Source organism: Microcebus murinus, chromosome 9 (genome assembly GCF_040939455.1).
Source record: "Microcebus murinus isolate Inina chromosome 9, M.murinus_Inina_mat1.0, whole genome shotgun sequence".
NCBI lineage: Eukaryota > Metazoa > Chordata > Mammalia > Primates > Cheirogaleidae > Microcebus > Microcebus murinus.
Window position 1 is genome coordinate 30,569,402 of NC_134112.1, and position 144,179 is coordinate 30,713,580.

Genomic DNA, 144,179 nt, shown 5'->3' on the forward strand with positions numbered 1-144,179 from the left:
GCCACCACACCTGACTTCGAACTACTTTTGATGACTCCACCTTAGCCAACATTTCACCCAATGCATGTGTTTCTACTTTTTTTTTTTTTTTCAGTTACAACATTTGTAAACCTGTCTTGGTTTTTACATGATACTGCTATCGAGATCTTTTTTATCTTAACAAAGAAACAAAGAGAAGAATGATGCATCAGCAAGAGGGTTGCAAATGGAACAAAAGAGTTATGATAAACATCCTGAAAATAAAGATAGCAGGGATGATTCAACAGTGAGAGACAATCTATGTAGATACCAGGCTCTAATCTACCCCTACACTTGTGAGTGTGTTTGTTGGAAAGTAGGGAAGACCGAAGAGTTTTGGGGAATATGTGTTATTGCTGAAGCAGCTGTATTTCTGACCCCTCCAAGCTGTAATTTGGTGATGTACGAGAAGTTTTTCAGAGTGTGAGTGGGCAGAAAAACATCCAGCTTCACGCCAAATGTTAACCAAAGAGGAACCATGTACCTTTGTATTTTTGCAGTGTAAGGAGGAGGCAAATAGCAAGTTGTTATTTCTGTATGAACAACTCTAAAGTACCTTACCATTTCCTGAGTGTGAGCTATGAACACAGATTTTCTGGGTTGAATCCTCATTCTGTCACTTCCTTGGTGTTTGACTTTGGGAAAGTTCCTTAATTACTCCATGCCTCATTTTCCCCATTTGGTAAAATTTGAATAATAATAGAATGTATTCTATTGGCAGTGAGTTAATGCTTACAAGGCTCAACTACTTATTAAGCTGATAGATGAGTGCTCAATGACTGTGAACTTATTTCTAATAATAGGTCTAGCTTATTTTATATTATTGATATTATTACTACCACTGAGTGCCAGGAACATTCCATTTTATAATTCTCTCTGCATTTCTCAGCATTCACATGCATTTCCCAGAGTTTTTAATCAAAAGGCACTTACTTTCTCTTTGCTACTTTGGAGGTTTTCTCCTTCCCCGTGGTTGGGGTTCTGTCCACCTTGCTCTGATTCTCTACGACAACCCATCCCTCCTGTTTTCCTTTGGCCTCCTGTACATACCATCCTGTGACAGCCAGGCCTTTCCTTTTTGGCTAATTTGTCACTCATTAACCCCTCTTCTCAGGGGAGATAGCTCTAGGAAATTGGGGATTAAAGGAATTTATGAAACTAATGTAGACGAAGTGCCTGAACTGGGGCTGTAGGAGTAGGAATTTAAATTTAATTTTTTTTTTTTTATTATTTTGAGACAGAGTCTCACTCTGTTGCCTGGGCTAGAGTGCCGTGGCGTCAGCCTAGCTCACAGCAACCTCAAACTCCTGGGCTCAAGCAATCCTTCTGCTTCAGCCTCCTAAGTAGCTGGGGCTACAGGCATGCGCCACCATGCCTGGCTAATTTTTTCTATATATTTTTAGTTGACCAATTGATTTCTTTCCATTTTTAGTAGAGAAGGGGTCTTGCTCTTGCTCAGGCCAGTAAATTTAAATTTGTACCTCTCTTTTTAGGTTTTCTGAGGATTTGATAGTGGGATGTTTTTTCCTTCTAGTTCTAAGCTAAATGTTAGAGTGTGGTACATTTTTTATTGTTTCAGTGTTTTCAAATAGTCTCCCTCCCTCCTTCTCTCCTCTTCCTTCCTTCCTATCCTTTTTATTGCTTCACAATTGTCCAGACTATTCTCGTAATTTAACATCTCCAACCCTTTCCCTAGAATCTCTGCTTGATTTTCAACTGGGCAAAAATATTTTAACCCAGTATTATATTACTGTGATGTAGGAAAGTTGAGGATCAACAAAATGCTTCCATGCAAGAGCAACTTTTACTTGTCTTATAAATCATGGCATTCTATCATTTACATCTAAACAAAAAAGTAGATTAGTTTACTGGATCATTCTTTCCCTCAGTCTAATAATGCAGCACTGAATGCATTCATTTACAAACACCTAATTATCTAACTTTTGCTTTTCTGCAATGTCAATAAACTAACATCTTTAAGCAGATCCTCACTCAGTTTAGAAAGAAAAAAATTTTAGTAAGATTAAACTGAACTTTGATAATTCAGTATAAATCACAATGAAAGCATGCCTAATAAACTCAAATGCATGGGTGATGTTTTTCAGAATATTACCATAGACATTATAGTCAGAGATACTACACTTTTGTATAAGAAGTGTGTCTCTTTCTACATTTTTCTTAGCTTATAATTCTCATGTTTCTGCAATTTTGCCCATGCAAAAACTCTCTGAATTCCCAACACTTATACATGTAAGTAAACACTAAAGAAAAAACAGATCTTATACCTTGAGCTAAATTCAATTTTGTTTCAGTGATGTGGATGTAAAGAGTATTTTAGAGTGTGGCTGGTTAATTTAATAAGACCATGTAGCTGCTGCCAAAATTTTTGTTAAATCCTCATACTAACTGGATACACTCTTTTTTTTTTGAGACAGAATCTCACTTTATTGCCCAGGCTAGAGTGAGTGCCGTGGCGTCAGCCTAGCTCACAGCAACCTCAAACTCTTGGGTTCAAGCAATCCTTCTGCCTCAGCCTCCCGAGTAGCTGGGACTATAGGCATGTGCCACCATGCCTGGTTGATTTTTTCTATATATATTAGTTGGCCAATTAATTTCTTTCTATTTATAGTAGAGACAGGGTCTTGCTCTTGCTCAGGCTGGTTTCGAACTCCTAACCTCTAGCAATCTGCCCACCTTGGCCTCCAAGAGTGCTAGGATTACAGGCGTGAGCCACTGCGCCCAGCCAACTGGATACACTCTTGTAAGCATGGCTGCAACCAGCCATTTTGCTTGGATAAATTGTGGGCAGCAGACCTTGGTGCTACAATGAAGACTTTAGTCTCTGGTGTTAGAAAAATGAGGGTCTGAATCTCAGTGTCCAACTCTTAACAAGATTCTTAATTTTCGTAAGCTTTCGTTTTCTTTAAATAAAGATAATATTAAGGCCGGGCGCTGTGGCTCACGCCTGTAATCCTAGCTCTTGGGAGGCCGAGGCGGGCGGATTGCTCAAGGTCAGGAGTTCAAAACCAGCCTGAGCAAGAGCGAGACCCCGTCTCTACTATAAACAGAAAGAAATTAATTGGCCAACTGATATATATATATAAAAAAAATTAGCCGGGCATAGTGGCGCATGCCTGTAGTCCCAGCTACTCAGGAGGCTGAGGCAGAAGGATCACTCGAGCCCAGGAGTTTGAGGTTGCTGTGAGCTGGGCTGACGCCACGGCACTCACTCTAGCCTGGACAACAAAGTGAGACTCTGTCTCAAAAAAAAAAAAAAAAAAAAAAAGATAATATTAATAACATCTGCCATCATGGAGTCAATGTGAGGACTAAATGAGATAATGTACATAAAGTGTTTATCCCGTGCTATATGAAACATTTCACAAAAAAATATTGTCCATCATTAGCTGCAGTAGCCTGAAATGGTTTTTAGGAAAAGTCAGAAGTGTACTGGATCAGTAGTATGTGAAAGCTCATATGTTTACTGTATTAAGAATGCCATTTTTACTTGCTAGCACATAAAATTATATAATAGAAAAAGGATAATGATGTTAAGAAAGTAGAATTTAGGCTGGGCGTGGTGGCTCACGCCTATAATCCTAGCACTCTGGGAGGCCAAGGCGGGCGGATTGCTTGAGGTCAGGAGTTCAAAACCAGCCTGAGCAAGACCCCATCTCTACTAAAAATAGAAAGAAATTAATTGACCAACTAAAAATATATATGCAAAAAAAAAAAAAAATTAGCCGGGCATGGTGGCTCATGCCTGTAGTCCCAGCTACTCGAGAGGCTGAGGCAGAAGGATTGCTTGAGCCCAGGAGATTGAGGTTGCTGTGAGCTAGGCTGATGCCACGGCACTCACTCTAGCCTGAGCAACAAAGTGAGACTCTGCCTCAAAAAAGAAAAAAAGAAAGTAGAATTTAGCTGAAACTTCTACCTAATAAGTCTAGTCTCAGGATAAAAGGAAATAGCAGCAATAGTGGAATCCTGTAGCAAAAGTGAAGAGAGAAAGATAAATATGTTCTAAGTTCTGGCTCAGCAATAAGTGTACATAACATGTTGCAATGGAAAAAGTACAGGGACTGGAGGCAAGATATATGAGTTTTTGCTCTTTGTGTATATACTAATGTTGTTGGATTGGATATTTTTCAGGGTTCTCCTTGAGCTTTACTCAATACAAATGTGTGCAAAATCTGGCTTGCTTTTTCCAAGGAATAAAAGTTTAAATAAATAAGCTTTGTGGTAGGCTGAGTAATGGCTTTCCCAAAATGTCCACAATCTCTTCCTGGAATCAGTGAATATATTAACTTCCCTGACAAAAGGGACTTTGCAGATGTGATTAAGTTTAGGAATCTTGAGATGGGGAGATTATATGGGATTATCCCTGTGGGCCCAGTGTAATCACTAAAGTCCTTATAAGAGTAAGAGAAGGGGCAGAGTCAGAGAGAGATGGAGGTGTAACAAAGGAAGCAGAGGTCAAAGGGATGCAGGCCATTTAGAAGCTTCTAGAAGTTGTAAATGAATAAGGAACAGATCCTTCTTCTTCTTCTTTTTTTTTGAGACAGAGTCTCACTTTGTTGCCTAGGCTAGAGGGAGTGCCATGGCATCAGCCTAGCTCACAGCAACCTCAAGCTCCTGGGCTCAAGCAATCCTCCTGCTTCAGCCTCCTGAGTAGCTGGGACTACAGGCATGAGCCACCATGCCCGGTTACTTTTTTGTGTATATATTTTTGGTTGGTCAATTAATTTCTTTCTATTTTTACTAGAGACAGGGTCTTGCTCAGGCTGGCTTCGAACTCTTGACCTCGAGCAATCCGCCCACCTCAGCCTCCCAGAGTGCTAGGATTACAGGCGTGAGCCACCACACCCGGCCAGGAACAGATTCTTCTTTCGAGCCTCTAGAAGGAATGAAGCCTTTGATTTTAATCCGCAGAAACTGATTTTTAGACTTGAGTTCCAGAGTTGGAAGATAATAATTTGTGTTGTCTCAAGCCACTAAGTTTGTGGCAATTTGTTATAGCAGGAATAGAAAAGATTCCTTTAGGATCCACAGGCTTTATCAGTGTGGTTTTGCTAAAAGGAGGCAGGTTGAGTTCCTTGAGGTACTATGTAAAGACATTTGGTATATGTGTAATTATGGTTTTTAAATTTCTGGCAGGGAAATAAATAAAAAACTTGGCAGGGAAATAAATAAAAGGCTTGAAAACTACTGTATACTTCAAACTATTCTCATTCCTCCATTTCGAATTTTTCCAGTTTCCTCCCTGACTATTTCTTATGAGTGAACTTTCCAATCCATGTATGATTCCACTTCACAAACATTCTTGGAAGAAGAGCTCAGAACCAAAACAGTGAATACATTAGCTGACATTAACATAGGAAGTATTTTCACAGAATAGGTTGTATGCAATGGATAAGACATACTGTGTATACCATGAAACTGACACATTAAGTAGATATTCACTATGACTTAAGTTAACACCAGAACACACCACAACTTGTTTTAAGGACTGGTAGGGTATAAGGTAGGTTGGCTGGCTGAGTTATCAAACAAGTATGTCTTATTTTTATTTTTTATTTTTTTTGAGACAGAGTCTTGCTTTGTTGCCCAGGCTAGAGTGAGTGTGTGGCGTCAGCCTAGCTCACAGCAACCTCAAACTCCTGGGCTCAAGCAATCCTTCTGCCTCAGCCTCCTGAGTAGCTGGGACTACAGGCATGCGCCACCATGCCTGGCTAATTTTTTCTATATAAGTTGGCCAATTAATTTCTTTCTATTTATAGTAGAGACTGGGTCTGGCTCTTGCTCAGGCTGGTTTCAAACTCCTGACCTCGAGCCATCCGCCCGCCTCGGCCTCCTAGAGTGCTAGGATTACAGGCATGAGCCACTGTGCCTGGCCACAAGTATGTTTTATAACTCCATGTTGTTTTGTTCTTTTCCCCAGCATGTGTGCTATATCTTATTCTTGTTAAATTATTTCTCTTCCATTGGTATCCTTATTGGTGTTTCAATTATTTTAAGACTCACTGAACAGCCTTTCTTTCTAGGAAGGAAGGATGCTTCGAAAGATAACATGTGGCAATGGAGGAGAACTACTGGAACACAATAACATTTACAGCTGATTCTGTTGGATCTTGACTTCTCTGCACCGCTGCCTTGATTGTATTTAGGATTTTCTAGGCCAGGTATTTTTTTTTTCTTTTAAAACTGTTGTTTCATTCTTCTTATCTCTTGTTTTGTAACTATATCAAGGCTCAGAAGTAGAGGAGAAGCAATGGGCAAGGACATTGAGACAAGTTGGGATTGAGGTCAATCTGAATGAAGTAATAGGCTGTAAATCACAACTGGCAGAAATCAGTGTTTTCCTTAGACCAGAAGTCCTTCAGATTAGGGAATATGTCTTAATCTAGACAAAAAGTTTTATGGGAAACCCAGAAGGTTCTAAAAGAAATTAGGCAATGTATGCTCAAGTACCAGATTATTTCAAAATTAAGTAGATTGAACCAACTCATATACTATGATAAAAGGCTAAAATTAATTAAATTAAAATTAAAAATGAACTAAAATTAAAATTGCCATACAAATGAAAAGAAAGTGTTTTTTGAACTTAAACTAGGCTAGAATAAAAGTCACATGCAGTGTGCCACCAGTGACTGATAATAACCATGACAAGGAGCTGGTAATACATGATTGTTGAAGAAAAACACCCACAGCCACCAGGGCATCTTTTGAGCAAATGTGTGCTCCTCATCTTATTATCAATAATGCACCTGGTATGATTTCTGCTTTTTTATCCTGAATCACCTAGTATTTATTGAATAGCCAAGGCACTATAAGAAGACAATACATCTGTGGGTTATAGAATTGGACCCTGAGGTCCAATGCTCTGAGGTTCTGAGCATATCCATACCATATTTCCCTTTTCTTGCCTACTCTACTCTGGAAAAGGAAGCTACCAGGAACTCTATGTCCATGTGTAGTGAAACGGCCACAAGGCAGTCAATACCAATGCTTTTAAACAACGCATCTGGTTCTCAACTGCCCAATCTTATTTTTATTTTGCATTTTTTAAAAAGTGGCATGATACACAAATGATTTTATTTATTTTATGCTTTAATTTTTTTTTTAATAAGATTCCAGTTTATTGACAGAGTGTACTCCATAGAGGCTGGCTGTAGGTGTCACTGTAAATGGAAGAAAATACAGGGAAGAATAAAGATAAAATCACTAGATGACATTACATGTTTAAGTAAATGGAAGTCATGACTCAGTTTACCAATATTGTTATTTACACAGAACTTTTGAATCATACATATATTACATATGATAAGGTACATATAAATTTAAACAAATTACTTGATTAAGTAATAAAAAAGGCATTTAAAAATTTTCACCCACAATAAAAGTAGATCTTATTTTAAATAAGTAAGTGTTCATACACAGGTTGGCTGTGATTTATTCTGCCAAACCCAAAGCCTGGAATAATGAAATCTTCAGGCTGGATCATGTGAGACACTTCACTTACTGATGCAGTAGGGGATGGCTACCTAATTCTGCCAGAAATTTTACATTGTAATCCTCCCTCTCCTTCCCCTATCAACAAAGGGATACCATGTAATTTTGGGAAACAGCATATGTCTATTGAGAGAAATATTGAGAGAGATATTATGAAAGAAATTCTTGTGGCTTGGAGAAAAAGGACTAGCACAAAGTCCTCTAATACATGCTGTAAAACTCTTTAAATTCCAAATTAAAGACACTCTTCCTACAGTGCCACAGGCCCAACTACATCTTATGCCGCCTTTGCTAAAACTTTCAACTTAGCTAAACGGATAATTTTTGCTCTGGGAACATATTTCCAATTTTTAAGTAGACGTTGATGGGAAAGTAAATTCATTTTTCAGAAAACTGCTTTATAAGCAAATGTGCTAGAACATTTTTCTAAAGTGAGGGATATAGGCAATTCACTCACATGAATTTAGTGAATTTTTGTTTCCTTTTAAAAATCTGAAGGGAAGATGATGCATGAACAGAACATGTCTGCACTCGAGCAGCACGATTCTAGGTATTGATACATGTAATAAAAGAGATCAAAGCATGCCAAGTAATTACTAAGTACTCTTTCTTTGCATTACACAGAGATCAAAATATGTGCTAACTCAATAGCATCACTGCACTGACTGTGCATTCACTAATTTAAAGTATATATCTCGATTTCTCAGGAGCTCTTGATGAGTTCCCTGTTCCTTTATTTTTCCATTGTGCAGAACCACTATCAAATCTGCATTCTGTATGGTGGAAAGTCTGTGAGTGACCACAAGGCATGTCCTCCCCATCCTGGCTTTATCAAGGGCAAGCTGAACCACCTGGAAGAGAGAAGGATCTGTGATCATAGTTTGGGTTAGATGCTAGTTAAGTCTGCCTAAGTCCAATCAATTAAGACAATCTAATAGTTTTCTTCGTTTTATTTTGCACACCCCCAAAGGAATTGCCCTACTTTGTGAAATAGTCACCCTATTCAATAGAAATGTAGAAAAAGTAATTATAGATACATTAAATAAGACTTTCAGTTGGAAAAGCATTTGTGACAATGAATAAAACTAAAATGGTTGTTTATATGTAAGTAAGTGGTTCTAAACTCAAAGTCAGGAAGTAGTATTTCCACACCTAAGTAGAATTTTCTAATTTATTTACCTCATTTTCTCTGTAGATTATTATTATTATTATTATTTGTGGTAGGATTTAGCTATAGAACTGTCCTGGCTAAAATAGCATCTCAGCTAACAATGAGGTTTATATTGTTGTATAGAGGAAATGGAAGTGAAAATCAGTATTTGTTAAATGTATAAAATGGTTCAGTGATGGCTATCTGGTTTAAAATCTTGCAAGAAACCCTTAAGGTGGAGATATTTTCATTTTTCTGATACATGAACCAAGGTCTGACCAAGGCCATACTGCTAGGAATCCAGGATTATCACCCAGATATGTCTAATTCTAAAAGTTACATATATTTTTTCATAATAACACTGGTGCTTTGGGAATCAAAAATGACAGTCATCTACAAATGGCAATCATACATGGCAATCATACAACTTAACTTCCTGGGCTCTTAGGTTAGACACCCTCTATTAGAATTTAGGGAAGTGGCCGGGCGCGGTGGCTCACGCCTGTAATCCTAGCACTCTGGGAGGCTGAGGTGGGCGGATTGCTCGAGGTCAGGAGTTCGAAACCAGCCTGAGCAAGAGCGAGATCCTGTCTCTACTATAAATAGAAAGAAATTAATTGGCCAACTAATATATATAGAAAAAATTAGCCGGGCATGTTGGCGCATGCCTGTAATCCCAGCTCCTGGGGAGGCTGAGGCAGCAGGATCGCTTGAGCCCAGGAGTTTGAGGTTGCTGTGAGCTAGGCTGACGCCATGGCACTCACTCTAGCCAGGGCAACAAAGCGAGACTCTGTCTCAAAAAAAATAAAAAAAAAGAATTTAGGGAAGTTATTTAACCTTTCTAAGCCTTAGTGTGCTAATCTGTAAAATGGCTATCCTAATAAAAGAAGCTAATCCATCAAGTTGTTGTGAGCATTTAGATAATAGCATATAGTGAACACTTGACAAATATTAATGATTATCATTCATTTAACAATATTCATTTACTAAATAAGTGCCTATTATGTGCAAGAAACTACCAGGAGAGGAGGACATAGGAAAATTGGGCATCTGAAGGTGATACCTTCAGGTATATTGTCATATGTCGCTGTGCTTATTTGTTTCCTGCTCAGACCAGGCTGATTAAGAGTGCATAGAAGGTAGAATAACTAGCAGACTTTGACACTGCAGTATAGATTTCTTGCTCACCCATCTATATTACCTTTTTAATTTGTTTGGCATCATTGGAATAATAATAAAATGGAAAAGTAATTTTTCTTGGGCTCTTTCCTTCAATGGGAAAACATTTCAAGAATTGGGCCCCTTTTGATAAGACCAAGTCAAGTGAGAAAACCTTTCCAGAACATGAGATGCTCTCTGTCCCAACTCTTTCCAGCCTCCCCACTGCCTACTGACCTTTTTTAAAAAAAGGTCAAAGCCTTAATTCAAACTGGTGACCCTATAACTGTAACTCTTTTCAGACCTTTCTTTTCCCAGACTGAGCTGGTTTCTTCCATGATACTGCATGTTCATATTTGATATTATATTCTGAGATGAAAGAAGAGAATGTTACCTTTTCACTCTCATTATCAAGGGCTGAAGTGGCCTCATCCAACAATAAAATTTTTGGTTTCTGGAGAAGAGCTCTTGCAATAGCTAGTCTTTGTTTCTGGCCGCCAGAAAGCTGTGCTCCTTTTAGTCCTACTTGCGTGTTGTATTTCTATTACAGGAACATGCAATTAAGAAAGCAAGGCTGGATTATTTAAATTAGCATGGCACCTGTGGGCACAAACCATCTAAATACTTCAAATTTTCCTACTCTTGAAAATTGTATTGCAACAAGTGCTGAAATATGCTCTTGGGTTTTGTTGCAAATAAATGCTAAACCAGAAGTAAACACTACCGTCTCATTTACATATCTAATCAGATCACAAACAGCAGCAGACCTTTGCCATTATGTTTCTAGAAAAAAAATTTTTAAATTAAAGCACAAGAAAAAAATTATTAGCAAGAAAATTTGCTGTAAATATGAATCATTTTCCATTAAGTTATATTACCTTCCATTTTCAGGTCATAATGATTCAAAGTATTTAGAAACAACAAGGAAATCATTGGGTTCTTTCACTTTGGCTCTTGCTAAACCTCTATGGGCACATCTCTCCAGACACCAGGATGCAATTCTCAGTGGTGCTTGCATCTTCCTGAAAATGAGTTAGGTTGGCATCTTGAAACAGTCTGTTCCACTTTTCAGGCCACCAAATGCTAATGGTGACATTTAGTACTTCACAGTGTTCCACAGCTCCTCTACTTACTAATAACCCCATTTCTCCAGTGTTTCCCTCCATGGAAGGATAAAGGAAATTTCACACATATTCTGAAGCCACCATGGTCCCACGTCACAGTTGGTCAGTTCAGTTAGTGTAAGAAGGTTCTTGCATGCTTTCCAGATTGTCCCATCGACTTTCCTTCCTTCCAAGGCTTCACACTGCTTTCCAGTAGTCCTTGACAGCTGACAGTCTAAGACACCTATGTTACTGGTCCCCAACAAGAACGTGTGGTTGGTTTCAGCTCCACTGAGAAAAAAATGCAGGTCGCAGTGTACCACCTTACAAAGGTGACTCTTGTAGCAGTATTTCAGGTGAGATGCAATATGTGAGTCACATACTGTTTATTTTATCTCAATATCCTAGAGATTCTTAGATGAGTTGCCTTTCCCTCCACATCTGACTGCTTCCAGGAGATGCCTTCCGGGTGGAGTGGGTGTCAAGAACCTGTAGTGCAACCTCATAACAAAATGTGTCTATTTCAACTCGAAGTTTACTTTTCAATTTAAGATGCACAGGTGCTTGGTTTATATCAAACAATGGGCGTTTGAATTACTAACGCCCAGTAAAAGTGTCTGTTCTAAAGTAAATGCTCTACAAAGAACACAGGCTTTAACTATCTCCTCTGTGATTTATCTGGGACTGTCAGCAGCTGGGCCCCTTCCTTCTAAAATGCATTTTATTAAATTCGGAACCATAGGGCAGGATAATCAGATAAAACTATGTCTGTCATTCATTTCCAAACACTGCAAAGTCTTCGCTTAAATTAGAGGATTCAATCTTAAACCAAAAATTGGGAGGTGAGGTGGGAATGTTAATGAGCTTGCAGCCCTTTCTGCCAGCCAAGCTTAAATTGTACTTGAATTCTTCTAGGGTAGCTGAAGAAGCCCCCAAACCAATTTTGGAATCACTTTGCATTTCTTGGCCTTCTCTGGCTTGTAGGAGGATATAAGTTTAAAGAATGAGTTGGATGAAAAGTACATTCAGAAGTTTTGCTCATCATTAAGCAGAACAGATTAAAAATGTGGATATACACATTGTCTTCATAGCCACCTAGAAAGAGTTGCATATGTTTAAATTGAAGGGTTTTGTTTTTTTAAATGAAGAATCATAGAGTTCATTCTTTCCTGTTTTACTGAAAATCTGATCCTATTTTCTGGCAAACACTGGGATGGCGAGTGCCCTGAAATCACCTCTTTTATGAGAAGAAGCTCAAGGGGGTAGTTCCAGTGGTCCAAATCCTACTTAAAGAGCCATGATGTGGGGATTAGGGGACTTCCACACCTGGTGTGTTTCTCAGAGGATCCTTGAGGTCAAGGCAGTGTTGTGTCAACTTCTCTCCCACGCCCCAGCCCCATATTTCCAAATGCCTGCAGGATGTTTCCATGAGATATGCCATGGATGTGTTACACTCGGCATGCTCCAAATTGACTCCTTACTCTGCACCCTCCTGCTTCGAGTTGTCAGACAGACCCATAATCCCTTACCTGAAACCCTTACAGCTACACGTGCTTAAAAATTTTGATATTTTTAATCTTAGAAGGAAAAATACTATATATTATACACATACTATGTATTATCTATATTTAATATATAATATATTCTGCAGCACCCCCAGAAGGGTCTGGGACAGCAACTGTAATTAAATATATGAATATGTGTACAGACACATTTCAACATTCATTCTGAGCGAGATAAAGTCTGTTATTATAGCCTCATGTTATTTTGCCACCAAATGAGTTTGTACCAAACACAGAATCTGTGCGTTGTGTGTGTGTGTGTGTGTGTGTAGGGGGAATGTATAGAGTTTAAGAGATTTTGGAATCTGGGATGGGAGATAAGAAGATGTGGACCTGCATATCTCTCATCCAGACTGTTGTAAAGCTCTAGGACTTGTGCCTTTAGTGGCAGTCTCTGCTGTCACCGCAGAGCCTCTTGGATGAGCAAACAAAAGGCTGAGTTTCAACAGCTAGTTTGCTTTTTTTTTTTTTCCAAAATTCGATCATTTCCCTGCTTAAAATGTCTACTAGCTTCCTATTTCTAATAAGACTAAGTCCAAACTTTTTACCCTGGCATATCAGAACCTTCACACCGAGTCCTTGCTCATATTTTCATCTCTTCTTAATTCCTTACTCTTAGCCTTATGTTCCAAGATTTTTAATTCTCCCCCCCAAAACACCTAAAATCATTTTACATGTATATGTTTCCTAATGAGTTTATTCTGTTTGCTAAGAATGGATCTGCCCCTCTCTGCTGGGTGAGCTCCTACTCAACCTTCAAGACCCAGTTCAAAGCAGCATCCCTGGTGCGGTGTTCTCTGAGTTTCCGCCTTCCGTACTGTCATCGCTGCTCTGTGCTTTATCCCATCGGGCTGCTCCATGTGCTGCACATTTCCTGATTCACTTTCCACAGACAATCTTGAGCTAATTCCTGGCAATGCCACTTTTACTATATCTTTTAAATCCATTTCCTTGTTTTATGTCACTTTATATTTATTAATTTCAGCCTTCAAAACCTATCCCTGGAAATAACTCCTAACTGATTTCCCAAACTACCTAAGTCTTTGTCACTCTCTACCGCTAGATTCTGTTGTCCAATTCCAAACATGTTTCCTATTCAAAAATCTGCAATGACTCCTTAGTAATTGTCAAAGTTAAAATTTATTTCCCTGCCTGCTATTTAAGTGCCAAGTTTTACCTGTATATGTTTATCAAATACCATACCTTTATGGTCACCTCTAAACTCTCTTAAGGCCTCCTCTGAACCCCCAGCCAGCATGACTCCACTCCCCTCTAAACTCAGACAGTAGTTTGTTTACACTCTTTGTGCATTACAATTATTGCTGTCTTTGTGGATCCACATTCATCTCAGCTATTGGGCTTTATATTCCTAAAAGTAGGACTAATATTTTATTTGTCTCATTTATCTTCTCTAAATAGCAGCCTACTGGTTTGCAAAGAATCAGTGCTCAGTAGCTCTGTGTGGAGTGACCAAATGCATGGATGCAGGAATGGAGCAGTGAAGTTAGGGGATGCAAATTTAGAGGGAGCAGGACGTGACAGATGGAGCAATCCACAAAGTTCGAGGTGAAGGTAAAAGAAATCCTCAGAAAGCAAAGTGTGGCAACCCCTTCAATTTGCTAAATAATTCTTGGAGATGATTAAAATTAATCATCTATTAATTAATTAGTATTAATTAATTAATTAATCATCTATTAATTAATAGTATCCTAATGCGTTATAGGTGAAGACTTTCTTCCTATGCCTGCTTTACATATGGATATATATTTTTTGCTTATTGAGTGGAAGAGCTGAACTTCTCTTCTAGACTTTTGCTCTACCATTTTTACATTGAAACTATTGTCTTTTATTTTGGAGGGGATGATGGGCTCCATGTATTTGCTCTAGAAAATTCATTCTACCCAAAGGAAGTGCAGCAAATTACAAGGTTTGCTTCTACCTTTCTTCCCCAAATACCTAGGTCAGAGCTACAACATGCTCTCAAGTATGGCTGTGAATGCAGGGGTACCCTGCTTGCCAGCTGTGCTAGTTGCTCTGGACTGCCCTTCTGAAAGGAGGGGTGGGCACCTTTGCTTCCATCTCTAAAGCCTTAGAAACACCATGGTCATGATCTCTCTTCCACCTCTCCACAGTATAGCACAAAGAATCCAGGTTCAAATTCTGAGTTTCGGTACAGCTTAAGAAAAGCTATTGAACCTCTTTATCTTCAAAAGGGGGTGGCTACCTCCATCTATGCTGTAATATGGTGGAAATTTAGCTCTTGGTTTCCAGAAAAGCTAGGTAATGCATGGCTGGTGTCCTCTCTTTCCTTTCCCCAACCAAGAGGGCAGCCTTGTCCTACCCAGAGTACTAACCCAAGGCATTTAATAACATGTAGTTTTTTAAAGAATTCTCTGATTTTCATTTTTTAATGATTTTATTTTGTCACCAGATTTCCTTATGGTTCTACCATGTTCTGGGGAAAACAATGATATAAAGGTAAATTAAAGTTAAATTTAAAAATACCAGAAATAAGCTAATCTTTTAAAATAATTTGTTTTTTAACATCTTGGTTGTCAAAGTCTATTGTAAAATGTTAGCACAATGAATCTTTACAGAATATAGTTTTGGGTAAATTTGAGAAATAGTGTAATGAAAAGAATAAAAGATAATAAACAATTTAAGGAGAAAAGTCAAATGGTACAAATATAATTGGAGGACAGTCCCTTACAATAGAAAAATTAAAACAAACTATTGGGATTATGTGGATAACAATCTGATCACAAATTAACAATGTAGTGAGGCCGGCACGGTGGCTCACGCCTGTAATCCTAGCACTCTGGGAGGCCGAGGCAGGAGGATCACTGGAGGTCAGGAGTTCAAAACCAGCTTGTGCAAAAGCGAGACCCTGACTCTACTAAAGATAGAAGAAATTAATTGACCAACTAAAAATATATACAAAAAATTAGCTGGGGATAGTGGCACATGCCTGTAGTCCCAGCTACTTGAGAGGCTGAGGCAGTAAGGATGGCTTGAGCCCAGGAGTTTGAGGTTGCCATGGCTCTCACTCTAGCCTGGGCAACAAAGTTAGATTCTGTCTCAAAACAAAAAACAAACAAACAAACAAAAAACAATTCAGTGAGTGCCTTGCTTAAAAAGAGAATTGCCAGTGAAAGATACTCACAGGGTCACCCTATTTATAAAATGTATGTTAATCCTTCCAATATACTAAGTACTGTAGAATCTTTCCACAGTAGGAGACATTGTATTAATGGCCTGTTTCTCGTTGTAGGCTCCATTCTGTGTGGACAAGAGATGGTGAGGGAAGATCTAGTAGCATAAAAGTTAGCTTCCACCAAAGAAGAGGGCTCTAGATTAGTTGTCTGATATATTGGTTGTTAAATTTAGCTATTTCCTTTTAAAGTGAGATAAAAAGATCACTTTATAAATATTTGTCTCTAAAAGTATCTCTATTTTTATTTTGTTTCATTCTAGAGTGTGTGTACATATAAACACGGACATTATAAGCACTTAAAATTACAGTCACTTGTCTCTATGCACGGCTTCTGGATTTGTATCGATGCTTGTTGTCCTAAAGCTTTCTCCGCAGTTAGCCAAGATTTTTGACTTTCTGAGACTTTGCATCAGCTGTCACAGCCAATACGGGGATCAAGGGGCAAAAATGACAGGCGAGGATCTTACACTTCAGTGGGGAGGGGAGACGCTAAACAAGTAATTAAGCACTCAGGGTAATTCAGCCCATGATAAGTGCCCTGAAGATAGTGTGGCAGGGATTGGAGTGGTGGTGGGGACTCTTTCAAATTGGGTGGCCAGGGGAGGCCTCTGCAAAGGTGACCTTTGAAAGGGCTTGAACGTTAAGGAGCTAGCTATGCAAAACACCAGGGGAAGGGAGGTCTGGGCTGCAGGAACAGCAAATGTAAATATCCTCAGGTGGGGAGCAAGTTGTCGTTGTTTTCATGAGACAGGAAAGACACCAGTGCGGCTGTAGCCAAGTGAGCACGTGGCAAGGCTGGCACTGGGGAGGCGGCGGGGCGGATCACAGGGGGCCTCAGCAGCCCCATGGGGAGCCTGGGCTTTATTCTAACTGCAAAGCGGCATCATGAGGCAGTTTTAGGCAGGGGAGGGATAGCACCTAATTTGTGTTTTTAAAGGATTCCTCTGATTGCTGTGAGAAAGAAGAATTATACAGGAGCAAGACTGGAAGGCAGATTAAGAGGCTACTACAGAGGTCCAGAGAGAGTGACGCATGGCAGTGTGGACAAGGTGGAGTGTAGATGGATAGAAGAATCAAGATAGGAAAGTTAATCTAGTGTCTATGAATGCATTTTTGTCTTGGAAAAAGTAGTCGCATGCAAATCCCAAATTTGGCTTTTTACATCTGACTTTGTGCTTTACATCTAACTTTAGATACTGGCAATAAATAAATTGTATAATCCACGGAATACACAAAAACAACTAGTTAGGGCCAGTAACTACTTAGGCTTACTTGACATCTTAGCAATTCGGGATTTCAGATATTTTCTTACCTCAGGGAGACCTTCAATGAAAGAATGGATATTTGCAGCATTCGCTACTTCTTTGATCTCCTCTAATGGCACCAGGCGGCTGTTATCACCATAGGCGATGTTCTCTGCAATGCTACAGTTGAAGAGCACCGGCTCTTGAGAAACGATCGCTATTTGGGAACGCAGCCACTGCACATTCAATTCTTTCGCATCGACCCCATCAAATAGCTGCCGAAAGCGGAATGGAGAGTGATGTGTTAAGATCCAACTGTATCATGTTACGGTTCACTGTATTCGAACATATACAAATCATAACAAGAAGGTTAGGAATTCAAGCTATTTCAAAGTATAATGTTACCCAAGGAAGGCCCATAAATCATAATGTTGTATAGAAGCAAAGAGCGTGTGTGACTCACTAAAATGCCGGATTCTAAACTTGCCTGGCATTTCTAAAAGTAGTCCAGAGACCCGCCCGGAATCTGGAGTAGACCCTGGTGCTCTATCCCGAAGTCAAATGAAAAATGACAAACTGACCCCCCACCACTGTAAAAGGACCCCAGTTTATTAAAGTCCAATGTAGGACTAGATAGGTGCAGGTGTAGATTGATACAGTAGTCTACAGGTAGAGGTATGCTATTTTGCACACAGCCATGTTTATGCACATGGACACATAACAACCTGCGACTGGTACTTGACGAGCATGCCTGCCTTGTGACAGGGACTCTTCAGGTGCTGGGGAAACAGTGGTAAATAAGAGAAAGCTCTTGCCCTCTGTGGCTTATATTCTAGTGGAGAGAGGCAGGCAATGGACACACTAACAAGTAACTCAACAAACTCAGAGAAAGTTTGAGACAGAGTAATGGGATGATAGTGACTGAGCCAGTGGGGAAGGTGTGGAGAGGGGTGAGCAGGGGCTTGCTGAGGAGGTCCTAAGGAAGGGACATTAAGACCATGACATGAATGATGAGTGGCAGCCCACAAGAAAGTTAGAGTAGAAGGTTCTGGGCAGGGCAATAGCAAGAACGAAGGTTCAGGCCAGGTGCGGTGGCTCATGCCTGTAATCCTAGCACTCTGGGAGGCCGAGGTGGGCGGATTGCTCGAGGTCAGGAGTTCGAAACCAGCCTGAGCAAGAGCGAGACCCCATCTCTACTATAAATAGAAAGAAATTAATTGGCCAACTAATATATATAGAAAAAATTAGCCGGGCATGGTGGCACATGCCTGTAGTCCCAGCTACTTGGGAGGCTGAGGCAGGAGGATCTCTTGAGCCCAGGAGTTTGAGGTTGCTGTGAGCTAGGCTGACATCACGGCACTCATCCTAGCCTGGGCAACAAAGTGAGACTCTGTCTCAAAAAAAAAAGAACGAAGGTTCATAGGTGTGTTTCAAGAACTTAAGGAAGCCAGAGAGATTGACACACAGTGTGTGATGAGATGGGGAGCGATATGAGAAGAGTTTGGGGAGGGAGGCAGGGGCCAGGTCATGAAGGACCTTGACTGATGGCATGGACTCTGGTTTATTCTAACTGAGGTAGGAGACCATTGGAGGGTTTGAGGGAGAGAATACGCTAAGGCGTGTACTAACAGATGAGTGTTACCTAGTTCAAGGGAGCCCTTTGGGACAACTCAGTTTCACAGATATTCGTTGAGAATCTATAACAGGGAAGAGACTGCATATTGCAGGAGAATGAGGATTAACATGACAGTCTTTGACTTTTAGGGGCTTATGGGGTTTTGTAAGAGAGAGGAGGAAGAACAGGAAGCTTTTTGTGGGTATATGGGATGTGGTGATGACTGGGAGGAGAGAATAATGGAAAACCAGAATATAAGGTATAAGATGACACATGCCAGGTAGCAAAAAAAAATTCCTTGGGTTCCAAGACTGGAGAGATTACATCTTTTAAACGATTGGACACACAGCTTAATGGAGCTGACTCAAGGAGGCCTTGGTCATGTGTAAGGTTTTGACAATTGGGAGGTGGGGCTGGCCAGTGGGAACAGCAGAAACGTGAACTAATGAGTGGAGAAAACTATTATCTCTATCTAAAACCAGAGCAGAATAAAGAGCCGAGATGTGGACATTGGACCTGACCTCCAACACCCATATTCCCGCAAGGATTCCATGGCTTATAAGATCAAAATTTCTGCTGTCAGAATGGCTGAAGAATCTTTGGGTCTTAGTATTTAACTTCAAAGTCCTAATCATCATTTTTGTTACTGGTTTACTTGGCCTCTTAGTTAAGGGTTGAGATAGGGATTTTTTTTCTTCTTAACTTCTGCATTGTTTGCCCTACCCAAACCAGTGGGAATGATGAAACCCGAGTGACTGTTTAGGAATAGGACCACTTGCCCCCAGGACAAGTGCATTTCAATTAGGTCTTACCACTTGTCCTTTCACAGGGTCATAAAATCTCTGCAGAAGTTGAACAGCAGTGCTCTTCCCGCAGCCACTGCTCCCAACAAATGCTACTGTTGTCCCTTTCTCAATACTGAGGGATAAGCCACGAAGGATGAGAACATCTGGGCGACATGGATAGAAGAAAGAGACTTCTCGAAACTCTAAATGCCCTTCACATGTGTCCTGTGAAAGGAAGTTGACAGTATTTAGAAAGGCGACCTAAGAAGGCTGTAACACCTTGGAGCACATTGGCTAAGTGCTTTCTGAAAATTGTTCATGTTTCCATGGCCATTTTCATTTTAAACACCCATTCACCTTTGTAGAGCTGCTGACTCCCCATTGGTTTCTATCAGATTTGTTTATATTTTTGTTATTTTGTGCTCTTGTTATCTGCACTACTGGACTTCATCAAGTTCTTAGAAACCACTGGCTTCCTTAGGCTTCCCTACACAGATGCAGTCTGTTCTGCAGATTAGCTGTTTGATCAGCTGCTCTGAATAGATACATCTTTTTCTTTTTAAATATTGGCTTGCACTTTACAGGACTTTATTGCTTAACTCAGAAGAGCTGGGTTTCTCATAAACTATGTGTATGCACGTCATTTTCGTAAATTGGGCCATGTTTTACAGTTAAGGTACATTGTGCTTTGAATTCTGATTTATCTTCATTTTCGATTGATCATTATTTGACAGTGACACTTGCCTAAAAGTTTCTAGATCTCAGTCTCTTTTGTGGTTGATGATTTGTAAACCAATACTCATCTACCCTGGGGAGGCTTAAAAAAGACTTTCCAGAACTATCACTAAATCATTAACTTTCCCTTTATGTATTTGGTTTATAAGATTTTAGGTTCTTTTGAACTTCACGTTTGCCCCAGTTGCATTTTACGTATTCTTAACTTTTGTTGTTAGGATTAACATAAACTTAGAGTATGTGAGTGGATGTGTGTGTGTGTGTGTGTGTTTGTGTGTGTGTGTGTGTGTGTGTGTGTGTGTGTGAGGGGGTAGTGGTGGTGGTCATGGCTGAACTTTTGAATAGGTTCCTTATAGTTGGGATTAATAGTCATACTCGGCACATTCTGAGCCCAGCATATAGGGACCAGGCAGGGGCAGGTAGAGGGGAAGAACACCAAAAAATATCTGATGATATTATTCTGTAGTCAAAGGAATGAAATGTTAAGATGTGGTTAGTTCTAGAAATAGAAAAATATATCTGGATATATTTGGCAAATACGTACACCAAAATGTCAGTGTAGTGCAATAGTAGCTTCTTTGAACTTATTCAGTGTTTTCTATTTTGCCCTCTACAACATATGAACATTATTTGTACAAAAAAGCTTTTAATTAATTAATTAATTAATTTATTTTATTGACACAGAGTCTCACTCTGTTGCCCGGGCTAGAGTGCCGTGGCATTAGCCTAGCTCACAGCAACCTCAAACTCCTGGGCTCAAGCAATCCTTCTGCCTCAGCCTCCCAAGTAGCTGGGACTACAGGCATGTGCCACCATGCCCGGCTAATTTTTTCTATATAGTTTTAGTTGGCCAGTTAATTTGTTTCTATTTTTAGTAGAGACAGGGTCTTGCTCTTGCTCAGGCTGGTTTTGAACTCCTGACCTTGAGCAATCCGCCCGCCTTGGCCTCCCAGAGTGCTAGGACTACAGGCGTGAGCCACCGCACCCGGCAAAAAAAAGCTTTTAAAAAACAGAATACTGCATAATAATTGAGAGTTCAATTATTTTTTTGTATGCTCTAGTGTATATTTTATATAATAGCTCACAGGGATATTCTAGAAAACTTCTAGAATTAAATACATTTTAAAATTTACTCTTATTATTTTTAATCATATTAATATTTATTATGGAAAACTTCAAACATGTATAAAAAGAGAAAAATGTAATGGACTGACCATATGCCTATCACCTAGCATCAATACTTATCAATATTTGCCAATTTTGTTTGATCAGATTTTAATTTTTAAAGGCATAGCGAGTTATTGCATATTAAATAAAATAAAGATTAAATAAGTTTATAGTCTTTATAAGAAGTATTTCTATATTTTATACCATGCATATAGTTCTATGAAAACATATGCCAGTGAGGTACTCAATTCCTTTACTGTAATGTTTAGAAAAAAATGAGTAAAATATTATCATACATATTAACCCTATGATTATTTTAAAAGCTAGCTTCTTACATCCTTTACTTTCCAAAAGACAAGTATGTAATCTTATTTTCACTATGGTGTATCTTTGAGCATTCTTTTTTTGAGAATTTTAAGATCTTATTTCTGTCACTAACAAGAGGCATTCCTTTTAATAATTATGTAGCTCTAGTGATGCTGTATTACTTTTAACCTGTCATACATATAAATCTATTAAAATTCTAGAGGGAAATAATTTTAAATAAAAAATTATTTTAAGTATATATCTAATGGCTATTCCTCTTTTAAAATTTAAAATATCTAGAAAGGTCTTAAATTGAAAGATATTTAATGTATAAGACTATTATTAAGAGGTTTATTTTGAAATTATACGATCTCCCTATTATTTCCCTTTTAGAATTCACCATTTTTAAGAGTTTATAGTAAACTTCTGTTTGTGTATGTGAAATTAACAAATATAGTTCTCCCTTTTTCCTTTTTATGTTTGTATTTACATTTCCCGTGAAAAATGGTGTCTGAAACGGGCAGGATGTTATTTACTTTGCATAGGTTACCACACAAAAAACCCAAATAAACCCTAATGCAAATCTTCATACAAGACTAAAACTTTGGCTGTCTAAATAAAATTCAATATAGGAATCAATACTTATTCAAAAGCATTCTCATATCAATACTAAAATAAACTGAAGGCATATATTTTTTAACATACAAATATATATTTTAGTAAAGGGAGTGAAAATTCAATTCAGACAAGACGTCCTTTACCCCTTTATAGCCATAAAATTATCTTTATACACGCTTTTAACTCTTTATGTTATACTATAGCACTATCTTTTGCAAAGTTTATCCAAATAATGCCTTTACTTAATAAGTGGACATTTGAAGTCACAGTTGTGCTTACTGGTTTTTTCCCTTCTTGACTGCTGCTGTCTATGGTTGGTCTCTTTTCCAACAAAGCAAAAAGATGTGCAGCCCCAGATTTGGCTCTTGAATATTCAGGTGCCAGAACAAGTGTTTCTCCAATGGCCATAGCTCCATATGCAATCGCAGTGAAAACTCTATGAAAAGATAAAGCATTTGAATCTTAGTTCCATGGGTCCAATTTAAAATTTAAATTTAGGTTACTTTAATCTAAAAGTAAACAGGAAAAATGGCCACAATAGTATATATAATCTTTTGACCCAGACATCAACCACTAATGCTAAAAGCCCAAGGACAGTTATCTTTTTAAATTTTCTACCATGTGTTAATCATCCCTTGCTCTGTACACCAAAGTAATCTTTGGAGCTTGGGTAATCTTAAGAATTTCTCTTCCAATTAGAGACGTAGATCAAAGGCCCCAGTGAGTGAATGTAAAACTTCTCAGCCACCTCGATAGGAGTCTTGCTTACTTAGAGATTTGACAGAGAATTCAACTGACAATAGGAAGAATGAGACTCCAGTAGTGAGGTTTGAATGTAGACAGTAGATATGATGTGGGTTTTCCCCCTTTCTTTCTTTCTTTTTTTTTTTTTTTTTTGCATATAATGTAGTTAGGACACTGGTTATCTGCCTGACGTGCTGCTATGCGATTTAGAAAGCAAAGCATGAGTATTATATTTTCTGAAGGTTCCCAAAACAAAATTTGACTAACATGTACCTTAGCTAAGACTAGGAAGATCTTTGACCTTTTAGGTTTGCAATAGACCAGGATCTCAGTTTCAAAACATGTTAATTATAAAATGGTTAGGGTGTAAATGACTTTTGGAAGCATTCAGAATATTCACAGAATTGTGGCATATCACAAGACCATGGTTAGTTTCCTCTCATGTTTTATTTCATTTTAGATATGAAAATACTGTACTGGAATGAAAAACAATGCATCTCAGCAACAGAACTAAAGGCATAATTCAGTTAAATTCCACAGGCAATATTTAAACATTAGGCAGTAAAAGGACGTCACAGAACCCAGTTGCTTGTTTGTTGTGCTGGATCATAGCAAGATAAACATGTCTGGGCTCTTTGTGAATTTCTTCTTTGATGGGACCTATGAAAGGGTGGATTTCAATACAATCACTTCAGGGACCCAGGCCTCAGATCCTAAATTGTGTTGGCTTTACAAAGATCACAGTATAATATATAGATATTAAAAAAATCCAGTTTTCGGTTTGGGATGCCTGATGTTATAATTACTGTAGTCATCAGTTCTATGATGTCAAGGCATTTTTAGTACTAATATTTACAGAGATTGTGTAAAGCTCAAAATACCATTCAAAATACTTGATACCCAACTATAAACATCAAAAGTGGTTACTGAGTTTAGGTACCACAATTAGAGTTTTTTTGTTTTTTTTTTAATTTGTTTTTAATGCAAGGAAATAGACTAGACTAGACTTAAGCCTCACTCTGGTCCCAGAATCAGCAGGGGAGGTGGGATAATTGGATTATGAGCTAGGAGACCTGGATTCTAGTTCCACGGGGGTAGAGGCTTCTCAGAAGCCAACAGCTGAGAAAATAGCTTCTTCCCATGATTTGGGATGTGCCAAAATATCTACCTCTCCTGAAATTTTCTCTGTAAAAGTAATGTTAAGCATTAGGTATTAATGTCCAGAGGCTAATGTCCCTGTTAGGTCCCTTTTAAAGCGGAAATATTACCAAGAAGAGGAGAAGGGCCTTCCATGTACAACTTGTGTTTGTGGGAGGTACGTGACCCCAAGGATGGAGCAGAGAGCAAGAACAGAGGGTTCAGTGGAGAAGGGAGAGTACCAGAAAAATCCCTGATACTGTCTTTATTGTGTGAATATTGAGGGGAGGGTGAGTGGGATTGGGGTTGATGTTGATGGGGTTTATACTGAGGACCCTAGAGGGAAAGTATGGACTTTGTAGCAATGGACTATCTGGAGTTGAGTAAGGGACACTGATCTTCTTGATGCATTTTCCCCAGATGGGCTTTGTATAAAGGTAGGCCAAGGCCCACACACCTAGAAAACTAGTGGGCTATAGAATCTGCCCTTACCTAATCAGACCCAATTAGCTACAGTGAGATAAACTGAAATTCACTTCCACCCAACGACTATTTATTGTAGAATAAGCAATGCTGTTAGCTCCATAACAGAGTTAAACCAGATCCTTCAAATCTAGTTCAAACTCCTAGAGGCATTTGAACTAAGAGCCTACCCCAAAGAAACGTATGGGCAACCTCTCATGCCATTGTCAGTCTTGGGTAATTTCACTCATTTGGGATATATAAAAAGTAATAATTTGCTATAATGACAAATATTTTAAAGTCACTACTAATACATTTATCAAGGTATTAGTCTATAATAATTGCTTATATATCTATCTCCTTCCTGCCTATAAATAAGATTGCAAAAAACATTCCATGGTTCAAAAATGATTCAGTTCACATTGAACTGAATCTTGAAGCACAAATGTGTAAAATAAAAAAATCAAAAAATCTGAAATTTTAACTCCATAACTTTCATAAGCTTAAATTGTCCAGGGAAGAAGATATCTATAGTTTACATGGCACTGGATTTATAGGAAAACTCTTTGGGTTGGTCAGGATTGGGGAGAGAAGGCTACTGAGCAGGCAGGGGTCTGAAGAGCTTCCCAGCATCTTCAGGTGTTGGGCCTCTTCCTCCCTGGTTTTGTGGGTTCTCCATGGGCTCATGGGCCATGGTCCCTGCATCCTCACTGTCTTCATCCTTTCAAGCATGTCTGAGCAATGAGGACATTCTCTTACCCATCCTTACTGTTGAGATAAAATCGAAAATTTAAATAGATTTTTTTTTTGGCTAGGAACAACACAAAAAAGGATAGAAATGAATAATCCTAGTTTTAACACAATTAATGCAACAGGAAAACCCTACATAGTTAACTAGTTCAGATTAACTTGTCTCCTCCAAACACTGCTCCCATATGCAGTTTGTAGACCTTTGGTGACTTACCCTAAGAGGAAGTATAGTGACTCTGAAGCCAGACCAGTGAGAGTACATCCAAACTCTACCGATTATTTACTAGCTGTGTGACCTTAGAAATGTTACTTAACTTCTCTGTGCTTCTGTTTCCTTATTGGCAAACAGAAGATAACAAGAATATCTATATCTTATAGGATTGCTGTGCTAATTAAATGCATAAATAATGTACAGTGCCTGAAACATAATAAATGCTCAGCAAATGCAAGTAGCTATTGTTCCTCTCCTAGAACTGAAAGTTAATGGAATACTTTCAGTTAGAAAATAAGCTCTCACATCTCTGTAGAAATAGATTAGTACAACAGGTCAAATCACAACTTTCCAAGTCCCCACTCTGTAAGTATGTTTATTTGATTGCAAGGCAGAGTTTCTTTCCTCGCAGAGATCATCATTCAATTAATTGTTCCCATACTAATACTCTTTTCCCCTGTCATCCATATACAACCCAGAAAGCCTCTTCTTCCCACCCTAAATCCTTTCCTCAACACATGGGAGAGAGAAAATAAACAACTTATATTTCTTTGGTACTTTGGATCTTATAGCATATTTCCATATACATGATATAATTTGATCACTTAGGAGATGAGTAGAACAGGAACTCTTATCACCTAACAAATGAGGAGACTCCAGCTCAGAAAAATTATGCAATTTGCCCAGGATCACATAGCTATGAAACTGCAAGGTTGGAATGTGAGCCTCCTCCCCATGTTCTCCCCTACAGGGTGCTCCTTGCAGTGGAAAGCTGGCTAGAGTGTTGGCGTGTTACCACGTGTTTCCCATTTTATAATCTTCTCAGGGCCCTAGATATCAACTCTCTCTTGATTTCTCTCCTTCAGATCCCTTCAGTGGTTGATCTAGCCTCCTTATCTTGTCTTTCTCTCTTCCATATAATCTCTGAGGAGGAGCCAGGGAGGAGTTGGGTGGCTGCCGTGGCAGTGAACACGGAAAGACTGTCCCATCTTCTTTGTTTTGGCTAGCTAAGGTTGCTTCCTGAATTACGATGACACAGTTCTTCCGTGGCTGCAGACTCCTAGAGGAAACATGGTGGTGGAGCTTGTTTCTTCCAATTCCTTAATATTTTAAGGCAGGGGTCCTCAAACTTTTTAAACAGGGGGCCAGTTCACCGACCCTCAGACCGTTGGAGGGCCATTTGAGAGTGCGGCGCACATTCCACATTTGTATGTGCACTGTGGGCCTGGGATGAGTCGGCTGCTAAGCAGGACAGGCAGCGGTGGCAAAAACACCCGCATGTGGCCTGCGGGCCATAGTTTGAGGACGCCTGTTTTTAAGGTATACACCAACTATCAATATCCATTGAAAATACCCACCTCTGTTGCTCTTTTGGCCAGTAATCACATTTAACATAGAAAGTGCAATATGATTTCCTGTCAAGAACCACATCTGATTTTTAAGAGGACTGGGCCACAGACACATGGGCTGCCTGGCTCTGCTTCTTAGGCAGTTTCAAAGCTGTGGCTTTTATTGTTACTGTATGAAAGGTTGTCATGTCTTGATTCTTTCTTACCTATCTGCTCTACTTACCTTCCTGCTAACATGCACAGCAAAGATGGAAGAAACTCACGGAGACTGAGGAAGTTCTAAAGTAGGGTATAGAACGTGACAGAAAGCTCTCCTGGGCACAGATGGTTTCTGAACTATATTGCAAAAGGCCAGCCAGCTAGAAACTAACCTAAAGGCACTAATGCAAAACGAGACAGGAGACAATACATTTATTTTGTATTTCTAAAAGTCTGCACAGTTATAGTGAAATCAAAAGTATTACCAAGGCTAGCAAAGGGAGAGCGGGAGTGTTTACCTACACATGAGAATGTGAGAACCTAAACAAGAGATTATCTAAATGCTCCTGTACCCTGGCTGCAAGGTGGCAGAATGAAAATATGATCACCTTATTTTATTATTTATTTGTTTGTTTTTGAGACAGAGTGTCACTCTGTTGCCCAGGCTAGAGTGAGTGCCATGGCATCAGCCTAGCTCACAGCAACCTCAAACTCCTGTGCTCAGGCGATCCTCCTGCCTCACCCTCCTGCATAGCTGGGACTACAGGTGCTTGCCACCACACCCAGCTAAGTTTTTGTTTCTATTTTTAGTTGCCTGGCTAATTTTTTCTATTTTTAGTAGAGACGGGATCTCGCTCTTGCTCAGGCTGGTCTCAAACTCCTGAGCTCAAGCGACTCTCCTGCCTTAGCCCCAGAGAATGCTAGGATTACAGGCGTGAGCCACCACTCCTGGCCATCACCTTATTTTATTTTTTTTTATTTTTTTTTTTTTTTGAGACAGAATCTCGCTTTGTTGTCCAGGCTAGAGTGAGTGCCGTGGCGTCAGCCTAGCTCACAGCAACCTCAAACTCCTGGGCTCGAGTGATCCTTCTGCCTCAGCCTCCCGAGTAGCTGGGACTACAGGCATGCGCCACCATGCCCGGCTAATTTTTTTTATATATATATCAGTTGGCCAATTAATTTCTTTCTATTTATAGTAGAGACGGGGTCTTGCTCTTGCTCAGGCTGGTTTTGAACTCCTGACCTTGAGCAATCCGCCCGCCTCGGCCTCCCAAGAGCTAGGATTACAGGCGTGAGCCACAGCGCCCGGCCAATCACCTTATTTTAAATGCTCATTTCAGAGAAACTTCCACAATAATAGAGATGGAAGGAGACAGCTTCTACCACAAGACAGGCAGGTTGGCATTTTTTTTTTTCTTTTAGAGGCTTTTCCCTCTAAAAATCCTTGCTGACAAACTAATATTATGAGCACATTAAAGGATTCTGCTGTTAAAACTCCCTTTATGTGTCTCCTTTTCTATGGCGCACTGTCATTTCTTAAAGAAAGACAGCTTACCCATCCTTATAGTTATAAATCGTGAAAATACACTCACATTTTACAGGGCAAATAATGCATCTATTTTTAACAATAAGCTGAAATATGACTTCCACAATTTTTATATAATTGTAAAAAAGTTTTTGGTAATTACCAAAAGAAAACACTGAGGTTTTAAACACATACAGAGAGCAGCCTGGGATTTAGTCCCTATGCTCATATTTCTTAATATGTGATCTTCAGATCCTGTGCCTTGGAACAATCTGAGATGCTTGATAAAATGCAGATTCCTGGCCCTATACCAGATCCACAAATCACATTTTGTGGTTTAAGCTCCAGGTATCTACACTTTTAACTAGATCTTACATTGGTAAGCTGGGAAACCATTGATTTAGAGAATGGCACAACATGCTTTTTAACCTAAGAACAATTCCAGTAGGAGGGAGTTTCCTTTGTAAACTTCTTCCAATCAGTTGATTAGATAAAAAGCTGTCTGTCACCTTAGATTTTGGAAGGCACAGAGTCTTCTAGGCCAACTATAATATGGTGTGTCTAAAGGGATCTTGTGATACATTCGTGGCAGTTGCAGTAACATCTGATATCTAAGAAGACTGGAGACTTTGACGTTGGGGACAAATCTCATCTATTCACATTATGGCAGTGCTGTAGCCATATTCCTAGAGAATCTCTCTCTTTTTTTTTTAATATTATAAAAGTATGGGTATCTTTACGCTCTGTCTGTAGTCTGGTTGAATAAAACTCAAATAAAAGTGATACCAGTGGCCCTATCCCAGACAGCTCCTGTTTCTTCCTTCCCTCAGGGCTCTGGGAAATACCAAGATCATCCTATTCATTAATTATACTCTTATGTTAATGTTCCTACAAATGTTCTGACAGCTAAAATGTTTATGCCTCTAAAAGAGAATGCTTTTTAATAAGTTTAATTAAAATAAATTCAGGAAGTTGGCAGGCCAGAAGGAGGAGGAGTTTTTGTGATAACTTTAAATTCTCTTATATTTTACAGCTATAAAATAACACTAAGCAAGTCACCTGTTCCTTATAGGTTAAGAGTTGGGCCAGCTTAGAATATTCAAATGTCTGGAAAACTAAGCAAAACTTATTATTATTTCAAAAATTAATTTTATAGAAATATTCTTTGACAGTTTGGCTACAGAATTAGTAATAATAATAATAAATGTCTACTAAGCATCTGGAGTTATGAACTTGAATCTGTGCTCTGCTCCTTGATGATTACATAACTTTAAGCAAGTTCAGTAAGCTCTTTGAGTCTTAGTTTTCCTCATCTGTAAAATGGGAATCATAATATTTCACAGGGTCGTTGAGAGGATTAAGCAGATAATACATGACAAATCTTTAATCCTGAGTAAGGAGTCCATCAAGGTTTGCTGTTTTAGTGATTATTGTAAGTCACAGAATGGATGGCAGTCTTGGGAAGCCCCTTTCAGGAAACACCCTGCCTGGTGTCACTTGCAGGTATGAAAGTGATTGGCATGATTTTGAAGTTGACTTATTCTTCAATTAAAAAAAATTATTTGCTTAGTTTTAACCCAAACAAATCTCAGTGTGTAGAAGTGGATTACCAATTCCACACATTATACTTTTATATAAATGGTTGTCCTTGACTTAGGCCTAGTCCTCCATAGATATATGAATGTAGAAAAGAAGAAAATTAGAATGAGAAGAAATGAAAATTCTTTTTTGAGTTTATAAAATCACCAGACATCCTACACGAGTATGAATGTGGTAAGAAGCTTGCTTTCTACTAATACCCAGGACCAGTTATACTGAAGGCATGGGGCCCTGGAGATATGAAACGGCTGCAGAAACTTTAGAGCAACATGAGGTAAACATGTTTTGAGTTTCAAGCAATTGGCTTGCAAACAAACTTTTGGCATGCAACCAACTTGTAAGCTTGAGAGTGCCTGGATTACATTAGAACCAGGGGAAAACTGGCTAATTTAATGGGTGCCAGTGGGCTGAATAAACTAATTTATGTGATTCCAGATTTTGTGTCTTGTTAATTTATCTGAGTAATTAGTCTATGTAATCAGAATGAAGCACAAGCCTAAATAGAATTGTGGTTTACAAGTTCACACAGGCAATGCTGCACACTGGGTTAGAGGGTAGGCAAGCCTGCAATTTCTGTTGAAATTTTAAATACGGATGTTCCGTTTTACAATGAAATCTGCTTCTAGGAAACTGCTAAGTGGCCTCATAACCAGGTAGGATTTAGGAAGACTGGGATGGTGTGAACTGTGGACTGTTTTCTTATAAGTGCCTAGAGAAGAAACTTCCTGGGACCTCAGTTAATGCTTAATAAGTAAATAAATACACTTTCATGTGAATAGAAACTAAAGATTATTCCAATTTGTTCTGACATTATTTGGTTTCAAATGACCTTTGGACATTTCTTCAAAATGGATATATCCTCAAAAAACAAATAAGTGCCAGCAGTGAGGCTACTCAAAGGAATGCCCTGAGACTTGGGAGGCAAAACCCCAAGATCTGTTCCCAACGTGTCTGCCAAATGGCAGCATCTTCGGAACGGGTCTGATCCCTCCCACATCATTATTGTGAAGAGGATGATACTTGCTTGGATGGACATGTTTTGGTGGGCTTGTTAAAAAAGAATGTTATTTTGTTGAGTCAAGTAGTATATGGATTTCTCCAGCTCTAAATGTTTAGCAATGACATTTATGATATAGATTAGCAACATTTCTGACATTTTAGGCTTAGGAAGCTCAGAATTAGTCATCAAAATTAACTTTTCTAATTTCAGCAGTTGAATTAAGTGTTCTTATAAAACAAAGAAATTCATAACCATGTGAACAGAACTCTAAAATGAAAGCTCCAACTAATGGTTTGGGAAGATGCAGCGTCATTGGATACCATGATCAATTTCAAATGTGACTTTTTTTTTTTAAGGAAAACACTCATTTATATGTGTTTCTTCTGGAGTATTTGCTTATCAAATAACTCAACTTCTATGATTTGTAGTTGTGCTTAATACAGCCATCTCCACACTGAGAATTCCATAAAGTACCACAAATTCCCTAAGGAATGGATGATAAAAAGGCATATTTTGTCCCTAATATTCTGATGTTTTAGTAAACTGAAACAGGGAGCAATTTATTAGGGAGTTTAACTCAGATTACATGTATTATATCAGAATCAGTAATTTACCAGTTATGCTATACTTCTTATAAATACTAAGTAACAAAAAAACTAGCTTAATTTAATCACTTTACAATGTAAACATATATGAAATATCCTACTGTACTCTGTATATAACATATACAATTATTTGTTAGTTAAAAATGAACTTAATCCCAATTACCCTGATTTGATCATTGCATATTACATACATATATCAAAATATCGCATATGCCCCATGGATATAAAAATATTATGTACCAATAAAAAATTCAACAAAAACCAAAACCAAAACAGTTTTTAATTTTCTAAGCATGCCTTTCCTGCATATGTGATTTAAATGATAATCCACTATAAAGCAGACATCTTTCTCATAAATAAGTACAAAAATAAGTACCCACTTACAGAGTTTATATGTTTGCACAACTTACATGAACATGCCTTCTGGGGTCATTCGTCCAGCTTGAATTAAATAAGTTCCAAATCGAAACCCTGCTGCATAGGCAAAATACACAAAAGCATGACTGAATGCATAACAGCTTCCAATGATCTGTGCTTTCTTCAAGGTATTTCTGAAATGCACAAAATTTACCAAGTAATGAGACATAAATTATAGCAAGGTCAATTTAATAAATGTAAAGTAATGAATATAGAGAACTTTGAAATGTTATAATTTAGTGGATGTACGTTTTTCTAAGGATTAAAGAGAAAGTGATTATTTTTACTACTGAGAGTTATTTTAGAGAAGACAGTTAATATAATGATTTTCTCTATAGCTATATACTCTGTAGGGAGTGTAACAAGCTACCTTTATATACTTTCAAATGAATGGACAGTCTATGAAAGGATAGCTAGGGTAAGAGTTAAAGAGATTTGGTTTAGAGGTATTTAGAATATTCTCTAACTTTCTATTATAATCTCGCATTAATAGAATAAGCAGTGGAAATTAAAGAGTGGTAGCAACAACAAGCATGAGGCCAAAAGAGTGCAAAGCTAATCTTTCTGATAAATTAATACAAAGAGCATCAGTAAGCCAATGTGATAAGGAGGACTAGTTTAAAATGAAAAGGAGTAATATGTGTATTCACATTTATTGTGTATATATTCATTTTAAAATGTAAACCATTGACGGGGCATGGTGGGTCACGCCTGTAATCCTAGCACTCAGGGAAGCCGAAGCAGGAGGATCTCTTGAGGTCAGAAGTTTGAGACCAACTTCAGCAAGAGCGAGACTCTGTCTCTACTAAAAGTAGAAAGAAATTAGCTGGGCAACTAAAATAGAAAAATAAAAAAAGAGCTGAGCATGGTGGCGCTTGCCTGTAGTCCCAGCTACTTGGGAGGCTGAGGCAGAAGGATTGCTTAAGCCCAGGAGTTTAAGGTTGCTGTGAGCTAGGCTGATTCCACAGCACTCTAGCCCGGCAACAGAGTGAGTCTCAAGAAGAAACAAACAAATAAATAAATAAAATGTAAACTATTTTAGGGATTTAATGTAAAGGACCAGGCAATCTTATTTTCTTTCTTAAATATGTTACTTCATCAATCTTCTTCCAGGAAAAAAAGAAAAATGTGTATGTACACTTAATAACAATGAATGGCAATTGGGAGGACTTAAAATATTTATTCTTTTTTGTTTGTTTGTTTTTTGAGAGAGGGTCTCACTCTGTCATCCAGACTAGAGTGCAGTGGCATTTATCATAGGTCACAGCAACCTCAAACTCTTGGGCTCTAGCAATTCTCCTGCCTCAGCCTCCCAAGCAGCTGGGACTACAGGCATGTGCCACCATGCCTGGCTAATTTTTCTATTTTAAAATATTTATTCTAATTGTGCTTGCCCTCAACTCCTCTTCTAATTTCCTCGTGGTTGAAGTCATATGAGAAATTATGATATGCCATTATTAGGGAAGATTCCAGAGCAAATGAATTGGCAGACAAACCACTGCAGTCATTCAGGAGTACTGTCTTCACAGAACAAAATACAGTTAAGGGAATCAGCATGAATCTACAATCACCTGTGTTGAGTCTGAAGCGTCTCTTCATACATTTGCTCAAAGACTTTTTCTCTTGTTAACGACACTATAGTACGTATATTCTCCACAGCTTCGGTCGCTATCTTATAAAATAAGACAATAAAATTAGTAATGGTTAAACTTTTCCTGGTTGTGAATTCCAGTCAGACTGGGGACATATTAAGCACAAAAAGCCAATATGTTTTCCTGACAAGTATTTTCAGCTTCCTTCCCCACTACTTCTCACTAAAAAAAAAAAAAAAAAAAAAGATAGGAAAATGACACTTCAGGATAATATAAACATAAGGAAAATTTCTTCTGAAAGATTTAGTCCACTGATCTAAGTTTAGTCCCCTTCAAGTTTTCACTGAATTTCAATTTAAACTGGTTCTGCAGGCGAGGGAATCAAACATTAGTGAGCATTATGTTCACATGCATAGGAGCTTCCTGTAAATTATGAAACAATTCAAGTAATTGTTGAATTAAGAGAGAATCAAATAATTATTTTATTCCAGTATAGAAATGCAAATAGCAGCCAGAAAGGACTTAGGAACATTCCTGTAAAGTGACACAAGCTCTGGCTCTCAAATTCTTTATAAGATAAAGCCAGTTTTCATCTTGATGTCTGTGAACTTAAAACTATATTTAACTCAAATATGACTAGTGCCCCTTAGTATTTATATAGTTTTTTTTTTAAAAAAGAATGCATAATTACATGGGATTCAAAATGGAGGAGCCTTGGCTTAGAATAATAACTTTTTGGACATGAGAACACATGTTGGCTTGAAAGAGAAACGTCCTGTCTTTGCATTCTATTTTCAGGCTGCCACAGTGAGCTGGGGACAGAGGAGACCTGGGTCGACACTCAGCATTGTCTGAAGAACAACTTGGAGCTGCAGGAGAGAAGCCTGAACACTTGGACTGTGGTCAGGGTACCTAGATTCTACTCTCAATTTTGATGTTGTTTTAAATTCTCATTAATTTCAAAATGAACTCAAAGAAACCTTCATTTGAATATATTCTGTAGTATGCAAAGAAAATGGATAAGAATGCTGAAGACTTGTTTGAGGGAAAAGAAACAAACGTAAAAATCTTTGTGACCATCTTTCATAAGAAAGAAAGGGCTACTATTACGGAACCTTAGAAAATAGTCTTTTAAAAAAACTAATAATGCCATTTTAAGTCTGAAAAATAACACATGTGATTTGTCCAAATCTACACATGCAGCTGAACAAAGACCTATATATTTTATTGGTCTATATTCTAAATTGGTGTTTGGCAAATTGACATATTCAAAGCCACAGAGAAAGGACTTCAGACTGCCTATTTGAGTGGAGTTACTGACTGTATAGTCCGAAGTTTATTCCAATGATACAAAAAAGAAATGTCAAAGGGCACACATACAACTAAAGATCAGGACAAAAAATAAGACACGTGAAATATAATTAATTGGGCTTTGTTAATTTACAAATTGTGTAAATTATCACAATGTTGATATCACACAGGGTGGGCTAAACAACTGTCTACAGTCTCTGAGGCAAATATTTGTTAAGTAGGTCAGTCTGCAGAGCACAAGCAAACATTCCAAGGGTCTTTATCTAGTGCAAGAAAGGTGGAAAGGTCCAAGGGTCAGGCAAACCAGATTACGATGGTGAGTTAACGTGCTTGGCATCTCTGCTCATGAATATTCATGATATTTATACTGTGCCAGTTGTGATACAGTCACTGTGATGCAGACTATAAACGATTTTAAAATCATTTTCATATTTGGAGGATGTTCACCAATGTGGTAGAGATCGTTGAAACCATATCACGAGAGGAGCAGCTTAAAGACCCTAATGTATGGCCAACAGAAGACTCGGCGTTAACATGATTCAGCTTCTGAAAGGTTGTCACGAAAAGGAGTTGCTGGACCTTTACCAAGATGGAAGCCAAGAAGAGTAAGATAGGAGGTCACCACAAAACAAAAACACCAAAACACAAACTGCCTACTACCCAAGGCTATGGAGGGGTAGGCAGCCTGGGAAAGCCATGTACCACTCACCACTGGAGGGAAAGGGGGTGCAGTACAAGATGCATGGACACTGGACAGGAATGTTGTATGAGGGACTTCTACTTCGGGTGAGTGGTTGAACCAAATGATGGCTATTTTAATTCTTAGGTATTACGATTATACAATAATGTTTCCCTAAATCTCTAATACAATGATTATTTTTTATGAATGTGGTTGATCCTAAGAAGCTCACATATCTGTATGTCAAAGCAATTCCAAATAATTAAATAAACTGTTCATTTTGATCAGTATAAAAATGTCCTTGTCTCTGAAACCTTATTTTAGGCACTGTCAATATCAGTGCATTGCCTTGTATTCAGTAACTGCTATACTTCATTTGTTTTCAAAAATAAAATACCTAGAAGAATTTCTCAGGAGCGATTAATTATTCAATGATCAGAGAATGGGGAATCATGACGTTAGAAAACTCCCCCATGATATGGTGGCAGTATTAATGGCTGACATTATTAAGTGCTTACTGTCTTCCAGGCACTATTCTAAGTGTTCTGCATAGAATAATGTTAAGTGTTTTATGCAATATTCACAAAACTCTGTAAGTGGATACTATTTTATTCCCAATTTATAGATGAGAAAATTGGACTCAACAAAAGTTGACCTAACTTGCTCATACTACACATTTATTAGTGACAGAATATGGATTCTAACTCAGCCAATTTGAGTCCAGAGCCTTTGTTCTAAATCATGTACCCTGTTACTTTCTATCCTAAACTGGTCTGTATGTGTGTGTGTGTGTGTGTGTGTGTGTGTGTGTGTGTGTGTGTATCACTTTACAGATTCCTAAGAGATGAAGTTAACATATCATAAAGATGGAAGCTCTGATTATGTTTCTCTTAAAATGTTACGATGGTAATAACAGTCTTCATTTTACCTTTCCAGCACGTTTAAGTTCTTGCTTATCCTTGTTGGCAAATCCAGTCATTGTTGTGGTTTCAATCATTCCTGTCAGAGCAAGTACTGGAGCAATACTCAGAATCAAGAGTGTCATCTCCCATCCATATATAAAGGAAATAATAACTGACAGTCCCATGTTAGTTGCATTTTGTGTTAAGACACCAACCCTTGAACCTGTTGCCTATAATCAGACATATTTTGGAGGAAAAAAATCAGTTAACTTTAAATTAACAAGAATTCCTATTATAGTTCATTGTAAAACAAGGTAGATATTCTTTTTTTAAGGAGTTATACTTAGGTTATAATTTGAATTTATACTTAGAGATTAAATAAGACACATATTTTTTAAATGGCCTTGATTAACAAATATTATTTCATTTTTCTGCCTTATGTCCAATATTGAGACGTCCAAATGAACTGGCATTTAGTTTAGTGGAACACCATAGGATAGAAGACTATATAGAAAGAAGATAGGAACAGACTATTTGAAATTAAATACTACCTACTTAGAGGAAGACTTTTATGTTTATGTTATTCCACCTGAGAGCTCTCCTTAAATAGTTGTGCAGGATTTTAAACCCCAATCCTAATTAAGTGTGTTGAAAGCTGAAGTTATAGGATTTCTTTTGTCTTCTCAATGATAGATACACACCCACACTCTTCTTCTTTCCTTACACCCAAACATGCAACAGCAGTAAAACAACACACATGTTCATGCATGTGCATACACATACACACACCCCCATACCTGTTCGATCCTAACTTATGGATAAATCTTGGTAATATAACCGATGTTTAAAAATGGCAGAATCATAGTTACTATTAAAAGAAACTAAGAAAAAAAAGAGTCAATCTTTTTTTTTTCATTTATTTATTTTTATTTTTTGAGACAGAGTCTCGCTTTGTTGCCCAGGCTAGAGTGAATGCTGTGGCGTCAGCCTAGCTCACAGCAACCTCAAACTCCTGGGCTGAAGTGATCCTACTGCCTCAGCCTCCCGAGTAGCTGGGACTACAGGCATGAGCCACCATGCCCGGCTAATTTTTTTTCTATATATATTAGTTGACCAATTAATTTCTTCTTTTCTATTTATAGTAGAGACAGGGTCTCACTCTTGCTCAGGCTGGTTTTGAACTCCTGATCTCCAGTAATCCTCCTGCCTCAGCCTCCCAGAGTGCTAGAGAGTTAATCATTAGTTAAGAATTTTATACTCTATACTACTTATAAAACTGTGGTCACATTTGCTAGGAATTTTATGGGTAAGTAATATTTTAATAATTAATAGCATTTATAGTGCCAGTTGGACATACATGCAAAACAGACATGTACTTAAAATTTAAGTGTTTGGCAAAGATGGTTTGAATTATGCATATACATTCATTTTGAAGTTTTGCACAGTCTATTTCATGGAAGTAAAAAAAAAAGAAAATGCTATATTTTAGCCTATATATTTATTAAAATAGACTCTAATTCACCTTTAACACCATTCTAAGGTGACTTGTTAATTTCTATTTTAATGGAAAAAATTTGCATTATGGAACCTCTAATAAATAAGATTTTTGTCTATTTTTGTACACTTACTTTTTACATGAATTCTTTCTATTATAATATTATATAATAATATTCTATTCTATTATGATAATATAATCATGCAACGACCTTAACTCACACCATCTGATTCCAAACTCAGTGTGTTTTGGAGTACAAAGCTTTGTGTAGGAGTGGCAAGAGTTGATACGGAAAGGAGGCCAATGTGGAGAGGAAAGAGTAGGGCAGAAGGGAAGGTATACCCAAAGAGAGCCAAAATAGAAGAAAGGATGAGAAGAAACGGTACCCATAATTTCCACACTACAGTTGTAGCTAATATATAAAGGTACTCAAAAAATGCCAACTTTAATGAGTACTAAACAAGCACTTTACGTTCATTATCTTATTTAATCCCATTGCAGTGCAAAGAGGTGGATACTATCACTAGTTCTGTAATACTGATTGGAAACGGAGGTAGAAAGACAAAATAACTCACCCACAGTCACATAGTTGTAACTGGAGGATATTTGTTCCTTGACCCATTTGGGAGTAAGTGGCTGACCTGATACCTATCACCCCGGCATACTTAGGGATGATTTCTTATAAACAAGAACACTGTCCTCATGACCAAAATACCACCATCAAAAGCAAGAAATTAACATTTAATATCCAACTAGCATCTAATTCTTAGACCTCATTCCAGTTTTGTCAATTGTCTCAATATCTTTTATAGCAAAAGGATATCCAAGTCAGAATCACACATTCCATTTAGGTGTTATGTCTCTTCAATAGTTTCCTTCAATTTGGAATAGTTCTTCATACTTTGACAATCACAACCTTGACTTTTTTGACGATGACAGGCCAGTTATTTGGTAGAATGTCTCTCAATTTTAGCCTATTTGATATTTACTCACAATTAAATTCTAATTTTGTATCTTTGGCAGGAATACTACAGAAATGATGCTGTGTTCTTCTCATTGCATCCTTGTCAGTGGCACACAATTTTGATTGGTTCTATTCCTGCTGTTGTTCACTTTTAAAATTAATTAAAATGGTGTCTTCTAGGCTTCTCCACTATGAAGTTACTCTTTTTCCCTTTGTAATTCATAAATGTTTTGAGGCTCTTTGAAACTATGTCAATGCTGAATTTCTCATCAAACTTTCAATTTATTTATTGCAGTCTGAGCTAATGACTTTTTATTTTCTTTAGTAGTTTATAATCTGTTAATATTATATAATTGTTTATTTTGATATTCAAATTGTCCCAGATATAGCCAGTGGAAGTCCCTTCAAGTTGTCTTTGTTGTCTTTTGACATATCTCTATCATTCTTTGAATATGTCCTTACTTTCTGACACAAAAAGATTTTCCAAGTTCATCCTGTTCTAACTCTACTTTACTGCTGGAATCAGTCATTTCTCTAAAGATTCCTGGTTTATTTTAGTGGAGAATATTATTTAGCAGCCTAGATAAGGTGCTAGTTGTGCTTATTATTATTACTAGAATACCAGTGGACAGAACTGGAGTGTGTGTGTGTGTGTGTGTGTGTGTGTGTGTGTGTGTGTATGTATGTATGTATTGGAGTGTGTGTGTGTACTGATAAATGAATTCACACATTTACATCTATATTTATTTATTTATCTATGTGCATTTCTTGAATTCATGAGTTGGAACTACATTATACATGAATCAGCACAATAGATGCTGACTACTATAAAACCACCCAAAAAAAGCTAAAGCTCACAACTCATAAAACAACAGCACAAGAAGGGAAACAAACAATAAGGTACTACCCAACATGGTGAAAAGAACAGCAACTCACATATCAATTCTATTTCCTAACATTAACAGTTTGAATGTGCCACTCAAAAGACAGGCTGGCTGAATGGTTGAACAACCCAACTATCTGTCACCTCCAGGAGACACATCTAAAGCACAAAGATGCACACAGGCTCAATGTGGAAGGATGGAAAAAAATATTCCATGCAAATGGAACCAAAAGAGAGCAGGTGTAGCCACTCTCATATCAGATAAAATTGACTTTAAATTGACAATAGTAAAGAAAAACAAAGATGGTCATTATTTAATAGTAAAGGGAGCAATTCAATAAGAATACATAATAATCCTAAATACTTATTCACCTAACAGAAAAGCGCCCAGATTTGTAAAGCCAACCCTACCGGATCTAAGCAAAGAGATAAAAAGCAGCATCATAATTACCAGGAACTTAAATATCCCACTGACAGAACTAGAGAGATCATCCAAGCAGAAAATAAATGAAGAAACATTGGACCTAAATGGTCCAGTGGAACTCTAGAACAAATGGGTATAACAGACATTAACAGAATATTTTACCCCCAACTACTAAATACACATTCTTCTCATTAGCACATGGAACATTCTAAGATATTGATCATGTTTTAGGCCACAAAATATGTCTCAACAAATTCAAAAACATAGAAATAATACCATGTAACTTCTCAGACCATGGTGGATTAAAACTGGAAATCAACTCCAAGAGAAACACTCAATTCTATGTAAAGTCATGGAAATTAAACAACCTGCTGCTGAATGATTATTGGGTCAATAATGAAATTGAGATGGAAATCAAAAGATTCCTCAAACTGAATCACGAAGAGGAAACAAGCTATTTGAATCTATGTGATTCAGTAAAAACAGACCTATGGGTAAAATTCATAGCCTTAAATGCCTACAGAAAAAAGATAGAAAGATCACAAATTAACAATCTAAGGACACACCTCATGGACCTAGAAAAGAAAGAGCAAACCAAACCCAAATCCAGCAGAAGAAAAGAAATAACTAAGGTCAGAGCAGAACTAAATGAAATGGAAAACAAACAAAAAATGATACAAAGGATCAATGAAACAAAAAGTTGGCTCTTTGAAAAGATAAACAAAATTGATAGACCTCTTTCTAGGTTAACCAGGAATGGAAGAGAGAGAACCCAAGTAAGTTCAATCAGAAATGAAGAAGGAGATATTATAACTGATATCACAGAAATACAAAACATCATCTTTGAATACTATAAAAATCTCTATGAACATAAACTCAAAAACATAGAGAAAACAGACAAGTTCCTGGAAACAGATAACCTCCCAAAACTCAATCAGGAAGAAATACAACTCCTGAACAGACCAATAATGAAAAATCAGATTGATGTTGTAATAAAAAATCTTCCAACAAAACAGGCCCTGGGCCAGGTGGACTCACAGTCAGATTTTACCAGACCTACAAAGAAGAGCTGGTACTCATGCTGTAGACATTATTCCATAACATCAAGAAGGAGAGAATCCTCCCAAACTCATTCTATTTAGCCAGTAGCACCTTGATACCAAAGCCAGAAAAGGACACAACAAAAGAAAACTACAGACCAATATCCCTATGAATATAGATGTAAAAATCCTCACTAAAATACTACCAAACTGAATTCAACAGTACATCAAAAAAATAATCCATCATGACCAAGTGGGCTTAGTCTTAGGGATGCAAGGATGGTTCAAGATATGTAAATCAATAAATATGATTCACCAAATAAACAGAAGCAAAAACAAAGTTGATATGATCATCTCAATAGATGCAGAAAAAAGTATTTGACAAAATTCCGTACCCTTTCATGATAAAAACCCTCAACAAAATAGGCATAAAAGTAACACACCTCAAGATTATATAAGCCATATATGACAAACCCACAGCCAATACCATACTGAATGGGGAAAAGTTGTAAGCATTCCACCTAAGAACTAGAATAAGACAGGGATCCCACTGTCACCCCTTCTACTCAACATAGTGCTGAAAGTCTAGCCAGAGCAATCAGGAAAAAATAAGAGAAAAAAATAAAGGGTATGCAAATCAAGAAAGAGGAGGTCAAACTATTGCTTTTTGCTGATGATATGATCTTACATCTAGAAAACCCCACAGACTCCACCAAGACATTCCTAGAATTGATAAATAAATTCAGCAAAGTCTCAGGTTACACAATCAATGTACAAAAACAAGTAGCATTTCTATACGCCAACAACAGTCAAACTGACAGTCAAATCAAAGACTCGATACCATTCACAATAGCTATGAAGAAAATAAAATACCTAGGAGTATACTTAACCAAGGAGGTGAAAGATCTCTACAAAGAGAACTACAAAACACTGAGAAAAGAAATTACAGATGACACAAACAAATGGAAAAACATATCATGTTCATGGATTGGTAGAATCAGCACTGTAAAACTGTCCATACTACCCAAAGTGATTTACAGATTCAATGCAATCTCCACCAAAATGCCAATACTTTTCACAGATCTAAAAAAAACAATTTTGTGCCTCATTTGGAACCATAAAAGAGAGCAAATAACCAAAGCAATCTTAAGCAAAAAGAAAAATCTGGAGGCATCACATTATCAGACTTCAAACTATCCTACAAGGCTATAGTGACCAAAGCAGCATGGCATGGACACAGAAATAGAGACATAGACCAATGGAACAAATAGAGAAAGCAGACATAAAACCATCCACATACAGCCAACTGATCTTTGACAAAGCAGACAACAATATATACTGGAGAAAAGAAGCCCTATTCAATAAATGGTACTGGGAAAATTGGATAGCCATATGAGGAAGAATGAAAAAGGCTTTATATGTCTCATCACTCATAAAAATTAATTCAAAATGAATAAAAACCATAAATGTAAGACATGAAACCATAAGAATTCTAGAAGGAAATGTTGGAAAAAACCCTTCCAGATATCAGCCTAGGCAAAGAATTTATGAAGAAGACCCCACTGGCAATTACAGCAATAACAAAAATAAATGAATGGGACTTGATTAAATAAAAAAGCTTCTGCACAGCTAAGGAAATAATCAACAGAGCAAATAGATAACCTACAGAGTGGGATAAAATATTTGCAAGCTATACGTCTGATAAAGTGATAATAACCAGAATCTACAAAGAACTCAAGCAAATCAGCAAGGAAAAAATAAACAACCCCATCAAAAAGTGGGCAAAAGATATGAACAGAAGCTTTTCAAAATAAGATAGATAAATGGCCAATAAACATATGAAAACATGCTCATTGTCACTAATTATCAGGAAAAAGCAAATCAAAACCACATTGAGATATCATCTAACCCCAGTGAGAACAGCTTTTATCAAAAAGTCCCAAAACAATAGATGCTGGTGTGGATGCAGAGAGAAAGGAATGCATAAACACTGTTGGTGGGACTGCAAACTAGTGAAACTTCTGTGGAAAATATTATGGAGATTCCTCAAAGAACTAAAAGTAGAACTACCCTTTGATCCAGCAATCCCATTACTGGATATTTACCCAAAGGAAAAAAAAGACATTCTATAAACAGATACCTGCAATTGAATGTTTATAGCAGCACAATTCACAATTGCAAAGATGTGGAGTCAACACAAGTGCTTGTCAATTCATGAGTGGATTTACAAAATGTGGTATATGTATACCATGGAATACTACTCTGCCATGAAAAAGTATGAATTAATGCTTTTTTTCAAGAATTTGAGTGGAACTGGAGACCATCTCCTAAGTGAAGTATCTAAAGATTAGAAAACAAATACCATATGTACTTGCTATTAAATTGGAACTATCCAATGAGCACACATGTGCACAGAGGGAAGTAAGACTCAGTGGAAATCAAGTAGGGGGAAAGGAGTAAGAGGAGTGGGCAAAAACCTACCTAACGGGTACAATGAACACTACCCAGGTAATGGGCACACTCATAACCCTGACTCAAGCATAACAAAATTGATACATGTAACCAAAAACATTTTGGTCTGTTAGCACAATCCCAAACTCTATAATATTTTGAAGGAATAATTTAAAAAGTTAATCATAAGAAAAAAACTCTTAAAGTATGTAATGTTTTCATATTTTCTTTTCTTACTGTTTAATTTTTAGCTTTTTTCTTTAACTCATTCTTGGTGTCTTCTTTAGTCCTTTAGTTATAGCTATTCTATTATATGTGTCAAATCTTCCTTGTTTTGGATTAAAAATACCCCGAACTGAAAGGCTTCCTTTCATATTTCAATGAAGGTTACCTGTTAGACATGAGACTTACCTGTCTTCTTAATGATATGGGTCATCTCAGCATAGCTCACATATATGCACAGACACATGTGTGCATGTGCACATGTGCACACCATTCATATACATCATTTAAAAATAAAAGCAATATACATACTCCTTGAATTTGTGCTATATCTGTAGCTAATATTGTTGTCAAGGCTCCTGTGCTGTTTTCTTTATCATCAAACCAGGCAATATCCTAGAGAAAAGGGGAATTAATATATAGTTGGCAAAAGCATTCTTCTCTGACTTGTGATTTCGTTGTAGTAAGTCAGAAGGCATTTACCTGCTTCCTCACTCACAGATACTTAGTCCTTGTAATAGAGATAGAAGTAATCACATAAAATATCAAGTAATCACATAAAATATAGATTTTTTTTTACCTACAAAAAGACCACACCTTTGATTCTTATGTCATTAATATCTATATTTAGATGCAAACTGAAGAACTTAAGCCCAACAACTTGGACTCATTATCATATTATAATATTGTATAATAAACAATGTTAAAAATGATCACTTTGAACCATGAAGTAATTTGTAATTTCACTCCACAAGAGAGCAGACTCTATGCAAAGAGTAAGACAAAGCACAACACAACTTAGAAACAGTTTCAAAGCTTTCTACTCAAACCAACTAATGATAAAATGTCTCTCTCCTCTTTAAGGGTCACATAGGCAAGATTTTCCCTGACACTTCATATTACCCCCTAGATGTTACAAGCACTGGGCATTGTGAAAGGCTAAAAAGGCAGAAGGCTGTAAAGCACTGACAGCCAGGAACGTGCAACCTAAAGGGACACAGCCATAAAAGCATAATGCAATAACCAATTTTATTTTCAACAGCAAATGGAGATGCATGTCTTAGCACTTCTCAACCTGAGGAATTAATTCCTTTTATTGGCTACTGAATGTTTCCTCCCACTCATTCAAAGCACTTGTATCTCTTATGGATTGAAACCATGTGGAGAGTATTTCTGAAAGATGGTTTATTTTTAGTGAGTAAAGAACAACAACAACAACAAAAAACTGTTGGTTTACTGCAGGCCAGCCAAGGCTCTGAGGCCCACATTACAAGTTGCTGCCAACTAAGAAAACAAAAGCATGACAGATGAGGCCTGTGCATTAATCATGCAGTTGTGTTAGAAGAAAACACTCTCATGGTGGGTACAGTCCCAGCATGATAGCACCACTCTTAGCCACTGCATGGGGTAGGAGTCCCAATGAGTTTAGGGTTCTAGATGCCCAAAGAACATCCTACAGAGATCAATCACAATCTACACCGCATAGTAGCCACTTTGAAAGCACAACCCCAGCCAAGAGCCTAACAAACTGTGAACACACATCAGCAGTGATAATGACTACAGCACCTTTGAGCTGGAAGACGTTATCTGCTTTTATTGTATACCTCCAAAATTAAGATACACAGTATATTCTCTAATTGCTTCTAAATTTCAGCACAACATAGAATGGAGGTACAAAAAATTTTTATATATAATATAAAGTAAAAACTATAGAAAAACAATGTGTTATTGAATATTACATTCCTGATTCCATAATAACCTGCTATAACACATAATGTGTAGGCATATATGTGACTAGTCTTAGTCATTATCTGATGTTGAATTGGCAAAATGTCCAAAACTGCTCTTCGACAAGCCAGCAATTGTGCACAAAAGTTGTTTTCCAGCATAGGCAAGATATGCTAAAACATTTAGCGGAGTTTCTGGAACTTAGCTGGTGTTGAGTAAAAATTAGTTCTTCCTGACTGTAATATGAGTAAGGCTATCAGGCTTTTTGATGCTAGTAGATCCATTTTTTTTCCAGCCAATAATTCTACTTGAAATAAAAATACAGTAACACTATCATAAGTGCTTGTCATGTGTTTTCTCATTTAATCATCATTACCTAATTCTATGAGGTAGATACTACGATTACCTACATTTTATAAATGAGGAAAATAAGGTACTGAGAGATTAAGTAACTTGCTCAAGGCCACACAGTTGGCAGGTGCTGAGGTCAGGATTTCAACTTCAGCAACCAGAGGCCAGAGGTTTTTTTTTGTTTTTTTTGAGACACAGTCACACTCTGATGTCCAGGCTAGAGTGAGTGCCATGGCATCAGCCTAGCTCACAGCAACCTCAAACTCCTGGGCTCAAGCGAGTAGTTGGGAGTACAGGCATGTGCCACCATGCCCGGCTAATTTTTTCTATATATATTAGTTGGCTAATTAATTTATTTCTATTTATAGTAGAGACAGGGTCTCACTCTTGCTCAGGCTGGTTTCGAACTCCTGACCTCGAGCAATCCACCCGCCTCAGCCTCCCAGAGTGCTAGGATTACAGGCGTGAGCCACCGCGCCTGGCCTGAGGCCAGAGTTTTTAATCAGTTATCTTGTTCTGCCTCCCATCTGAATGAAGCATTCTAGACTAGTTTCATTACCTGGTTCTCTTGCTTTCGGACTTGTTCCAATCCTTTTGGAAGTAGCTTAGGTACTTTTTGAAGCCCCTCAGCAATCGCCATCAATGCTATCATCCTGGGATTTAAAGACCCCTCACAGAAGCCCTAGCCAATCTAACTGAGAGGCAAATGGGCCAAACTAAACTTCATACATGTTCAAAATCCCAATAGCTCTGTAGGTCAACATTTACCATTACGAATTATAAACTTAGCTTTGAAACACAATGAACAATGAATTATTTACAACTATTGAAGTCAGTCACAATTAGAACATTCTTTTCAACTAGAAGGATCTCAAGTAATCACATAAAATATAGATTTTTTTTTTTACCTACAAAAAGACCACACCTGATTCTATAAATACCTCTACCTCAAAAGTTTAAAAATGGTTATAAAAAGCAGTGCAAGCCTCGGCATGCTTGCTAAGCCTTAAAAAGTCTTATCTTAGGACAAAAGCCAGGTAATAAGAGTTAGGTAAAACCGTACATTAGGTTTTACTTTGGAAGAAGCAAAATCGTGAAGATACTTACAAAGAAAAGGCCAAATACTACTGTTTTCCTTCAATTTTAAAAAGCAATGATAAGACACAAAAAGAATGCTGAAGGATGAAAAGGGAAAACAAACGATGTCCTAAAAGGGACTGAGTTGAACTTATGGGGACATTTCATAACACCTGCTATATAGCCTGGGGCTTCTATGCATGTTTTGTAAATATGTGCATGTTTTTGGAAGCTCAGAGTTTATGGCTTATAGATTGAAACATTCTTATGAGCAGTGGCTGCTTTATCCAGGAATGTTACTCTCTTGGTGTTCATATGGGGCTTATGCTAGGCAGAGGATTAATGCCCAGTATTAACCATCAAAATATTAGATTAGCCTCATGGCCTTGAGATTCCTCCACTAAAAGCATTCTATGGGAGGCCGGGTGTGGTGGCTCATGCCTGTAATCCTAGCACTCTGGGAGGCTGAGGCGGGTGGATCGTTTGAGCTCAGGAGTTCAAGACCAGCCTGAGCAAGAGGGAGTCCCTGTCTCTACTAAAAAAATAGAAAGAACTTGGCTGGACAACTTAAAAATATATATATATATATATTGTATATATATATATACACAAAATTAGCCAGGCATGGTGGCTCATGTCTGTAGTCCCAGTTACTCGGGAGGCTGGGGCAGGAGGATCACTTAAGCCCAGGAGTTTGAGGTTGCTGTGAGCTAGGCTGACGCCACAGCACTCTATGGACAGAATTCTGTGAAGTTCAAAATAATGCTTGGAAAAATTAAAATTTGTATTCTTCTGTATAACAACACCCAGACATTTAGGAAACAATTTCAAAAATGTCTAGAAATTTAAACTAAATATTTATTGAACAAGGAAAAATGTAAATTCATGAAGAAAAACAAAAATGAGCAGAAATTGTCAACAAGTGTGAAATACAGTATTAGTTAATTTAAGTTTCACCTTATTTCTTAAATGATTTAAGGCAAAGACATAAAGTGTTCATAAATAAAAAATAAAATATGTTTAACATAAGAGATTAGTGTGAGCATCAAATTGATTTATGATCTCTAAAGTAAACTTCTTTTTTTCTGGATTAAAGAGTATCTCCGCATATGGAACAAAAATCAGACCTTTCTGAACAGAGGTGTAAGGGCAGTGACTGCTTCAGAGAATCGAGTTGCTATGGGAAACTCCAACTTGCTTCACTGCATTTTGTATCCTGTACTTCCCTAAGAGTACAAAGGTTAAGGAATTTTGTTACATGGCAGCCCTCGGAATACTCCTTCTAAAAGTCACAATATATAAAAACTGGTTTTGATGACTCAGTCCGAGTGACAGTAACTCTATTTCTGAAAAGAAATTACCCTGGCAGGAAGCTATTTGTTCCTGCCCCATGAAGTTTGGCGACACAAAGTGAGGTGAAGGTCTCCAAATGATGACTGGCTTTCAGGGTAACCCAATACACCTCAGCCTCATGAAAGACTTTTAGAGGTGCCAATGGGAGACGTTCCTTCCATTTGCTCCCAAGACTCCCTTCTCAAGATTACTACTTGATCCACCTATTTTTAGTTATTTCGCAGATGTGACTGATCACCTGGATGAGGCATGCAGACCTGGCAGCTAGACTGATGTTATCTGAGTTCAGGACTCTTCCAACGAGGGCAGAGAGGCTGGCTGCTTTAAGAAGTATGGAGTGGAAAAACTTGAGCTATGCCCATGGATGAGAAATAGAGGAATCAGTAACTCCTTTGCAAATATCTTCCCAAGATATCAGAGCTCTTGCCTCTCCTTTTCAGTTTTACTTTAGTCTTCCATTCTGACCCTGGAATACTACATTATTTATTAAAAGAAAGATTTGTTGTCAAGATGAATGCAAGGAACAAGGAGTAGACCCTAAATCCTTGCTTCCTATAAGCTGTATTTTTGAAAACCACACAAATTTTTTCTATTAGGAAAATATACTATGAGAATTCTGATGTCAGATTTTCTCTGCTCAGAACAAAAATAGCATGCTTTTAAATGACCAAAAGGAAAGATTATGTCAAATTGACTTCAGACAGAACTAAAACCTGGAATATTTTACAACAAATTTTAAACAAAATAAGAAAAATTCAGTTAAACACTGACCTGATATAACATGGCTTTAAATGCCAAATGTCTTAGCCTCATGGTTAAGATTTCCCCTGCTCTGCCAAAAAATAATCCCTGGAAAACAAACAAACAAAAATCTACATTTACTCTTCAATATTTTTTTTTCTATTTCTTTGTAACATTTAATTATTACATTTTAAAATCAAATAGAGAGGATAACATCAAAAAGTAATTATGCTCTAGCTTGTTTAGTTGATTCAAAGCTTACCTGCATGAAATAACTGACAAAGCAAATAGCACCCAAAATGACAAATATCATGGAATACATTTCTGCATCATGCTTTAATGTAGTTTTATCATTATTTTCAAACATCTGAAAAGGAATAGATTTTTTTTCATCAGTTGTTTGGAGGAAAATGTAAAAAACAAAAAAATAGAAAAAAAGCCTAAATTGTCTATACACCAGAATTTTTTGAATACATTTCAACATAAGAATAAAGCCACATATGCATTTTTGGAGGAAAAAGATGTACATTATTCTATCATTGTCAATTAATTCCACATGATAAAAATAATTTGCTTTTATTTCTCCTACTTAAACTATGTAAATATGGGATCAGACAATTGAGTCCTCTATCCGCTATGATCACAGTATATTTTCAAGGAAACCACCAGTTTGTTTGAATTATTATTCCTAATAATTTTGATAACTCGGGTTCTTAGTATTCTTCTGCTTAGAGTAGTGACTGTAATGTGAGACTTTTGTATATGCTCCTAGAAATTGTTCCTGAATTTAATATATACATAGACATTTCTATTCACAAAGTGTAGCTGTGTAAATCACAGAGACTGAAGTTTCAGGCTAGAATTTTTGTAAAGACTGAAGATTTAACATGGATCTAGTAAGATCCTTGGACCCACCAACTGTCCTGGATCCGTTAGCACAATCCCAAACTCTTGTTATTTCCTCTCCTTGAACTGGCTTGTAATAAAAAATTGCCATTGTTCCAAGTAGTTGAAAGGAGAGGAGTTGTATTAGTCTATTTTATTGCTTCAGTGCTTTGGAATGCCGATACAACACTGGAGTCAAAATTAGAAAACAAAACAATTTCTTTACTGATCGCCCAGTCAACAAGGTCCAGCTAAACACTTCACAATAGATGGTGGTTTATCTCCTAAGAACATTAGTTAACCTTCCTATCATGAACCCCACACTAAGGGTGATCCACTAACACTACCAATTTCCCCCTTGTGGATCAGAGTGCAACAAGCTTGCTGTCTCATATCATACTTTCTTTAAATTGTTAAAAAATTAGCAAATAAGTTTTACTTACAGTTACAATTTTTGCAAAGATGATGGAAAATACTGGATGAACGGTTCCATTTAGAATAGAAGCCAATGTGCCCAGAACCACAAGAGGCCATTCAGACTTGTTTAACTTAAAAATTTTTAATAGAGAAACTTCAGGAAGACTCACCTAAAAAATAAAACACATTGGTTAAAAATGCCAGTTTGCTAGCATAATGGAACCTGGGGAAGTTAGCCAATCATAAACAGAACTATAATGTAAAATATCAAATACAGCAGATAGCAGGATAGAAAGCATAATTTTTCTTAGAAAAAATTCACTGCTCATATTACTAATGATGACCCTAAAGCATAAACTAAAGGAACCTTATCCAGAAGTGACTATTTGTGCAATATCACCTTTTGGCATTTCATTCAGTTGCTATCATTAAAAAAGCACAAATTAGCTCACATGTCTGATAGCTAAGAATCACAGGAGAAAAATTAGGCATATGTTTCTTTACTCTTCTTAAACTTGGTGGAATATGATACTCTAGGATAGGGCAAAATCTAGGTAGGAGCTAAGCAGGGAAAGTGCAGAAGGTAAAAGTTTTGCTAGGATTTTAAACTGGAAAGTTCCTGTCTTGCAAGATTGTTTCTAGAATTAAGCTTCATCCAATACATTTGCAACTCTGTGTATTTGCAAACAATACGTACTCAATAACTGTTAGCGGCCATTGCCTTGCTGGAGTTATTAGAGAAGAAGAGTTTATGACACAAAATCCAAAGTTTTATGCAGAGAAAGTACAATGCAAGTAGTCATTCTGGTGTCTGCCAGCCTTTCCCAGGACACAGGGAGGTGACAAGGGGAGCTAGTGGTTCCAGTGATCAGAGGGTGAATAATATCATAACAATCTTGCCTTGCTCTTGTTTGCGATATATAGTGGATTTATTTCAGAAACTTAAAAAATCTTCTGAATACGTTTGCAGTGAGTAATTATTTTAAGTAGAAAAGTAGACAGTGAGCTATTTGGTGTTTCATACCAAAACTTCCTCATAAAGTAATGACGTTTATGAACATAGTAACCAGGGAATTCCTCATGAAGATTATAAAGTAGTTTATAATTCTTGTTCTAATCTTAATCTGGTCCCTCTAAGGTAAACCGTGTGGTTTGGACGACAGAACTTTTAAAATTCTAAATCTTGAAAGTTTGTTTTCAGGGTGGCTCAGACCGCAATGATATTGGATTACTTAATAACTTGACTGTATCCATCATCTTTTCTGCTGCAGTTTTCTGAAGCTCATCATCATAAAAGGCATCACCTTATAATTAGGTCACTGTCCAAAAGAATATACAGGAATTTAAAAAGTTGTACACCAACTCTTTTTCAAGCACTGAGCATGGAGCTAAGTGCTTTGCACAATTACCTTATCCTGTGACAAAACTAAGGCTGAGCATGTCCTAGGACACAAGTACATTACATAGCCAGAAAATGTATGAGCTATCTTGCTTCTATAGGATAATTTATGTTACACAGATCATTTAAAGATGTCTTTTGCCTCTGGGAAAATAAACGATAACAGATTAAAATATAGTATCATTTAAATAGTATTATCAAGATAAGAAAAGAATAAAATAATAAAGACAAAATGAAAAATTTCAGTAAAAGGATGAAATATGCTGTACTATCTAAATATGTTACAGATTACACTTGCTTTAAGATAATCTGATATAAAAATATGAAACTCTAGACAATTTGCAAAGAGATACAAAAGAGTTTTAAAAAGTTAAAAAATGACCTTTCCTAAAGAATTTAAAATTTCATCTGATGCATTTTAGAGGTTTATTGAGTGATACTTTTCATATAACAAACTGCACATGCATAAACTGTACAATTTGATAAGTTTATACACAACTATACACCTGTAAAAACATCATCATTGTCAAGATAATGAACACATTTATTACTCCTGGAAGTTTTCTCCTGCTTTTTATAATCCCTTTCCCACACCTCTCAGTTGCCTGTCCTCTTCTCCTCCTCCTCCTCCTGTAATTACTGATATATTTTCTGTCAATATAGATGAGTTTGTATATAGATCTTTTATATAAATAAAATCATACATTATGTATTCATTTTCATCTAACTTCTTTTGCTCAACATAATTATTGTGAGATTTACCCACGCTGTTGCATGAATCAGCATTTCATTCCTTTTTATTCCCGAGTAGTATTCCATTGTATGGCTATATCACAATTTATTTATCCACTCACCTGTTGAGGGGATAAATTTGGGTGCTTTCCTCACTTTGGGGCTATTACAAATAAAGCTGCTGCAAACAATCATATACAAGACTTTGTTTTCATTTCTCTTGGGTAAATATCTAGAAATGAAATGGCTGGAATATATACTAGGTATAAATTTAACTTTCTAAGAAACTAACAAATTATTTTCCAGAGTAGTTTTAGCATTTATATTCCCACCAGATTTTCTTTTGCATTTCTCTAATGACTAAGGAGGTGGGACATCTTTTTGTGTGCTTATTTCCAATCTGCTCATCTTCTTTAGTAAAATGCTTATGCAAATATTTTGTCTATTTTTCAGTTATTTGTATTCTTATTGTGCTTTGGGAGTTCTTTATATCTTATGGATGCAAACCCTTTATCAGACATATGATTTAAAAATATTTTCTACCAGGGTTTATGGCCTATCTTTTTCATTTTCTTAAAAGTGTTTTAGAAATAATAAAGTTGCTGATTTTGGTAATGCCTGATTTATCAATTTTTTTTCTGTTATGAATTATGCTTTTGGTGTTATATCTAAAAACGTTTGCTTAATTAAAAGATTTTCTATTGGATTTTTGTATAGAAGTTTTATAATTTTAGGGTTTACAGTGAAGTGTGTAATTTATTTTCAGTCAATTTTCACCTGTGGCTTGAGGTATGAATTTAGGTTGATTATTTTGTCTATAGATAGCTAACTGATCCAGCATCATTTTTTGAAAAAAAGTATACATTCTTGATTAAATTGCCTTTGCAATTTTGTTGAGATGCAATTGACCATATATGTGTGGATCTATGTCTCAATTCTCTATTCTGTTTCATTGATCTGTGTATTTTTATGGCAATAAAATGTTTTGATGACTATGGTTTTATAGTAATCAAAATTGGAATTAGTAATTAGCTTTATAGTAATTGAAATATAATTGAAATCAGGTAGCATAAATCCTCCAATTTCATTCTTCTTTAATGTTACTTTGACTATTTTGACTTTTGGCATGTCCATATGAATTTAGAATCAGTTTGTCAGATTCTACAAAAAAAAAAAAAGCCCACTGAGTTGTTGGTTGGGATTGCTTTGAATCCATAGATCAATTTGGGGAGAATTGACATTTTAACAATATTGGATCTTCAGCTTCACTCACATGGTATCTCTTAGTTTATCTAGTCTCTTTTAAAATTTTTTCTCAGGAATATTTTATAGATTTCAGTGTGTGGGTCTTATAATCTTTTATTAAATTTGTCTCCAAGTATTTAATATTTTCGAACTATTATATATGACATCATTTTTTAAATTTCAATTTCCCATTTTACATTTTTAGTATTTGGAATTAGATTCGATTTTAGTATTCTTATTGTGTATTTTACAACCTTGCTAAACTCCATGATGACCTTTAGTACATTTTTTTGGTGGATTCTGTAGGATTATTTACAAAGATGATCATGCCATCTGTGAATAAACACAGTCTTACAGCTTCTTTTTCTCTCTGGAGTCAATATACTTTCTCACCTTATTACACAGGCTGGCATGTCCAGTAAAATGCTGAATAGAGGTGGTGAGATCATGCATTCTTGCCTTGTTCCTGATCTTAGTCTTTCACCATTTGGTATTTCTTCATCTTCTTCTTTAGTTTTTCTTCTTTATCGTTATTTCCTTCCTTCTAGTTTCTTACAGTAGACATTTAGTCTATTAATTTGAGATTTTGGTGTGTAATGGTACATATTTCTTTCTCAGTACCACTTTAAGCTTCACCCCACACATTTTGATATGTTCAGTTTACAAATCCATTCAGTTCAAAATACTTTCGAATTTTTCTTTTGATTTTTTTCTTTGATCTGTGCATTTAGAAGTGAGTTATTTAGTTTCTAAATATTTTAAGATTTCCCAGACCACTTTCTGTTCTTGAATTCTAATTTAATTCTATTTTGGTCAAGTAATATATTTTATGTTACTTGAATTCTTTTAAGTTTATTTATTTGAGACAGAGTCTCGCTCTGCTGCCCAGGCTAGAGTGAGTGCCGTGGTGTCAGCCTAGCTCACAGCAACCTCAAACTCCTGGGCTCAAGCGATCCTTCTGCCTCAGCCTCCCGAGTAGCTGGGACTACAGGCATGCACCACCATGCCCGGCTAATTTTTTCTATATATATTAGTTGGCCAATTAATTTCTTTTTATTTATAGTAGAGACGGGGTCTCGCTCTTGCTCAGGCTGTTTTCGAACTCCTGACCTCGAGCAATCCGCCCGCCTTGGCCTCCCAGAGTGCTAGGATTACAGGCGTGAGCCACCCGCCCGGCCCTTTTAAGTTTATTAAGACTTGTGTCCCCCCAAAATGGCCACTGAGCTGGCCTTTGGCTTGTTTCAGTTCTTGATTGTAAGATGGTGCCTATGTTTCTACCCCCTCAGGCTCACGAGTTTCTATAAACTGTAGTTCCGGCCACTGGTTAGCCAGGGTTTTAAGCCTCCTTCACAAAGTAGGTCTGTGACTATTGTCCAGCTCATTGCTTTGTGCTTTTACTGTAGTTCTGGTCTGAAGAGATATTTATCTTGTTTTGGAGCCTGAATGTATTTTATTGTTTTTTTCCCTCTTCTTTATGTTTTATCCATCATTTCCTTGTGTGTGGAGCACAGTAGTTCTATCAGAAACTTACGCTTTTGTCCAGAAGTCTAGAAATTGCTTTTCGATTTTCTGATTTTTACCTTTCTTAGGTTTTGGAAATCTACTTTATAAATCTAGTAAATTTTCAGACTTGGAGGCAGATTTCTATTGGGTTTTCAGCAATTGCCGTGGCAGGTCCAGCAGGTACTAATAGATGTTTTAACACAGTGTTTCCTACACTCCTGCCTAGCATCCCAGTATTGTACTATGTTCTTATACTCAGGGCTGAAATACAGGGGCAAGGATGAGGGGTTTCAAGGTATGTGACGTTACAGCTGAAAAGCGGCACCAGGGGGCCAGCAAAACTCAACTGGGGTTGGGGAGAGGGCTGGGGCTCAGGAATGGGGAGTCTGGGAGAAGCAGGGGTTCAGGTGAGATTAAGACACAAGAGTGTTTATGAAAGGGTGCTGAAGAGAACGGTCAGAGTATGACCAAAGTGGGTGCCAGGGGCATGTTCAGAGAAGGGAGGCAGAATGAAGGTAGGGAAATGAGACTTCAGGTGGAGGTTCAGGTGGAGACTGAAGAGGGGCATAAGCTGGAAGGAGGGTTAAGGCAGGTGATGTACCTGGGGGTGGGAGGTGGAGCCGAGCAGGCCTGGGAACAAGTACTCCCTGCCCAAGTGAAGGAGGCTACTTGAGCTGTGCCCAGGCCTGGAGGCTGGGGCCACTGGCTGGAGCTTATCTGCAGCTGGGGCTTATCTGCATTTATGGTCTGATGTGACTCCAATTAATCCTGAGCATCACTGGTGGGTGGTCTCTCTACCACACTTGCCAAAGCACTGTTTAACCCATGGTTTGCCTTATAGGATAAAGAATAATGTAACATTCTCATGAGAGTCTTTTGCCCCAACAAGGAAGGACCTCTGACATAAACACAGTCTCATTAGATGGCCTCTTTCTTTTTCTTTTTTTTTGAGACAGAGTCTCACTTTTGTTGCCCAGGCTAGAGTGAGTGCCGTGGCGTCAGCCTAGCTCACAGCAACCTCAAACTCCTGGGCTCAAGCGATCCTCCTGCCTCAGCCTCCCAAGTAGCTGGGACTACAGGCATGCACCACCATGCCCGGCTAATTTTTTGTATATACACTTTTAGTTGGTCAATTAATTTCTTTCTATTTTTAGTAGAGACGGGGTCTCGCTCAGGCTGGTTTCGAACTCCTGACCTCGAGCAATCCGCCCGCCTCGGCCTCCCAGAGTGCTAGGATTACAGGCGTGAGCCACCGCGCCCAGCCTAAGATGGCCTCTTTCTTAGAGAGTGAGTCACAGTGATGCTAGAGTGAAGTTTGGGAAAGACATGTTTTGTGAACTCAGTGCTATGGTAATATTTTACAGTAAATAAACTCTAAATTTAAGGATTAAATAAAAATTGGAGACTATGTGGGAAAAACTCTGTAGTTGACCCATTACCTCTTTACAGTGGATGGATTCCTCAGACTCATCAGTGAAGTCTGACTTGATGCTGTTCATAGGGCACAGAGGGTTGGAGCTGGTATTTCTTTCAGTAGAACATGTCATTGATTCCATTTGTTCATCAGCTTTTTTAATATCCTTAAATGAAGAGTATACAGGCTGTCATAAAAATGCCTTAAAAATTCAAAGAAACTTTATTAAGCATCCGTTTAAAACTGTTATTGCCTTTGCTATTAAAAGTGGCATATGCTTGTGCAGTTCTTGCTGAAGGGTTTTCAGGCTTGACAAAGAGCTAATAAGTGTAGCTCATACTAAAGTGTTAGTGACTGACAATAGCTTATTGAGCCATCTTTTCCAAAGATCTGTATAGGTAACTGAGGAAAATAATGCTTTAATCCCAAACAATTATATCACTAGCAAGGGACAGCTCTTCGTAAAACGAGCTTTTTGAGACAGATGATACTCTTTTGATGCCTTTGTCCTAGCCTTTTCTGGAGCTTATAAATCTATAACATTTAGCTAGGTGCTTATATGTGAGGCTGGTCATGGGCTTGAGATAGATCTTAAGAGATAGTAACGTTTTGCAGGTCTGTCACTGCTGCCCATCCCAAACTGTGATCAAAAAGTAAAATTAATGGACTCTGCTCCTGAAGAATAAGCAAGTCCAAAGAAATCAAATTAACCTTAAAGAAATTGTTTACATTATAGAATAGGAAGAAGTTCTAAACCAAATTGCTCTAGGTCCCCATTTTAGTTTTCTTGCTACTCAGAAAAGTGAGACCTGTTTTAGTGAAATAAAGGGACTACATATTTTATGTTCATTTGAATGTGGTATGAATAAATTTATGACTTCCCCAGGAAGAGATGGGAGGAGGAGGACAGGAGAGAAATGAAGAGCTCAGTTAGGATGATAACAGTTCAGGCCAGGGTTGGGGAGAAGAGATGGAAAGATGTAGGTAGATTTAGGTCCACAAGGAGGATGTGTGGACTTGGATCACTTTCTAGGGATACCGATTCATTGACAAGCTTAACAACTGTTAATCATTTAACAGTTCAATGAACTTTAACTATCCTTGGACTATCTCTACATCTTTAATCAGACATTCCTTTATGCTATCACTTTCTTTTTTTTCCTATAAATTTCTCTACCACAAAAGAAAATTTTTATATGGCTTTTTTTTTCCAGGAGTTACTTTGTGACAAGTTTAAGATAAAACTTTGACCTCTTCTCATAATAAAAATTTTTAAGAAGATGCTTTAAGAGTTCAAAGATAATTCCTTTTCTTGAGAAGGCTACAAGACAAAATAATGATGATCATAAGTTTGGGTGCGCATAAATATATCTTTACCTATTTTTATTTTATTGTCAAATAGGAACTCATTGAAGGAATATGTCTGTATACAATCATGTACAATTTAGATAAGTAATTATAATATTAACCTCCGTAGTTTGAACTTTTCTGAAAAGTTTGATTAGATAATGCTAATGCTAATAATAATAAAATTTATTATACCAACAATAATTCTAAGCACTTTCTATGAATTAGTTCATTTAATACTCATAATAATTCATTAATAGGTTGCTGTTATTTTCCTCATGTTAGAGATTAGCAAAGTGAGGCACTGAGAGTTTAAATGACTTGCCCAAGGTCCTAAAACTATTAAGTGGCAGAGTCAACTTGCAGTGACTCCAGAGCTCATAACCGTAACCACTTTGCTATGCTATTTCTCAGGATTCTTCTAGCAGCATTAACATTTGAACACTTGTGATCATCATGCATTCTTTTATTAATATATTGATTCATTTAGACACCACAGGCAATAGTGGCAAGTAAGTATGTCCAGAGTTTCAAAAATGAGTTACTTGTTCATGTAGATATTATGTATGTTATGTTTACTATATAATACCTAGCATGTTATGGCTTTTCATTGACTATTAATATTTGAATTGTGTTGTTCTATCCAAAATAGACATAATTTTAGGTAGTCAGAGAATACTAATCAATTTTGAATAGGGTGTTTAAATTTTTTATATATTTACACCACAAACATACCAATTTTGTTTTTACTACATCATGAAACCCTTTAACCTAAGACCTAATAATGAATTTTTAATTTAATTATAATAAAAAACAAAGATACGTTACTCCGAAGAAAGATTCGAGTATTGTAGTTTTTAAAAATCTCAAAATAGGGTTAATTCAACTATGGTTATTTCTTTTTATTCTTACCTATATTAGTTTGAAAATATTAAACTTAATAACTTCATAAATTAATTTATTATGGAATGAAAATCATGCAAATTCAATTGTCAACACCTCGCTTTATTTTTAAAGGAAACACAAAATATGAACTAATATTTAAAAAGTGAGAATCAGGCAGTTTTTGAATCAATATATAATTAAATCTTCAAACTTTTTTTTGAAACAATCACTGCTTCATGAGTGTGTTTAGGAATATCTCATTCTAGCACAGTGGAGAAAGCTAGGGTTTGAAATTTGAAGTTATAAATTTGATGAGGAGATGGAGGCTTGTAACGTTCTAAATTTCCTAATTTGTAAATTACCAGTATTGACATGAAAGATATAATCAGAAAGTCAAAGAAGTAAAATAAACATTAAAGAGTTGAAATTAGTTATCTATAGAAGAGTCCTTGGGAAGAAGCCTGCATTCCACATTGAGAGAAGAAAGTTGGGCTAGAATGAAGAAGAGAGCTAGAGCCTAATTCCTAATTGGGCTAGAGCCTCATTATATTAATATGCCTTAATGAAAGACTTATATGAAATCCAGTAGGGTGGATCTCATGGCATGCAGAAGCATGGATCCTAAGGAAGGAGAATTTGCTGTGTGCCCCCAACACTGTCAGACCCCCTCTCAATTGCTCAGTATGAGATTTCCGGTCCACCTGTGAGGATGTGGTGTGCACATAGCATGGACTGATGTGTGCATCCCTTCATTCAGCAGACATTTATTGAGTGTCCACTGTGTGCCAGGCACTCTGTAATGTGCTTCCTGCACATTATGTCTCAACCTACTGCCTGGCTTCCAAGAACTTCCATGATCTGACCCTCATTATCCAACTCTTTTCTATTATTCCCTTAACACTCATCTTTACTTGTGGAAGGCTGGTCTCCTTTCTGTTTTAGTTGCACACCAAATTCCTTTTTTACCTCCATGCTGCTATTTGTTAACCTGGATTTCTCCTCCATGTCCACCTCCAATTCCAACCTTTTAACCTTAAAGCCCTCTTCCATGAAACCTTCCATGGGTAATATAGCTCTCTCCCTCCCCATCAATCTTGCTTCTTATTTCTACAACTTGTAACATCTGTATGCACAATTTTGCGTTTTGTCTCTGTAGCTAAGTTTTAAATCTTTCAGTATGGATTATGTATTATATTTCCTGTGTTCTAATCAAAAGATCACTGTAGTTAGACTGTCCTAGATCTGCCATATACAAGACTGGAAGCCTATCTGTAGCGTGTCTGGCAAATATTAGGACCATGTATCCCTTTGCTCTTTAATCTTCATCATATTATCTAGCACAATGCTGAGGATATGAATCACACTCAATTTCTTCACTGAGGAACAGTAAATCAATCCTGGTTGCTTTGTGAAATTTAAGATTATAATTTGGGACTTTTGTTTTCTAGTGTGGTATGATCTCTGAAAAGTTTTTTAAAAAACCCAGTAGTATATATGTCATGTAAACATTACCTGTGACATTGCAAGTGAGTAATATAGACCTTGCTTTGCCATGAGGGCAGCATGTGTTCCTTTCTCTGCCACCATCCCATCCTTTATGGCCACAATCAGATCTGCACTTCTAATAGTGGAAAGTCGATGTGCTACCACAATTGTGGTCCGACCTTTGCTTGCCTAGAGAACAAAAGGTATAGAAAGTAAATATAAAATTAGTAGAAATAACAACCTCTGCAATATTCAAGAAAACTTATTGTTGCAGTATTATTTTAAATATCAAAGAATCTCATCCTTGGATATAGAAATTTGGAAACTTTAATAGATTAGGAAGGCCAATAGAAATTAGAATAAAAAGAAACTCAGAAAATTACTTAGATTCCAAATCAGTGGTTTTATAAATAGTATCTTAGAATTAGAAAGGAACCAAAAGACTATTTAATCTGAATTTTATGGCTCTTAGTAACTAAAAGTAACTAAGTAACTTAAACTCACTATTTCTGTCTCTTTTTTAATCTCTAAAATGGGGATATTACTTAACAGGTTGGTTACAATTTCAAGGTAATATATATTTTTAACTTTTTTTTTTTTGCAATTATCAACATATGGAAATGTACACATATGATAAGGGTACAGTGTTTCCTTCCTTCCTTCCTTCCTTCCTTCCTTCCTTCCTTCCTTCCTTCCTTCCTTCCTTCCTTCCTTCCTTCCTTCCTTCCTTCCTTCCTTCCCAGAGTCTCTTGCCCGGGCTAGAGTGTTGTGGCATCAGCCTAGCTCACAGCAACCTCAAACTCCTGGGCTCAAGCAATCCTTCTGCCTCAGCCTCCCAAGTAGCTGGGACTACAGGCATGCACCACCATGCCCAGCTAATTTTTTCTATATATTTTCAGTTAGCCAATTAATTTCTAATTTTTTTTAGTAGAAATGGGGTCTTGCTCTTGCTTAGGCTGGTTTCAACTCTTGACCTTGAGCGATCCTCCTGCCTCAGCCTCTGTGAGCAACCGCACCTGGCCAAGCACCTTTTTCTTTTTTTTTTTTTTAAGAAAACAGGTATATTCTGATATATTTGGTTTATATAAAGATGATCTAAAGTAATACCCAAGCCAGGATGCTCTTGAATGAGATAAAAGGTATAGAATGGAACTTTATCAGGACAGCTGAGAGATAAGGCCATGTAGTTATAACTTAAAACCATTTGAATTTATGCTCTGGGGTAACAAAAGTTAAAGGGAAATCATATATACTACTCAGGTTTCAAATGGCAATAGAGAGATGGTCACTACCTAAATTGAGTTTGCGACCTGGACTTTAATTTTTAAAATTACTTAGGGAAATAGAATTGGTGTCAGAGATACTATAAGTAAGCAAAGCTAGGCTTTGCATTAAGCAGATATTCTTACTAATTTTGGTTCTTGAAACATGCTCATCTGTGTCATATATACACATACACACATGCATGTCAGGAATATATGCATAGATACATGTTCCATATATGCATACACTATATATATCTGATGTGTGTGTGAGTGAGAGACAGAGAGAGAGAGAGAGAGCACAGTTTGTATCATCTGAGCCAACCAGGAAACAAGGAATGCTATAATTTGGGTTAGTGATGAGGAATGACAACTGAAGTTCAGAATTGAGGCTAGGTCACTGTGCCACAGCCAGTCTAAAGTTCATTATAGTCAGTGGTGGCAGTAAAGAGACCACTGCAGGGACAGCTTCATGGGTGGATGAACTATGCAGTTAGACATGGCTCTGGACTTAAAAGGGTCCAAATCTTGGTTTAATACTCTGCTGTTGTCATCTTGTAATTCTTAGTAATTTTTGAACAAGAAAGTCCACATTTTCATTTTACACTGGGCCACACAGACTAGGTAGCTGGCCCTGACCACTGCTACAGATAAATATGTTTCTTTGTGAGTCTACCTTAGCTGGTTTGTTCCATGTGTGGCTATTAAGAGACCCCTTTAAATAGCGGGACTAAGCAGATGAGGGGAAAAAAAGCAATACTTTGTGATAAACATCTATCCAAGGCAAGCCCCTTCTTGTTATGACTTTGACAACATACTGATAATCAGACTATAATTGCTACTCAGTTTCTAAATCTGTGTCTTATTTAACCCACTTCTCTGTCACACAGAGCAGATAGAATGGACATTCGCCCCTGGCAGTAGCCCTGCCTGTGATTCAGAGTGCTTTCTGAAAGTATGTAATGACATAGTATCTCTAGAACCAAATTCCTCGTCATTATTATTTTTTTTAGTTTCAAAGCAGATTATATCCCACTGCATGGATAGCTAAGCAAGCTTTATGAACAACAGACTAAGAAAACATTATATAGGAATGACGTCCACTGTTTCAGTAAAACTCATAATACAGTTAATCTGACAAATATCATCATGGATGTAACTGTTATTGTATCGGACAGTAATTAATTACAAATGACAAGCAGTCTCATATATAGAGTGTAGGGTATGACTTTTATAAAGGCAAAATCTAATATTCAATAATTTCAACATTTGTGTTTTCCAGAGTCACAAATTTTGGGTTTGAATCTTATTTCTGCCAATTTCTGGCTTTGCAATCTTAGACAAGTTACTTAATTGCCCAAAGCCTTACATTCTTCATTTGTTAAATAGCAAAAATGATACTACTTATATTTTAGAGTTATTGTGCAGATTAATTTTTTTTGCAACAAAAACATTTGAGATCTACTCTCTTAACAAATATTTAAGTGCATAATGTAGCATTGCTAACTATATAGGCATGATGTTGTACAACACATCTCTAGAACTTACTAATCTTGGATAACTAAAAATTTACACCCACTGAACAGCAACTCTGTTTCTCTCTCCATTCAATCCCTGGCAATCACCATTCTATTTTCTGCTGCTTCTACAAGTTTGACTATTAATATTTTAGGTATCTCATATAAGAGGAATCATTCAGTATTTTTCTTTCTGTAACTGGTTTATTTCACTTGACTTAATATCATCCAGGTCCATTCATGTTGTCCCATGTGGCAGGATTTTCTAAGGCTTAATAATATTCCATTGTATTTATATATCATATTTTTCTTTATCTGTTCATCTGCAGATAGATATTTAGGTTGTTTCTATATCTTGGTTATCGTGAATAATGTCATAATGAACATGGAGTGCATATATTTCTTTGAGATCCTGATTTCAATTTTTTTTTTTTTCATATATACATCCAGAAGTGAAATTGCTGGATCATGTGGTAACTTTATTTTTGATTTTTTTCTGGAACCTCCATACTGTTTTCTATAGGAGCTGAAGCATTTTACATTCCCTCTAGTAATGTATAAGGCTTCTGATTTTTCTGCATCCTCCTGACACTGTTATCTTTTTTTTCCACAATAGCCATATTAATAGGTATGAGGAGATATTTCATTGTAGTTTTGACTTAGAATTCCCTGATAATTAGTGATGTTGAGGATCTCTTCATATACCTATCGGTCATTTATATGTCTTCTTTGGACAAATGTCTTTCCAAGATCTTGGCCCATTTTTTAATTAGCTTATTTAATTAATTAATTTGTTTTTTCTATTGAGTTGTAGGAATTCCTTATATATTTTGTACATTAATCTCTTATTAAATAAATATATGGTTTCCATTCTTTTTTCCATTTCAAAGGTTACCTCTCCACCCTGTTGATGGTTTCCTTTGCTGTGCAGAAGTTTTTTGTTTGATGTAGTCCCACTTGTCTAATTTTGCTTTCGTTGCTTGTGTTTTTGGTGTCAAATCCAAGAAATAATTGTCAAGTCCATATTATGAAGTTTTTCTTCTGGTTTCTTCTAAAAGTTTTACAGTTACGGGTCTTACGTTTAAATCTTTAATCCATTTTGAGTTGTTTTTGTGTATGGTGTAGATAAGGATAGAATTTTCATTCTTTTACACGTGGATATCCAATTTTCCCTACATAATTTGTTAAATAGACTGCCCTTTCCCTATTGTCTATTCTTGGCACCCTTGTGAAAGATCATTTGATCATATACACATGGGTTTATTTCTGGGCTTTTTATTCTGTCCCATTGGCCTCTGTGTCTGAGGGCAGATTATTATTATTATTTTTTTTGAAACAGAGCCTAACTCTGGTGCCCGGAGTAGAGTGCCACGGCATCAGCCTAGCTCACAGCAACCTCAAAGTCCTGGGCTCAAGCAATCCTTCTGCCTCCGCCTCACAAGTAGCTATGATTACAGGTATGCACCACAATGCCTGGCTAATTTTTTTCCTGTATATTTTTAATTGTCCAGCTAATGTATTTCTATTTTTAGTAGAAATGGGGTCTAGCTCTCGTTCAGGCTGATCTCAAACTCTTGAGCTCAAACCATCTGCTCGCGTTGGCCTCCCAGAGAAAAAACTGTGTTTCAAAGAATTATAACATGGCCCTACAGTACTTTACACACTCAAAGAACTATCAAGTGCACTAGAAAAATACATCTCCACTAGATTATAAATGTGACCTATAGACGATATACTAGCCATAGTGAACAGCAAGTCCTCCTAAAATTTAAACATAGATCAAGAAAATTTGGGCTGATGTTTTTGCCTTTTAGGCAGCATTATTTGTAAAAATAAAGGAGATAGTGCAATTCATTCCATTGTTTTTCCAGATACCTCAAAGTAGGTGTGGTAGATTTTCCATACATCTCTGTTTTGCTATTATTTCTTCTAGAAAGTACAATATTGAAAGAATTTCCTAGTATCTTCTCTCCTACTACATGAGTTTTACAGAGCTAAAAGCCAAACAATTAGGTATTTGACAGAACAAAGGTCAACAGGAAGGTAGGTCACTACTTGACACTTCGCTGACATTTTTTAGGTTACTTCACAATTCAATGCACAACCATAAATCACCGGGTAATTAGCTTGGACTTTGAAATAGAGGGTGCTTTACAACAACCCTCACAGAATTGCTAGGGAAAGATAAGGGCCTGGAGAGATCAGCTAGAGTCTCACCAGTCAGGATGCCCAGACTTGAATAAAGGTGGGCCACAGGAAAAGAAAGGGGAATAATACAATGCCTGGAGCGCTCGAGGGGGCCAATTACCAGGTGTAACACACTCCAGTAAACTCAGAGAATTCTATATCCTGGTGGTGAGTGTGGTGCGGGGAAACGTATTCGAACCCAAGTGCCCACTCGCTGTCCCCTAGAAGGTCACCTCAGTTGGATCTGGGGTCCACCAGTGGCATACGCTCCACGATGCAGTTCTATAGTCTTCAATCTTTATTCTGTTTGTTTCTTTAAGCTGCAAAAAATCCTTTCATCATATGAAAGCTCATGTGGAAACTTGATATATATACGTATTTTTAAATGTCCAGATAAATGGTCTGCTGCTTTGTTTGAATTGGTGAGGGAATTCGGGCAGCCCTGCCTGCTCACCCGGCTTCCCTCCCACCTCCTCCCACTCCCTAGGATGCTTATTGGAGGCCCTACTGTCCCAGAGCCCCAAGAAGGTAGGCTGAAACTTCCCACTGTTCCTACAAGTTCCTCTCCCTTAGGCTATCAAATTGTGACCGGCCATCTCCTCTGAGAAGGTCGCTGTGGCAGTAAAATGGGAAGCATAGGCTTTTTGGTTTCTTAACTACGTCACTGTGAAGCTGAAAGCCACCTGGCTTAGTGTTCTTCGGGGTCAGTACTGGCTGCATGGCTCAACACTGTGGGGTCGCTGCCAGGCACCCCCCTACCTGCGTGAGAGCTTTCTCTTCTTTCCAAATGAGAACAATAACCGACATAGACCACAACACTAACCAATAAATAACATATTAGAGATGTCTTATTTGGTAACACTTAGGAAAATCGATATCTCATATAGGCATTTTCCTTCTTTGTGGAAAAGGGCAAGGCTTGGTAATAATTGAGATTTATAGAAATCACTAAGATATTAATACTTATCCATATCATGGAAAACATTTTATTATATTTTAAAAGATTTTTACTATATTTTTTAAAACTTTGAAATGTCCTGCTAAGTAATGGTGATTTAAATTTATTTATGAAAGGGAAATCTATTAGTTATATATACAATAGGATCAAAACAAGCAACTTAAGGGGAAAAAGTGAGGCTGTTATAAGCCCACATAAGAGCTTCAGTTTGGTGTATGGTTTGAATTTCTTTCCCAAGAAGGCAGTCTGGTTTTGGAAGGAAGTAGTTTTGTTTTGTTTTTAAAATTGTGTTAAAATATGCATTACATGGAATTTACCATTCTAACCATTTTTAAGGATAGGATCCTTCTGAATCTGAGAGGCCAAATTCCTCTATGTCCTTATTCTTTATGTTAAAATTTTTTCACTATTCTTTTGTACTTAGGTTTAGGTTACTGTTCTTTTTTCTGAGTAAAATATACATAATGTAAAATATGCAATTTTAATCAAAAAAATTTTAAGGGTACAATTCTGTGGCATTAAATATTACCACTCTGCTATGCAACCGTCACCATTATCCATCTCCAGAAAATTTTAATCATCCCATAATGAAACTCTGTACCCATTGAACACTAACTCCCCATTTCCCCCTATCACCAGCTCCTGGTAACCATTTTCTGCTCTCTTTCTGAATTTGACTATTCTAGGTACCTCATATGAACAGAATCATACAATATTTATCTTTTTGTGTCAGTCTTATTTTGCTTAGCATAATTCTTCAAGGGTCATTTATGTTGTAGCATGTATCAGAACTTCATTTCTTTTAAAGACTGTTACTATTTCATTATATACATACATATATGTATTATATATGTATTTGGAGAGAGAGAGAGAGAACATTTTTTTTATCCCTTTTATCTGTCAGTGACCCCCTGGGGCTTTGAGCTATCAAAGAGGGAGAACCACTACCCTGAAAGAAGTTAGTGGCTTAGAATTTTACAGCAAGCCTCACAAATGTGAGCCTTGCTCACAAATGTGAGCCCCACAAATGTGAGCCAAATCAAGCAGACTTGTAAAATGTCCGATGACGTTTCTGGCATGAGGTAGACTGTGTGTTACCTTTGCTTTCCTGGCTAAATTCCTGCCGAGGAAATTCCCTGAGAGAAATCCCCTTTCTGTTCCCAACTATTATAGTGCTGCTACAAATAACTAAAAATTAAAAAAAAATTCCCAATTCCATATATAAATACAGAGTAAGATATTTAATTGATACAGACACACTACAATGTGTGTGTATTTGTGTGTGCGTTTGTGTGTATAAAACTTACTCTGATCTAACTTCGACTTTGGTTAACCACTTCTTAGAAGTTAATTTAGTAAAGTAGCCCACAACTGGGATGGAAACCCTTCCCTCATAATTAGCGATGGGCCTTTTTAGAGGTTCTCCATTGATGTGGGGTGGCTGAACCTCCCTTAATAATAATTATGCCTTAGAATTGCATACCACTTTAACATTTCAAAGAGCTTCCACAGAGTTTATCACAGAATCAGTGTGGGCTTCCTTAGCTTCCCCAGGGGCCTGCAGGTGCTCACTGCTTTGCCTCCTATTAGCGGTGCAGCTTGGAAGCCTGCTGGGTTGGCACGCCAGGCAGAGCCAGTGGCAAAGTGAAAGCTCTCACCCTATGGCATAAACCCTTATCCACTGATCCTAGAACCTCCTCTTGAACAAAATTAGTGAAGCAAAACTAGTTTACAGTAATCCTAAATCAAGAAGTCCAAAAAAGAGCAACTCGGGTCTTGGACCTATCTTGTATCCCATTCATCCAAAATCCAATCAACAGATATTTCTTGGCTGTCTACTAAGGTCCAGGCTAGGTTCTAGTGGTGAGGAAGCTGCAGTTAACCAATCAAAGCCATTGACACCAGAGAGTTTACATTCCACTGAGAGAAGAGAAACAATAACAAAATAAACACATACATAGTATGTTAGCTGTTGGGAAGCTGCCATTGTGAAGAAGAGTGGTGGGAAGGGAAGTTCCAGAAGGAGCTTGGAGCCCAACTCCATGGAGCCTTGTAGCTTATTGGAAGGAAGTTTGCTTTTACTTAGAATGAGATGGGGGAGCCATTGAAGGATTTGAATCAGAAGGGCAACATCGTCAAATTTGCATCTGAATAGCCACACTTGGCTGCTGCCATGAAAAACAAATGGATGAAGGCATGGGCTGAAACAGTGAGTTAGCTACTGCAACAATCCCAGTAAGGACAAGAGTGATAGTCTCTTCATGCCACTGTTTAGTCAAAACCCACTGCTGCTCTAGGAAACCACTGATTTGATTTTTTTATGACTACTGATTAGTTTCACTGATGCTAGAACGTCACATAAATGGAAGATAATGCAGTTACAGAGAAGAGAGGATGGAAGGAATACATGAGGGCAGGGTGTGGAGGAAGGCAGGTGCAGACCCACTAGGGAGAAGGGATACATTTCATTGTGCCATCTTTCCTTGGTTAGTGGCTTGCCTGACATTTTGAACTGTCACAATCTGCTAACAAACTGTTGTGGATTAAACTGTTATCATGTAGCAGAGTCTGGAGGCTGTTAGAGCATCAGGAATAAAACCTGCTGGATCCACCTCCCTCCTTAGCTGGGGTCCTCTCCAAGGGCCTGACTCCACAGCCATCGCCTGTTTGGTAGATGGAGAAGACTCTCATGGTGTGAGAGCTTCCATCCCCTAGCTTATGTTTGCACTCTCCCCTTCTCCATGAGCCATTTTCCAATACACTGGAGTATATTATTAATCCTGTTTCACATGTTATGTTCCACTCTGTCAGTTGTCCTTTATCCTGCAAAAGACCACACACCCTATATAAAGCAGTCTCACATGTATCTCTACAATGTTGATTTAAATTCCTCTCCCTTTGAAAAAATAAGAATACAATAACAGGAAGTGAATTTTTAAAATAAATTCCTTTATAATTCTGCCACTCACCTATTAGTATTTATATATATATATATATATAGTCTTCATTTTTGTTCACATGTACACCTATTTCATGTAATTGGAGTCATAGTTGACAAACATTTTGCATTCTTTTTTCGCTTCCAACAGAGATTTCATTTTAACCAGTAGGAAGAGCATTTATTAGTTTATCAGGTTGCCAAGCAACTATTTATTTTTAAAGTCTGAACTAGTTTTGATTGCCATAGTGATTAACTTATTGGATGAGAAGACAATGGGCACAGCATATAACCTCTCAACAACCTGAGAGCCTGTTATAATACTTTTAAAAATAACTTGAGATGAGTATGTTAAATGTAATCATTGTTAATACATTCAAGCCCTAAATACATAAACATCACTATATTAAAAACGATTATCGAGTATATTCTATATAGAGATCCCTGTCCTAGTTCATAAGTACAAAAAAATAAATAAATAAAAGGAACAAAACATCAGCCCTGCCCTTGTTTCTTTTCTTCCAAGATGAATCAAATTGGCCAAGTGTCTACTATAAATCAGAATTTTCATATCATGTAAGCAGCATGTGGCACTGTTATCACAGGAGGGAAACAAGGTCAAAACTTATACAATCTGATTTGCGAGTAAGTAATAGTAACTAATAGATTTTCCAATAAGCAATGGGCACTCTGGCTGCCAGTATCCATTTCTGGGCCCACAAAGTCAACATTTAAAAAAGAAGGCTGCAATTTTCCTAGAAAGGAAAACATTTAATACATTTCCAAGTAAAGGCAAAATAAAATGTGCCATTTAGCCTTCAGAGGGGGCCAGAGGCCATGATTTAAAAGAGAGTTTGGCCACACTGAGAAAAGCATTGAATAATTTTTCACACCAGCTCTGCCCACTCCCTTCCCAGACACCGTGTACTTGGGGCAGGGTCACAACTGCACTGTGGCCTTGAAGATCAGGGTGAGCAGGAGGGCGTGGGAGGTGTGAGGGGCCAGGGCTGTTGAAGTGGGTTGGATCAGGATTAACTGGTTCTCTCTCTACTTTAGGGGAAATTAGGTTAAAATGAACACCCTGGGGCTGCCTTGAGGAAGAAAAGTGATCAGAGAAGAGAATATCATGGGTGTGTATAGAACACGCGAAGGTAGACATGGTTATAGTCATGCTGATGGTGGTGGGGTTATTTTGGGGACAGGGAAAGTGCAAACCTGTGAAAATGGAGGTGTATTCTGGATGACTGTTTGTGTATCTGTCTCATATATATATTTTCAGCACCAACTACAAACGTCTCTTTCTTTCTTCCAAATCACTTCCTGTAGCCATCACGTAAGTTCCTACATGGGTGAGCAACCTGCATCCATACCTTAAGGAGGGCTCTGAACTGAAGTAATCCACCACAGATCCATACCTTCTTGCATTTAACGACAGCGATGAACCAGGAACGTGGAAATAAGCAGTGCTCCTGCTCACTTACCTTCTCCAGTGCAGCCTGAACAACCGACTCACTTTCCGTATCAAGGGCAGAAGTAGCCTCATCTAAAATCAGAATCCTGGGGTTTCGAACTAAAGCTCGAGCAATGGCGATTCTCTGTTTCTGCCCTCCACTCATTTGAGCTCCTTTTTCCCCTACCAACGTATTAAATCTCTAATGAAAAATAGAAAGAAAAGCAAAGAAACAAAAGACAGCATTATCAAATGGTTAGAACAGGAAATGACAATCACAGTTGTGTTTTGTTTTGTTTTTTGAGACAGAGTCTCACTCTGTTGCCTGGGTTAGAATGCCATGGCATCAGCCTAGCTCACAGCAACCTCAAACTCCTGGGCTCAGGCAATCTTGCCACCTCAGCCTCCTGAGTAGCTGGGACTACAAGCATGCGCCACCATGCCCGGCTAATTTTTTTCTCTATATATTTTCAGTTGACAAATTGATATATTTCTATTTTTAGTACAGATGAGGTCTTGCTCTTCCTCAGTCTGGTTTCGAACTCTTGACCTTGAGCAATCCACCACCAGCCTAGGCCTCCCAGAGTGTTAGGATTACAGGCATGAGCCACTGCGCCGGGCCCACAGTTGTGTTTTAATACCTGTATCAGCCTGGGTGCTTATGACTTTTGACTTGTTTTGTCAAAATTTTGTAAAAACAAAAAACAAAGTGAAAAAAGAGCCAAGTAAAGCAAGGACACAAGAAAAATTTGGCTAACACTAAAAGAAATTAGAACATATGACAATCAAAGATGTTTGGAAAAATTAATAATTTCAACTGATTTTCAAATCTCTTTTAGACATTTTAGAATGCTTTGAAATCTTTAAAAGAACAACTGTAATACAAATATGTAAATTTAAGTATTATTATCCACAATTTCTTTTCTGAATACTCAGAAAACAGTCTTAAAAAATTTACTGGGAAACAAACATCCCCTTAAAACTTTTTTCACTATTGGGAGACTTTTGCGGTCTTCTTTTACTCTTTTATTACAAATGCATTTTTAACACAGTCAATATTGTTGTGTATTTGTGATAGGGGTAACTTCTAGCACCCATTAAGCATTGTTAGTAACTCTATTGGGTTATATCCTGATTCAAAGTTCATTTCTTCAAGGATATACATTTAAATATTCTTTCTAAATCTTTAATTTCTAGAAAGTGACCTTAACACTTCTTCAAAAATGTCAAACTTTTTTGAAGAATAATTTATACACAATAAAATGCATCACTTTAAAGATATAGCTCTGTAAGTTTTGGCAAATGAGTATACCGCCCCAATAAAGATACAGAACATTCTGTAGCCCTACTAAGCTTCCTCATGCCATTTTTCCATCAGAACCCACACCCTGCCTCCATATACTCCAGATTTGATTTTTACCTCTATAAGTTAATTTTGCTGTTTCTAGAACTTCAAATAAATGAAATCATACAGTGTGTACTTTTTGGGGCTGGTTTCTTTTACCTAACATATTGTTTTTGACCTTCACCCACAGTGCATTAGTAGTTTGCTCCCATTTATTGCTGAGTAGTGTTCCTCACAATGAGAGTTTACCTTGGGTTGCCCGATTTAGCAAGAACAAACAAAAACACACAATTCAGAAAAACAAGTCATTTTTTTTAAGAATAAGCATATTTCATGAAATATTTGGGGCATACTTATGCTAAAAAATTATTCATTATCTGAAATTCAACTTTCACTGGGAGTCCTGTATTTGATCTGGCATCCCTAGATCTATCTCAATTTGTTTACCCAGGCATCTGCTGACGAAAGTTTAGACTGTTTCCGATTTTTGACTATTACAATAAAAGCTGCCATGAATGTTCATGTACAAGATATTTTTGTGGTCATGTTGTCTTTTCTTTTTGATAAATACCTAGAAATAGAATGCTAGAAATAAATACCTAGAAATAGTCATAAGTTTATGTTTAACATTATAATGGACTATCAAATTGCTTTCTAAAGTGGTTGTACTGATTTCACTTTTATCTGAATGAATGAAAGGTCTAATTGCTTACATTATAACCAAAAGTTAAATTAGTTAATCTTTTTAATTTTGGCCATGCTAATGAGTGTGAAATGATATCTCACTGTAGTTTTACTTTGGATTTTCCTAGTAACTTCGGGTTCTGGGCTTTTCTTTGATGGGATACTTTTTATTATTACATCTATCTTGTTGCTTGTCATTGGTTTATTCAGATTTTGGATTTCTTCCTGGTTCAATCTTGGTATGTTGTAAGTATCTAGGAATTTATCCATTTATTCTATATTTTCTGATTTATTAGCATATTTGGCCATAGCAGTCTCTAATGCTCCTTTGAATTTCTACAGTATCAGTTCTAATGTCTCTTTTTTCATCTCCAATTTTATTTATTTGGGTCTTCTCTTTTTTTTTCTTAGTCTGGCTAAAGTGTGTCAATTTTGTTTATCTTTTCAAAAAACCCAACTGTGTGTTTCATTGATCTTTTATATTGTTTTTTTGTTTGTTTGTTTGTTTCAATTTCATTTATTTTTGCTCTGATCTTTATTATTTCTTTTCTTCTACTACTTTTGAGTTTGGCTTGCTCTTGTTTTTCTTCTTCCTTGAGATGCATAATTAGGTTGTTTATTTGAAGCTTTTCTACTTTTCTGATGTGAGCACTTTTTGTTATAAACTTCCTTTTTACTGCTACTTTTGCTGTATCTCACAGATTTTGATGTGATATGTTTTCATTTTCATTTGTTTCTAGAATCTTTTAAATTTCATTCTTGATCACTTCGTTGATCCACTGGTCATTCAGGAGCATATTGTTTCATTTCCATTTGTTTGTATATTTTCCAATGTTCCTTTTTTATTCACTTCTAGCTTTATTCCATTATGGTCAGAGAAAATACTTGGTTTAATTTCTTTCTTTCTTTTTTTTTTTGTATTTTTTGAGTCTTGTTTTGTGGACTAATATATGATCTGTCCTTGAAAATGATCTATGAGCTGAGGAGAAGAATGTGTATTCTGCAGCTGTTAGATGAACCATTCTGTAATATCTATGAGGTCCATTTGGTCTATAGTGCAGATTAAGTCCAATATTACTTTGTTGATTTTCTATCTGGATGATGGGTCCAATGCTGAAAGTGGAGTGTTGAGGTCTCCAATGATTATTGCATTGGAGTCTATTTCTCCTTGTAGCTCTGATAATATTTGCCTTATACATCTGGGTGCTTCAGTGGTGGGTGCATATATATTAAGAATTGTTATATTCTCTTGGTGGATTGACCCCTTTATGATTATATAATGATCTCCTTTGTCTCCTTTTATAGTTTTTGTCTTGAAATCTACTTTATCTGACAGGAGAATAGCTACTTTTGCTCTTCTTTGGTTACCATATGCATGGAATACCTTTTTCCATATTTTTATTTTCAGTCTATGTATGTCTTCATAGGTCAAATGGGTTTCTTACACACAACATAGAGTTGGCTCTTGTTTTTTTTGTTTGTTCAGCCACTCTATGTCTTAATGGGAAAGTTTAGTCTGATCACATTCAACATTATTATTGATAGGTAAGGACTTAACTACTGCTATGCTGTTATTTGATTTCTGATTGTTTTGTGATCCTCCCTTTATTTTTTACTTCCTTCCAGTCTTTCTTTGTTGAAGTGATTTTCTCTGGTAATGTGTTTTAATTTCTTGATTTTTATTTTTGTATCTGTTGTAGGATTTTCGATTTTTGGTTACCAGGAAACTTGCAAAAAACCATTTTATAACCAATTATTTTAAACATATGACAACTCTGCTTACAAACAAACAAACAAATAAATAAGCGAAGCGAAATCTAACAGAAAATCTATCCTTTAATTCCATGTTTCCCTACTTTTTAAACTTTTGTTGCTTCCATCTATATCTTTTAATACGCTCTACGTCTCAAAATGTTGTTTTTGAGAGTTATTTGAGTTACTTTTGATAGCTTTGCTTTTTAGTCTTCCTACTCAAGATATAAGTGGTTTATACATTGCAATTATAGCAGTATAGTATTCTCTACTGTGTACTTACTGTTACCAGTGAGTTATATACCTTTAGATGATATCTTATGGTTCATTAATGCCCCTTTCTTTCAGATTGAAGAACTCCTTTTAGCATTTCTTATAGGACAAGTCTGGTGTTGATGAAATCCCTCAGCTTTTGTTTATCTGGGAAAGTATTTCTCCTTCAGGTTTGAAGGACATATTTACATGATATAATATTCTAGGGTTAAGGTTTTTTATTTAACATTTTGAATATGTCATGCCACTCTCTCCTGGCCTGTAAGGTTTCCATTGAGAAGTCTGTGCCAGACATATTGAAACTCTTTTAATGTAATTTTTTTCCATTTTTCTTGCTTCCCTGAGGACATTTTCTTTATCTTTGACCTTTGGGAACTTGATTATTAAATGCCTTGACATAGCCTTGTTTGGGTTAAATCTGCTTGGTTTTTTGTGACCTCCTTGTGCCTGAATATTGTTGATCTCTTTCTCTAGGTTTGAAAAGTTTTGTGTTATTATTTGTTTGAATAAACTTTCTACACCAATCTCTCTGTCTACCTCCTCTTTAAGACCAATAACTCTTAGATTTGCCCTTTTGAGGTTATTTTCTAGGTCTTGTAGGCATGCTTCATTCTTATTCTTTTTACTCTTCTGACTGTATATTTTCAAGTAGGCTGTCTTCAAGCTTGCTAAATCTTTCTTCTTTCTTCTGCTTAGTCAATCTTTCTTCTGCTTGGAAAATTCTCCTGTGGAGAGACTCTGATGCATTTCTTAGTTTGAGAATTGAATTCTTAAGCTCTAGAATTTCTGCTTGATTTTAAAAAATTATTTCAATTTCCTTGTTAAATTTCTCGATATGCTTATGAATTCCTTCTCTGCGTTGTCTTTAATTCATTGAGTTTCTTCAGGACAGCTCTTTTGAATTCTTTGTCTGAAAGGTTATCTATCTCCATCACTCTGAGATTGGTCGCTGGTACTTTATTTAGTTCATTTGGTGAAGTTATGTCTCCCTGGATGTTCTTGATGTTTGTGGATGTTTGTTGATGTCTGGGTATTGAAGAGTTAGGTATTCCTTTTAATCTTCACGATCTGGGCTTGTTTGAACCCATCCTTCTTGAGAAGGCTTTCCACATATTCAAAGGGAATTGAGTGTTGTAATCTAAGTCTTTGGTCACTGCAGCTGTATCAGTACTGGGGGTGTCCCCAAGCCCAGTAATGCTGTGACTCTTGCAGACTCCTGGTGGTACTGCCTTGGTGGATTTGAGTAAGATACAGGATAATTCTCTGGATTACCAGGCATGGTCTCTAACTCTCTTCCCTCCCTGGCTGTGCTGTGCTGTTGGAGTTGGGGAAGGAATGACGTGGATACTCCCTCATGGCTACCAAGACCAAGTCACACCTGAAGCCAGCCCAGTCTCACCCAAAGCCCATGGTGACTGTTTCCTGCATACCTCTGATGTTTTTTCAAAGCCCAAAGGCTCTTTAATCAGAAGGTGGTGAATCTTGTCAGGACTAGGTCCTTTTCTTCAGTGCAGCATATTTCCCTCTGGCCCTGGGTGGGTACAGAAATGCCACCCAGGAAATAAAGCCTGACCTTTTTCCTTTCCTTTTCCCAAGAGGAAGAAGATTCCCTGAGCCATATTGCCTTTAGTTAGGATAGGTGTGACACAAGCACTGGCTTGGCCACCTCTGCTGGTGTCTCAATGGGTCAAGTGCACCCCCAAGTCCACTGGCTCTGAGCCAGCACAGCTGCAGGAATTGTTCAGAGACTACAGCCCTTGTAGCCCAGCTGCCTTACTAATTAAGTCCAGGCTCCAGGATGCTTTTTGTCAGCCAGTGGTGGGGCTAGCTGGAACTCAGGTTTCAGGGCAGAGGATTGCCCTTTGGCCAGGCTGGTCTAAATGCTGCTTCTGCGGGCACTGGCAGCACAACACGCTGTGCTGTGTTCCCCTGTGCCAGGAAGGCCCTGATTTTCAATGCAAAGTCCCACAATCACTTCACTTTCCCTCCCTCAGCACAGATTCTGTCTCTACTCAGGGCACTGGTGTGGCCCTGCTGGGGTCCGGGGGTGGGGTTCTGTAGGTAATGCAAGATTATCTTTTCTGCCCCCTTCTGTGACTTTTTTCTTGAAACTAGGTAGTATGATTGCTCACCTGATTTTTGATTCTTCTGAAGGTGCTTGCTTGCATGGATAGTTGTTGAATTTGGTGTTTGTGCAGAGGGATGATTGCTGGGGGTTTCTATTTGGCTATCCCACTCCGCCCCCTCTCCTTATTTTTTTTTTTTGTTCCTATTTTATTTCACTTAGAATAATGGTCTCTAGTTCCATCCACATTGCCTCAAAAGACATTTATTTCATTCTTTTTGATGGCTGAGTTGTATTCCATGGTGTGTGTGTGTTTGTATGTATATATGTGTGTGTATATATATTTTCTTTATCCACTCATCAGTAGGTGGATGGGTGGGCAGTGAGTGGGCACTTAGGTTGGTTCCACATCTTTGAACATGCTGGTGCAGGTGTCCTTTTGATAAACTGACTTCTTTTCCTTTGGGTAGACACCCAGTAGTGGAATTGCTGGATCGAATGGTAGGCCAACATTTTGTTCTTTGAGAACTCTCCATACTGTTTTCCATAGAGGTTGTTATGATTTACATTCCTACCAAGACTGTATAAACATTCTCTTTGCACTGTTATCTGTGCCAACATCTGTTGTTTTTTGACTTTTTAATAGCAGCCACTCTGACAGGGGTAAGGTGGTATCTCATTGTGGTTTTAACTTGTATTTCCTTAAGGATTAGTGATGTTGAACAGTTTTTCATATATTTTTGGCCACTTGCTTCTCTAGTTTTGAAGTTTAAGCTTTAAGACGATGGTCCAAGTTCTATGGCAAATTGTGTATGGTGTAAGATAAAGGTCATATTTCATTTGTTTTCCATGTGGATATCCAATTGTCCCAGCACCATTTTTTGAAAAGATCTTCCTTTCCTCCACTGAATTAGATTGGCCTTGTAAAAAGTCAGTTGACCAGATATGTGTGAGTCCGCCTGGTCTCTTTGTTCCATTGCACTAAAGTATACATCCATTGTTACATCACTACCGTAGTCATAATTGCTCTCTTAAAAATTAGATAGTTCTTTTTCCAAAATTGTTTTGGCTATTCTTGGTCTTTTGAATTTCCAAATAAATTTTGGTATCAGCATGTCAGTTTTTACATGCAAATAAAGACTACTGGGATTTTGATTGATAAAGTGTCAGATTTGTAGATCAACTTGGGGAGAATGCATATCTTTAAAAATATTGAATTTCTACATCAATAAATAAGGTATACCCTATTTATTTAGAACTCATGTTCTTCAGCATGTTTTATAGTTTTACTTAGAAGACTTGCACATCTTTCATTAAATTTACTCTTAAGCATTTTGTTTTTTGATGCTGTTGTAAATGCTCCTTTTAGTTTTAATTTCATTTGTAACTGTTGCCACTATTTAGAGAGCTAGCTTTTTAAATAGTTACAGATCCATAAAAGTTATCTATTTTTTTCTTGAATGAGTTTTGGTAGTTTGTATCTTTCAAGAAATTGACCTTCATCTAAGTTGTCAAATATATAGACGCAGGATTGTTCATAGTATTCCCTTATTAACCTTTTAATGTCTTTGGGATTGTTAGTCATGTACTTTATTTCATCCCTGATATTAGTCATAACTCTTCTCTCTTCTCTTTTCTCCTTCTCCTCTTCCTCCTTTTTCTCTCTCTCTTTTTCTTTTTTTTGTCATTCTTGCTATAGTTTTACTGATTTTATTGATCTTTCCCAGGAGCCAGCTTTTGGTTTCAATGATTGTTTCTCATATTTTTCAGTGATATCTGCCCTAAGTTCTATTATTTTCTTTCTTTTGCTTGTTTTGAGTTAATTTGATCTACTTTGTTTAGTTTCTCAAGGTGGAAACTTGGTTTGCAGATTATAGATAATTTTTCTTTTCTAAAAATAAGCATTTGATTCTGTAAGTTTCTCAAAGCAGTACTTTAACTGTATTTCACAAATACCGATACATTGCATTTTAATTTTTATTTGGTTCCAAATAGTTTTTAATTTTTTGAAACTTCCCCTTTGAGCCATAGATTATTTAGAAGTGTGTTATTTAATTTTCAAATATTTGTGTATTTTCCAGATATATTTCTGTTATTGATTCCAAGTTGAATTCTATTATGATATGAGGACATATTTTATGTTTTCTATTCTTTGAAATTGCTGAGGTTTTCTATGTTTGTTTAAGAACCCAGAATATTGTTTATCTCCATGAATGTTCTATGGGCCCTTGAGAAGAACGTATTCTGCTATTTGTGGCTAGAACATTCTACAAATGTCAGTTAGATCTAGCTGGTTGATATTATTGTTCAAATCATCTATATTCTTACTGACAGTCTGCCTACTTATTCTATCGAGTATAGAATCCTTCAACTAAAATTGTGGATTTGCCTGTTTCCTCTTTCAGATGTATTAGTTTTGCCTCATGTATTTTGAAGCTCTTTTCTTAATAAACATTTAGGATTATGTTTCTTGCCTATAGGTCATATTTTCCTGTTTCTTTTCATGTCTAATTTCTATAAATTACATACTGAACAGTGTGCATGATGTGTTGGAGAGATCAGAATCTGAAAAAAAAATGTTGATTTTTGTTGTAGTAGGCAGTTCAAATACCAACTGATCATCTGGAACTTGCGCAATCTTGATTTCATGGTTTGTTGGGGTGAATTTGTAGAAAGCCTCATAACTTGGCAGAATCCATCCTCCAAATGCTGTCTCCTCTGGGGATTTCTCATGGCTTGGTTTCAGGCTTTGTTAGGGCAGGCCTGGAGTTGATCTTACTCTAAGGTGTGGTCCTGACTCCTAAGGTGTGGCTTTTTGGTGTCTTAGCTACATGCCTGGGGTGTTAAAAAGGTGTTAATGGAATCTCTCCATTCTGACTGGGCTGAACTTTCACCATCCTCACAGCACTTCTTGAATTATAGTATCTCTTCTACTCTCAGCTTTGCCACCGCTGTGCTCTGGTCAGCCTTGGGTAGTCTTATCCTCAGACAAGGACTACCTAGGGATGCCCACATGGACTTCGCTCCCCACCTCAACTCTACAGCTCTCTCATTGCCTTTCCAGTTGCTTGAGCTGCTCTAAAATTTGATCTCTGCCTTTTAGCTCAGTGGGGCTGCCAGGTTCTGCCTGGATTTCCATTCACAGAGAAGAGGCCAGAAATGTGTTCCCAGGTAGAATGTTCTAGCCAGTTTTATGGTTATTTATGGGAGAAAGGCTAGCCATTGGCAGCTAATCTTAATACATTAATTTAAAAATATGTGAATATTATACAGGAAGCAATGCTATTCATTTTTGAGCATAACTTTCCCCAATTTTTCATCTATCTGAAATAACCATTTCTGGAACTTTTATTTATTGTTATGCTTACTCCTATTTCTATGGTTAACTATGGCTGTGGAATTTAGTTTTTATCATGGTTAGCTACTATCTTTAATTTGGTTTTGGATTATATCTTCAGGATTTACTATTAGATTTATAGCAGGGGGCATCTTTGTGTAGTATTGGCCTTTCAGTAAAAGCAAGTAGTAACTTACCGGGTATAATTTAAGAAGCATCAGAAAGCTCCCTAATTCCAAGTGGGAAACGAAGAGCATTGGTGTTTTGAGGAAAGGAAGTCATTGAAAAGGGCAAAAGGTCAACTAAAGGAAGCATGTGTACTCAAACTACAGGCAGAGAATCACCTTAAGCCTTTAATGATTTTGCTGGCCTAAATACTGTCCTAATTATGGCCCTAAATAATGGGCATAGGAGATAATTACAGGCATAACAAAGTTTTTATGCAAAAAATAAAAGAAAAAAATAAAATTATTCCAATCCCATGTAATGTGGTTTATAAAATATGTCCATTAAAATAAAATGGTTATTTTGGTTATTTTGACCTTATGGAATGATGGAATTTTATGTATTTTTAATTTCAGATCTCATCTTTTCATATTTTACAGGGTGCTCTCCACAACAATTTCAGGTGATACTGATGAATTAATACTTTAGGAAAATATAAATGGTTTTATAGCCCTCTGTTAATTCTAAATACTCGTTAAGATCTAATAGGTCCTATTGTCAAGAATTTTAGCTTAGTATACCTCTTTCAAAATATGATTGCACATTTCTTATCCAATATTAGCTCCATGTGCTTTAAAAAATAATCAGTTTTCCTTCTGCTTTGTCTCAGAACCAATCTGGACATCGTGTGGGTGACATTCCCACTCTGAGCCACAAGATGGCCTCACAAATCAACATTTTACAGACATGTTTCTCAGCTAAAGGCTGAAGATTTTGTCTCATAGTTCTTTGTCACACTTCAACATATCTTTCTTTTTTTTTTTTCTTTTCCATTTGCAGAACTAAATATGACTCTTTTTAAATTGGCTTTTCAATTATGCATTTTTCGGGCTGTTACCATGCTGTCTTCTCTACATATGTTTCCTCTAGGACAGTTCATAAATTAATCACTCTCCTGGTATTCTGCAGAAGTTACTGTGTCATTATCTTATCTTGACATATTGCAGTACTGTAGCTCTAAGCCAAGGGCAGAGGCTACAGAATGTACTCACGTTAGGAAACTCCATTATAAAATCATAAGCATTTGCTTCCTTCGCTGCTTTCTCAATCTCTTCATCAGTCACACCATCTCGCCCATACTTAATATTGTTACTGATGGTGGTCCCGAACAAAACAGGCTCTTGGCTGACCACTCCGATATGTTCTCGATAATGCCGCACGTTTAAAGCTCTGATGTCATTCCCATCCACCGTGATCTGCCAATCCAAAGAATGAACCATGTTGTGCTGCCTTTTACTATATTGATTTTAGAGTCTTTCTTACTAGTTCAAAATATATGCTGAGGAGCAATGTATTTCTATAATTAGAGACTGACTATATTTTGATAAAATATTTATAACATGTATTTTGCAAATAGACTTTTCCTGACAGAAACAAGCAGAATCTCAAAGAATAATTGGCTTAAAATCTTGACAAACCACCTAAATATCTTTACCCTAAGATCCACAAATTAGATTACAAAGATATATATCCCAGGTGCCACAAATGTTATTATGTAGACACATGTAACAAACTTAATTTTGTTATTTTAAGATTGATGCGACCTTTAAGTTTCTTCTAGGAAATGGCCTTCATTGCCTTTCTTTAATACCTCACTCCTCTGCAAAATCCCAGTGTCTTCCATTCATTGTTATACATAATAGTAAATGAACTCTGTCTTCTCCATAGTTAGTACCATTACCTATTACTACAATATATTCCAGTGACAAGAAGCCAGTGTTTGGGAATCATAACTCATAGAATCTCTATTTCTTTTTTTTTTTTTTTTTTTTTTTTGAGACAGAGTCTCGCTTTCTTGCCCAGGCTAGAGTGAGTGCCGTGGCGTCATCCTAGCTCACAGCAACCTCAAACTCCTGGGCTCAAGCGATCCTCCTGCCTCAGCCTCCCGAGTAGCTGGGACTACAGGCACGAGCCACCATGCCCGGCTGATTTTTATATTATATATATTAGTTGGCCAATTAATTTCTTTCTATTTTTATGGTAGAGACGGGGTCTCGCTCAGGCTGGTTTTGAACTCCTGACCTTGAGCAATCCGCCTGCCTCTGCCTCCCAGAGTGCTAGGATTACAGGCGTGAGCCACCGCGCCCGGCCTAGAATCTCTATTTCTTACCAATGTAGGCATGCTGTGTGGGCATGGGTATTCCATGCAACTGCATTAGCCATGATTAGAATAGACACATGGGTCTAGGATACTCCTAGTATGAAGACTAAGAAGTAAGATTTAAATGAAACAGCCTGTAGAGGAGTAGATTTTCTTTTAAAAATAACAGTTGAAAGTTTGAATGGAAGCATTAAGAATTATGCACTTATGCATATCACAGTCTCATTCTCTAGGCCATTTATAAGGGAAAAAAAGTTAAGTGTAACATTATCAACTACAGAAAAAAAAAGAAAGAGTGAGGATATTCTTGACAAACTTTAAAATTCTGGGTAATACAAATTGCTATGTAATTTTTCTCCACAGCATTCAATCCTTTTCAGCAAAGTATATAAACTTATTTTATTGTCTGTCTGTCTCTACTTATTAGCATGTAAACTTCAGGAGGACAGAGATTTTGTTTTGTTTTGTTTTATCTTTTTTGTTCACCAAGGTATTCCTAAAACCCAGAACAGTGCCTCACACATAGTAGGCACTAAACACTTGTGGAATGGATGTATACACAGGAAAAAAATGATGTGGCTTCCCTCCCAGCTCCACTGTTAAAAATGAAAAGTTGACATAGCTGTGAATGCTCCATGATAGGTGACACTTCCAAATTCCATCATGTGGACTGTGTATGCTTTTGCTAGCTGCACTTACAGAGCCATCATCGGGATCATATAACCTCTGCAGAAGCTGGACTGCTGTACTCTTCCCACTGCCATTGGGGCCAACCAAGGCTACTGTCTCTCCAGACTTAATTTTGAGATTCAGACCTTTCAGAATCTATTGGAATATATGAAGGGGGGGAGAAATCATAAAACTAGGATAAACTAGAATATGATGAACATATTTTAAGAAATTTGATGTACAATTATGAACAGAAAACAATTCTTTTGTGGAACTTAAAAACAAATTTAGATCTTGTTATGTTTGTGTTATGTGTGTGTATAATAATCACCTATATAATTCTGGAAAATAATAACAAAAGAATCTCATCATTTCTTTATGTAAAGAAAAGATCTAAGTTAATAGCACTCAGAGAATGTTAACTAGCCATAGCAAACTGTTCAGCAGTTTCAACTAAAATACCTTATATGAATTTCATGACTACAAAGCAAGTGAGAATTTTATTTATTTATTTATTTTATTTGCAACAACTGAATGAAATCTTGCCAGATAGCTTCATGTGCTGTTTGAGGAAGCTCTTTGTTAGAATATTTTTACATTATTGCAAAGTATATTCCAACGTAAAACAACTGGCAGGTATCCTTAGCAACTAGACCTGGATGGACTTTTACCATCAGAAATCCTCCCTCTCTACTGCTGCATCTCATGGTGCCATTTCAACATATGGGGGGACATTTAAAAATTTTTCACAGTAACAAGAGGTTGCTACTGACATTTAGTGTCCCAGAGACCTGCAACATGAGAAATGCTTCATAATAGTTACCCTCCCAAAATGACAATAGTAATTCTGTCAAGAAACTCTCACCTATCTTTGCTTCTATCTGTATGTGTTCAACCCAAAATGCGGGAATCTCTTCTTGAATTCTCTCCCTTTGATCTCAACCATTTGTGAAGAAATGGGCCCTTTAAGTAAGCCAAACACAAAACCTTCAAAGGGCCAAGCAGAGAAAAATTCTCTAAAGGAGGTGAGAAGCTGGTGACCAGCAGGACTAGCTCCTCTCCCACCTGCACTTTTATTCTACAGTTGCTTTCTGGTCATTCCTTGAAATAACCTGTGTTCTATTTACTTAAAGTGGGCAGACTTTTAAAAAGTCTTCATTTTTCAACTTAACAAGAAGGGTTAGGTTTCAAAAGTTCATTTTGAAAACAATGGTTTAAAAGCCAGAGAGCATGTTCCCATGCAATATAGTGGCACAATTGGTGCTTAAGTCCCCAGGAAGCCAATCTAAATGTAGTTGCAAAATGGAGTTTGAAATGCTCTACATTAAGGAAAATGGTATGAAACAATCAATTGCAAAAATGGTAACTAAGTAACAAAAGTTTTGAAAAATAAAGAGAAATTCAATCAAAGCTTTAATCAGAGAAAAATAAGAAAGTAGGAGTAAGTAGATCTTTTTTAAATGCAAATTCTATAAGGGACATTAGAGGTTGATGACATTAGTAATTTTATCTATTTCACGTAAAATCATGTCCCCTTTATTCTATGCAACAGGTGTTTTATTAGTAATTGTCCTTTGCAATCTTTAACAATAACTACTTTTTGGGGGGTAAGTACACCAGTAAAATGAAAAGGGGAAGACAATAGAAGAGATATGAACATTTTCTCAAGAATTTGTCAAAGGCTGAATGACAGAGGTAACAGGATATACTCTGTGTGTGTGTGTGTGTGTGTGTGTGTGTGTAAAAGTGAGAAAGTACTTGAGGCACAATTGCTGGTGCAGTAAAAGCCCTGGGGAAGGGAGAGGGTAAAGGTACAACGTGTGCATAATTCTCCTGGGTTAGAAAGTAGGAAGTTAAAATGAGTTATCTATGTTGAATGGGATAACATACACCAATAGGTGACACCATAAATCTAAGACATTTTGGTGTGTTCCCCAATCCAGAGTATAGGAATTTCAGGAAGCTAAAATGGTTTACTTGGCTGAGTATAGAAAAGAGGCTTCAAAGTGTAATTAGTTGTTACAGAGTTATTTGTCCATTACTGATCCATCTGTCTATCTTCCTATCTACTCCAGTCTCTAAGCAAAGTAGCCACAATCTTGTTCAAAATGCTATTAAATAATCTCGTAAGAGGAGATCTTAGACAGTAGAAGATAAAGGCAGAAAAATGTACAACTATATAATTTAATTTAACCTACCTTGATAGATGGTCTTGATGGATAACTGAAAGAAACATTTTTAAATTCCACAGCACCTTCTATGCATTCAGGTTTATGTCCAGTTGTTGAGAAGTTATCTATATGGGGTTTCTTGGAAAAACCAAGGGGAATGTTACAAATCTTTAAAGGACTAAGATGACACTCTCTAGATCCTAAAAATAGCTTAAAGGTGGGTTTCTTTTTACAACACTTTCCTTTCTGCCATAGAAATGCATGGAGTTAAACATGAAAATTTCAATACAACACAATCCCCACATAGAAAAGAGTTCAAAGCAATCTCTCATTCCATAACCAACTGGCCAACACGGATTTTGCTCATTCTATTGTTTTAGAGAAATGAGTGTGCCTGTTTTGGGGTCTTGTTTTTTGCAGTAATGGTAGTTACTATTCAAAGTAATAAGAGGTCTTACCTTATCAATAACCTGAAAAATATTAAAGGCGGCTCCTCGAGCTATGTTGAAGGTTTCAAAGTGAGGGGCTGCTGCTCCAATGCAATAACTACCATGAATTGTGCTAAAGAAAACCTACAGGAACAAAAAATAATATTTATTCTCTGCTGTTATATAAGAAAGACAACAAAATGAAGTGTGTAATTGGTTTAGGCTCACAGAGAGATATTAGAGGAATTAGGCAAGAAAGAATGGAAAATGTGATCAAATATAAAGGAAGCATAGTTAATCCAAGGATCTCTGGCCTTTTCCTTATATGGAACATTTTTTGATTGTCCCATAGTCTTATGGTTATCACCTGGTGGGATGCCTGAGCAGAAAATCTGCTGAATGAAGAGTGTTGGCCATAAAGCCATGGTGAGCTTCATTCCCCTCCTTGCTGGTCAACCCCTTGAGCTTTAACCAGAAAAGCATGATAGATTTGACTAGCTCAGAGAAATTGCGTTATTTCCACCCAAACTTTTTTGAATTCTTGTATTACTGGACAGCTGTCAATTTTCAGACAGACACAGCTCTGCAAAAAGTCAAGTAAGAAAAGAACCCTCAAGCTAGGCATCATTGCATTAGCATACAGATGAGGATACCAAGGCTTAATAGCTTATTTGTCCAGGAACACATACACTTAAGAGCAGGGACAAGCCAAAATCTCTTAATGCTCACATTTCACTTGACATGAAATAAATGAATTCCTAAAAGTCTTAACTACAAAAGCCTCAAATTCCAATGATGAATTTATTCGAAAGAAGAGAAATATATGTATAGAACGGGAAGGCCAAACAAGAATTGAAGTATATGGAGTGGATTATTTCAGTTCACCCAGGCAAATGTTTCTTGATCCTGAAATGATCTGTTTATTGTTGAAACTTGAGAGGAAAACTGAATAAATTATAATTTATTGCATAACCTTTAGGAATTTAAAAGTCTTCAAATTTTAGTGTTGGAAGAGCTGTATGTAGTTTATTTTAACATTGCTGTGTTGCTGAAAGGACAAAGGAAGAGCAGGTGAGTCCAACCTACATACAGAGTATTTCCTGAGACGACATTTAGCAAGGTTGAGTGTACGGTGTCATCTTATCTCAGGGATAATTTATCCTTATCCAAGGATAAATGGAAAAGTCTCACTGGAGACTGGCCTTTTTCACTGCTGGATTAAGAAAACTCAATGTATCTCCCAGTGGGAAATTCAATGATGATTCTTCTAAAACCATAATGTTTGCTACAACAAGGACACTAAAACGTGCTGGATAAACTTGTCAATTCACATCTACAATTTAAAAGTGTACACCAATCATTTCAGGGAAACAAATATTTGTTCATCAAAACATTCATCTTTGAATTTTCATCTTCATTCAAAGAGGAATTTTGGCTAAACTCTAAGCGTTTAAGGAAAGTGTATCTAGGCCAGTTACCTTTGTTCTTAAACAAGACTTACAGCAAGAACAGTCCCGATGGTATAGCCAGGTTCTCCGCTAAGAATCAAGGAGGTCCCATACCAAAAAGCAAGTCCATAGGTTCCATTCATGAAGAAGTACACAGCACCAAGAGACAGTTTCGAAACTATAGCTCTTTTTATGCCAACATCCTTTGCATCTTTGAGATTCTGTGTATACCTTATAAAGACAAAACACAATGCAATAGCTTTTGGTGGGGGCAGGGGGAAACCGAGCCTATTTTGTCATAATTAAAGTGACAGACCTTTGAAGCTCTTTCTCCTGGCCCCTAAAGGCTATCACTGTTCGGATTGATGACAGGACTTCTTCTGCTACAGCCCCGGCTTTGGAATAGGCACTTAATTCCTTATTGGTCAACAAGACCACCATCTGCAATAAACCACAACCACAGTTACCAAAGAATGCCTCCAGAGTAGTAACAATGTTCAGAACACTTAATACAGGTAGAGTCTAAATTCTGATTAGCCTAATATCACCGAGAATCTAAATCTAAATTCTTATCTATTTTTCTTCTTACTAGTAGAGCTTTTCCACGTTCTGTCTGTATTTTTAAAAACTCTTTTAGAAATGGGTCTCTATGTTGGTACAATTGAGAAAGACTTGATTTGGAGAAGGACATTAGGGACACCATTCTTTATGGGTGTACTCTGGAAATTAGTGAGCCTGATTTGATTTGATTTGATCTGTTGTTATGTAGGAAGCAAGACTTCCAGAGGGTACGACGGGTCACAGGGCTGTGGCAGGAAGAAGAACACAATTCTGCCTATGTGTGAGGTCTGAGTTTGAAACTACACTAAGAGATGAGACATCAGCAAGAAAGGAGAGAATATCACTGCTGGTGATAATAGGCAGGTTTGCCTGATCTCAAAATTTAAAACCAGAATGTGCCCTTTTCTCTATTATACGTCCCACTTACTAATCCTTTACAGTCTAGTGGCTAGCACAACAGTTCCATGAAAGGGAACAGCAGGGACATTGGCTTCAGAGTGTGAGTTTATAACTGTTGCCTACTCACATAACAAATCTATCCGCTTTCAAAATACATCCCACATAATTGGAGCTGATTTTACGTAGGACATACTTGATGGCTGTTAAAGTCAGGAGGTAGCATAAGCTTAGTAACACTCATTATTTTCTGAATTCCCTCACTAAAGATAATTATTCCTATACTATATCACTGGAGGGGAAATACCACCTGGCATAAAGCCTTGTACTTAGTGAGTATTTAATAAATGATTTCCACATTAAATTGAATAGAAGGAAGTGAGAAACCATCCACCCTGGTACTGCTAATCATTTGGACGACGGTGACCTTCACTTACTTCCTCTGCATGATCAGTTAATACAATAACAGAACTTACATTCCCCACTGCTGTTTCTTTACAGCCCCTTGTTTACCTGTCTTCCATGGGCAGTTAGGGCTCTGATCTTAGTAACATGCTGTGGGTAATCTTCCTACTGAGATTTCCTTCCCCATTTCAAATAAGCCGGGGATGAAGATCTTGACAAAGATTATAAGGTCAGCACCAGAAGTCACACTAAATAAAGATTTGTTGTCCAACCAGCCAAGCCTATTGTTAAGGAATTAGTCAACCACGGAATATTTTTATTGCCGAAAATTTGTGTTTGGTTGAACTTGTATATTGCTTAGCAAATAAACTCTGTGAATTTTATGGATTTGATTTCCATAAAAAATAACTAATGTTGCAAAATTAAAAACCCTGCGCCTACTATCTAGAAGATGGGTATATACACTGGTAGAATTGCCAAAGACATGATTTGGAGAGAAATATTAGGAGCATATTGATTGTTTTCATATGTCACAAGGAATATTGGTTTCAAAAGTAGGCCATAAATAATATTAATTTCTTGTGGTATACTCACAACCTAACACTGCCAAAAATGTAACTTAGAATGCAAACACATAATTTGTTTAAAAAATATATATATACTTAGGTAGCACATAAAAATAGATATTAGCAGACTTTTTACTATAACTCAAAGCCTTATAAAAATACAAACTTAAAGAAGCTGACATAAAAAAGTGTTTTAAGTGTTTACTGTTTTGGGATTTTCCTTATTCTGTTTTTTTTTTTTTATTTTTTTTTTAATTTATTTTTATTTATTTTTTTTGAGACAGAGTCTCGCTTGTTGCCCAGGCTAGAGTGAGTGCCGTGGCATCAGCCTAGCTCACAGCAACCTCAAACTCCTGGGCTCAAGCAATCCTTCTGCCTCAGCCTCCCAAGTAGCTGGGACTACAGGCATGCGCCACCATGCCCAGCTAATTTTATATATATATATATGTATATATATATATATATATATATTAGTTGGCCAATTAATTTCTTTCTATTTATAGTAGAGACGGGGTCTTGCTCTTGCTCAGGCTGGTTTCGAACTCCTGACCTCGAGCAATCCGCCCGCCTCGGCCTCCCAGAGTGCTAGAATTACAGGCTTGAGCCACCGCGCCCGGCCTCCTTATTCTGTTTTACCCAGTGAAACAAATTGCAACACATTTATCTGGGAATTTAGAATACAGAAGGCTCTCCTGGCAGCAAGAACTAAATATCCCATGGATAATGGCATCATAAACTTTATCCATGCTACCCTTGGAAGTTGCATTAGGCTGCTAATTGAAGAGGAATGATTTTTAATATTAGTAAGATTCCAAAAACCTCATTTTATCCAAATAACCTGAAGATAGAAAAGTGATTCATGATGAGCAAAATCACAAGTATTTGTGGTTTATAATATCCTTTTGTATCTTGGGACATGCCTTTTTTGACAAACTCAATAAGCCATCTTGTCCACACTGCTTCCTCTCGTTGGCACTGCGTTAGCCATCTCACCTACCTTAGAACATGCTGCTGCTGAAGCCATTATAAGAGGAGACGTGGACAGAGTCACCAAGGTGAGTTTCCAGCCCTTCACCAAACCAATCACCAGGCCAATAGAAAAAGTAGACAGGTTTTGAAACAACAGAGCAATCCCGTCTCCAATGCCATCGCTTATTTTGTTGATGTCACTGAAACAAGGAAATAAATGTAGTTAAGTCATTTCTATGCCATATATGAAAACAAAGTTGATGTACTACACGTTCATTTTCTTACTCCATCATGCGAGTGTTAAGTTCACTGATGTCACAACAATCAAACCGGCTGATGTCCTGTGCCAAAATTGAATGAAAAAACTGTTTTCGAATTCTTTTGGTCTGTCTTGCCGCAGTCATCATCCAAAAGGAAATCTGCACATAGCCAAAAATCAAGGCAGCAACTCCTATTCCAACATAATACAGGATCAACCTGAAGAAAGATTATTGGAATGTTAGACTTTAAACTGAAGTACAAGTTCTTCATCTGTATCAAATTTAAAAAGGCGAAATCTATCCTAATATTTTATGTAGAAAATCTATGCTAGAACCTAGAAAATAATTAAAAATAATACACCATGAGAAAGCGTGAAGTACCCTGAATATATTATTATATTTTTTATTTTATTTTTTTTGAGACAGAGTCTCACTCTGTTGCCTGGGGGAGTGCCATGGTGCCAGCCTGACTCACTGTAACCTAAAATTCCTGGGCTCAAGTGATCCTCCTGCCTCAGCTTCCCAACTAGCTGAGACTACAGGTGCCCACCACCATGCCTGCCTAATTTTTTCTATTCTCAATAGAGACGGGGTCTCACTCTTGCTCAGGCTGGTCTCAAACTCCTGAGCTCAAGCTATCCTCCCTCCTCAGCACCCCCTGAGTTCTAAGATTACAGGCGTGAACCACCGTGCCCAGCCTTGAATATATTATTAATAATATAGGTTTGCCTCGTAAGACATTTAGAGTATGTCTTTCTTATATTATTGACAGAAATTAGTATTTTAATACATTCTTGCTATTTGTGTCTTCTTTTAGTATTTTTGATACTTTCATATGAAAAGGTTACATTGAAATAATTAAGATAGCTGTAGGTAGAACAGGAGGGTAAAGAAAATGATAGTAGTCAAAAGCAGATGATAAAAAGCTTTAAAAAATACATGCTATTAACTCCAAAATTCAACTTAAGGAATTTATCCTAAGGTAATATGTACAAAGAGTCATTTTTGTAAATGGTCATTGTAGCCTTTGTAATAATACAGAAAAGCGGAAAGCAATCCAAATTTCTAACAGTGGGAGACCAGATAAGAAATGTAGTCATTTAATAAACATCTACTGGGTGCCCACTATGTGTGAGGTTCTAGAGACTCAGGCATGAACAAGACAATAAGTCCTCCCATTCTGGATGGAGGAGGCAGACAATACACAAAGACAAAGAATTTCAGGTTGTTCTAGGAGGAAGTAAACAGGGTGGATAGGTCACAGAATAACTGGTAGGTAAACGTGGGTTGGGAGAACTAGTGCAGTTACATAGAGTGGTTAAGAAAAGTGTCTTTGAGGAACTGATATTATAGCTGGGATCCAAAACATGAAATGGAGCCAGCCATAAAAAGAGCAGGAAGAACATTCCAAGGAGGAAAAAGAGGTCTCTTCCAGGAGAGGTTGAGACAAATTAAAATAAAATAAAATAAAATAAAATATAAAAACTTAGCGTGTTCCGGGAACAAAAGCATTCCAGGGTGGTATGAAACGATGAGGCTGAAGAATTTGGGATATCTTAGGGCTTTTAGCTATAATTTGTTGTTCAGATCTTATTCTAAGAGAAGCAGAAGACCACTGGAAGATTTAAGCATGGGATGATCTTATCTGTTCAACTCTTAGATCACTCCAGCTTCTTTTTGGAGAATGGATGTCAGTGGCAACCACGGAAGCAGGTTCAGTTAGGAAGCTGTTGCCATGGCCAAGGTGAGAAAGATGGGGACCTGAGTGAGGACTGTGGCTGCCCACATGCAAAGAAGCAGGTAGATCTAAATGTACTTTGGAAAAACGAATTGCTAGACTAATGCGTCCCTCAAACAAAAACCTTCTCTGCCTCAAACATGTTGAGAATATTGTTATAGCAAAATGTTCTGTTCTTGCCTCTGAAGACATGTATCAGGAAATGAAAAAATTCTTTCTGTTTAATCCCTTGGATTTTGAGAGCGGTGGCCTCCCTGTGGAACCAGATTCTCACCTCCCCTCAAGTGGGGTGCCTCTCATGATCCTTGATGAGGAGAGAAAACTTGAAAATCTGTTACAGCTGGGCCCCTCCTTTGCATATGAAGATGCCCTCTCCACCACAGGAGTGTAATCTGTCTCAGTCTCCTTCAAGCATGCTGTTGCCCCTGGATTACCATCTATTTGCTATGACATGAATATTTAGATTTCTTACTGCTTTATAGCATTTTTTAGAAAAGGATGGGATCTAACTGTGTTGCCCAGATTGGTCTCAAATTCCTTGGCTCAAGTGATCTTCCTGCCTCAGCCTTCAAAGTAGCTGGGACTACAGGCACATGCCACCATGCCCTGCCGACAATGCTTTATAGTTTGTGTGTGTACATTTTTGTATTAATAAAACAAGTTTTTGTTTAGCAGACTCATCTTTAAAAAATTGCCAATGTACTGGATATGAGAAATGAAGGAATGGGAGAAATCAAGAATAACTCTTTAGATTTTGAGTTGTGCAGCTCTGAGAAGCATATTAAACCTCAAAGTGGAGATAAAGTAAGAAGTTGATAATCAAGAGTCAGAAGCACTGGAGAGGAATGCAGGCAGGAGATGTAATTGGAAAGCAAGGGACTGGTTGAGACCACCTCGGGAGAGGGAGAGTGAAGTGGAGATAAAGAAGAGAAGAGGTCCAAAGACTGAATCAGGGACTCTGCAAACAGGGAGAGTTTGGGATCAAGAGAAAGAGCCTTCAAAGAAAGCTGAGGAGAGGTCAGTGAGGTAGTTGGAAAGCCAGAAGAATGAAGTATCAAGCAAAACATGAGAGGAAAATAAAACTCATGCTCATGGTTTGAGGATTCTGTATTTGAAAATTTGCCTCCTTGCTAAAATGTATTCGTAAGTCCAAAATCAATATGCGTGATGTTTTCATAGTTATTCATGGACATGCACTGAGTGGCAAAAAATTTGCTTTGTCCAAGGCATGTATTTCTAGCTGAGGTCCAGTAAGGCAAAAATTCTGCCTTCTTGTTTCAGTGCTCACATTGTAAACAAGTGTCACTTTTGTGGTCTATTTAGTGTCAAATTTTTGTCATTTTTGTGCTTTTTGTTGATGATTTTGCTGTTTATAATGGCTCCCAAGCATCATGCTCAAGTGCTGGTTAGTGTTCCTTAGTTCAAGAAGGCTGTGGTGTGCCTGTGTAGAAAATGCATGTTAGATAAGCTTAATTTAGGCATGAGTTATAGTGCTGTTGACCACACAGTCAATGTTAATGAATCAAGGACATATATTAAATAGTGTCTTTAAACAAAAGCACACATAAAATAAGTTTATGTATTAATTGGTCAGTGAAAAGTTTGTGACCAGAGGTTTACGAGGACCTAACACTGTATTTCTCCTAAGAGCAATTATTTGGTATTTGATAATTTCATATTTATAGAAATTTTGATAGAACATAACTATCAAAATAAGAAAAATTGTGTTTTCTAATAAGACAAACTGCTCAAAGAACAGGATGGAACACTACAGGTGTAATAAAAATCATCTTGAATTTTTTAATGTTGTGGAGAAAATGTTTGCAATACTCAGATGAAAAGAAGAAATGTAAGACTCACATACTGAAAACTACAAAACATTGTTAGTAGAAATTAAAGAAGATCTAAATAAATGGAGAGATATTCCATTCTTATGGATTGGTAGACAGTGTTGTTAAGATGAAAATTCTCCCTAAATTAATCTATAGGTTCAACACAATCTCTGTCAAAAATCCCAGAAGGCTCTTTTGCAGAAATTGACAAAATGATCTTAAAATTTATATAGGAATGTGAAGGACTCAAAATTCTTCCTGAGTTTATTTAAACTATATAACTACAGTAATCAAAACAGTGTTGTGCTGACATGAAGAAAGACAATGCAACAGACAGTATCAACAATGCAACAGAACGGGAGAGACAGAAACTAACCCTTACCTTTATGGACAATCTATTTTCAACAAAAGTGCCAAGGCAATTAAGTAGAGAAAGGATAGTTTTTTCAACAAATGGCACTGGGACAATTGGATAGCCACATGCAAAAAAGATAACATTATACCCTTACCTAATTCCATTCACAAAGACAAACTCAAAATGGATCACAGACATAAGTTTAAGAGCTAAATATTAAAACGCCTAGAAGAAAATGTAGAAGAAAATCTGCATGAGCCTGGATTAGGCAAATAATTATTAAATTCAAAAGCACAATCCATAAAAGAAAAACTTAATAAATTGGACTTTATCAAAATTTAAAACTTTGTGCTTTAAAAGAAGCCTCTAAGAAATTGAAAACTCTAGCCACAAGAGAGGGAGAAAATATTTGCCAATCATATATCTGACAAAGAGATTGTAATCAGAATTTACAAAGAACTCTTACCACTCAAGAAGAAGGCAAATGGCACAATTAAAAAATAGGTAAAATACCTGAATATACGTTTGACCAAAGAAAATGTATGAGTAGGTAAAAAGTACTTAAAATGCTCATCATTAGTCATTAGGGAAATGCAAAGTAAAGCCACATTACGATACCCCTTTACACCTACTGCAATGGCCATAATCAGAAAGACAGACAGTAACACATGCTGGTGAGGATGTGGAGAAACTAGAACCCTCATCCATTGCTGGTGGGAAAGTAAAATGGTGTAGATACTTTGAAAAATAGTTTGATGGTTTTTTAAAGAGATAAACTTACCATATGACCCAGAAAATTCTACTTTTAGGTATCTACCCGAGAAAAATAAAAACATATTTCCATACAAAGACTTGTGCATCAGTGATCATAGAAGCATTGTTTATAAATATCCAATATCTATCAGCTGCTGCAGAGATAAACAAAATATGATATATCCTTGCAATGGATTGCTACGAAGTGCTGTGGGACCTTTTTTTAAAATCATGTATCTCAAATGTTTCCAAAACAGAGCACTGGTTTTAGAACTAATTACATAACAAGTACTACATTACAAATGTTAAAAGTGTTTCTTTGAAAATTTAGCAGCCTTTTAATAATTGTACATAGACATAGCTTTTCATCTTATTCTCCTTTTTACTGGCTATTTTTAAACTGATGCCCCTATTTTTAAAATTTCTAAACTTTTTGGTAAGAAGTCTATACTTCATGATTGTACATCAGAACCCTGCTTTACTACTGTAAGACCAAAATTCAGTAGAAGACACCACCTTGGATCCTAATTGGGAATTTTCAAAAGACCCAATATAAAGTAATTTTATATAGAAGTTGCTAAAAGTGAACTTACCCTTAAAAAAATTAGGGCTGCAGCAAAACACAATTTGTGGGGGCATTATTCACATTGTATCCCAGAACAGCACTACTCAATAGAATTTTCTGTGATGAAGAAAATGTTCAGTATCTGTGCTATACAGTAAGATGGCCAGCCAGATGTGGCCACTGAACACTTGACATGTGACTGAGAATGAGGAACTGGATTTTAAATTTTATTGAATTTTAATTAATTCAAATTTATATAGCCACATGTGGCTGTGGCTCACATATTGGACAGTGCAGATGAAGAATTAAAATTCAGAGGGTATCACTGCAATGCGATGGGTGTCCCTTGGTAAGATAGAGACTTCACTTTTGGGAAAAACAATAGGGATCACTTAATTCTATAGCAAAGACTTAGTTTTCATGAGACATTATGGAAATTCAGTGAATATAGTTAGTAAGGTGGCATCTAACTAACAAATAGCATGTAAGAGAGTAAATAAAGCATACTGTTTAATACCTAAAATTACAGAAACAGAATGTCCTTATAAATTATTTATTATTCAGATTTTACAATTTTTAGTCTGGATAAAACTTTAGTAGTCTGAATAATTAGTCTCAAAAATTATTCTCAGTAAAAACTTATTATTTTATTTAAAAAGTTATTTTTACTATTTGTTGCATGTATCTTTTTGATTTTTAATGTTTATAGAAATAATTTTTTTTAAGGATCATATAATCTGGATTTATTAACTTTAGATAATGATAATTTTTTTTTTTTTGAGACAGAGTCTCACTCTGTTGCCTGGGCTAGAGTGCCGTGGCATCAGCCTAGCTCACAGCAATATCAAACTCCTGGGTTCAAGCAATCTCCCCAAATTTTTTACAAGGCCTAGAAGGAAAATAAATTTTTAAAAGAGGAAAAGCAGGATCTTTTTCCTCCAGGATGTGTACCTTCAGTTTTAGGAGGCAAAATTGCTATAAAATGCAAATCCTCACAATTTTCCTATTGATGACAATTTTGTCAAATATAAGTCAAAGCATATGACCTACAGACCTTCCATATAGAAGAAAAAAGTATGTACTAATTACATTTGATATGCTTAATGAAAGAAGAAGACATATTTGCTTAATCACTTATATGTAACGTTAATGGTCAAACTTTTCAGTTGTTTTTTTTCATATAAGCATTGAATAAAGCAGCATGCAATGAATGTGATATTAATACTTCATTTGGACTTACACGATCACGTCTTCATTCAGCTTCTCTTGAGACCGAGTACAGTTCCGATAATTTGCTGTAAAAAAAGTTATTTAAATTATAAAACAAATTAATTTATAATTGGCCACACTGTTTCACCTTCCAAATTAAATATAGTATATTCTTAAAAAAATGGACTTAAATGCCTATAGACAGGTTTATGATCATCTTATTTTCTGTTCTTTAATCTAGAACTTGAAACAATTATCTCTGCTCTTAAGGTGTACTCATGCAACTTGGAAAAATACAGAGAGGCATTAACCACAAAGCTCGTCCCTGGAAAGAATTATTCAGGCTATCTCTGACCAGACAATGGTTTGGAAAGTATTAATAATAGTAATAGAATTCCCATATACTGCCTGAGATTATACATTTTGAATTAAGTTTGAGACACTCTAGGAAATGATTTAGAAGGTCCAATAAAATCAAGAAAATGTGAAATTTCTAGAGGAAGGAGTCGTGGGAAAAACTGAAAGAAAAATCATTGAAATATGTTGGCTATAACCAGTATAGCAACATAACAAACCTGTTTAAAATAACCTTTGGGTATGTGTCTTCTTTGTAAACTTTTCTATATATCTTCTAGTAAAAAAAATGCATCATATATTAATGAGTATACAAATGCCCTGATTTACCAACAGCACAAAACTGTGGTCAATATCCACTATCACAGTTTTTTTCCCTTAAACCTCTATAATAAACATTTGAAATAAATTGCATATATCACGACTCTTCATCTCTCACATAACCATAACATCATCACATATGATAATGTCTGTGATCTTTATTTATATGCAAACAATCATTTCTTCCTTATTCTATTTATGGAATTGTAGTAGTAAAAAATTTTGAAGCAGCTTATTCCAGGAATATCAGAATTGACATAGCAGAAGTGAAGGTAGTAAAATCTAGTAGAAAGTTTTAATGAGATTTAACTGAAGCTTAATAAGGAAAATAAACATTATGTCTGAAAATGGTACCAACAATCACAAAAAAATGACATAATCTCATTTGGTAGGTTATGTTAATAGAGACAGTATGTGCAAAAGTTCAGTACTGGCACAAAAATGGGCCTCCAATCAACGACCATAATTATTCATATTTTTATTTGTTGGAACAAATAATTCTCCTCTATTATCCTCCAGAAAATTAATTGTTAGAATGTTGAAGGTATACCTCTTAATATCTCCACTTCTCTTTAACAAGGTGTTATACCAATAGTATCCATAAATTTATCTAAATTCTTATCAAACTTCTTTACAAGTTCACCACATTGGATAAAACGCACCATGAAACTTGAGAAAAGTGGAAAAACCTTAAACAACCACAAAAATTAACATTCACAGCAATATCAATTAGATATGTACTGCCCATCCTATTTAAAGCAGGTAAGACAATCAGTTTTATTATAGAATAGATTTAACAAAAGGAATACTCCCATGTATATGGCTCTAGGTTGCTGGGTTTTTGATTCATTTATTCATTCATAGAGACATGCGTGGCAATAAATAAATATTTATTCAGTGAATTGGTAGTGGCTCTATTTGTTTATCAACAAAACTTAGCTTATATGTTTAGCTTATATCATTAAAATATCAAATTTTTAATTTAACTTATAACCTTAATTTAAATTATATTATTAAAATATCAAAACATTCATAACTGCTTTGACAGGAGACCATGGAAGGACATAGAGATGGAAGCAATGAGTTTATTCCACTTAAACAAGATTAGAACACTTGAAAGATTAGTCTTCGGGTGGAGAACAAGAAGGTATAAATTAGGTATAACTTCATATTTAAAGTCAAATAGGGAACGGAGGGAAGTACACTGTACAAAGCTAGACTAGTATCTAAAAGACAGCCCAGGTTTTAATGAGTCATTTGTCCCAGTTATCATAACCATTTTTAAAGATTCCTAGTATGGAATTTGGGGAAAGACATATAGAACTAAGGAATTACTAATGTTTATAATATGCACCAAATAAAAAACACTACATAGTCACTATATCAGCACACAGGAGAGTTATCAGAATTTACATCCAAAGAATAATATCACCTTGAAGGTCGTGACCCCGATATATGATGCTACAAAGAACACATGAAAGATGCCTACAAATGTGGGTAATATGAAAACACTTTTTTCCACACACCTGATTGCTAGATTCCCTTCACTCCCATCCCCAGTCTTTATTTGGATTATCTGTCTCTAACACTATAATTTCCTGCTTCCTTTCTGCATTATGTTCTAGAGTGCTGTGCATGTCTATGAACTATTTTTTAAAAAAAACCCAAAACAAAAACCTAAGTAGCTAGTAAACTGAAAGATTTACCCATACTTGATTTTTTAAATTTCTTCTCTTTAAAGAATGGGTTCTAGATTTGTACCCCCATAATATGAAAAAATAAAAAATTAAAAAAAAAAGAATGGGTTCTAGATAAACTGCCTCGGATGGCCCAAGCGTTTGATTAAATCCTGATACAATCACCAATTCTGATAAAAAATTATTAGAATCCTCAGAGAGACAAGCTGAGCTCTAGTGGGCTTCAGATGATTCTTACATACCACCAGCAGGTGGCCTCTGGACTTTGAACTGCAACATTGGCTCTTTTCTGGGTCTCCAGCCTACTGGCCCATCCTATATATTTTGGATTTGCCAGCCTCCATAATCATGTGAGCCAATTCTTTAATATCCCCCTATATATAAATACGTGTGTGTGTGCACACACACATATATGTACTCACATCCTTTTGATTCTGTTTCTCTGAAGAACTCTGACTAATCCATTTCTTTAGTGCCTAGCAATATAGACAAATAAATGACTTAAATAATATTACATAGATATTGTTTTATGATACAGTAATTTACCTTACGAGCTTAATGTTTGTTTGTTTTATTCAATGCTTTTGAGTCTCCAGCATTACAGAAAAAAAAATGTTTTATACTCACTTGTATTGGTTTGGACTAGACATCCACTTATAAGGTTATCACTCATTTCTCCTAAAACCAGTGACATTAACGGAAGACAGGCTCCATTTACCAGTGCTGCCAGGATTCCCAGGATCATGAATGAGATGTCCAGTCCATCAGCAAAACGGAACTGAGAAAAAGAAAGCGTGGTTACACTACATAATAGTTGTAAAACAAACAAAACTCCAACCTACGGTTTTTACCACCAAGTAAACATTACTTTACAGAATGATTAAAAGGTTAAATAAACGTCTAAAATCATAGCTATGTATTTATATATAAGGCAAACCAAACACCCAAGTTAAGGATTTACAATCTCCTTTGAAGAAGGTGTTGAAAAATAAAGCGGCTAAATCAGTACAAATTGTAGACACAGGACACAAGTGAGGTCAGCTGAGGGTATGATTCCTACCATGTTGCTGATTTTGGAATAAGTTATTTTGAAAGACCGCAGCGACATCTTAGGTTAGGCAAAGCTGATGTGCAAACTTTTGATTCCTTAGGCTCACCAGCAAAATAGCAACGTCACAGCTAAGTGCTGTGAACAGTAACTAACCAGTATAGATGTAATGAATTATTTTTTTTATTCTTATTTTAAATTTGTCAGATTTTTTTTTCCACCCAGGACAATGTCTTTCCTGTAAATGAAGTGTTTATAATAATTTTAAGGGCTATTTGGAATAAGAAAGAAATACCTGAAGGCAAAATATTGAATACTTTGCATTTTATTCTGTAGCATAGCGCCATTCCAAAATCAAACCATGAACAAAACTTGAAAACGTGGATTATTTATCTTACTGAGAGAGGGAAAGATGAAATGAATAATGATATTGAAATGTAATTAGATTAGAATAACAGCAAGAGGAACTTAGTGCATATTTGGTGAGTGGAGACTAAAAAAATTTCATGTTTTTCCATTCATCCATGTAATAGCTAATAAATATTTATAGAGCATTTTCCATCACATTGTATTTGGCATTACAGATGGTAAGAGCTATCTGCTCCTCCACTCTTCTTCAGAATAAAGGATGCTACTTCCCAGTTTGTTTGGTTTTTGAATTTACTTTTGAAAAAAACAGGTCCTGTTTCATGTGCATTTCTAATGGCATGACATTGACAGTAAGGCTGACTCAGAGATTAGAATTAGGCCTGGCACGGTGGCTCACACCTGTAATCCTAGCACTCTGGGAGGCCAAGGAGGGCGGATTGCTCGAGGTCAGGAGTTTGACTAGCCTGAGCAAGAGCGAGACCCTGTCTCTACTATAAATAGAAAGAAATGAATTGGCCAACTAATATATATAAAAAAATTTAGCCGGGCATGGTGGCGCATGCCTGTAGTCCCAGCTACTCGGGAGGCTGAGGCAGCAGGATCACTTGAGCCCAGGAGTTTGAGGTTGCTGTGAGCTAGGCTGACACCACGGCACTCACTCTAGCCTGGGCAACAAAGTGAGGACTCTGTCTCAAAAAAAGAAAGAGATTAGAATTAGTGACAGGGATGTCTGGGAACACATGTATGAAAGTGTTTCTTAAACATAATTCAAAAATGTGTGCTGACATCTTTTCTGATACATGGGCTTTACAACATACTTAGATAATTATTTTTTATTTAAAAAGAATCTATAACAAATTTATAATTATACCACATATCATTGTATACTCATTGGAAAATACTGAAATGTAAACATAGTATAAGTTACTCATAATTCCTCACCACTTAACATAACACCTGGTAACATTTATGCATGATATACATACACACACAGAAACACCTCTACTTTTTTTTTTTTAACTGAGATCATTGTGTGGATGTTGTGCTATTTTTTTCTTATATCTTATTGTGAAACTTTTGAGTTGCTTTATTTAATTTTTCCTGTTGGAAATGACACTGTGATGAAATTTTCTTTTAATTCTCCTTTTCCTCAAATAATGGATGTAAACGATCAAACGAACATAACCATTCTATGCATTCCTGACAATTCTCTAAAATTATCTGACACATATACTTTCTAATGATTTCACTTACTATCTCAATAGATCCAACAGCTTGCTTTCTCACTTTAGGCAGTTGTTCTTGTAGTGTACTGGAAAATAAATGTTCAAAATGCAAAAATTACAATGTGAAATGCAAAATTTTTCACTAGCATTTTCTTGAAGTGTCTGATATCATCTTTGGTAGCAAATTTATACCAACACTGAAACTTTTAAAACAAACCTAATGATAGACAGTTGTCACTGGATGTCTCTAAGTGTGTTTGGGTAGCAACTGAAGACATGAATCTGGAGTAGAATTTTTAAAAATAGTGGTAAAATACACATAACATAGACTTTACCTTCTCAAGCATTTTTAGTCAAGGCAATCAAGGCACTAAGTACATTCGCATTGTTGTGCTACCATCACCACCATTCATCCACAGAACTCTTTTTACCTAGCAAAACTGAAACTCTGTACCCATTACACACAACTCTCCACTGTCCCCTTCCCCCAGCCCTCCCCCCAACACACCATTCTACTTTCTGTCTCTATGAATCTGACTACTCCGGGTCCCTCAAATGAACAGAATCTCACAGTGTTTGTCCTTTTGTGACTGGCTTACCGTCTTCAAGGTTCATTTTTGAATTCATGCACTTAGCATAATGTCTTCAAGTTTTATCCGTGTTGCAGCATGTGTCAGAGTTTTTCTCCTCTTTAAGGCTGAATACGATTCCTTTGAGTGTATATGCCACATTTTGTTGGAAACTTAAATTGCTTCCACGTTTTGGCTATTGCTAATTATGCTGCACTGAATATGAGTGAACAAATATCCTCTTTTTTTTTTGAGACAGGGTGTCACTTTGTCACCCAGGGATCATCATAGCTCACTGCAACCTCAAACCCCTGGACTCCAGCGATCAGCCTGCCTCAGTCTCCTGAGTAGCTGGGATTACAGGCGTGTGGCACCATGCCCATCCACCTAATTTTTCTATTTTTTGAGGAGACGGGGTCTTGTTATGTTGCTGGTCTTGAACTCCTGGCCTCAAGCGATCCTCCTGCCTAAGCCTCTCAGAGTGCTAGGATTATAGGCACCTGGCCACAAATATCTCTTTGACTCCCTGCTTTCAAATCTTTTGAGCATATACCCAGAAGTAGAATTGCTGGATCATATATTAATTCTATTTTTAATATTTTGAGGAACCGCCATAGTGTTTTCTACAGCAGCTGCACTATTCTCACAAACAGTGCACAAGGACTTTGATTTCTCTATATCCTCACTTTCTTTTTGCTCTTGTCTTTTTCTTTCTCTTTTTTTCTTTTTCAGTAGTAGCTATCCTAATGAGTATGAAGTGGTGGATTAAAATTTTTAAACTTTTGTAACCAAACGCTCAAGAGCAACTATGAGCTTTAAATGAAATTAGTTCTATTAAGTACACATTAAACAAATTGCTCTGAATTTTGTCCCCCATTTGAAATTTTCATTTTTTAGCTTGGTATGTTCAAATTTCAAGGAGGTCCAAATGAAAGTTGTAAATTTTATCCACTGATTTCACAGATAATCTGCCAACTAAACACACACACAATGCCCCACACAAGAGTCTGCAATATTAAACTAAGAGTGGAGGGGAACAGTTTAAGTTTTCCATGAAGACCTCACCAGAGGACAAACTTCCGACTGTTCCCTTAAAGCTTTATAACATATTGTCCTGTCAGCTTTGATAAATGGCAAGTCACTTAAATCTCTTCCACCTACAGTTAATGATTTACTTATGTTCGAGCCAGTTTGCTCTGGGATGAGGCACAGATGACAAAGAAATGCTTTAAGATTGTAAAGTCCCACAACCCCTTCGCCCACCTCCAAATGAGGATTGTAAAATTTAAGACCCAGTAAGCTCTCTTCTCATGATTAGTTTTATTTCAGGGAAAACATTTCTAACTTCATGGAAAGCTTTCCAAGGAGGGCTTGGACTGTTTATAGAGAGGAGAGCAACACGTGGGCAAGCAGGGGTTTGAGGGTCTCCTCCCTCAACAAAGCTCCTGGGCCTGGCGCCCCTGCAAGTGTTGGTGGCAAGGGTGGGGCATGGGTGGAGCATGAGGCGTGCAGGGGAAACTGATTCCACATAGTCCAGGCCGGCCACAGGCCACGGCCACGCTGGCTCCCAATCCTAGCGTGCTCTATGCTGGTTTGCATGCTGGAGAGGATGTTAGATACCCGCGGTCCAGTACTTCCATTTCATGAATGCAAATCAGCGTGGCCCAAAGCAGCAACATAATTCTGCTCCCAGCTACAATGAGTCGCCACCAACTAATTGAATCCTGCTTGTGTCAGATTCCCCACCTATACCCCACTGATTTCACTTTTCAGGGCTCTTCCAACCCTTACCATCAACCCCTGTAGCTTTTTTTCTTTCATATTCTTTTGTGCCATCCCCTTCTGTCCTTAGTCATCCAAATGAAATTATTAACATATTACCAATTATCAATTATTATTAATTAATTATTATCATTAATTAATCATTAATTATTATTAAATATCACCAATTATTAATATAGTTATTATTATAAATATATTGATAATATTATAATCATAATATTAATAATATTATAAATATATTGATAATATTATAATCATAATATTAATAATATTATAAATATAATTATAATAGTAATATTATAATATAATTATATTATAATTAATTACAATTAATATTATAATATTAAATTATTAAAATATTTTCTCAATTCTTCATAGAAACTAGCAAAATTAACCCCCTCCCCATTCTAATTTTCTGTTAGCAGCATACAGATGTTGCAGGCTGCTGTTGTGTTTCTACTGACCTATTAGCTTTTGTGGTCCACCACTGTATCTCAAGAAACCTTACTAGGTCTGTGATGTTATTATCATGACCACATTAAAGATGAGGACACTGAATCACAGAGTAAACAATCCAAGTTCACAGAGCTAGTTATTTGAACTTGAATGTGACTCCAGAGCTGGAATTCTCAGCCACCGAGTTATAACGATGCCTCCTGTGAAACTCATGCTGGAGACATCATTTACTCTGTCCACAGGTAATGCTTAAATGCACAGTGTATTCTCAAATGTTGATAAATCTGTTCTCTCATCACTCTCTCACATCACCATGCTCGGGTACAGAATTTAGAGAATGTGTTTTGAATTTATAAGGAAATGGTGCTTGGAAAGGGGGAAATTTACTTTGGGAAAATAATAATATTAATAATGATAGAACAACAACACTAAAAAAGAGGTATGGTGTTTGGAATGCTGCTCTTTTAATTTTCAAGATATTCACAAAAGGAATTTTCTTTAGCTTCAAGAAAATAGTATGGAGGGAGTTCTTTCCAGCTATTTTCTGCATTAATGAACTATGTGGCCTAGAAGGATTCTCTCCAGTTTTATAGATTGTATATCCAAATGTAACATGATTATTATGGTAAAAGTGGAAATACAATAGATTTAAAACTATTTCCATTTTAAAATCTCTAAATTAATGAATTATAGGTGTAGCAAACTGTATGGCATACATATGAACACAGACATCTGTTCAGTGAGAAAATAACCAGAATCCAATATTTTCTTTTGTTAAATGTACCACATAGAATGAAGGATGCATAGAGATTATTTTTTTCTTTTTTGAGATAGACTATTGCTTTGTCACCCAGGCCGGGTACAGTTGTGTGATTACAGCTCACTACAGTCTCAATTTCTAGGCTTAACGATTCTCTTGCCTCAGCTTTCTCAATAGCTAAGACTAGAGGCAGGTACCATCATGCCTGGCTAATTTTTCTATTTTTTTTGTAGAGATGGGGTCTTGCTGTGTTGCCCAGGTTGATCTCACACTCTTGGCCTCAAGCCATCCTCCCACCTTGGTCTCCAAAGTGCCAGGATTACAGGCTGGAGCCATCACTACTGGCCAAGAATTGAAATAAAAACTTCAGGCATCTTTCCTCTATATACTAGTAAACTACAAGAAATTCAGAAGAGATAACTGGAGCACTAATTTAATAAATCCCATAGTTATTTCAGTTACTAAAATCACTATTAAACCAGTTGTGACACTGATTATGTTGAAGTCCAGGAAAATGCAAACAGTATTGTTATTTTTGGAAAAAAATAATAAACATTTTTGCTACAGCTGTGAAAAGGATAAGGTACATTTGAAATTGCAGAAGAATATTAATACTTTTTGTAGAATTTAGGGAAAGCTTACCCATTTCTCCAATAATTTTCTTGCATTTCTTCAGCTCTTTCAGAATTTGCCATCTTATTTACAATTTAATTTTTCTGAAATAAAATATTAACAAATATGTCACGACTACATATTTTATCACTTAGTTGACACACAGCATTCTTTATATCCCTAACAGCTTCTGTAAAAGCAAGTTGATCAGAATTTCACCCTGCCCAGCCTTGCACTCCAACTGAAGTTTCTGGTTAGGCTATTCATTTATTTAAATTTTGTCCTGGAATTTATAACGTTTTCACTTCATTCTGGTATTAGGTTTGGAGCTAATGAAAATTTTAGAATTGTAATAAAAGAAGGAAATCCAGATTCCATGGAATGTGCAAGGTTTGTCAGGATACTGGATTTTATTCCTACTCTGCCACTGATTTGATTGTAACTGGTGAAAACCTTTAAACTACCTCATGCTGTTTTATCTGTAGAAAACCAGATGTAGTAGCTTTTGTTAGCTAGCAATTTGAGGGAATTGGGGTTTTTCTAGTTCACCAAATATAAGCAAGTTGGAGCTTCCAAATTTTGCCATATGCCACATATTCAGGAAATACATATTCTGATTACAAAGAACTAGAATATTTTGAAAACCCACTCATCATGAAAACTGTATAAGGCATAATGTGTTCTTTCTTCGGATGAAACTTCAGACTCTTACCTTGTCTTAGGCTCACAATTATGTTCATAAATTACATTTTATTACTGATATATAGATGTTTGTGACTCAATCTCATTTATTAGGCTATATAACATATTATCCAGTACTGAGATGAGTTTAAAGATACAGCTTTAAACTCTAGAGTTGAGTTGCTAGTTAATTAAATTGTACCTAAGCTAATAAACTTTCAAATAGTAAGGTTCTCCTTGAGGGAATGAGTTCAAATGGGTCAGAAATGCTTTTAGCACCAAGAAGTAAGGGAAAATATAAATACAGTCATCCATTGGCTTGTTCTTCCTTTCTCAGAAGTCAATGGTAATACTTTGTATAGGAGATAATTATAACTGCTATCTTGACTTTACATTATCTCTAGTGATTTGACTAGAGAAATGTAAGAAAAATATATGTATATATTTATGTATGTATATATTAAGAAATATTAAGAAAAATATATGTATATATATATTTCTTATGTAAGAAAAATAATACAATAGAAAATAAGATGATTGACAATTATCGACCATTTGTGTTTTGTAGAAATGAACAATTATATAATAAAACTCATCCATTTATAAAGAGAAATAAAAATAATTAAGGCTTACCTTAGTGCATGATCTGTGCATTTATATCAAAATCGTGTGTACATTCTCTCCTTAACAAATTACTAACTGCACTTTCATGACTGTGTTCATCAAGTTTATTTTCTGATCACTTTGTAATATCTGATTACAACCCTAGTGAATTTTCAGGCAAAGAACACCGTGTTCTTCAGGTTACACTGCCTTGAGCAACAAGATGAGCAAAGAAAATGCACTGAGCCAAATAAACTCTTATTTTTTTTAAAGATCTGTATCTACATACCCAGTTTTCTATTGTTTAGTCCCATAATATCTTTTTAGTTAGCTAAATTAATAATTATTATAGGTAAAATAAATGTCTTTAATAATTCAACAGCACATTTACAAATGACATATTTATTCAGTAATACTTTATGCAAGGCATCGATTTCATTATCTCATTATTGCTCCCTGAAGATAATCATCATCTTCTGATTTCCTTTTGCTCATATCCACATTATGTTCATATGTTATGCATTCTGCCTTATATCACAAATCCTAGTTATCCTGTAAGATTGTATTTCTTTATTTATTCCTTCATGAATTAATTGAAAAAATTATTGACTTATACAATGGACCAGCTGTGAGTTTATAGGAATCAAAAGTTATGTTCCCTTTTCCTGAGGAACTCACGTCTTACTCTTTTCTCTATACTGTAACTCATACTCAGCATGGTCCCAAGATCAACAACATTGGCATTACCTGGGACATGACAAAAATTTCAGAATTTTTAAAAAAGTCTTTTACTTGTGTCAAAATATACATAACACAATTTAACATTGTAACCATTTTCAGTGTACAATTTAATGGCATTAAATATATAATGTATGCAACCATCACCTCTACCTCTAGAACTTTTTTTATTTTCTCAAATTGCAACTCTGTACCCATTAAACAATAACTCCTATTCTCTCCTCCCCACAGTCCCTGGTAAGGTCTGTTTTACTTTCTGTCCCCATGAGTTGGACAGAAAGTATGAATTTGACTATACGAGGCATCATACAATATTTGTCCTTTTATGTCTGGCTTATTTTATTTAGCATAATATTTTCAAGGTTCATCTGTTTATCAGAATTTTGTTGCTTTTTAAGGCTGAAAACTATTTTAGTGTATTATGTATCACATTTTGTTTGTTCATTCATCTGTTGATGGACATTCATTGTTTTCACCTTTTGGCTATTGTGTACAATGCTGCTGTGAACATTGGCATGCAAGTATTTGAGTAACTCCTCCTTGCAATTCTTTTGTGTATATACCTAGAAGTAGAATCTCTGGATCATGTGGTTATTCTATGTTTAACTTTTTTTTCCTTTTTTTGAGACAGGGTCTTGCTCTGTTGCGGGGACTAGAGTGCGGTGGCGTCATCATAGCTCACTGCAACTTTAAGCTCCTGGGCTCAAGTAATCCTCCTGCCTCAGCCTCCCAGCTGGGACTACAGGTATGTTCCACCACACCTGGATGGTTTTTAAAAAAATTCGTTTTGTAGAGACTAGGTCTCATTATTGCCCAGGCTGGCCTTGAACTCCTAGACACAAGTGATCCTTGGGCCTCCTAAAGTACTAGGATTATAGCCATGAGCCACCATACCTGGCCCCTATGTTTAACTTTTTGAAGAATCTTCATACTATTTTTCACAGCAGCTACACTATTTTACATTCCCACCAGCATTGTACAAGGTTTTCAATTCTTGCTAACACTTATTATTTTCTGGTTAATTGATAATAGAAATTCTAGTGAGTGTGAAATGGTATCTCATTGCAGTTACGATTTGCATTTCCCTAATAACTAGTGATGTTGAGCATCTTTCTTGTGCTTATTGGCCATTTGTATATCTTCTTTGGAGAAATGTCCACTTAAATCCATTCCCCACCTCCCCCTTTTATTCTGAGACAGAGTCTCACTCTGTTGCCCAAGCTAGAGTGCTGTGGCATCCGCCTTACAGCAACCTCAGACTCCTGGGCTCAAGCAATCCTGCTGCCTCAGCCTTCCTAGTAGCTGGGACTACAGGCATGTGCCACCATGCCCAGCCAATTTTTTCTATATATTTTAGTTGGCCAATTAATTTCTTTCTATTTATAGTAGAGACGGGGTCTCGCTCTTGCTTAGGCTGGTTTCAAACTCCTGACCTTGAGCGATCCACCCACCTCGGACTCCCAGAGTGCTAGGATTACAAGCATGATCCAATCTTCAAAGTTTATTAAGACTTGTTTAGTGGCCTACCATATAGTTTATTCTGGGGAATATTTCATGTGAACTTGAGAGAAATATGTATTCTGCTTTTGCTGGGTGTAGAGTTCTTTATATGTCTGTTAGGTCCAGTTGGTCTGTAGTATTGCTCAAGTCTTAGTGACTTATTGATATTCTGTCTGATTGTTCTATTCATTATTAGAAGTGGAATATTGAAGTCTCCAGATATTATTATAGAAATTTCTATTTCTCCTTTTAATTCTGTCAATATTTATTCAGTAGCTGTAATGTTTTGTGCATACAAGTATATGTTTATAGTTTTTAATATCTTCTTGGTTAATTTAATGTTTTATCAGTATATAATGTTTGTCATTGTCTCTTGTAAAAGTTTTTCACTTAAGATCTGACTGGTCCGATGTTACTATAACCATCTGAGTTCTCCTTTGGTTACTATTTGCATGGAATGTCTCCTTCCATAATTTAACTTTCAATCTGTGCATTTTTAGATCTAAAATGACTCCTGTAAGGCTGGTGGCAGGCCTTCCTCCTCTCCCTAGATCAAAAAGAAAAGGCTCAGGAGACCAGACCCACCAAGGACAACTACCAGGCACCACTGAAAGCAACAACACCTGGATGTACACCCAGATAAGAAAGTTTGTGGTTCCTGGATTCCGCAAATACCACCAGCCCCTCCTATTTCTCAATAACCACCAAAGGTCACAGTGGAAAATCCCCAGCTCTTCCCACTAAAAGTCCCCAGTCTGCCTCAAACAGTATAAAAGCCCTGGATGGGACTTCTGGGGTCCCCCCACCCTCTTGGGACCCATGAACCTCACTCAGAAGCACTCAATAAAGCCACGTTATTTGGCCCCACTATCTCTCTGTCTGTCTTTGTTTTTTGCTGCTGCCAAAAACTTTACAACTCTCTTGTAGATAGCATATAATTGGATTATTTTTAAAAATGCATTATAGAAAAGCAGACTTTTGTGTCTCACTCTAAAACTACTGAATACAACCTGCGTTTTAACAAGATTCTTGAAGTGGTTTGTATTCATAAAGTTTGAGAAGCATGACTCCGCAGTATCTAACACAAAGCCTTGGCAAACAGAAAGCACTGCTCATCTACAGGAATTTTAATCTTCTTAAATCTAATATTCTAAAAATAAAGTTCAAAATACAGCCTAATGATGACAACATACTGTTCTTATCTACTGTTTACAGCATGATTTTAAAGTATGGTCAAAGGACTTCTGGCATTAGAATCATCTGGAGTATGTGTTAAAGAATAGCAGATTCCTAGGTCTTGCCCCACATATATTGAATGAGAAACTAAAGAAACGCACTGAAACTCTACCTTTTTAAGAAGCCCATCAGATGATTTTTAAAAAATGTACTCACTCTGTAGATGTATACTTTGCCAGTTACGCTTCTAAGCACTGAACAGCCTAGACATTTCTGTTGTCATAGAGCTTATACTCCATTATACAGAGGGTCACAATTATAAAAGATGTACACAAAGAAGAAAAATGAGAAAGTGGTAAGTTGTAGGCATATAATTAAAACAAGGCAATTTTATGAAGAGTAGTGCAGTATTTATACTGTCTGGTCAGAGCAAAAGCCCCTTGGGAAGATAATATTTCAGGTGAAATCTGAGGTTGCTGTATAGAGATGCAGAAGAGTATCCAAGAGAGAGGGAGTATGACTTATATGGTAGACAGAAATGCATTGAGACAAAGAGGAGAGCAAATCGGGGGACAGTGAGAATGTTACTGAAAACCATGAGACTAAAGAAGAATGAGGACAAATGGTTTGAGGAGAAAGGAAAGAGAGTTTACTTTGCTGGCAAAGGAGGAAAAATGGCAGATTTTCTGGAACATTGGCAGAAATACAGAGGTTTTAAAGGATGGGTTCTCAGCTTCAGGCAATTACTGTTCAACTACAGTTGGTGATTCTGATCATCCCATCACAGCCGAAGACAATCTCATGACCTTTACCCAGCCCTCCCTTTACCCGATCTGGGCTGGACCATCTCCTGTTGCACAAATAAACAAAAGACCTCCCCTGCTCCTCCCAACCACTGGCCTGAGGCAGGGATGCAGGCTTTAGTTCTCAAAAAGGCGTGGAGGATGTTTTAAAGGACAGAAAATATTTTTGCCATTTTTTTTCCAGGCCATTCCCTCTGTTACAAGAAGGTCATTAATTCATGGGACACTATAGGTTGGCCTTGATTCCTGCCCTCATCTTCCTTTATCCTACCAAATTTTTCCAAAGGAAGATAAATTTGATTTCAAACATGTCAGGTTTGAGATACTTGCGAGATGATCAGGGAGTAATAGCCACTACTAAGTAGATTATATGAGGATAGAACTATGAATATGTCAGTTGGCCTAAGGCAAATCTATCAGTCAGCAAATTCTTTTTATTGACAACTATGTGGAAGCTATCATGGCAAGTACTATAGAATATACAAAGGAATATAAAAGTGGGAAGAAATATTTCATTTACATGGACTCTTGCTTTAAAAAAATATTTCTTGGTTTGTATACTAAGATGGAAATCATAGGACAGAATACCTCTGTGAAAAGAAACCTTCTGAGTTGTACTTCATTTTCAAATATGTTTGGTCAGAATAATCAATGGGTAGCTAAAATAGACTAGTTGGATGGAAAGGCTGGGATCTTTGTTTTTTGTTTGTTTGTTTTTTATTTTTCTTTTTATTTCAGCATATTATGGGGTTACATATTTTAAGGTTTCAAATAATGCCCTTGTCCCCCCTCCCCCCACAAGTCTGAGCTTCAAGAGTGACCATCCCCCAGATGGTGCACGTCTCACTCATTATGTATGTATATATGCGCCTCCCCCACCCGCTCAATACCCAATTAATGTAGTTCCTATGTGTCCACTTAGGTGCTGCTCAGTTAATATCAGTTTGCTGATGAGTATATGTGGTGCTTGTTTTTCCATTCTTGGGATACTTCACTTAGTAATATGGGTTCCAGCTCTATCCCAGAAAATACAAGATGTCTTATATCACCGTTGTTTCTTAGAGCTAAATAGTACACCATGGTATGCATATACCACATTTTGTTAATCCACTCATGAATTGATGGGCACTTGGGTTGTTTCCACAGCTTTGCAATTATAAATTGGGCTGCTATGAACATTTGAGTGCAGGTGTCTTTTTTGTAGAGTGTCATTGGACCTTTTGGGTAGATGCCCAGTAATGGGATTGCTGGATCAAATGGTAGATCCACTTGTATCGCTTTAAGTTATCTCCATATTGCTTTCCATAGATGTTGAAGTAGTTTGCAGTCCCACCAGCAGTGTAGGAGTGTTTCCTATCTCTCCATATCCACCCCAACATCTACTGTTTTGGGACGTTTTGATAAAGGCCATTCTTAATGGAGATAAGTGATATCTCATTGTAGTTTTGATTTGCATTTTCCTGATGATTAGAGATGTTGAGCATTTTTTCATATGTTTGTTAGCCATTATTCTGTTTTCTTTAGAAAACTTTCTGTTCATGTCCTTTGCCCACTTTTTGATAGGGTTGTTTGATTTTTTCTGATTTTCGTGAGTTCTAAGTAGATTCTAGTTATCAGCCCCTTATCAGATGTGTAGGATGCGAACATTTTCTCCCATTCTGTAGGTTGTCTGTTGACTATTTCTTTGGCTGTGCAGAAGCTTTTTAGTTTGATCATGTCCTATTTATTTATTTTTGTTGCTGCTGTGATTGCCTTTGGGGTCTTCTTCATAAATTCTTTGCCTAGGCTAATGTCTAGAAAAGTATTTCCAATGTTTTCCTCTATAATTCTAATAGTTTCACACCTAAGGTTCAAGTCTGTTACCCAGTGTGAGTTGATTTTTGTGAGAGGTGAAAGGTTGTGGATCCTGCTTCAGCTTTCTATAAGTGGCTATCCAGTTTTCCCAGCACCATTTATTGAAAAGGGATTCTTTTCCCCAGTGTATGTTTTTGTCTGCTTTGTCAAAGATTAGATGGCTATATGAGGATGGTTTTATATCAGGGTTCTCAGATCTGTTCCACTGGTCAATATTCCTATTTCCGTGCCAATACCAGATTGATTTAATTACTACAGCTTTGTAGTATAGTTTGATATCTGGCATATTGATACCTCCCATTTTGTTTTTATTGTCTAGAATTGCTTTTGATATGTGGGGTCTTCTCTGGTTCCAAACGAAGTGTAAAATTATTTTTTCCATATCTGTGAAGAATGATGTTAGGATTTTAATAGGTATTGCATTGAATCTGTAGATCAGTTTGGGTAGTATAGACATTTTGATGATGTTGAGTCTTCCGACCCACAAGCATGGTATGGATTTCCATCTGTTTACATCCTCTGCTATTTCCTTCCTCAGTGTTTCATAGTTCTCCCTGTAGAGGTATTTTGCCTCCTTGGTTAAGTATATTCCTAGGTGCTTTAATTTCTTTGTTGCTATTGTGAAGGGAATTGAGTCTTTGATTTGGTTCTCAATTTGATTGTTATTGGCATACTATATGAATGCCTCTGATTTCTGTGTATTGATTTTGTATTCTGAGACTTTACTAAATTCATTTATCAGTTCCAGGAGTTTCTTGGTTGAATCTTTGGGGTTTTCAAAATATAATATCATATCATCAGCAAACAGTGAAAATTTGATCTCTTCTGCCCCTATTTGGATACCTTTAATTCCACTTTCCTGTCTGATTGCTGTAGCCAGGACTTCCAGCACTATGTTGAATAGAAGTGGAGATAGTGGGCAGCCTTGTCTGGTTCCAGTTTTAAGTAGGAATGCTTTCAATTTTTCCCCATTCAGTATGATGTTGGCTATGGGTCTGTCGTATATGGCTTGTATCATTTTTAGGTATGTCCCTTCTATGCCTATTTTATTAAGTGTTCTTATTATGAAAAGGTGTTGAATTTTGTCAAAAGCTTTTTCTGCATCTATTGAAAGAATCACGTGGTCTTTGTTTTTGCTTCTGTTTATGTGGTGAATTACATTTATAGATTTATATATGTTGAACCATCCCTGAATCCCTGGGATGAAGCCCACTTGGTCGTGATGGATTATTTTTTTGATAAGCGTCTGGATTCGGTTAGCTAAGATTTTGTTGAAAATTTTTGCATCTATATTCATAAAGGATATTGGTCTGTAGCTTTCTTTTTTTGTTGCATTCTGTCCTGGTTTTAGTATCAGAGTTATGTTTGCTTCATAAAAGGTGTTGGGGAGGTTTTCATTCTTCTCGATGTTGTGGAATAATTTCTGCAAGATAGGCATCAGTTCTTCTTTGTAAGTGTGGTAAAATTCTGGTGTGAAACCATCTGGTCCAGGACTTTTCTTTTTAGGAAGATTTTTAACTGCTGTTTCTATATCGGCTCTTGATATTGGTCTGTTTAGGAATTCTGTTTCTTCCTGGTTGAGCCTAGGGAGGCTGTGTGTTTCTGGAAATTTGTCCATTTCCTCCACATTTTCCAGTTTGTGTGCATTTTTTTTTTTTAGTTTTTGTAGTATTCATAAATTATATCTTGTATCTCCTTGAGATCAGTTGTAATATCTCCTTTTTTGTTCCTGATGGAGCTTATTAGAGATTTCTCTTTTCTGCTTTTTGTTAGCCTAGCCAAAGGCGTGTCAATTTTGTTTATTTTTTCAAAGAACCAACTTTTTGTTTTATTAATCTCCTGAATAGCTTCCCTATTGTCAATTTCATTAAGTTCTGATTTGATCTTGTTAATTTCACTTCTTCTGCTGGGTTTGGGGTTGGTCTGTTCTTCTTTTTCCAGCTCTTTGAGTCGCTTCATTAAATTGCCTATTTATGATCTTTTTGTGATCTTTTTGTGATTGTAGATGCCTACAATCAAGATGCCTTTCATTTGTAGAAAGTTTATGGAGATAAACTTGAGATAAACTTTCCTCTCAGTACTGCTTTAGCTGTGTCCCAGAGGATTTGATAACTTGTCTCTCAGGATGGGATCTTTGATCTATGAAGGCAGATATGAATTTTATGGATGCTCCAAAATGACCAACCTAGTAGTAGGAAGATCATTGTTACTGTGGAAAATTTCAAATGCAGAATATTTTTTTTGTTTCCATCTTTATCACAACTATTTTTTCTAAGATGGAGTTTTTATGTTATTGACAATCTTCAATTGTTTTCATATCCTTTAATATTTTGCTTTGACTTATTGTAATTCCTCAGTTGTTTTTTGGGTGGGCCTCATCCAATCAGTTGAAAGCATTAACAGAAAAGACTGAGGTCTCTTGAAGAGGAAGGGATACTGCTTTCAGATTCAAGACATTCAAGACATCAATTTCTTGCCAAATTTCCAGCCTTCTAACCTGACTTGTGGATTTTGGACTTGCCAACCACTTTATTCATGTGAGCCAATTCTTTAAAACCCACCCCCTCCTTTACACACACAAACCCCACCTACAGATTCTGTTTTTCTTTCTTTCTTTTTTATTTCATGGAATTATGAGGGTATAAACATTTTATATCTTCGCCTCTCCCTAGCAAGGGTTATAGGTTCCCCTCTACAATGCTCACCATGTCCTTTAGCTGTGAGTTTAGCCCCCCAACCCCCTAATCCCTGAAGAATATTGCTACCATGTGAGCACCATCAAATTCTGTTTTTCTACAGAAAACTAACTAATACACCTGGCATAACAGGAAGTTATATGATGAATAGTACAAAGGGTTACTATTCTAGGATCTGAGAAGACTGAGCAAGAACATTATGAACTAAAATGGTTTCACGCACAGTTAAGGATAGCCCTGAGGTTTGTCCCTGGAGGATGGTTAAGGTTGAGGTGTGGAGGATGAACAGGACATGGTTTCAGGAATGCAAAGTGAATTATCTCACAATAGAGGAATGAGATCAGTCTGGTTAGAATGAGCTCTTCATGCAGAAACAGAGAAAGAGATAAGGTAGATAAGATTGTAGAAGGCATCCAAGCAAGTTTTTAGGGCAAATATTATAATTTCCTGAGAATGAGAGAGACAGAACCATTGGTATTTGGTACAATTAAGCTGATGTCATGGATATACTGGAGAGATGTGGGGAAAGATAAGATTTAGGTAAACTCATTATGGTCTCATTTGATAGTAGTAAGTAAGACATATTTGAGAGAAATTTTAAAGGGAAGGTTGACAGGATATAGATTCAGAGGACAAGGAAGAAATAAAAGATAAAAATTCAATGATTAAACTTTAGAAGTAAGAATAAAAGATTAGCAAATATAGAGATGGGGAAGTCAGGAGAGGGAATTGGTTTTGGGGAAAAGGTGACATATGGTTTAAATATGCAAATGTGGCTTGGTATTAGTGTCCAAGCGAAAATACAAACAGAATGTGAATACAAATAGAAACGCGACACTGATAATTAGTAAAATTTACAACATAGAGGTATACTTGCAATGGTCATCTTCACAGATGGAATAATTAAATTTGCTTTAATAATCTGATGGTGTTATATAAAAGCACAAGGGAAATGGTATAACACAGTGGCTAAGAATGTTTGTTCTAGAGTAGTTTTGTCTAATAGAACTTTCTGCAACAATGGAGATTTTTCTGCACTGTTCAGCATCATAGGCACTAGGCATATGTAGCTATTAAGCACTTGCAATGTGCCTAGTGAAGGAGCTGATTTTCTAGTTTATTATAATTTTAATTAACTAATTAAGTCTTTCCAGCTTTATTGAGGTATCTTTGACAAATACAATTTTATGTGTCTAAGGCATACAACAAGATGACTTGATATACATATACACTGTGCAATGTTTATCACAATTAAGTTAGCACATCCATCACTTCACGTAGTTGCCTTTTCATGTGTGTGTGGTGAGAACACTTAAGATCTACTACCATTTCAATAAAAGTATGCAGTTATTATTTTATTTTATTTCAGAATATTACGGGGGTACAAACGTTTTGAATACATGAAATGCTTTTGTACAATTTGAGTCAAAAGTTATGTGTGTCTATCACCCAGATTGTGTGTATCGTATCCATTAGGTGTGAATTTGCTCATCCACTCCTGGTCCCTCCCACCTACTTGATTTCCGTTGAGTTTTACTTCCATATGTGCACATAAGTGTTGATGGAGTAGTTCCAATTTAGTGATTCGTACACGTGGTGTTTTTCCATTTTGCGATACTTCACTTAGAAGGATGGTCCCCCGTTCCGTCCAGGTTGTTACAAAAGGTACTAGTTCACCATTTTTTAAATGGCTGAGTAGTACTCCATGGAATACTGCTGACTATGTTTAGCTGTGGGGTTGTTCCTCCTGTCATTTATTGTAGTCGGTGTGGAGGAGCCAGCTGTCAAGGTAATCTTTTGTGTCTGGTCCCCCAGGTGGCGTGCACGAATGTCCCAAACTTTTGGAGGGACCCTGCAGCTCCCAGGGGGTTGCTTGGTCCTTGCTCCCCCAGGTGGCGTGCACGAATGTCCCAAACTTTTGGAGGGACCCTGCAGCTCCCAGGGGGTTGCTTGGTCCTTGCTCCCCCTGAGATGGGGGAAGGAGCAAGACAGATGGTGGCTGGAATGGGAGAGCCTGAGGGGCTTTGCCAAGCCTCAAAGAGGCTCAGAGGTTGCTTCTCCAGCCGCGAGGGGGAGCCGCAGACGCGGAGTTCAGGGCAGTCTCCCCAAGCTCCGAGAGCTGCTCCTGAGCCGAGGGGCCGAATCGTGAGATTGCTAAGGCCCCACCCAGCTAGGCTTTTTCCTTGCTTGTCCACTAGCTCGGCTTCTCTGCAGGGTGGGTGGGCGCCCTCCCTATCTTCTCCCTGAGACTCCACCTTACTGATCAGTCCACGTGGGTTCCCTCTCCACCCGAGACTGGCTCTGGAGCGGCCCCAGAGTTTGTGCGTCTGGCTCTTTGGCGTGCATCCCTGCGTGATGCTGGCGGGGCGGGGGATCTTCAGTCGTGCACCCCTCTTCCACCACTGGATCCCAAGGTGGGGGCAGTAGGCCTCTCTATTTGCAGAGCTCTCTGCCAGGGGCACCCTCCCGCCAGGGGAGAAGGGGCAGTTCCCCAGTCTCTCGGAACAACCTGTACTTCCTATTGTCTGCCGTGCGTGGTGGGAGGGAGGGGCGGCTGCTCCCGTTCAGCCCGGGCACCTGAGGCATTCGGTTGCCATGGGAACCAAGGGCCAGGCTAATTCAGTCCGAGTGCCACAGCCTTCTCCAATAAGATGGTTCTCCAGGTGGGGGTGGGGGACAAGGGGGTGCTCACAGACCCCCGCTCCTCTCTGCCCCTCCACGTCCAGTAGATACGGCCGTGAGGGCTCTCACACCCCTAGGGCCTGGAACTGCCGCCTGTCCTCTACTTCTCCCCGCTCGGCTGGAGACTGGGGGACATCAGGTTCGGCCGGCTTGTCTGAGCAGCCAGGGGATGATCCCGCCAAACGCCTGTGGGCAGGACTATCACAGACCGTGGGTGTCCCGGGGGCTCTGCAGGAATGCACCCCCCTTGCGGCGAAGCAGGCCGGTGAGCACACGGCGCTCCGGCAGCAGGTGCCGTGCGGGGAGGGGCTGCTCTCCTCTTGCCTGGGGCGCTGGGGCACCCACGCCGGCCTGTCCGAGCCGCCCGTGGGCGATCGCGCACGCTCTCCGAGGTGGGTTTGGCTGCGAATGCTCCCCCAGCACCGAGAGACAGGCCCCTCGGTGCGAGCACTTTCCACCGAAGTTGCTATGGGGGGCAAGGAGCTAAGGGTAACCGGCTGCTTGAGTCAAAATTACTCTCTGGGATGTCAGGAATGAAGGAGGTGCAGAGAGGGGTAGGTGTCCTGATTCAGGAGTGCTGGCTCTGGCACTCCCTGTGGGATTAGCACCCTGTGTCCTGCGGAGGCACCCAGGTGGGAGAGGGGAGCCCCCTTACCCTTTCACTGGACTGTGGGCCTCCCTGGATTTGGTCTGCACCCCCATCTCCCTTCTCTATCCTCCTCTCTCTCAGCTTCACAGCTCCTCTGGGTGCGGTCCCGGGACTCCTCTGGGGTCTCTCTCCATGGGCCACAACCCATCAGTAACTGTTCTCCACTCTCCTCAGTCCAATCCTCTACTCTTCTGCCAGGATGGCTGTGTGTCTAGTTGGCCATCTTGGCGGTCTCCTGCTGGGCTCGCATCTTCCAGTTATTATTTTATACTGCAAGTTCATTTTATGGTAGTTCATCTTATGATCTGATATTCAGCAAAATATAAATTTTATCACACAACCTTTGGCATTGATACAAAGTATATATATATATGTGTGTGTGTCTAAATATCTCTCTATATTAATATATTCAAAACACCTCTAAAATGGGAGCATAAAGGAGTAAAAAGTTTTTAAGAATGTCCTTATGAGAAAGTTTTTTTAGTGACATCATAGTCTTGCTACTGCTTTGTGGCCTACAGTGTCAACCAAATTCTCAGTAGACTTCGCTTACCACATTTCCCCTGAATTCTAACCCAAGTCTCTCTAAAATCTATGGGAATAGAATAGTCAGTTTACTTTGGTTTGAGCCTAAATAAACTCTTTAATGAAACTCTTTTTTTAAAAAAACCATTAAACATCCTCCCACCCAGTCTGGAAGTGTTTCTGCCAAGACCAACTCAAAGCCACAAAAGATTTAGGGTTGCTTCCAAATTGGAAACGGTAAGAACTGTGTGGGACTGTAAGTCAGTAAAAATCCATCTTTAACAGAAATTCGGAATATTAAACATAAAAACACAGTAATTTTCCAGACCCAAGAGAATTTGGGACAAAACCATGAGACTTTTCAAGGGAATTCCCCAAATGATAATTTTTTATTTGAAGTGAAATGAAAGAAACATAGTGGTCTCTGGAGAATGGTTGGGTTTTGGATTGAGTGGAAATCCAACTCTGCCATGGAGTCATTTTGTGATCTGAGCCTAGCTACATAGTTTCTTCATGTTTACTCTGTTTCCTAATAAAGTAAGCAACTATGATGTTGGCTAATCATTTATCCATTAGCTATCTGTTTACATTAGGAAAAAATGTATTGCTTTATCTTTAAATCTAGCAACAATAATAGCTCATAGCTCCCACTATGAGTACCTACTCTAAGCTAGGCACTGTGCAAAACTTTTATGGAAGCTTCAATAAATATTAGATATTATTATTATTATGCAAGTGATCCCATTAATCACTGATGTATTAGTCTCATTTTTACAAGAAGCAATTGAAACTTAGAAGACTTAGGCAATGTTGCCTAGTTGACACAACTATTAAAGTGGCAGAGTTGAATTTGTCTACTTTAAAATCCATGCTCTTGACCACTGTGCTACACTGCCTTTCTACACATTTGAAACTCACCATCAGCTCCAAAATTTACATGCACATGCTGGGTGCATGCTCATTCATTGCCTTCAATGACAAGAAGACAGAAGAAATACATACCCCCCCAGTTGCTTTGAGGCTCCATTTTTTTCCACTGAGTCTGTGAGCAGAGGCTTGTGGTGGTAGACTAAGTTTGAACATCATTTGCAAATTGGAACAATGTCTTGTACCATCTACCTCACATGCACATTGTGAAGATATAATGAGATGGTGTGAGTGAAAGAGCTCTAGAAACCATATAGCAATTTCTTTATGAATGTAATGCACCAGTGGTTTTTCTGCCCCCATCCTTGAATAACAATACCTGCAATTTACTGAACCCTTACTCTTTACTAGGTACTGGGCTAAGTGTATTACTAAAATTGCTCATGCAATCTTCACCATAATTCTATGAAGTGGCATTGTAACCCCTTCTTAAAGATGACAAAATAGGATTAAAATGTTTAACTTGTCCTAATTTGGATAGCCAGTAACTGAGCAAGCTGGAGTTTTTACCCATTTACATCTGAATCTGAAGAGGAAGTATTAATTATAGGTAGATGGATAGATATACACATATTGATATAGCTCTCTAAATAAATGTATATAAAATGTATATATATAAAATGTATACATATATACATATATATATATATATATGAAGTTAATATCAGCCCAAGGTTTAGAAAGAAGTGAGAAGTTGTTACTAAGAGACTCTTTAAGATCCAAAAGCTGCTACCTGCTAGTCTATGTAGCTCAGCAATGAGTCTTTAGAAGCAGGTAGAGTAGGCCAGTAATTTCTTTGTGTTTATTAAAGTGTGGTTCTTGAAGCACCTTTGTCAGGATGCACGATAAAAATTCAAATTCATGAGCCCTTCCTCAGACTATTGAATCAGAATCTATGGAGAGTATGCCTATGAATACGCATTTTTAACAAGATCTGCAAGTGATTTTATTCCAATTTGAGTTTGAGATCCATTGCATAACACAATAGGCCCTCTGGCTCTATCTCTGATTGCTTTTATATGCAGATTTTTTTTGTTATTATTAAAGTTCCTCTTCTACTTCTTTTTTTTTTTTTAAATTTCGGCATATTATGGGGGTACAGATTTTAAGGTTTCAATAAATGCCCATTTCCCCCCCTCCCCCCACAAGTCTGAGTCTCCAGCATGACCATCCCCCAGATGGTGCACATCTCACTCATTATATATGTATATACCTGCCCCCCTCCCCCTCCTCTTCTAAATAGAGGAAAAAATAACTTCTCAGGCACAATGTTGTTTTAATTTCATAATATGAATTATGAAGGATTACATTAATGTAGCTGTGGTATGTGAAAGCTCCCAGCCAGCCAGCCAGCCAGCCATTTAGAAATGTATTTTGTCCACTCAGAGGGCATCAATTCTATTCTTACTTAAAACATCAATTAAAAGGAAAGGTATAATTGGTCACAAAATTAATTTCCTCCAGGCAAGGAACACCAGCCAATCACATGTGGGGGTCACTTGCTTGTTAACAGCTTCTTCTGTACATAAATTATAAGTTGAACCACTGGATATAATGAACAATTCGGCAAGTTACAGAAGCAATGCCTTTACCATTTGAGTTTTATAAAAATTTCTGCAATCATTTTTAATCTATAAGAGGAAAAATTATACTTTTCCTTGGATGACTTGCAGTAGTTTATTTATATCAAAAAAAGATTATAGAGATTTCTGTAGACCACAAATCCAACTTAATGGACTTTGATTATTACCAAGTTTTTCCAAAAGAATATGGAACCGATTCATTTCCAAATAGTCTCAGTGAAGTTGTGTGCTCCTCCTTCTGAGTCTTACTTAAAAAAGAAAACTGTATTTTACCCTGAGGATACCTGTGAATACTGTTAAAAATATTAGATTAATAATATATTTACTAATAATTTTTTCAATTTTTTAAAAATAAATGGTTAATAGGGTTAGAGGGTGTTTTAGAATGAACCCAGGACTTGTTTTAACCAGGCATGGTGAGACATGTAGACATACAAATGGCTGTCATGGAGGAAGAAGTTTATACTCATAGATCCTTGGAAACAGGAGGCATAGTGCACTTGGGCTCAGTCGAGAGGCAGAGGAAACATAGGCAAGAGCCTTTTTCGTGGTTTCCTCAGGAAAAGCAAGGCAAGACAAGGTCAGCAGGTTTAGGATTGGCTAGGTTGAACAATTTCCATGGGCTCTGGGGTGTAAGGGCTGTCTCTAGTTGCCTGGTACCTGGGCCTGGGGTAATTAGAGCAGGGGGTTAGTGAGAAAGCCAGATAAAGAAGGTAGGTGAGGAAAGGGGCTCTGGATTGGTTGGCTTGCATATAAAAGGTGTGTTCCTGTGGGGTAAGTTGCTTTCTGTCTCTAGGAATTAGCTAACCCTGGGCAGGGCAGTCTCTCCAAGGCCAGCAAGGCCCCAAAGTCTTAGGGGTCTGGCGGTTTCTGGGCCAGCAAGACTCAGGGACTGGAGTTACACTTCCAGGTCCCACCCCACTGACTGGGGTGGGCGTGGGTGGGGGTCAAAGCATTCCTGTCGGATACCTTAAGGCACTCACTGGATTGAGATGGATTCTTCTGTAGGTTTTCCTGGTGGGACAGAAAGGCAGAATTTTGAAAGTTGACCAGAGAAGTAAAATGCTTTTCGGTGGACACTGGGATCATGGAAATCAATCAGGGAGCCCTAACGTTCCTTTTTGCAGTTGTCTAATAAATATTTATTGGCAATCTAGTTTGTGTTATGCACTGAGGATGGAGCACTGAGTAAATCAAGGAGAGCCTTCGCCCTCAAGTTGCTGCAAGGCCAGTAAAGACCTTGTTAGATGTGAAAATAGGAACAAATACTCTCTTAATCATACCAAAGGGTCAACAATGGTTATAGGAAAAGAACTATTCGGCCCAATAATAGCCAGATTGGGAAACTCTGATTTAGACAAATCACCTCAATCCTTATGATCCTTGGCTTCTGTATTAGTTAAATACTGGTTTTTTTTTTGTTTTTGTTTTTTTTTTTTTTTAGGAAAGGAAATAAGATAGTTGTGAAAGCACACAGTCAGTGAGAAAGTGTAGTGACACTTGTGGTCCTTGAGCCGGTGTGGCCTTCACGGGGACAATGACAGAGAAGGAGGGCTGCACGTGGGCAGAGCCAGGGGACAGGACAATGAGGAGAGTCCGCTGACTTGTTGCCATCTGGGAGGTGTCACAAAGTGCAACATGCTACTTCCTTGACACTCGTGTTACCATTGACTTTTTCTTGTGGCCTTTTTGATGGAACTATGAGGAGGCTATAGGGGACATTGACATCTGGGCAGTGGAGTGGCTGAGGTGCCGAGCTTTGAAGCTGGACAGATGTTTTTTTTTTTTTTTTTTTGTGAGACAGAGTCTTACTCTGTTGCCGGGGCTAGAGTGCCGTGGCATCAGTCTAGCTCACAGCAACCTCAAACTCCTGGGCTCAACAATCCTTCTGCCTCAGCCTCCTGGGTAGCTGGGACTACAGGCATGCACCACCATGCCTGGCTAATTTATATATATATGTATACATACATACATATATATATATATATATTTTAGTTGGGCAATTAATTTCTTTCTATTGTTAGTAGAGTCAGGGGTCTCACTCTTGCTCAGGTTGGTTTCGAACTACTGACCTTGAACAATCCTCCCCCTTCAGCCTTCCAGACAGCTAGGATTTCAGGTGTGAGTCTGCCGTCTGGCCTAGATATGTTAAGTGTGAATTCTACCTTGTTACTTCTGGGCCATGTGATTTAACTTTTCTGGAACCTAGATTCTTCGTCATTGGGATGGATACAATATTTTCTACTTCACTCGGATGTCCTGAAGATTCAAAGAAATAGTTCGTGTTAAGCCAAGTCTCTGACCACAAGATAAATGGGAACCTTCATCATCATCACCATTTTCTAACAAAATGTATTTTAAAAGGGTATTTGTGATTCACATTCTGTCCACAGGGGGGCCCCACAAATCAGTACTTCACAATATTTCCTTGTGATAGATTTATTTACATACTAATTCCTAGCCCTGTTTTCTTCCTCCTACAAAGCCAAGTTCCTTGAGTTAAAAAGGTCACTTTTTGACTGCTATATATGAAGATAACTATAGTCTGCCCCAGATCTTCTAAACCCTTAATTATTACTCAAATTTTGAGATCTGTGGCAGATTAGAATTCTTGTTTTGTTTTCAGATATTGGAGGCATTTTTCCCAAACTCATTATTTTGTAGCATTAGCATGTAAAACCAGGAAGATGAGGTAATTTTAATTAAAATCAGAATGAGTTATTGACAATCCCAAGTTTAAAAACCAGGATTTTTTTTCTTTTTTTATATTTTTAGTTGGCCAATTAATTTCTTTCTATTTTTAGTAGAGGTTAGGGTGTCGCTCTTGCTCAGGCTGGTTTCGAACTCCTGACCTTGAGCGATCCGCCCACCTCAGCCTCCCAGAGAGCTAGGATTACAGGCGTGAGCCATAGCCAGGATTTTTGTTTTTTAAAATATCATATTGGAAAGATGAGGACAATTATTCCCAGCAAAATGTAAGATGATAATAATAATAGTTATGAGTTATTGACTACCTACCTCAGGCAGGACTTATTGTATAGGATTCTACTGAATCCTCCACAAAGCAGTCTGGTAAGCTGTATGTCATCCTCATTTTGGGGGATGAGGAAATCTGGTCCCAGAGACGTCAGTCTGTCATTACTACCATGTGACTTTAAGGAGAAGAACTGGCATCCGATCCCACATCCCTCAGAAGCCAAAGTCCACAAGCTTCCTCCACGCTACGCTGCCTCTCCCATTTGGCTTTGAAAGGAGTTTCTACTCTGGCTATCATATTTATCATCTCAAGTTTCTTCCTCAATTACATATTTTATTTCCAAAATAAATATTTATGCACATTAACCTCCATATTCACAGGAAGCAGAAAATTAAAAAAAAAATCGCATAATCACCACGAAAACTTCTGGTTATCTTCCTACGGGAAAGGGAAGCTGTGGTTTGCAAGGAGCACACGCAGGGACCTCTTACCAGCAGTTTGTGGGGCGTTGGACCGCAAGAGGGTGGGGGAAACCATTGGGAAGCCAGAACACATAAATCTGTATTTGAAGTCTCTTCATGACCAAGTGTAATTGATGGGAATAATTTGGGTTCATTAAGTAATCTGTAACATTCTACAAAATCAGAAGAAGCCATGCAACCTTTCAACCGCTAGATGTCACTGTTGTTTATGAAATAGAACAGCTCTCTCGGGTCAACTGGAGTGTTCATGTATAGTTTGTTGAATGACTTCTGTGTTTTTTCCTGAAGTTTACCCTTTAGCTAAGAGCTATGCGTGATATAAAAGCGATAAAGCACATGTTTCCTGACCACAAAGATATTGTGCTTTCCTTGGAAGAGGCAAGTTAAACCTAGGTGAATAGTTACAGAATATGACAAGAGTGTGTCATGACTATTTATGACTAGTTGCAAAGGTGAAAAGTAGAGGTAACAAGAACTCCAAGATCTCAGAAGGAGAGAGACAGAGAGAGAGAGAGAGAGAGAGAGAGAGAGAGAGAGAGAGAGAGAGAGAGAGAGAGAGAGAGAGAGAAATGTGAACTGACTGGCCATAGATGCTTCCACAGATGTGGGACAGGGCTGATGTTCTAATGGATGAGTAAGAGGAGGGTACAAAGAGAGCAAGGTTATTCCAAGGAGGTGGCAAGCCACAGGCACTAGCATGGAGGGGGGAATAAATATAGAATTTGAATGAAGTGGAAGATTCACCTGGGGAAGAGTGGAGTTGGTTGTGGGGGTGACAGATCATATAGAACCCAGAGGAAAGCTTGAACTTACTTTCGACCTTGAATTTGCCTCTAAAAGTTTTTGAAGGGAGTTGATTTGATAAAAAGTGCATTTTGGGAAGATGACCTGTCAGTAGTAAGCAGAATGGGATGATCCAGGAGAGGGAATGATGGCGAGGGAAGCACATTTTGCTAAAGAGAGTGGACAACAGCTGTAGTATTCAAGTTGCAAACTATGGCAGAAGACAAGTAAGGTCAACACAAAAACTACTGTGTGTGCAACTGTTTCTCTAGTTGATGATTTTGTGCTCATGATGGAATCTAGAGGATTAAGCCTTGTGAACAGCTCTTCATTGTTCATGAACAAGGGCCCTTCAGGTCACCTAGTACCACACTTCCGAGCATCCTGCGTTGTGCCTCTCTTTTTCTGTCAGTTCCTTGAGCTCACTGTGGTACCCCTGCTTCCAGGCCCTCACTCACGTTGTTCTCTCTGTCTCTGTCCCCTTCCCCCTGTCCCTCTGACTCCAGCTTACCTCATGCTCATTGTTTGGTTTTAGCTCAGCTGTCACTTCCTCAAGAAGCCTTCCCCATGTGTACATCAATATTTCTTTATAATCTGCCCTTGGAATCAGGTGTTTTTCCACTGTGGCATTTATCCCTTTTCATTTCTATCCCATATTTATCTTATTTTTTGATTAATCTATAGAGGTTAGTCCTTTTAGAATGTAAATTCCATGGTAAGAGGGTCCATGTCCACATTTGCTCACCATTATGTCTATTCTCATCACTATGAGAGACAGAAAAGAATCACCGCTTCTCTACTTTGTGTCTGTAATGACCCCATGGAGGAGAGAGGAGGTGGTTAAGAAGCTGAAAATTCAGAGTTAAATGACTCTAGATGAGAAGGTTCTGATCATTTTAGTGCTACACCAAGTTGCCCGAGAAAGCAGCTTTACAGTTCATTAACTCGGCAGGCGGCACTGAGCTACTTGCCTTATGGACCTTGTAGGATGTAGAAGCAACGGCATCTCACAGCCTGTTACAATTAAACGGCATGGAGTTCCCATTGTGGTGCCCAGTAAGCGAGATGGAGCTGAAAGATGCAAGCCATTCCGAGGACATTTTCACAAGCAATAAGGACCTTTCTTGAAATGGCCCTCCAGAATTAGTAGAGATTCTTGGTCAAGACTTATCAGCACTGCCTTTAGAAAAAGACCTCCCTATGGTAGCCTGGGACAAATAGCTTGAAATGGTCTTTCAACCACAAGAATCAAATTCAAGCCTTTGAACACAATCTTCGATCAGTTCATGAATGTGTTGTTTGCAAGGTGGCCAGGATAATACAACAAGCATTTTGTGCAGAAATGACAGGATTCCTTATGGCAAGCCTGCTGTATGCATAACTCACATTGACGCCTTGCAAATGACTGAATTCTTTTCTTGTTTTTTTTTTTTTTTTTTTTTTTTTTTTTTACTGGTAACCCCCTTCTCATAAACAATGAGTCATTCAATGATCTCCAGCAACTAACAGTGTGATTAGATCCGGAAAGACACAGCATAGTTATGGGTATTGCTCTATTTGCATTTTATATTGTTGTATCACATTTAGAGTGTATGTTATGTTGCATATTTAAAAAAAATGACCACAGCCTTATTTCCAGATCCACATGCTTTTCCAAAGCATTATCATAAACTTTCAAGGGTTGAAGTCTTTCCTCCTCTCCTCGAAATTGGGTGGCATTTTGTGGCTCTCTCAATGAATTGAATATGGAGGAAGCAATACTGCATGATTTACAAGGCTAGGTTGAAAATTATTATGAATGTACTTTACATTTCTAAATAGCTAGAAATGAGGATTTTGAAATATTCTCAACACCTAGAAATAAGTGTTTGTGGTGAAGGAGATTCTAAATGACCTGACTGGGTCATTATACATTCTATGCATATAACAAAATATCACATGTACCCTATAAATATGCACACATTTTATGTATCAATAAAAAATTTTAAAAATTTAAAAAGTGTTATGGCTTCCACCTGGTTTACTCTCTCTCAGGATGCTCACTTTTGCAACCCAGCCTCCATGTCGTGAGGAAGCCTAAGCCACATAGACCACACGGAGGTAGATTTATCAGCCCACCACCCAGCTTAGGTCTCAGCTGACTGCCAATAACAACTCACATGTAAATGAGATTTCAGCCGAATCTAGTCCCCAGCCTTTGAGCTGTTCCAAATGATGCCAGGAAGAGCACAGGTGAATGAGCCATCCCTACCACGTTCTGTCCAAATCACAGGTTCATGAGCAAAATAACTGTTGTTATAAAGTACTAAGTCTTGGGTTACTTGTAGGTAACTGGAGAAATGGTGTAAAACAGGGAGCAAAACATTCTATTCCAGCTTGTGCTTTGTTCATGATATTTCTTGGGCCTGAAATACCTTTCCTTTTTCTTCTTCTCCCATTCTTTTCACTTGTCTAAGCTTTCTGTTTAATTCTTCATGAATCTATTTAGGTGTGAATCTCTGTAGAAAGTTGTTCATAATCCTTAGTCAAACGCCCCTCCTATGTGTGTAAACCTCAACAACAGTCCCTGCCAAATGGGTTGTCAAGATTCATCTAAATGTTTGAGGTCTACACCAGTTGACGCATTCATCTTTGTATCATTAATTATTGTACACCCATGGAGTAACATAGTGCCTGGTTCTACCTCCTCCTACCTTTGTGAACTTGATCTAGTTAATAAATGTTTCTATCATTCCCTTTTCTTATCTGGGAAAGAAGATAAAAGCTCCAACTCCTAGTGTTGCTCTGAGCATTGAAGGATAAAGTCATGTAAGGTGCTGACACATTGTAAATGCAACATAAATTTAGTTATTACAATTCTTAGAGTAACCTCAAAATAGGAGGAAATACTCAGCATTTCAGAAAGCAGATCTAACAAATCATAGTTTGAGATACATTAGTTGGAATTCTTGACCCCACTTTCCTGCTCCTCCACTGGGCAGGTTTGAATCTGTTACCTTTTCCCCACTGTATGATTTTCTTTGCACGTTGCTTTCAGAGGGAGGGCAGGTATAGCTTAGAAAGGGGACATCGGTTACATTGATAAATGGATTTTTAAACCCATAGCAAAGATAAAAGTTTTGCAAGCCAGCTGCTTATGAAAGATAACGTGTTTTAAAAGTTCGGAAACTTGGCTTTGGATACCAGAATACAAAGTCTTGAAGTTAACGAGGCATGGAGATTATGCCAAAATCAACAGAATGTGTGGTGATGTAAGAGTTAATGGCCCAAATCCCACTTAGTCCTTCCCCTTCTCCCTACCTCCCCGAGCAGAAAAGAATTGCTGTGTTGGATCCTAGGGTTCCAGCATGTAGCCAGAGGGGGACTAGAAGCCGGCTGACACTCCTTGGTTGGAATAGCAGGCCAGCCATGGAAAGATGAAGAGCCTAGACTGACAGCCTGAGGACCTCCTCACAGAGTCTTTTTTTACCCAGAGATGAAAGAGAGGATCCAAGAGGGTGCAAGCGTTGAGAGAGGTCCAATTGACTTGAAGGAAACTGGGGCAGGACAAGGAAGACATTGGGCGTGTGTTTTGGGGGCAATGGCTCAAGGGCATTATCATTAGTGTCTGCCAGTCCATGACAACACGTATGTGTTGAAGAGATTTATAGCTCAGCAGACACCAGATACTAATAGTTGTATTTATTTTGGCATGATTGGTGTACATTTCTGGGTGTGAGGGAGTAATTTGAATACAGCTTATTTAGGTAGAGACTCCTGTTTTCTTCAATCACTCCCGATTTAGAGTGGAAGGGGTCTTTTGCCTTCCAGTGAGTAGACAGCACGGCTTTGTCCTGAAAGACTGGCAGCGGTGCCCCTCTGCAAGCTCAGGGGATTAGGACAATCTATCGACCATTTCCTGTTGATGGCTCTTGCAGCTGCATGTGGATGTGGTTTCCCATCAGTCTAAGCCAGCTCCTCCCTAAGAAGCCAATGCCCAGGCTTCAGTGGAGGCCGGAAGAAATGTTCTTCTCCTGGAGCCGTGTGCTGCTTCATCAGGACTTGCAGCTCTCAGCAACATTAACCTTCTTATCACTGCAATCTGGAAGAGCACATGCTGTTCTTGATGATCTTGGCAAAGAGCTTTATGAGAAAATGTTGTGGAAGTTGTCTTTCCCAGTTATAGCTAAACCACCAGGGTCAAATTCTATTTTGCACTCGAGATCCGCTGGTGAATACTGTGCAGTTCAGAAGGAAAGCGCACTAGGGGAGCAGTTCTCAGAGGGTAGTGATCAGACTTGCTTAGCTTCTTGTCCCAGCTTCTACATTTACTGGATCTAAGATCCAAGGGGCATTTTATTTTCTATTCTTCAGTTTTCTTTTCTGTAAAATAAGCAATAAAGTGTTTACCTTGTAGGATTTGGGGATTAAATTAGAAAACACTGTAAGAAGCACAGTGCCTGGCATTTTGTGAGTTCTTAATGAATGAATGTTCACGTTGTTATTATGTTTATCCTTATTACCAGTATTCATGGTGGCAGAAGATGCTGATTGGTTATTCCACAGACATTTTCTGCTGCTCCATCTTCCTTTAATCTGAGCACTGATTTTTTTTTTTTTTTTTTTTTTTTTTTGAGACAGAGTCTCGCTTTGTTGCCCGGGCTAGAGTGAGTGCCGTGGCGTCAGCCTAGCTCACAGCAACCTCAAACTCCTGGGCTCGAGTGATCCTTCTGCCTCAGCCTCCCGGGTAGCTGGGACTACAGGCATGCGCCACCATGCCCGGCTAATTTTATATATATATATCAGTTGGCCAATTAATTTCTTTCTATTTATAGTAGAGACGGGGTCTCGCTCAGGCTGGTTTTGAACTCCTGACCTTGAGCAATCCGCCCGCCTCGGCCTCCCAAGAGCTAGGATTACAGGCGTGAGCCACAGCGCCCGGCCTTGAGCACTGATTTTTATATTTATCTGGGAGCTGATATATTTAACATGCTGATAAATTTCAAGTGAATTAACTGCTTACTAATAAGCAGTTCCCTTTATTTCTGAGCATATAGGAGGATGGTACTTCCCAATCTGCCTGAAGGTAGGCATGGCCATGTGACTTGCAGTGGCCAATGAAATATGAGAAATGATACTTGTCACCTCAAATAATGACACTCCAGATGGTGAAAAACCCAAGAAAGGGAAGTAAGTACAGAACCGCCTGCCAACATGTGATAGCCATGTAGCATGAATGAAGAATAGACTTTTCACCACCGAAATGACTGAAATGTGGTTGTCATCTACTGCCATAGCATTACTTAGTCCATCCTGGATGGTACAGAAAAGAAAATGCTACAAAACCTAGCTCATCCTGTTGTCACTTAAAATTTTTTTTTATTTTCATTTTATTTTTCAGAAGTTGTTTTCACTGCAATCAACTTTTTTTGTACAAATGGCTGGAAATTACTAAATCATAGTTCATATCCAACTGTACTGATTTTAGCTTTCGCCGTCATGATTTTCTTTTGTGGCTGTTATTTCTAACAAGCTCAATTTGCTTGTTTCAAGTTTTGCAGATCTAAATTCTGATAAGAAAATATAAATCACTAATTTTCTAATCAATAATGAAGGATTATAAGGAAGCGGGTAGCGCATAGAACAGACTGTAGGACCAGACTGAGGGGTTCAAATCCTGGCTCCACTGCTGCCTACTGTGCCACTTGGGGCCAGTAACTTAACTTTTCTGTGTTTCAATGCTTTCATTTATGAAAAAGGATCATATTAGCATGTAACTTAGGAGGTTTTATGAGAGTTAAGGAGTTAACATTTTTTTAAAGCTCTTAGAACAGTGTACTAAGTACTAAGTATTATAAAAGCCATATAAGTATTTTTAAGTGAATATACTCAGGTTTATATGCTCAGGTTTAACTATTGTCAACAATATTATTTTAATTGATTACTTATATAAGGTATAATTATTACTTGCTCTGTTCATGTGGGTTTCAGTTCTGTTGATGAGATATAGATTTTAGCCAGCTTTTAATCTATAAAAATTCTTACCATGAGTAGACTATTTGCATTGATTATTTCTACTTATAATATTAATTATAAATGATTTAAAGGGTTATATTTAAACTTTATCAAAACCATAAGAAAATGCCAAACAATCCCCTACAAATATTTTAGAATTAGTCTATGTCCAGGATTGGCTTATGGTATTACAAATCTAATTTTCTATACACAAATTACAAATCTAATTTTCTTGGAATCGCTTTGCATTGTTGAAGCAAAAATCAAGCATCAGGATTCAAAATATCAGGTTAAATAGCCCTGGGGTCAAAATGGGAGGACAGAAAGAGTAAAGTCAAAATTGCCTCCTTCCTCTTTCACTTACGTGTTCGTCTTCTTTCCATCCATCATTGCTATTGATGCAATCATATTCAGTTGTGCAATAGACGGTAATTGAGTGCCTGCTACATTCTAGGCTCTGGAGGTACAACAGGGAATGAAGGAAAAGGACCTGGCCTCATAGAGCTTACATCTTAAATGGGAGGAGATAGAGGAAAGCAAACAAACAAATGCATATATTTAGGCAGCAATAAGTGCTCTGGAGACAAATAAAATAGAGCAGAGAAGAAGACAGGCAATGCCTGGGTGTGAATTAGGGAAGGGCTCACTGATACTTGCTCAGGAATCTGAAGGAAGAAAGAGAACAAGGAAAATGTATACACAGAAGATGGGTGTTCTTGGCAGAAGAACAGATCAAGGACTCTGAGGCAGGAGATCGCTTGGGTCATCTAAGGTAGACCAGTGGTAGGTAGGACATAGTAAGCTATGGTTAGGACTTCGACTTTTACTCTGTGTGAGATGTGAAGACAACGGGTGTTCTCAGGCAGGGGAATGACATGATCTGGGCAAATAGGCGCTGGAGATCAGGCTGCCTGGGTTGAATCCTGGCTCTCTGACCCATTAGCTGAGTGACTTTGGGGCAAATTCTTATTTTTCCTCTGTGCCTCTGTTATCTTTCTTGTAAAATAGGATGATCATGGCACGTGCTATTAAGACATGAGATTAGAGTAAGGGTCAAAAGAATTGATATTTACAAAGAGTTTTGAGTGGTTCCTGGCACCTACTGAATGAATGCCCGTGGAAGTGTTTGCTATGTAAATCAGATATTTAGATTGTATCATTTTGACTATGGTGTAAATAATTTACTGTATGTATGTTGAGGGTGGTGGGATTATTGTTCGAGAGGGAAGTGTGGAGACCTAGTAGGAAACAATCTAACATGACACTGTTGCTGAAAATTCCAGGAAGTTAAAGATACTATATTATGACCTTCAGGAATTCAATGCTGGGCTATGAAATATTGAACTGGTAGATTCCTGAGTGTATCTTGAAGACAGATCTTGGAGTAAAGTTTCAGAAAACACTTGGAAGGTGGAGCTCACAGGAAATAAAAAATTGTCAAAGCCTTGATCTGTGGATACACTCAAATAAAATTCAGGTTAAAAAAAAACAAACAACCAACCAACACCACCACCACAATGGATGGGCATTGTTTTACTCTCACTTTCTAAACTTGGAAAGTACATCATTTCCAAGGATGAAACAGAAGTCACATGATCCAAATTCACTAATTATAGATTTTTTTATACAACTAAAATTGTTTAGTTCTGAAGCCCTTAAATTATATATTTGGACACATTGAGGGAAAAAATTGCTAATTTGAGAAGACATACAAAGATAATAAATTGAAGTTGGATTCCTTTTTCAGGTCTGGTGTTATTTGCAAAGTTTTTCAAGACAATTTAATATTGCCAAAGATAGTCCACCTTGAATTATAAGAAAATTAATTCAGCAATATATATTTATTTGTAATTTACACGACTATGTACCTACAAAAAAGATCAGAAGTATAAAAGATCCTTAGTGATTTCTATTTAGAACTTACATATATTTGTTCTCTGCTTGAATGCAAAATTAAAAATTCCTTCTAGTAATCACTTTTGCTTCAGAGTGGAGGCATCATCATATTCTTTTACAGTGGATAAGTTTCTATTTTCATGTGTGGTGTATCTCATTTCTGATTTAATATATCTATCCTACCCATTTCCAGTACTAGGGTTACTGAACTTAGATTAATGTGTCTATGACGCACAAAAAATTCTGTGAATAGCATTCAACTCCATTGTTAATTAAATATGGATTATGGTATGATTGATGAACTAGTAAAGACATAATTAAGAAGGCAGGAGACACAGTAGAAAGGAGGATGAACTTGGAACTGGAAAGTAATAATTATGTGGTTGTGTTTTCACTGAGGTCCTGACCTACCCAATGTCATGTACTTGGACCAAGGATGGGGGGAGGGCAATGTTTGGGTTCTGCAAATTTCCATATTTAGAAGCTAATTTAGATAATACAATATAGCTTTTCAAACAAATGATTTGAAATGGAGTGAAGGGTAGTGTCTTTGCTTTTGCCTTTCTTGGGGTTGAATATAGTGGTAGTGGGCCTGGGGAGGGTGGCTGCCGCAGAATATGGAGAAATCTGAAGATGTCTGGGCTGGTGGCCTGCTTACACAGGCAGATCCTCAAGAGTAACCTACACATTTGCTTGAGTAACACATCCTGATTTAGAGCCATAATGCAATATCAGCAGCAGGAATTTTCTAGATATATGAACTTGAGGTAAAGGCACCTGGCTCATGGCCGACACTGGCACACAAGGGATTCAGAGATTCCCTCTGCTTTCTCCTCCCCCAATCTGTGTGTGTGTGTGTGTGTGTGTGTGTGTGTGTGTGTGTGTAGAGTGAGAGTGAGAGTGAGAGCAAGAGCAAGAGTTGAACGTGGTGGTGTAGAGATGGTGTAGAGATGCTGAGAAGACAGGTGAGCTGGTTCAGACATAAGGTCAGGGTGAAGAGAACAGGATTTTTCTACTTGTGGCAAATGGTGTAGAACACCAGCAGGTGCCACCATGACAGCCCAACTGGCCAGATAAAACAAGTTACAACTCAGCAGACACCAGAACAAGTCATCTGAGATGTGACCAGCTGAGCCACCTTGCTGTGGATACAAGCAAAACCCAGAAGATAGCACACAGGCCTGAAGGTGTGGAGTGAAAACCCCTGATCCCTCTGCACAAAGATTTCCCATAAACTCCTTCACATGCCCAGATATCACGGGGGGACCGACTCTGAAAAACTGAGCACCTCAAATGTACTTCACATAAATTATTTTATACTCAGAATCTTTTAAAGGAAAATTATTTAATGAGGGTTTCACACATTAAAAAATGAAAGAAAATAATATAATGAGCCAACGTATATCCTGATTCTAGAATAATCAAGATACTGTTATACACATATCACTTACCTTTTTTTCTTTTTACCTTTTTCTATTTCTTTTTTTTTCCTCATTAAACTCTTTTTTTTTTAATTTGGCATATTATGGGGGTACAGATTTTAAGGTTTCAATAAATGCCCATTTCCCCCTTCCCCCCACAAGTCTGAGTCTCCAGCATGACCATCCCCCAGATGGTGCACATCTCACTCATTATGTATGTATATACCCGCCCCCCTCCCCCCTGCCCAATACCCTATTACTATAGTACCTATGTGACCACTTAGGTGCTATTCAGTTAATACCAATTTGCTGGTGAGTATATGTGGTGCTTGTTTTCCATTCTTGGGAAACTTCACTTAATAGTATGGGTTCCAGCTCTAACCAGGAAAATATAAGATGTGCTATATCACCATTGTTTCTTAGAGCTGAATAGTACTCCATGGTATACATATACCACATTTTATTAATCCATTCTTGGATTGATGGGCACTTGGACTGTTTCCACAGCCTTGCAATTATGAATTGTGCTGCTATAAACATTCAAGTGCAGGTGTCTTTTTTGTAGAGTGTCATTGGATCTTTTGGGTAGATGCCCAGCAATGGGATTGCTGGATCAAATGGTAGATTCACTTGTATCGCTTTAAGGTATCTCCATATTGCTTTCCACAGAGGTTGAACTAATTTGCAGTCCCACCAGCAATGTAGGAGTATAGAATTTTTTTATTTCCATCTTGATTTCTTCATTTATGAAGTAATCATTTAGTAGGAGGTTGTTTAATTTCCACGTTTTTGTGTAGAAATGTGAGTTTCTGTTAGGGTTGATTTCAACTTTTATTCCACTGTGATCTGAGAAGGTACATGGTATGATTTCTATTTTTTTTAATTTCTTGAGATTTACTTTGTGTCCTAGGATATGGTCAATCTTAGAGAATGTCCCGTGAGCTGATGACAAGAACGTATATTCAGTGGATTTTGGGTAGAATGTCCTGTAGATGTCAGTCAGACCCAGTTGTTCCAAGGTTTTGTTTAAGTCCATTGTTTCTTTATTAATTTTATGTTTGGAGGATCTGTCTTGTGCCGTCAGTGGGGTATTGAAATCTCTGGTGATTATGGAGTTGCTATTAATCCATTTGCTTAGATCCAGTAAGGTTTGCTTTATGAAACTGGGTGCACCTAAGTTGGGTGCATATATATTTAAAATTGTTATCTCTTCTTGTTGAAGTGTGCCCTTCACCATTATATAATGACCCTCTTTGTCTTTCACTACTTTTGTTGGTTTAAAAACTAAATCGTCTGAAATTAGAACTGCCACGCCAGCCTTCTTTTGGCTTCCACTTGCCTGGAATACTGATCTCTACCCTTTTACTTTTAGTCTATATGCATCCTTGCAGGTTAGATGTGTTTCCTGAGACAGCATGTACTTGGCCTGTATTTTCTTATCCATTCAGCCAGCCTATGTCTCTTGAGTGGAGAGTTTAAGCCATTCACATTTATTGAGAGAACTGATAGGTAAGGTAGATTACTGTTCATTCTGTTGGGTTGGATGTTGTTGCTTTGATTTCTGTCTTGAGCCATTGTATTATCTGGCCTTTAATCTTTGGGTTTTGGTTGTTTTTATATTCGTGAGTTTTTATTATGGTTTTCCGTGCGTAACACTGTTTTGAGTACTTCTTGTAGAGCTGGTCTTGTCTTGGTGAATTCTCTGAGACTTTGCTTGTCTGAGAATGTCTTTATTTCTCCTTCATATATGAAGCTTAGTTTTGCAGGGATAAGATTCTAGGGTGGGCATTGTTTTGTTTCAGAAGAGTGAGAATGGGGCCCCAGTCTCTCCTTGCTTGTAAAGTCTCATTAGAGAAGTCTGGTGTTATTAGAATTGGCTTTCCATTGTATGTCACTTGCTTCTTTCATCTTACAGCTCTTAGAAGGGCCTCTTTAGTTGATATTTTGGTCAGTCTGATGACTGCATGTCGTGACGTCTTCCTGTTTGCATTGAATCTCCCAGGGGTCCTCTGAGCTTCTGGAACTTGTATATCAAGATTTTGAGCAAGGCCTGGGAAATTTTCCTCTATTATATCTTCAAATAGCTTGTCCAACCCTTGGGTGTTGTCCTCTTCCCCTTCTGGTAACCCTATGACCCTCACATTAGGTTTCTTCACATAATCCCACATCTCTTGTAGGCTTTGCTCTTTTCTCTTGTTTCTCTGCTCTATCTCTGTGATGGTTTTATTTAGTTGGAGGGTGTTCTCTTCAATCTCTGAGATTCTTTCTTCTGTTTGATCTACCCTGTTCTTGAGACTTTCCACTGTATTTTGTAGTTCCCTGAATTGATTTTTCATTTCCAGGAGTTCAGTTAAACTTTTCTTCATTGTATCTATTTCTTTAGTGAACTTTTGTTCTAGGTCCTGGAGGCTTTTTGTGGTTTCTTTGTGTTGGTTATTGAGTTGTTGTTGCAGTTCGATGAGTGTTCTTATGATCCACATACGAAATTCCTCTTCTGTCATTTTGGTTGCCTGATTTTGGTTGGTGTACGTTTCTAGGGCGCTGGTGCTCCTCTTTGGGGGTGTGTTTTCCGTTTGGTTCTTCATATTTCCTGAGTTCCTTTGCTGATTTCTTCCCAATGATCAGTTGTTGTTTCTTTCCTTTAGGTTTTTGTTTGGGTATTCACACGCCTTGTTTAGTTTTTGAGCCGTTAGGTGGTGTCTGTGGGTGAGATTTGACCACTCCCTGTATAATGAATCAGTGGGTGCTATGAAAGGCTGTGCAGGATGCCGTCCCTGTCAGTAGGTGGCGCTTGCTTGGAGGAACAGGCTATGCTGTTGATTTTGTGTCCTGTTATCAGCTCTTGTTCTGGGTGGAGCTGGGTTAGGTAAGCCTGCCCTCAGGCCGTTAGTAGGGGTCAAAGTTCTGTTCTCTGCTTCCAGGGAAAGCTGTCAGGGCAGGGCTGGAATGGTCCCGCTCATCCAGAAAGTCTGGGTGTGAGGGTGGGGCTGTCTGAGACCCGCAGTCTGGAGCAGGCCTCGCTTCTTTCCACCCTCCCCAACTCTGCAGCTACTCCTGGGCCTCTGCCAACAGGCCAGACCACACGCCACCAGGCCTCCCCAGGTTGTGATGCCGGTGGGGAGGTTCCCTGCACAGAAATGCTGCCTGGGCTGGGCGCACAGCCTCCCTTTGGGGGGAGGGTTGCCCTCTAGGACGCTGATCTGCCCCTGGAGGCACACACACCTCAGCCGGCTGTTCACAAATATCCCTTCTGTACCCCAGGCAATGCTAGACCTCAGTGCATGGGATCTGGTCTGCAGGTCCGACCTCTGGGTCCCAGAGTTCAAACTGTATCCCCACCAGGGAGTGGAGTTCTGGTCCCAATTCATCCACAGGGAGCCCAAGCTGGGTCTATGTCTCTCAGCCTCTGAGTCGGCACCGTTCTCCTGGGAACACCATGCCAGCAGCACCTGGGAGGGCTGGCGGGTAGGGAGCTCACAGTCTGAGTTCCCCTTAGTCAGCTGTAGGGTCCCAAAAGGGAAGGTCCTGTTCCCTGGAGGTGCCTCTGGCTGGTGGCTGTATTGTCTCTCTTGGCAGCTGCAGGTAGGGTCGGCGGAGGGGAGAAGGATGCAATATGGTGCCTGCCGCGTGGCTCGGGTCTGTGCACACAGAGGTGCCCCAAGGGATTCGGGAGTCTGGTGCCGCGTCTGCTATAGGCTCACCGCTAGCTGGCGGCGGCCCTCTCTGAGCTGGTGTCTGCAGGTCTCTCCACCTGCTGGGGAGCCCACCAGCAGTCCCAAATGCAGGGGAGGGGAAAGGTGATTTATCCACCTACCCTTGCCGCTGGTCTCCGGGCTGCTCTGGCGGTCTCAGCTTCCAGTTCTCCTCTGCAGCCTCCTCACATGGAGTCTCCCAGGGTCTCAGGTACCCCTCCTTCCGGCCCTCGTCCGCTGTATGCTCGTCTTCTTGCTTCTTTCCTCTAATTTCTGCTAGAATCTGTCTTTTCTGCAGAGACACTCTGTCTGGCGGTGTTTCTCGTCCGCCATCTTGATCCTCCCTCCTAAACCTTGTTTTAATAGGTCTCAAAATTCTGTGACAGATTTTTGGCAAAGTTGTTTCCATTAAAAAGTACTAATTTTAAAAACTCATAACTTAAAACTTCCACACACACATCACTCACACACACATACACACACGCACACACACACACAAAACAAATGATTCAAAACACATTCTCTTTTCCTACTGAAGGTTTTTACTGGTAATCATTAACTAATATTTTACTATTAAACTTAAATGGCCAATTGAGACCAACAGTTCTGAGTCCACTACTGTTAAGTCTAGGTGGCAGGTATTAGGGATAGCATTCATTCAGCCTTCAGAACTTTCTCTGCAGACTTGATGGCCTTGTCAGCTCCAGCAGCCTCTTGTCCACTGCTTTGATGACACTCACAGCAATTGATTTGAAACTGATCACCAACAACTGATCACACAGCAAAAGGACCCAGAAGAAGATAGTCAGAGAAGCTCTCAACACATGTGGTCTTACCAGAAACCATATGAGTGATGGCAGCTTAACCCAATTTCAAAAATGTAGGGCCATCTTCCACCTTCTTAATAGAGCAGTGATCAATCTTCTCTTTCAGTTCATTTAACTTGCGAACAGTGGGAGCTGTGTGATAATCCAGCTTAGGGGCATAGCCAGCACTGATTTGGCCTGGGTGGTGCAGGATAATTACCTGAGCAGTGAAGCCAGCTGCTCTCATTAGTGGGTCATTTTTGCTGTCACCAGCAACATTGCTATGATGAACATCTTTGACAGACACGTTCTTGACATTGAAGATCACATTGTCCCCAGGAAGAGCTTTGCTCAAAGCTTCATGATGCCTTTCAACAGACTTGACTTGGTCCTGTCCCTGGTTTGAGAACCCCAGTCTCCACTTGGCCCACAGGCACAGGACCAATTCCACCAATTTTGCAGACATCCTGGAGGGACAGACACAAGGGCTTGTTGGTTGGACAGGTTGGTGGCAGGATGCAATCCAAAGTGCCAAGCAGTGAGGTTCTACTGGCATTGCTCTCTTTATAGGTGACTTTTCATCCATTGAATTAAGGCTTGTGAGCACAAGGTTCCAGCATATTACAATTCCAACCAGAAATTGGCACACATGCTGCTCCGTTGGAGCTGTAGCCAATTTTCTTAATGTAGGTGTTAACTTCCTTAATGAATTCCTGTATCTCTTCTGGCTCCAGGGTGGCTCAGTGGAATCCATTTTGTTAACACCGACAATTAGTTGTTTCACACCCCAGGTGTAAGCCAAAAGGGCATGCTCATAGGCCTGCCCATTCTCTGAGATATGAGCTTCAAATTCACCAACCCTGGCAGCAATAGTCAGGACAGCACAGTCAGCCTGAGATGCTCCTGTAATCAGGTTTTTTTTTTTTTTTTTTTTTTTTTGAGACAGAGTCTCGCTTTGTTCCCCAGGTTAGAATGAGTCCTGTGGCATTAGCCTAGCTCACAGCAACCTCAATCTCCTGGGCTTAAGCAATCCTTCTGCCTCAGCCTCCCGAGTAGCTGGGACTACAGGCATGCGCCACCATGCCCGGCTAATTTTTTCTATACATATTAGTTGGCCAATTAATTTCTTTTTATTTATAGTAGAGATGGGGTCTCGCTCTTGCTCAGGCTGGTTTCAAACTCCTGACCTTGAGCAATCCGCCCGCCTTGGCCTCCCAGAGTGCTAGGATTATAGGCGTGAGCCACTGCACCCAGCCCTATAATCAGGTTTTTGACAATTTCTGCGTCCTGAGTCACGAATGATAGTCACGTAGTACTTGCAGTCTCAAATTCTCACAGGGAGATATCAATGTTGATACCATTCTCACACTCACTTTTCAGTTTATCTAGCACCCAAGCACGCTGGAAGGAGCCCTTTTCCCTCTCAGCAGCCTCTCAAATTTTTTGGTGGTTCTTTTGTCATTCCCACCACATTCATAGATCTGATGACTGCTAACGGTGGACCTGCCTGAATCTGTGTGTCCAGTGATGACAATGTTGGTATGAATCTTTTCCTTTCTCATTTTGGCTTTGATTTAGTGGTGGTTTTCACAACGCCTGTGTTTTAGCAACAAACCTGCTGTAAACAAGCTCTTTTTAAAAATTTCTATTTCTTCTTCTTCCATGCCCTCACCTCTGCCCTGCTTGCCCTTTCTTTGCCCTCCCCCTTCTCATTCTTTTAAAGATATTTATTTTAAAGCAAATACAGGTATCATGCTACTTTAATTTCTACATATTTTACTATTCCCTCTAAAAGATACAAACCTTGTGTACCTACTCTTTTAGGCTGGAAAAAATTTAATACTTTTACTTGGAAAACTTAATGTTTTTTTCTTTTTTTTTTTTTTCTTTTTTTTTATTTTTTTATTTTTTTCTACAACAGAGTACCTGAGAAACTTAATGTTTTTTTCCTCTTGATATCTAGCAGTATATAGCTTGGGAACAACACTGAATCAGTTAGAGAAAAATGTCAAGCTATCTTTTCTTTGTACATGGTCTTTTAAGATAAAAGCTTATTGGGCATCTCTGTATGTAGCCATGTTATGATATAAAGTATTAATTTAATTAAGTAATTTATAAGACTTTAGTTTTCTTCCTCATTGAAATGGTCATTATAAAGGCTAAGCTTTTTGTTTGTTTTGGAAGGGAGCTATGTACTAGTTTACTTCAAAATCTCAAAGGACATTTTCAGTAACTCCATACAGTGTAGACATTTACCAGATGTGAAGTCTTAGAATTGTAAATACGAAAATGTTAGTAACTTCTGGAGCATGTAAATTGGTGATAGAAGACACACATACTTCCACCGAGTATTTCACTTACAACTTCCCCAAAGTGTATCCACCTTAGAAAACATGGATTACTGGCATTTTGGGGTCATTCAACTTTTTGGTAATCTTAGGAGAATTAAGGACCTTATCTCCAAAATAGAACACACTTACAAAATTTTGTACACATTTTTATTGATCCCCTGAAATGCAGCCATGTATCTACCAGATACCCTTCTACAAACAAACAATTTCCATTTTGCTTTTTGGCTTTGCATATATTTTGATTTTGTGATAGCTGACTCATCATGTTTCTATCTGTTTTCTTACAAGTTTAAGTACCAGGGATATAGTTTATCAGTAATTCTGAGAAATGTTTATTTTTCAGGAAGGGCACTGGGGCCTCTCCCTGCCTGGCATTTACTGCCCTGCATTCTACTTACTAATTCAAGTGCCTGTCTCCCCTCCTAAACCATAAACCTCTCAAAGGCAGAGAAAAGGTCCTCTAAGGCCATGTCCAGTTTTAGTAGCCTCCAAATAATTATTTCTCAAATAAGAAAATGTACAAAGTGTTATTAAGCACTTTAAGAAAGATGAAGTTATGTGAAATTCATAAGTCAAACAACTAATAGGTGGCATAGTGGATATGAAACTCAGGACTGTTCACTCCAAGTGCAAGGATCTTTCTAATATACTATCTATCAGGAATAAAAAAAAAAGAGCTGCAGAACAAGTCACTGCCAATATGTGAACTTTTGTTAGAGATAAGGTCTCAATAGCTTGGGGCTGACTATGAGGGTCCCAAAGGAGAAAAGGGGAAAAGGAAGGGAGGTAGAGAGAGGCTTCCAGGAAGTAAGACAATATATATCTCGGGGAAACTCTGTTCTATTCTTCAAAACAATGACACATTTAGGATATGTAGAATATTGATTCAAAAAGTGGTTTAATCTCTTTAAAAATTAAAATATTTAAGGACATGTGATACTTTGGGTCTTCTGTGTTTTCTTCTTTTACTACTTTAAAATAGGATGAATCAATGCCTTTTGTAACAATCTGGATGGAACTGGAGATCATTCTCCTAAGTGAAGTATCTAAAGAATGGAAAAACAAGCACCACATGTACTACTCGCTATTAAATTTTAACTAACTGATGAGCACACATGTGCACAGGGGGAAGTGAAACTCAGTGGAAATCAAGCAGAGGGTAGGGGGTGGGAGAGGAGGGGAAAACCTACCTAGAAAAATCTACCTCTTACCAGGGTACAATGACCACTATTTAGGTGACAGATACATCTATAGCTGAGA

At 37.7% G+C, this 144,179-nt stretch overlaps 1 protein-coding gene and 1 pseudogene across 1 annotated transcript; both read right to left on the reverse strand.

Moving 5' to 3' along the window:
• Positions 1–8,180: 8,180 nt before the first annotated feature.
• On the reverse strand, positions 8,181–106,183 carry ABCB5 (ATP binding cassette subfamily B member 5). The gene is made up of 27 exons (XM_020289626.2): positions 106,131–106,183; positions 101,950–102,007; positions 99,906–100,056; positions 96,938–96,992; positions 90,480–90,671; positions 90,223–90,394; positions 87,614–87,738; positions 87,351–87,528; positions 85,880–85,993; positions 85,449–85,559; positions 83,281–83,406; positions 81,473–81,676; positions 70,831–71,001; positions 60,515–60,676; positions 56,796–56,936; positions 50,504–50,647; positions 49,438–49,542; positions 49,206–49,283; positions 44,238–44,321; positions 36,473–36,676; positions 33,534–33,634; positions 31,956–32,096; positions 22,464–22,620; positions 19,386–19,583; positions 17,027–17,233; positions 10,230–10,376; positions 8,181–8,378 (listed from the first exon to the last, which is right to left on the reverse strand). The coding sequence occupies exons 1-27, from the start codon at positions 106,181–106,183 to the stop codon at positions 8,181–8,183; spliced, it is 3,777 nt and encodes a 1,258-aa protein (XP_020145215.2).
• Positions 106,184–140,416: 34,233 nt separating this feature from the next.
• Positions 140,417–142,130, reverse strand: LOC142872864 (elongation factor 1-alpha 1-like; annotated as a pseudogene).
• Between the last annotated feature and the right edge of the window lie 2,049 nt (positions 142,131–144,179).

Bases quoted from the DNA above. Each gene is read 5' to 3' on its own strand.
- ABCB5 (XM_020289626.2), bottom strand. From the start codon at position 106,183: ATGGCAAATTCTGAAAGAGCTGAAGAAATGCAAGAAAATTATTGGAGA. The intron at 44,322-49,205 runs GTCAGTGTTTAA...CCTTTTCTCTAG, and splicing joins TTAAAGCCATGTTATATCAG to GATATTGCCTGGTTTGATGA. The intron at 22,621-31,955 runs GTAAGTTGTGCA...ATCTTTTCATAG, and splicing joins ACCCCAGAAGGCATGTTCAT to AGTTTTCACTGCGATTGCAT.